We start from the raw sequence: 144,179 nt of genomic DNA, 5'->3' as shown, positions 1-144,179 counted from the left end.
CTTAACGTACTTTCCAGCTTTTGAATCCTTTCATGATTAGAGATATGGATCCTAAGGGTCCCAATTAGTAAAGCATTATAGTTCGAAAGGTCAGGGTCGGCGACCGAGTGTAACTACGGGTCGGGTGCCCCTGAATACCTTTACCCCATAATGGTACAGTCTGCGTCATTTTATGTCTTATTACAATTGTATAAGGTCCAAAAGCGTATCATCTTCTCGGCGTCTACTGTGCAGCTGGAACTGAATGCCTACCGTAAAATTTGTACCTTTTTTTTTGACAATTTACCATTTATTTACAAACAAGATATATACAGTGTATTACTAAAAGAAAATTAAAAACTAGCTTAAATCTAAAATAGGCCCTTGAGGCATTGTACCAAGGATGCTGGCGACATTTCCTCGCTGTATCGCAATGCTGATACGTTGTGCGAGGTAGCCGCCAGCTCTTCGGTCACCAGTTACGTCAACCAGACGCTTCGCGATTTCTGCGAACAACATATGCGCGCTGGGACCCCATGGACCTAGAGTTTCAACTCCAAATTGTACAAAATGGTACTCTCTACCGAGGCTCTTATATTTGTTACGTTTTAAAATTTCGGCGCTTTCCGCCGCCCCGCCCACTTTTACATTATTAGTCCGTTGGAGGTGGGACGGTGCCAGTGTGTCTACGCAGGTAGCATTTTTTTTTGGGAGGAAAATCCGTTGTGGATACCTCCGCACCGCAGGGACAGCGCGAAGGTTATGTCGGACTTTCACCGACTAAAAACCTCCCAGTTGTCCTCCTCGGCGCATTTCGGACGGTTCTGGGATCTCCATCAATGAACGCGCCAGTGCCGTCCTAGCGTTATGCCCCTTTGTGCCCCTCTTTTATCAGCCGCAGTCCCTAGCTGCGACCGTCTCCGACCCCGAGGACCCCTTTTAGTCGCCTTTTACGACAGGCAGGGGATAGCCGTGCCGTAGCCGTATTCTTATATACGCCCGGGCTACAGGGCGCACCCAAACATCACACCTACTAAACTAAAGGATGGTACTTTTACTTTAGTGTTATGCTTATTATACTGGTTGTGGCCACAGAAATATATCTCAATAGATGTCCCTTTATTGTTGATTATATTGTATAAGGTACCTGAGGGTAATTCTCCAAGTGGCTCATTATAGAAACACACAAACATCTCATGTATAAAATATTATTGCATTCGTTACAAAAAGAATTCTGCCCACTTGACTCGCTCTTATATGAAATAGTATGAATCCATTTGGGATCCTTTTTAGGGTTCCGTACCCAAAGGGTAAAAAACGGGACCCTATTACTAAGACTCCGCTGTCCGTCCGTCTGTCACCACGCTGTATCTCATGAACCGCCATAGCTAGACAGTTGAAATTTTCACAAATGATGTATCTCTGATGCCGCCATAACAACAAATACTAAAAATAAAATAAAATAAATATTTAAGGGGGGCTCCATACAACAAACACGATTTTGTGCTCTATTTTTTGTTGATGGTGCGGAACCCTCCGTGCGCGAGTCCGAGTCTCACTTGGCCGGTTTTTTGAATATTTATTCAGAAGTAGGTCCTCGTTCCAGAGTTATAATGAATAACATTGAATATGAAACGCATGAAAAACATTGGAGCATTTCAGGCGAGCGTAAGTATGAAGTTGACATGAACAAAAAGTGCTTTTAGTCAAATTAAAGTTTGCTGGCGTTAAATTATTTTGAGGGTTTTGCGTTTCATTTTGACAAGTTAAATGAAAGTGAAAGTTTAGTTTTGGATTTAGAGTCCAGATGTAATATTTATATGTAAGGTCTGTAGTTAATGGTTACTAACATAGCTGTAAGTTTTGTGTAATATGGACAACAAAGTCTGAAATAAAGAATTTTATTATTATTATTTATAATTAAAAGCCCGTGAGTACTACTAAACTAAAATGGAGTTGGGCAGGAAATGTTGCTAGGCAGAGTGATGGCCGGTGGACTAAGGGCCACCCCACATCTAGCGTCTTTCGAGCGTCGGCGTCGGTCAGCGCTATGGAAAATGACGTCGCTGCGCAGTTGCGTCGACGTTGCGTCGACGTTGCGTCGAGCAGGGCCATAGAGTTGTAGACGCCGACGAGACGCCGACGCTCGAAAGACGCTAGATGTCGGGTGGCCCTAAAATGTTAACAGAATGGTGGCCGTTTTCGGATGAGAGAACGCCTGGCGTCCGTTGGCTCGTTGGGTGGACGATGTCCGGAAGATTGCGGGTCACTTGGATGAGATTAGCTCAGGACCGGGACAAGTGGCGTATTAGAAGAGAGGCCTATGCTCAGCAGTGGGCGATAAAGGGCTGATATGATGATGATGAGTACTACTATTAATTTTGCAGTCGAGATTGGTGTCTTAGAAGTAAGGGGGGGGGGGGGCTGGTTGAAGGAAATTAAGTAAGCAGGTAATATCTATTACTACTCGAAAAAGTTTATGATTGTTTTTTTTTTGGGTCATTCTTTGAGAATATGTTGCGTCTAATTGCCACGACTCGTAATACGTTTAACGTTGTAACTAGACTGCAGACGTAATTTTAGATACTAAACCTTTTATTTTAAAGTATATTATAATTTGTGTAAGTAGTAATTTTCACGCACTTGAAGAAAGCCTAAGAAACGCCTATGATTTATCTTCGATCAATGTTCAATCAATCAATGATCAATAGCATGTATAAGATTACAAATTCTTCATATGCGTGCGGTAAAGGGTTAAAATGAGAATGAGAATGAGAATGACATACGTAAATTGGTTTTCCCGGAAAACTTCAAAAACAGGTAGTCCCTAGTGGAACTGTGTCGATCATTCACCTTAGCTCTCGTTGGTAGTTTGAAACTCGTGAATAGTTTCAAAATAACATTTACTGTACAGTTATTTACAACGCAAGTACTTTTTAAGGTCTCACTAACGACCTTTTTGTCTGTTTAAGGTGCTGAAAAAGAAAACAAGAGGTTGTAGCGAACCTTTTTCCGTTGCTTACCTCCGCCTGCGAAAGCAGGCCGCTAAGTCAATGATATACCTAGGTGTCACTTTATTTGTCTAATGTAAGATATTCTTTTAATGTCGGAATAAATATTAATACGTTTTAATTTTACGAGATTAATTATTTCTTTAATTCTAAAATAGGAGTCCCACAAGGTTTTCAAAGAAATTTGAAAAGTTACATACCTACCTTTAATCTTTCGTCTCAAGTTTTTAGATACAAAACTTTGTTCACGGAACACTTATGGGATTACTTCGGTCTTGCAAATCAGTTAAGGGCCTACTGCAGCCGCGTCTGGCGCTTCGTAAACCACGCCCGCTAGTTCTTCCCTCCCCGCTAACACGCACACATGGAAACGCTTCGCGCCCCACGTGAAGTTTGTGTGACCTTTTAGCACCATCTAACGTTACAGAAGTTAACTACCATTATACGCGGTCGCTGCGGTCGGCCAGAAACTTAAATTCGGAAAAAATTGAAACAGATGGCGTTGTTACTTGTTCATAATAGCAAACAATAAAATAATTAATTCATAAACCTGCATATTTATTGTTGTTTTGGAAGACGTTAACAGCATAGAAGCAGCAGCGTATATAGCATATAAGTTAAGAGTATTGATAATAAGAAAATAGCACAAGAACAGAAAAGAAATTATTTTTGATAAAATATGATGAAAACAGATTTACTTGATTACGCTCACCTGACTTTGCGGTCACTAAATGCAAATTTCAACCTTATTGTTATGGGGTTACAATACCCCTGGGGTTGCAGGCGTCCATAGTCGTTATTATTATAAATGCTTTGGTTGAAATACTTTTTAACCCTCGAATTTTTCATAGGTACAGTCACCTGCAATAATATGTTACTCTTCGACGGCCGCAAAAATATGTGACACACTCTTATGGCTCTACAAATAAGATCTAACATGATCTACCGCAAAACGGCCTTCGGTGTGTAACATATTATTGCAGCTGACTGTACTCGTATTCATTGTTGTATAGGTAGGTATTAATATCTTTTATCCGATCGATTTGCATTTATTTGAAATAAATCACAGTGTTTAGTAATTATATGTTTTATTGAATAAGAGATTATTTAGTTATGTAAGGAATACAGGGTGCCTTTTTGAAACACTCATTTTTAGGGTTCCGTAGCCAAATGGCAAAATACGGAACCCTTATAGATTCGTCATGTCTGTCTGTCTGTCTGTCCGTCTGTCCGTCCGTATGTCACAGCCACTTTTTTCCGAAACTATAAGAACTATACTGTTGAAACTTGGTAAGTAGATGTATTCTGTGAACCGCATTATATTTTCACACAAAAATAGAAAAAAAAAATTTTTTTTGGGGTTCCCCATACTTAGAACAACTGAAACTCAAAAAATTTTTTTTCATCAAACCCATACGTGTGGGGTATCTATGGATAGGTCTTCAAAAATGATATTGAGGTTTCTAACATATTTTTTTTCTAAACTGAATAGTTTGCGCGAGAGACACTTCCAAAGTGGTAAAATGTGTGTCCCCCCCCCCCCCTGTAACTTCTAAAATAAGAGAATGATAAAACTAAAAAAAATATATGATGTACATTACCATGCAAACTTCCACCGAAAATTGGTTTGAACAAGATCTAGTAAGTAGTTTTTTTTTAATACGTCATAAATCCCCTAAATACGGAACCCTTCATGGGCGAGTCCGACTCGCACTTGGCCGCTTTTTCTGGATAATTTTGAATTTCAATTGTCAGGGGAGCCTACATTATTTTTTAATACATTTTACAACGACAACAAACAAAAGTACAAATTCGCCGTATTTTTATTACCCGGGTCGATCGCAACAAAATAGAAAATCATGTTTTTCAAATCTAAGCGTTATTGTAATTTATCTCAAATGACCAAAAAGTCAATCTGACTAGAACTTAAAAACGAACTGAATTATTTTAATATGTCGATTTTTCTTGGTGACCCAGGAGAATTTTTTTTATCCCATACAAAAAGAGCGTATCCCAATCGCGTATCGGTTTTGGTTTTTACTTATAAGTGTGAAAAATATATTCTACCATATACGAAGGATGTGTGTTTTTTCATGTTTTATGTGTCTTTTTGTACAATAAAGTGTTTTACTGCTACTAATATATCATATTAACGATTAACTAAAAAGGTATTTACATCTAATTTAACTGGTAAATTATTAAAGTCCGCTAAAATTAATATATATTCAAAAAAATATTTGTTAATATGTCCCAAAATCATGGCTCATTTTTTAAGTCTCCTGACTTACCAAACATATCGCAACGAAGGCAAGGGTACAACGCGGCATCGTGAACCTAATAACGTAACGTTTCAGTTACTTTTTTAGTCGCCGACCATTTTATCCGGGGTACGAAAAGAGGTATTAGATCTATCCTGGGTCTAATATGTTATAAAAACATAGTTTTTTGAAAAATGTTCGTAGGTAGTACACAAAATTTACATTTTCTTTTAAATGTGATTTGGGTCATCGTTCTCCCTGGTGACTTTTCTGGTGACCCAAGAGACATCAATTTTATTATGACTGATTATGAGAAAAAAAGTCTCCTGAAGACTTTTTTTCTATGCACTTTGATTTTTTTGATGCGCTAATTTTGTAATCTAAAATAACTTTAAACTGCTGATATACTTATATCACTTTGCTGATGAGTGGAAGTGGAATTTAAACTTAATTTATTGTTCTCTCCCTTGACATTTTGGCATACATTTGACATGCTGCAGTGCACTCCTAACGTTAATAAAGACATAATTTTTAGAAAAAGCTTTAGGAAAACTCACTCTTGAGCTTAAAACGATTAAGTCCTTATCATATTATGTTAGATTTTTAGTACAGACCCCAAATCAGTGAAAATGTGTCTTAGCCAACTAAATTTGTCTCTGGGAAAAGTACGATATCCCTAAAAATTGTACGTACATTTCGCATTTTTCTGAAGGAACGGAATTCATAAATTGGGTTATTATTATTTTTTCAGATTATTTGATTGCATTGACATATCACCAAGATAGATAGAACATTTAAGTTACCAGAAGAAAAGCATTTGTGTTCTTTTATACAGTGTGGAAAAAGTAGGTTCGATTCCCGGGCGCGACTAAGCGAATTTTAAAAAAAAAACAACGTGTTGCATTCCGGGAGTGCCGACAGAAGTGAAAACTCAATGACTAGTCCAAAATGTCTGCAGCACTATGTATAAATGACCCATCCTCCTTTCTATTGAAAACTTTTGGTTCCGAAATTGCTGGTCAGTGAGCTTGTTTAAAATTCGAAATTCAAATTTATAGCGTTAATTGTTTAAAATTCGAATAGAAATTGTAAAGTTACCTTGCAGACCTCGCATCTAAATATATTTGGTCATGATATTTTGAGTTTTATTCACCAGTACTAGAGTTCACTTTTATTAGCGATTTCATCAAGATGTAGCTTTATTGAATTATATTTGAGTGATATAAAGTTATAATACTGTGAGATCCTCGTATTTCAGCCCGTACAAGATTATAACCTTTTTCATGTAATGTCATTGAGTTTTTCTTTATTGATTTAAATGCCATCTAAACCTTACGGTCACATGATCGCCTTACACTGTCTCGAGTTTATCATTTTTTCCCCACCTCAAAAAGTGCCTAGCGCCGCTAAAGAAGTTTTCACTTCAAAAATCTTTGAATGCAGTTGTTTCTTTAAAAAACAATAATGTTTCATTTAAGTAAAATGAGCAAACTTAAGGTTTTAAGGCACTTTCCCTCCAGGGCCCATAATTTTTTTCCACCCGGTAGTAGACAACTATTTTTTTCGACTAAATGAAGTTTTATTAGATAAATCGTTGATCACATGGTTCGTTTCACACATCACATCAAATCGTTTGTCATCACAATCAAAATTTGTCAAAAGTAATGAAATTTATGCCAAAAAAACATAAATAAAACATATAAATTCAACACATTTTTTTAATAAAAATCTTTCTCGATGATATAAAAAAGAACATCGACAAATTATGTTCAAAGAATTAATATCAAAACAGATGTCATAATTAGGATTGGCTACTTTAAGAAAGGGACAGAGAGATTTAATCCTCTCGCTCTGCACGTTTTTCTCATTCCTCCTTGTCAAGCCAAAATAAACTATAAAATGATAGTAACACAGTACATTGTAATATTCACTTTTTCCACGGTATCATGTCATTGTAAATTACTTATGTGAAATTGTAGTGGCGTGCGACTTTCAAACCGGAGGTCACGGGTTCGAACCCCGGCCCGTGCAAGTGAGTTTTTGTAAGTAGGGACTTTTTTTAGTGGTACTTAAATATAATAACTTTTCGTATTATTGAAATAAAATATTTTATTCAAACAAACTTAATAATATAATAATTAAAACGAATAATATCAATTAGTTTATAATATTTATTCAATTATTTTAAATTATTTGAGCATGAAACATACTAGATTTATTTTTATCATTACAATAGAAAAAAAGCAAAAAATATATTCTTATAGATATTTTATTTTCAAACAAAAATAAAGCAAAAAGTTACGGTTAGATTCTGATGGCTATATACCAAACAGCTACCGATACATTTCAATATCTGTCGAAATTTCCTAACCCGTTGTAACTGACAAAGAGTATAGATTTCGACGTAGCATGACGTAGCTAAGCAAACACGCACACATGCGTAACATATAGGCCTGTAAGAAGGCACCATCATAGGTTTACCTCCGATTCCGTTACTACTCAATGGAGTTACGACTCAACGTTTATTGGATATTAAAATTTTACGTAATTCGGAGCGCTGCGCGAAGTGACATAGGTCTTACCTCTTTGAGGCACGACGGCCATCTAACATTACTGGCATAAAGGATGCATTTATGACTTTGACGCATGACAGAAAGAGAAACCGAACTGCGTAAAATGGGCGTTTGCTGTTGAATTCATGAAATCAAAAATCGATAATAAATCCATCGGTAAAGGATAATAAGTTAATATTTAGTTCTTTGAAAGTTAAGACGAGATGAAAACCTTTGCTGTAAGGTGGATTGTGCTGGATATGGATGTGTTTTCTAGTTGCACGAAACTAAAACCGAAAAATGAACACGTAAGTTTGGATTTATTTTCTATCGAGAAAATTTTAAGCATTCGTGTTTCGACTACTACGAAATCACTTATCATATAGTCAAGAAACATATATCCGAAAATCACTACTGTTTGTTTCCGGGGCTAGCCACTGCCACGTTTCTAAGATCCTGTTATTTTTCGATGCACGGCCTTAAATACGTTTTTCTCAGAGACTTTTTTCTTTTTAAGTAAAAAGAGTCAACAGTTAAGAAGATTTATTTAATGTTTAATAATTAAATTTGTTTGCAAGAAAAACATTGTGAAATCGTAACTCCGATGCTTATGTTAAGTTTTATTGGAAGGGGTTAATTTAAACATGTACAACGCTCAGTCCTTCGTCATCCGACATACACCAAGCCTACTTCGTATTCAGGTTGCGACACTTGGTAATCGCCCGTTTAAATGCAAAGACGGCATGCCCCCAGTTTAGAATTAACCACGACTGGGGGCTGCATTCGAAAATGGAAATGTAATACAAATTCAATACCAATTAATAGGAGGAACAAAAGAGACGATTGACGCAAGTACGAAGGGCGACTGGTGCTATTGGATTATTTTGACGATTTTAGTTTCATTCAGTATTTAATCAGTATCCGGCAGTAGGTAACGATAACGATTTATTCTTTAATAAAACTAGGTGATCGAATTTTATTCCGATTTAATCAAGGATCATATCAATTCAATCATTGATATTAATCATGAGTGCTCAACTATGGAAATAATACAACCATTGTTAGATATGTCTGCGGGACGTCCTTATTCGGCAGTTAACATGTTGAACAGTATTAAGCAGCAGAAGTTGCTAAACGGGCCAGGTGATCAAAATGATCTTGACGCGACTTTATTGTTAAGAGAATAAGAGCATGTCAAGGTAATTTTGAACACCTCACCCGCTTAGCAACCTCAAGTGACCTGGGCAGCCCAGGTCACTTTGAGTAGTGTGAGCCCAGGCTGGGCTATAACCGCGAAAATCGAATTTCGCAAATTGCGGGCATCTTTCTCTGTCACTCTAATTACAACTTCATTGGAGTAAAATATAAAGATCCCCGCAATTTGCGAATTGAGGTTTTCTCGGTAGGCCCTCTGAGCCACTGACTTAAGCAATAGCTACGTTTGCGATGTAATTTCGATACAAAAAAATACCCGTCTACGAATGTGGCCCTGGCCCTAGGCTATGACTCCCCTTTTAGCGTGATTCTTCATTTGAGTTAATTAAAGTAATTCTAATTGGCAAGACTGCTCGGCTGCACAATTAAGTGTACTGCTTAATTAAAATAACGAGCAATTATTTAAAATTAAATATAACAAGTAAAAAACCCTTGAATGTGAAATGGCGCTCCCTACGCAAATGGAGGTTTTAATTTAAGTAGGTAGCTAAGAAAATATAGACGTGAATATTAATTTTGCGTGGAATATAAAAAAAAATCTTTTTCTTTTTTTTTATAGTTTAAAAAAATCTTTTGCAAAATTTTCAGTTGGAAATACATGTAGGTACTTAGTTTACTGAATTCATTATATATTTTTTTGTAAATCATTGCTTGCATCCGCTGGGAAAATCCAACAGGGAAAAATATGGAGCCATATAAATATTATTAAATAAATAAATAAATATAAATATTATAGGACATTATTACACAAATTGACTAAGCCCCACGGTAAGCTCAAGAAAGCTTGTGTTGTGGGTACTCAGACAACGATATATATAATATACAAATACTTAAATACATAGAAAACAACCATGACTCAGGAACAAATATCTGTGCTCATCACACAAATAAATGCCCTTACTGGGATTCGAACCCAGGACCGCGGCTTCACAGGCAGGGTCACTACCCACTAGGCCAGACCGGTCGTCAAATTCATATTCACTCATATCTTAAAAAGAACTTGATTATATCCGTCAAGTGTGGAACTGTGGACGGCAAAGTTCATATTCTTGATTCAGATGCAAAGCTTTAAGGAGGTCATAGCTGATTTCGTCTATGGGCCCGATTCGGATTTTGAAATAGACATCTAGGTACTAGATATCTTTTAGACATCACCAAGATACGATAACGATATGTTTAAGATCTAACCTGTCAAATTTGACAGTTCTGCGATTCTGGAGATACTCTTGAACGATTTACACAAGATATAACTTAGAGATCTAATTCACATTTAATAGATATCTAGCTCTATCTAACGAAAAAGTGACATTGGTTGCCCGAATTGAGCTGCAAAAGAGAACTAGTCGAAATCTAAACTATAACGTATCTAGAATGGATCTAGTAGGTACGTGTCGTCTCTTCTGAATATCTTGATGTTCGAATACGGCTGTAAGACCTTATGCAATAACTTATTGATATTTTATATGTACCGTACCGTACCGTTTTCCTAAAAGATCGGTATGTTCTTTACCAGTTGAGGAAAAATATTACCAAGGAACCGTTATTTAAGAGTTTCACGCCCGAATAAACAGATGTGACAGGGATTTCCTTTATTTATCGCAGTATATTGGAAAATATATTGAAAACGAATTCTGACTCACTGATCTGAACAAAGCATCCAGTATGTGTGAAATAGGCTAGTAATACATGTAATCCTTACTAATATTATTTAGATCGATGTATACCAATACCAACTAAGCAGATAGTCTGACGGCCCGTTTCGAACTAGGTAGGTACGTCAAATATTACGTCTATTTTGTTTGAAGATAAGTTTTTGGCAAAAATTTCATTTTTGGTACAAGCTTTTATCGCTGACTGTACTTTTCTTACGACAGACAACTAATACTCATCGAGACAATTCTAAAAACCCCTATCACAATTAGGTTGCGTTGTTTCATCACAGAGTTCCTATGGCCACCTCCTGTCTCCATCATCAGATCAGCTCGATGGTACCATAATATTGCATTGTCACCCGACTTACATGTGTATGCAAAATTTCAGCTCAATTGGAAACCGGGAAGTGGATCAAATTTAACTTGCAAGATTCCATTACATAGTTACATACAGGTCGACCTAATAAAAGCGTGTTAAAAATGTGTCGTGTTGGTGGAAATGAGTGATCCACGAGTTTACAAACAACAACCCTTTGTTGACTTTATTCTTTTATGTATTTAATTACTTATTACAGATTCAGAAGATACGAGAATTTGCGTGGACAAAGCTTCAGGCGCCATGAGCATTTACCTACGTTACCTAGATAGAATATCTAAACGCGATCTTTTTCCTTTTAAGGTACGCTACGGAACCCTAAAAATCACGACGCAACGCAAATATACGAGTACTTACATAAGTAAGTACTCGTACTTACATAAGTAAGTACTCGTAGGTTGGTAAGTACCAACCTACGTGACTCCCACTCCCTTATACATTATACATCTTCCCATTTCGCAAGGCGTACCAGCTTAGGAGAAAAATATGAAACCTTGTCATAAACGACTTATATTCCATCATCAATATCAGAATGATAACACCCTCAAGCTAAAACGACGTAAGTACATATATTCCAATAACATCTGCCCTTTTGACTCCGGAGAGTCAAAAAGGGTTATGGGGAATATAGATACAACAGTGGGCGTCAAATATATGTTTACGATTTTATACCTTTTCCATTGTCATAAGGTTAAAAATGTATACGACATTTGAATATTATTACGTGTCAGAGTAACGATGCTTGTAGATAACGAGGAAGACATTTTTGACCTTAATGCGTCCAAAGTTAAAACGGCCGTTTTGTTTTGAGATCATAGATTGACGAATCCAGCAACATAGAAACTAGTTTGATGTATTCAAAAGGTACTTTAATACAAGATACAGTACGTAGCGGCCCCCTTTTTTTAAATATCTTTTTTTAAATTTAAATAATCACGATTATTTAGCAGTGGCGCTAGTGTGCACTACACATTGATGGGCTCTTAAGAAGTCAAACTTTAGAAACTTGTGACTTGCGTGCTTCCTCGCATACTGCCGGTAAATTAGCGCTTAGTTTTCCACTAAGTACTTAGTTACGTGTCACGTAACTTATTAGTCATTACTGGTTATGGTAAGAGCCCTATACAATTAGTCCGTTACAGGTCTTTTGAGCTGAAGTTACTGAGATATACATTATATCTCACAGACTTCACAGTATTTGATCATTAATTACATAGTAATGCCAAGGCTTGCAGCCTTCAAAACGGAGTTCAAGGGTTCGAACCCCGGCTCATACCACTGAGCCGATTACTGTTCCGTTGAACACAATTATAAGGCCTAGGTTCATCTATGAGTATGACTCGCTCAGATGGAAATCCTTTCATAAAAACCTGTACCTGAGTCACTTCCTGGGACTTGGTTGGGAAAAGAGGATCCCGGGCTCCTTTGAAATGTGCCCGGGAAAACGTTAATATGAGGAAAAATACTCCAGCAATGATATACTGAAAGGCTTAAGCATTTAGTAACTGGAGACGCCTCGTCTGTCATTTTCTGTACAAAACTGAACAGTCTGCCAATTTTTTCGGGGTAGAGGCACGTCAAATGTATGGCTATTTGTTCGCCAACTACATGTCAGGATAAACGTCAGTCCGTACAAAAGTTTGCACAATTGTGCAAGGTGTTCGGCAGAGGGATAAGCTCTTAACCTTTTCGACGCCGTGTCAAACACAAAAGCTGTCACGCTGACGCCACGTCACCGAAGTATCAAAACTGTAATTGAACTTTATGCATATCTACGTAGGTCTATGTTACTCTGTGATATGTGACTGATTAATCGGTCTTTGGCGTTGAACCTACGGTGCGGATATATCGGTCATTGGCGTCCAAAAGGTTAAAGCAGACTTCGTTTTTTAATTGCTAATTAGACTGAAAGGGCAAGTGCGCTTGACGTACTTGCGCTACAAATATGATATCTGACAAGACGTTTCTGCTAAAGCCCGCATCGCCCTACATTTTGATATCTGGTTAGAATTTAGAACAGACTAATAGTATTGCTTCCATGTTGCCAGCATGCCAGGGACGGGAGGGATGTTTGCAGTTGACAGCACAGATATGACACAATCTAAGTTCCTGTGCAAACGCTATGTACTTATTTAGCTTGCACAACTTGTAACAAACTTCCTCGCATCTATAAAAGGGGAACATAATCTATATTATGCATCTATCCCAGTATTGGGATAGCTGACAATAAAATAAAACTATCACATAAGTCAATAACGATATAAAGTATTATAGTGAATTCCACAATCGCTATATAAAAAGTGCCTTAAGAAGAATGGACTATAATTATGTATGCTTGTATGACAGACTATGTATGCTTTTCAGATTGATTCGTGTGATTTTTGTTAGATTGGATCCACTGTTATGTACCTACCTATAGAATAATAATGTGTAAGCGTTATCACATACAATTTTAAAAAGCACTAATACTGTTTTGATATGCTACAAACTTTCAGTATTACCCTCGCATATTAGCAGTAATTTATGCCTCTCAATGGAATTTTTGAACTCCCGTTGGGATAAACGACGATTTCTGAAAACAATGAAATCTATGCAATTGCACGTTAGTGTATGAAATTCAAGTTGCTTTCGGCATATACGGTAATAGTATTTTATGCAACCGTTGTTTAAGAGGGGTCAAAAAAGGCGAGTGGCGTGAGTAACAATTTGAGGCGAAGCCGAAAATTGTTAATAAAGACGCCACGAGTATTTTTTGACTCAGTTAAACAACGTTGCATACAATACTTTTTCTACGACCAAGTACTTTGAAAAAAAATTGTAAATTTAACAAATATACTCATTCAACAAAAATAATACTTTAAACAAGTGGAATCATATAGGACATACATGTAGGTAAACAAACCAAACCCGCCCCACGGCCGGTTGGTCAGCGACACCTTCTTGTAACTCATGAGGCCCTGGTACTTGCTCTTAGTTAAATATTTTGGATAGTTTTTTTTCTCGATGTTGGCCAACCGCGCCCCGCACCCCACGGCCGGTTGGTCAGTGACACCTTCTTGTAACTCATGAGGCCCTGGTACTTGCTCTTAGTTAAACTACAATTTTGGATAGTTTTTTTTCTCGATTTTGGCCACAGTAGCCTATGGAGACTAACAAGCAACGCTAAGCGGCGTTCGTAGTCTATGGATCTTGCTATATTACGGGTATCACATGCGCGTTTCTGACTTCTGAAGCAATTTTATTGTTTGAACCTAATGAATATTTTGTAAATTGGCAGCAATGCACATATTACTCATTTGTCAGAGATGACAATTAAAATTAGGTTGGCAACAATGTATTTCATACAATATTTTTTAAGTGGTGATTACACGAAGTATCGTAAAAGTACCAAAAAGATACTGCGTGTATGCACAATAGTAGTTTATGCAACAGTGATATAATAAGGGTTCTTAAAATTCAAGGGTCGAAGTTACAAAACGAGACGTAGTCGAGTTTTGTAAAAAAAGACCCGAGAATTTTAAGAACCAATTATGAGCTGTTGCATACATTACTTTTTCTATGACAGCTGCAGCAAAAAAAAAAAAAAAAAAAAAAAAAAAAAAGTTATTATTAAAAAAAAAGAGTTATTGTTAAAAAAAAAGAGTTATTATTTAAAAAAAATTGAGTTCTTATTTAAAAAAAAAAAGAGTTATTATTTAAAAAAAAAAAGATATTATTGTAAATGAAAACATACCTCTTTCAATCAAGATGATCGGAACTTGTATCTTTAAAAAAAATAAAGCAGTTGTATTATACTCATAAGATGACTGCTAGCAGTCATCTTATGAGCCTATAGACAAAGCATTCAAATGACATTGCTTTAGATATCACTGTCAGTCATTTAATTGACACATTTAAGTGCTGGAGTAGAAAAATACTTTTTTGGGGAATAGACTAAAGACTTGACAACTATAACATAGGGGTTTAAAGGTGTGCGTACGACCTTTTAAATGACAAATAAAGGTACGGGAGTAGAAAAAGAATTTAAAATGCATACTTGTAGTAGAATTTCTCAAAAGCGAGTCCTCTTTCTCTGAATTCCCGTACATATATATTATGTGAAATAGTTCAACCTAATATTATGATGTAATGCATGCACATACCCTCACATTTGTTACGTAAAAGAAGAACGTAAGGAAATAAATCTAAGTAGGTACTGGCTGGTGAAGCGGCGGTGCGGTGGCCTAGTGGATATTGACGTCCGACTTTCAATCCGGAGGTCGCGGGTTCAAATCCTGGCTCGTACCAATAACGATCGTCACCTTGGCTTAGCCGCCTGTATCTCTCAATATTCTACAACCTGCATTTTTCTAAACGATCAAAATTATTTAGAATTATTTTTAAAGATTTTTAACGCCATACTTCATATACAGAATACAATAGAAATCATTTATTAAATGCCCAATATGAACCTTAGGCAATTGAAAGCACGAGGGTTGCCTTGGCAGCATACACCATACATACCGACCGATACGACCTTCAAGAAAAGAGCGTACTCCTATCTTAAAGGCCGGCAGCGCACTAACAACCCTTCTGGTGTTGCGGGTGTCCACGGGCGGCGGTAATCGCTTACCAAGCGGCTCGCTTAGGTGATCCGTCTGCTCGTTTGCCTCCTATATCATAAAAAAAAACATACTTACGACAAATCTAAGTGATTATAGCGTCCGAAGCAGGGATGTTGCGGATGCAGATTTTTTGACATCCGCGGATGCGGATGCGGATGCGGATATTTAAAGGCTCACATCCGCGGATGCGGATGCGGATGCGGATATCAAGATTACGTACTTAGACAACGTCAAATATTTCATTTTTAGTATTTTTTTATAAAAAAAAACTAACGTTTAGTATTAGAGCAAGAATATAGGTGCGTTATATTTAATAAACAGTAACTTGGCCGACTTTTCTGGATCTAGACGATGTCGTTATAGGTAACGACGAAATTACCTAGCACTTACGCCGCCGCTAAGACGTTCCACTTGTTCGACATCCGCATCCGCATAAGCTCCGCATCGATTTTATGCGGATGCGGATGTCGAAAATAATGCGGAAGTTCCGCGGTTGCGGATGCGGATGCGGATGTTCGCAACATCCCTGTTCCGAAGGGTTAAACGGGTGCTTAGTTTTCTGACGTAACAATGCTATAGGTATATACAAGTTCGGAAAACCGTTTACAAATATACTGGAATAACGACTAAAAGATCCGCCAACAAATTGATTTATTATTTACCTAACTTCCTATTATCATAATTATATAATTATTCAACTGTTTCAACCTCTGATTGAAGAGGACAATAAAAATTCTGTTAAAATCGGCTTTATTCAAAGTGATAGTGACATAAACCTCGACTTGGATTAATTAATTCGTCAACAAACTGTGCCGTAGGCTTAACATTCCGTAGTTACGCAAAACTGTACACTTAAGCCCATTCACACTATACGAAGTTTCGGCTACGACTCCGAAATGTCGGCGAGCGGTTTCGGCATTGATCACTCTACCATGTTACCAAGGTTACTCGGATAATCGTGACAGGTACCAAACGATCATTCTAAAAAAAGTTAATCCGCGTATCAATATTATGCCAACTACACTGCGTAATGAAATTCTCCGAAAGGTTCCTCTGCCAAAGCGTCTGCGAAAAATCGGCGTAATTTTAGTCGGGGAATCAAGGGCACCTATTAGTGTAAGGCCTGAGTGGACGCTCGAGTTGGGCGTGCAGCGGGGGGCGGGGCGTGCGGCGTGCATGTTAAACAAATGCAAGCGTATAGGAGCGGCCTTAGTGCACGCTGCTCAACGCACTTGCTGTGCTGCGCAACGCAACGCTGCGCTGCACTTGTGAACCCGACGCCACGCTGCACGCCCCACAGAACGCTCCGCTTCGAGCGTCCACTCAGGCCTTACACTAAAGAGTTGTGGGCATGCTAAGCGTGCCCACAACGGTGGATCCGCCCTTGGTTTCGGATCAAGGAAACTGCATAAAGCATGCGATTATTGCTAAGAAGTAAAGGGGAGGAGTTGAACCACCTTCTGAAATTTAATTGAAACGCGTATAACTCAATTACAGTGTTTCGCATAATTATGTATTTTAATTAGCACGAATTTCAATTCAATTATTAACAATGGTTTAATTAATCAACTTTTCCATTTGGACAAGCTTATGTACGTCTAATTAAGTATGCAATTTACGTTTTTTTACCTGCTATCATTAAATTCGATTCCTACTTATTATTACCTACGTTTAAATGAAAAATGAATTCTTCAACTAAATAACTGTATAAACATTATTGGTAGGTACTAACACGCAATATTTCACGAACAAATATAAAAAAATATTCAATATCCATTAAAGTGTCATTCAATAGAACTTGCTAACTATGTAAACAAACCGCCATACTAAAATTGACACTGAATGTCAATTTACTAGTAACTTTTGTTTACATAGTTAGCAAGTTCTATTGAATGACACTTTACAATCAAACATTTGATCCTCAAAAAAAAACAGGATTGATTGACACTACAAAAATTGTCACCAAGCCAATTTACTCTCAACTATCGGACATTGTAAAATGGCTCTAATCCATTCGGATCACATTTTAATAATAGGATGTGACAGACCGGCACAGTTCGTCGGTCAGCGGGCCTACCGCGAACACCGAAGTTAGGAAACTGCGGGCATCTTTCTCTGTCACTCTAATCACGCCTTAGTTGGAGTAAAAGGGAAATATGCCCTCAATTTGCGAACTTCGGTGTTCCTCAGAAGGCCCTCAGAGGTCTATTATGCGGCCGGTTACGTTTATTGTATAAATAGTAGGCCTTTCGGACAAGTTTTCCGAACTGGGCCAAGTTTGGAAAGCTGGTTTCCGTGTCGTATCTTGGTGGTATATTGGTGCTTAAGTGCCCATTCTATCTATTATATCTATTTTATTGCATAAGTAGCGATTGTCATAAATATTTCAACAAATAATTTCAATAATTGGAATAGGTACAAAACAGTTTTAGTATACAAAGTTTAAAAAAATATTAGGGAGACAGCGCAAAGCCTAAACCGATGAAAGTAGGATCTTGAAATTCTTCAAATGTTTTAGAGTTTCAAAAAGACAGGCTTCTTTGCATGAATTTCAAACCCAAGGGGCGAATTTTAGGTTGAAAGTTTTAACGAATTCCATAGGTCCGAACAAAATCGTAGGACAAAACACTAAAAGCTAGTTATATTACATTTTTTACTATACATACTAACTAGTCTATATAAATCTAAGTACCTACACTACATACTTAAGTAAATAATCATACAGCAAAAGCTTAAAGAAAGCTCGGAGATTACTCTAAGTGTGAGCGCCAAAGAATAGCGCTGTAACGAAATATTTACAAGGCTCAAGGTACCTCGCACCGAAAAGATTAAATCAACGCTACACGTTAATGGAAAAGTCAGAATGTTCGGGAAACGATTAACTACTTTGTAAATACAAATGCGCGAGGACATGTGTAATCCAAATAAATACAAGTTTTTTGCAGAAATCGTGAAGCGTCTGGTTGACGTAACTGGTGACCGAAGAGCTGGCGGGCAGCGAGGAAATGCCCCCAGCATCCTTGGTACAGTGCCTCAAGGGCCTATTTTATTAGATTTAAGCTAGTTATTAATTTAGTTTAGTATTTGTACAATTACTGTAATACCACTGTATTTATCTATTATTTATGTAAATTTATAACACAAAGTGACTGCCAAAGTGACCAAATATGTACCTACATATAAGTACTTATCAGAACTTTGCAATAACTTAGCTGTTATGCATGAACATTTTAAACGATAAAGAATAAAATTTGTTAAGACATAGTATTTTTAAAACATTATTTTAATAAAATGCTTGTCAACTAACAAACAACAAACACACAATTAACAACACCACAACAACAAACAACACAGACAAACAAACAACAACAGACACAAACAAACAACAAAAGAACACAAACAAACAGAACAATACAACCAAAAAAACATAAACAGAACACAAACAGAATAGGTGCAAAAGAAGTTGTAATTTACTTTTGAAAATAGAGAAATTAAGTAACAGAAACAACTTTATCAAATTTTCTCACAATAAGTTTAATCTTACACACTAGTTATATTCACACGCCGTCTATACTTTACATAGTTAATATAACCACATAAAAAGCATAATGCATCGAACTGATACATACCTACTTCTCACTTGGAGCTCGGTAAAAACAGAATTTATGCAAACTCAGTGGTATAAGATTAGTAATGCATGTTACATATGGCATGATCTTGTCACTGGGATAAGTAGGTCCGTGTGCGATACCAATGCAATCGATTTGGAAAGAAACGGGCGTAGGCAATGCGCACTAGATAGTGTCCCACTATGCATAGCAACCCTATGTTAAATCATTTACAGCTTACAGCCATATATTCGAACGTTAAGATAAATAATAATAATAATAATTCAGAAGGCGGTGATCTTGGACACGGCGCGGATAGTCCGCCGGTTCCTCTCTCTGCGGCCCTGACCACCGGCAGCTTGGGCCTTGCCCCGCTGCTGGCGGCACCCTAGGTTAGGTTTTTTATAATGTGTTTATATGTATTTTTTATTGTTTTGTAAGTGTTTTTATATTTTACTTTTATATTCATATTATAAATCACCTAGCCTAGAGAGTTCAAGTAAATAAAGAGAATAATAATTCAGCCTTTATACGTCCCACTGCTGGGCACAGGCCTCCTCTCATGCGCGAGAGGGCTCGGGCTATAGTCCCCACGCTAGCCCAATGCGGATTGGGGACTTCACATACACCTTTGGATTTCTTCGCAGATGTATGTAGGTTTCCTCACGATGTTTTCCTTCACCGAAAAGCTAGAGGTATAAATATCAAATGATATTTCGTACATAAGTTCCGAAAAACTCATTGGTACGAGCCAGGATTTGAACCCGCGGCCTCCGGATTGAAAGTCGGGCGTCATATCCACTCGGCCACCACCGCTTCTTACTTTACTTTACGTCAAATATTATCGAAACAATATGAACTGGTTTTGTCAATATCAAACAAGTGTCAAAAGTGACGTTATTGTTTGAAGAAACGTCACTTATGACACTTGTTTGACACTGACATATCCAATGCATATCGTTTCGTAATCTAATATTTGACGTATCTTAAAGTTAGAATATGGCTGTTAGTTAGATAGTAAGTTTTACTGAGCATTTTCTACAAATGGACATCTATTGTGCCTATTTTGCGTGAAAAACTGAGATAGCGTTTCTTTAACCACCCCAGCTCCTCAACAAAACCTAGCAATAAGGTTTTTAGCCATTGTACTACTTTGCAACAAGCTTTGCAATCTACGGTACTTACCCATAATTAAAGATGATTTTTCCTATTTAACTGGTAAGATAAATGCATATAATAGCTACCTATACATCAAACTATCAACGACCTATCAAGGAATAAAATCTTAATAAGTACATAATTATTATAAAATAATGCCAATGACCATTTTCTATCAGTCAGACTGTCTACCACCTGTCTGTGGATCGGATAATCATTAATATTCATAATGTAGGAAGTACCTATATAGATATAAATTTAATAATTATGCTAATAATTCCATTTTTGACAAGAATTACTTCAAAGATTAATAATCGCAAAATAAATAAAGTCACAGCGGCGTGAGAATAAAATATTGATTAGGTAAAATAACTATAGTAGTTTTAGTTTTGTAGGTAGTTTTTTTTTTTAAATTTTAGGTTAGGGGGCGTTTTTTTTGTTGTCCCCTACACTTTTTTTTCAAATTTGGGATTTTTTATGTTATTTCTGCTCAGAATCACGAGCTCTGTCTATCCTAATACGAGGGGCGTTCAAAATATTCTCGGTATTGATATCTTACGACCTCTTCTAAAATTTCTTTCGTTACTGGCCGCTAAGGTTTATTCATTGACATTAAAAAAAAGTATAATTCGAACCGAGATAGTCTTTTGTTTTTCTGCAATTGCTGAACAAACATGAACATCCTGTGCGAATTGACAATGTTAACTAAATTAGAACATCGATGCGTGATAAAATTCTTGACAAAACAGGGTAAAATTCAAAAAACCATAAAAGAGGAAATGGATTGTGTTTACCGTGAGTCTGCTCCTTCTTTATCTACCATTCAAAAGTGGTCAAGCGAGTTTAAACGCGGAAGGGAGAGTATTGAAGATGACCCTAGACCTGGCCGGCCTGTAGTAGCTACTTCACAAGAAAATATTGATAAAGTGGAAAAACTTATATTGGAAGATGGTCGAGTGAAGGTAAAATCTATAGCACAAGTAACCAATCTCTCTATTGGTACCGTACATGATATTATACATGACCATCTTAATATGTCAAAAGTAAGTGCAAGATGGGTTCCGCGAATGCTGACTCGGCTTCAAAAAGACATGCGTGTAGCTTGTTGTTCCGATTTTATTGACCTGTGCGGTGAAAATCCTGATGAGGTGCTGCAAAGAATAGTTACTGGAGATGAAACCTGGGTTCATCATTATGACCCAGAGAGTAAACAAGAGTCCATGCAGTGGCACATTAAGGGTTCAGCTCATCCCAAGAAGTTGAAGGTCATCCCTTCAGCTGGCAAGGTCATGGCCACGATATTTTGGGATTGTGAAGGAGTATTACTAATCGATTATAAAGAAAAAGGTGTAAATATCACAGGACAGTACTACGCTAACATTCTACGTCAATTAAAGGATGTAATTAAAGAAAAGAGGCGAGGAAAGTTAACCAAAGGTATTCTGCTTCTGCATGACAACGCCCCCGTCCATACTGCTCATATTGCCAAGGCAGCTATTGTTGAACGTGGGTTTAAAACTGTTACTCACCCACCGTATAGTCCGGACTTAGCCCCCAGCGACTTCTTTTTGCTCCCCAATCTTAAAAAGGATCTGCGTGGAAATAAATTTTCTGACGATGAAGCATTGAAGGCGGCAGTGGAGGAGCATTTTTACACGAAAGATAAAAAATATTTTTACGAGGGATTAAAAAAAATAATTGATCGATCTTTTAAGTGTATGAACATAGGGGGGGAGTATATTGAAAAATAAAAATATCAAACTTTTCGTACTTGTTCGTTTTCATTCTCATACCGAGAATATTTTGAATACCCCTCGTAGGAGAAAAAAAGTGTCCCAAAATTTCCATACATTTTTCGATCTTTCCATTCCGCGACCGCCATACAAAGTCTATGAAAAATGGTGACGTAATGAAAATAAAAACCTCAGGACACTTTTTTTCTCCTATTAGGATAGAAAGAGCTCGTGATTCTGAGTAAAAAGAAATAACATAAAAAATCCCAAATTTAAAACAAAAAGTGTAGGGGACAACAAAAAAAAACGCCCAGGTACTTTTTATTGTAAGTTTGTTGTTTAAATTAATTAAAAAGGTACTATAAAATAAAAGATGAACGATGAATTACTAAGACAATTAGTTAGACAACCTATTACAAGGTGATGGCGTAAATGTACTAGGAGGACTAATGACTATACATATAAATGGCCTCGTAGCCTAGTGGGTTAGTGAAGTGACCTTGCCTACTAACCAGGAGAGCCCGAGTTCGAATCCTGGTAGGTATTTAATTGTGTGTTTATCACAAATATTTCATCCTGATCTATGGATATTTTCTTGGTACAAAAGCACTGACTTAATATAAAAGAAATAGACACACAAAGCAGAACAAAAACGTCAAGAAATGTGGATCCCAATGACGTTTCGCACCATTTGCATTGATGATAAAAACGCTTACGTAAATTTTGAGTCAAGATAAATGTTTCTTACAGAAAAGAGCTTAATGTCGTCGTAAGCATTAAGTGTCAAATTTGCAAACATAAGTACCAACACTGTTAAAAAAATTAGTCCGATGGCACTAAACGTAACGTATTTACGTCAAACAACGTCAAACGAGAATAATGAACTAATGGAGTCACTTTGGTACACTTTAATAAGTATTACTGTACAGGAAAATATTAAAATTGAAGTAATAAATAAAACAAATTTAATTTAATCGGGAGCTCAAATAAAATTAATTCGTGGTTCAAATTCAAACAAATTACATTTAATTCGTAAGTATACGTCTTTAAATACTAATTTCCTTGAAATAAATTCTACTTATTAAATAACTGTGTATTTAAGATCTACATTTACTCATAGCACGGGTGCACGGGGACATTTAGATACTGATTGGATTTTTTTTATAAAGTCTACCTATACTTTATAAAAAAAAATCCTGTAGTTGTCACTGTGTTCCGACAGGTTTAGCATTTACAGTTAGTCGATATAAGCCCTTATTGGTGGTGTATATGTCGGAAACAGGGAAATGGGCCAAACACACAAGTGCCGTTTTGCCTTGTTTAAAACTGCATCACCCCTATCTCTTGCTATAATTAAATAGCAGTCCACTTTGCACGTCGCATAGGTTTTCTTGGAAATCTTCAATTTAAACATAATATTATTTCTTATGAATTCCATATAAAAATATAAAAAAATATTGACCTCACATCGACTCAATAGAATTTTGTTCCTTGACATCCCTTCTTTGGTACTAACAAATTAATTTATTCAAAACCATAAAATTACCACCAGATTACATAAATTATGTAATGCTATCCAAAGAACTAACCGAAAGAAATACATTCCATCCTTTTTCCTTGTTTTATCATTGTTATTTTTACATATTTTAACGGCACATTTCGTAATTGTTGACAACTTCACATTTGAGCGTTTCAAACAAGACTAAACGAAAAAGTAATGCATGATCTGTTTTGACATCACTTTTGTGGGGCCATTTTTGGCGGCTGATTGGGTATCCAGTTCTTTATACTATATCAATGTACAAAAGTAAGGTATTTATTTAACGCATCATTGCGATATAAATAACTGTAATGTAGACATACGGCCATATTCGAACTTTAAGATACGTCAAATACTAGAGATTGAAACGATATGGAATGGATATGTCAGTGTCAAACAAGTGTCAAAAGTGACGCGTTTGTTTGAAGAAACGTCACTTTTGACACTTGTTTGACACTGACATATCCATTCCATATCGTTTCAATCTCTAGTATTTGACGTATCTTAAAGTTCAAATATGGCCGATAGTCTCCCAAAAATTCCACAGGGATAATTTGCTGGAAAACTTCTGAATCCTAATTTTGCGTGGTCGTGAATTTAAAAACTAATTCATTTAGGTAACTTAAGACAATTACGTAGTTACTAAGTAAATGTAGATAGATTGAAAAGGATTACTTGATTAGTTAACGGCCAGACATTCCACGCTAAGCATTTCGACCGCTGCTTTCAAATCTCCATAGTTTTTTAGCATTAGAAAAACGTTAAACAATCTTGACATGTCTTTTTATTGAAAAATCCTTTTTTTTAAATCAGTAACTATTACTTATGATCGTATATGATTTAATATAATTGTTACATATTTGCCGTGACTTATTTTTCGAAAGTCTTTTTAAATAAAAAGACACATCAAGAACGCGTAGTCTTTTTCTAATGCTAAAAAAAACGAACTATCGCGCGCCATAACTCTGCTAACATAATCTACTGAACGTCTCAATCAGAAATTATCGTCAAATATTGCACCAACGTATTATGTAGGTACTGCTATTAAGTAGCTGCTATGTACACACCACAATGGCACAAGAAACACGCAGACATTCACATGACAATCAAATCTGGGCGATTTTATATGTTACGTGTGTAATGGCTCTATTGAGGCGAATCGGTAAAAAGGGCTCTGAGATGTCACACAATTGGACTAAGGCAAAATCATTTTTTTTAATATTTTCTCCATATAGGATTTGATTTTAGTAACAATGCCATTGGGACAATATGGCGTGATTATCACTGTGACATGTGGCACAAAAATAAAATTTCTTGACTGTTTATACATTAGTACCCCTGCATTTAAAACTAGACATTAGTTATTTATTTAGCTTTACATATTCAGCCCTTAAAACTGGCATGAATATATTTAACTACTTATTCCACCACACCTCAGAAGGCAGCAAGCCCTGTTAAACGAAGCCACCAAAATTTCTAATAACCCCGAACTGCCAGCGTATTCTGAATTCATGCATCCTCCCAGACAACGCCTAAAATCTCGCCACCCGCCCTACAGAACGGCACAGGAGCTAATGAAGGACAACTTCAACATCGGAGATAAATGGACGGAGGAATGGAATTCCAACCTGCCTACAGCCTGCAGCGACTATAATCCCACTGAAAGACCCAAAGGTTTCTCGACCCCAAGACGGGAATGGTGCCAGCTTAATAGACTTCGCACAGGGCACGGTCGATCTGGCGATTTCATATTTAAGTGTGGGTGGAAAAACTCACGGGAATGCGATTGCGGAGCGCCTATACAATCTATCCACCATATAATTCACGACTGCCCAAAACGAATGTACCCTGGTGACCCTCTGGACTTAATAGCGTTTAGTGATAACGCAGCCCAGTGGATGAAGAACCTAAACATTAATTTGTAAATAAAATTGTAGAACGACTCATAATGGCATACGAATAAATAAAACTACTTATATCTAGGGACTAAAAATATTTAACTTAATCGTTCTATCATATCAGGCTGTATTTCTGGACATACACATAAGTTGGATTTCAATATAAATTGCAAATAACGCAAACAAACAAACCTTCATTAAATCATAAATTCATAATCTTATCAACAGTTTATATATACTTACATAAATATTTAACTAATAGGTATCAAATTTATATTTAAAGTCCATTCTAAGAAGTCAGTCACATTTGTTATTTGTACCTATTTTTATTTGAACCCCACTTTTTTTCATGCCAGCTCTGGTAGGTAGTATATAATTAGATTATCTGCTAAATTTGCAAACCACAAAACAACTTTTTTCAACATTTTCATTTAAGTCCACACTAATGACAACGAGAGACTTATCCCACGTATTTATTTTGAAACGTTCTTGCTTAAACCAGAAAAAAACTTGCTGTTTTCCGTGAAAAACTCAAATTCATGCCAAGTTTTCGTAAATTACAGCTCTTGTGTGCAAACAGCAACATTGTTCAGGTTCATAGACATATTTTTCGCATATAAACAATTCAATTCATCTATTACAATAAGCACTTAAACTAACGAATGATAGGAGAAAAACTTGTACTTAAGCCAATACTCTTAGTACTGAAAACAAAGACTAACAAAATTGCCAAGTTTGTGAGCTTACTGTGCAGTCGGGTTCTGTACAGTCTTAAGAGTATAGCTTTTGCAATTAAATTAAAATATATACATATAATGGAGCTTAGTAACAATTGGCGACTAAGTAGGTTAAAGCTGCACAAATTGTTGCTGAAAACGTGTTTGCTAATTTCACCGAGCTTAATGAACTTCGAGTAAATCGTTAATAACTTGCCTGAGAATTTTCACTAAGCTAACAGGAAACAGCCCGCTTCCCGGAGTCTTAAGATTTAGTATCTAAATTGTTTATTTTCTTGGTAATAGGGCCTTAAAAGTTAAACTTTATTAGGTTGGTACCTAATGACGTTTTGGGTATGTTGATTCGTATACATTGCTATCACAGAACATATTGCTATAGTTCGATATATTTTCATTTACGCGTTTTAACTTCGCCGGTGAAGAATGTAGTGTTACATTAAATTGCAAATGTATGTGCAATGTGCAATAAAGTTATATCAATTAGATTATTGAACGTATGTATAATAAATATAATAATAGAGAGCATCAATTGCAAACTTGGAAATCTATAATTTTACTGATTTTATAACTGGTTTATACATTATTATTAACACTTCATATTTTAATTTCACCAAAATTTCAAATTCGCTAGTTTGCTAAGGGTGCGACTATTAAATGTCTTAAATTCAATAATTTAAGAAACCTTACTGCATTGCATTATGCGAAAAAAATATAAGAGTAAAAAAACTCATGATGTGGAAAATATTTGTCCTTACACACTGGCCGTGTAATGAAAACCAACCAACGGTACCCTAACAAGGAATTTATTAATGACTCCAACTGCTCCCGTGTAAGCCCACCTGGTAGGGCTGCGCAGGCGCTGATTCCCAAACCACTGTAAATTGACCTCTGAGATCCTTAGAAGTTGTGCAGGTTTAAAGAGCTCTTACATTTGCCTTTTCGGGAAATAATTCGCCCTCGTTTGGTATACGATAGGAATGACATAACAGCTAAAAGATAATACCACTGTCATTATACGAAAACCTACATTCGCGCTACAACCGCGAACCCACAATGTTGCATCCATTTCGCAGATTCAGTTGGTTGAGTTGAATTTTAGTTGAGTTGATTGAATTTCAATTGTTTTCGGTTGCGATAAAGTTAAGTTGGTTGGTTTTAGTGTTTTAAGACTGTGTGTTGTTATGGACTAACATAATGTGGAGATTGGTTTTCGGTGAGTTTATCAAATATTGTGTTTTTCTGTATGGAGCACAAGAAATTAATGTTTACTTAAATGTAACGTGTTTTGTGTCAATGACATTTAAGCTTTGTCATTTTGTAAATTCTAATTACTTAATGACAAAAAGACATAACGAAACCTATACTTTCTGGCATTAGGCCAATTATTATAATACAGACATTGGGACTCAAGCTCTGGACGTTCTGGCACTAGAACAATCCATAATAATATTATAAATGCGAAAGTGTGTCTGTCTGTCTGTTACCTCTTCACGCTTAAACCGCTGAACCGATTTAGTTTTAATTTGGTATGGAGATAGTTTGAGTCCCGGGGAAGGACATAGGGTAGTTTTTATCCCAGAAATCACCCTTTAAGGAGGAGAAAAGGGGGGTGGAAGTTTGTAAGGGAAATCGATAAAAAGCAGATTGAGTAAAAATAAGCTACCCAAATTACTAACTCCACGCAGACAAACTCGCGGGCAAAAGCTAGTATAATTATAAGCTCCTAAAGGGTAGGTAAGTAGCCTTAGCAAGAACTCTGTAAATACTAAATAATTAAAACTCGCCAGCCGAGTAAAGCTCGATGAAAGCATAGAGAAATAATTAAGTAAGCACTCCATACATAGATATAAACTAGGGATGTACCGACTAGTCGCCGACTAGTCGGGAAAGCCGACTATCCGGCCACATTTGTAGTCGGCGATTAGTCGGCGACTAGTCGGCAAAAAAGGCCGATTAGTCGGCCTATTATTAATTACAGAAAGCAGGACATAAATAAAATAAAAAGCCAATATTAATCAAATGTTACATGTCCATTCTACTCTAATACGTATTTAGGGTACAAAATGTGCTTGTGTTCATATTCAATTCAAATATAAGTAATTATGTAGGTGTATCGTCGCAGTAGCACGGAACATCTGTCAGTTGATATTGAAAGCGCGACAACGCAAGGAGCAAAAAAAAAGTTTTTCTAATGCATCCGAACTTGAATAAAGCTACTACAGTTGCCATACGAATGTAATCTTTATCGGAAAGTAACGATTATGAACTTGTGGCCGACTAGCCGACTAGTCGGCCGACTAATCGGCCATCCGAGCGCCGATTAGTCGGCTAGTCGGCCAAAACCATAGTTGGTACATCACTAATATAAACCCATTTAAGTTTAAAGCGAGCTTTACTAAAACTTATATGTAATGAGATTTAAGCTTAATAAGTATTCAGTTTTAACCGAGTTTCAAACTTATTTTTCTTAGTAATAATACCTACGTTATATCATACATTCCATACTTTTCTTTTTTATCACGGAGCAATGGTGTTTCCGACATTTGAGGCGTGCGCGAAGCCGAAGCCAACACGTAGGTGCCCTTTTGACTCTTTATTACCACTCTAAGCTTACTTTTTATTCTATGATGAAAGAGAAAGATAAACAGACCTCAATAAAATGTAGAACTACTTGCATCCGCAAAGTTGCAAGTCCCTTTGACGTCAAGTATAAAAACCCAGCTTCAATAATTCCGTGGACTTCGTCAGAGAACTGAGAACTCCGGTAGTTTCAACATAACGTCGCAATCCTCTCAACTCCATCTGAACTAGATAAAGGAATATGTGACTTATCTGATAATACATAAAGTTCAAATCTCGTAATTCCGTTCGAAGGAGATAAGAGGTTTTTTACTTTAGACGACGATAAATAACTTCGTCGCCTTTTGATTGACTTTGCAGCGACTAACTTAGTTTCTTGAGAATAAAAACTGGGGGACAGTATTCGATACAAACAATACCTACAAGTACCTAGGTATTATATTGGAATCTCATTGATTTGTCTGCCGCCTTTTCTCTGAATGTGAATGGAATTGTGTGTGAGTGTGATGTAGTGTAAGAATTACATTTGGATTAGATTAAAACGCATAGTGGTGATAAAATCTAGGCCCTTGGAAGCTCGAAGTTGAACTTTAGTTTTCAGTAGTCTTATAACAGTAATTACTTTTTACTTTATTTGCAACTAGCGACCCGCCCCGGCTTCGCACGGGTTAACAAATTATAGATAAACCTTCCTCTTGAATCACTCTATCTATTAAAAAAAACCGCATCAAAATCCGTTGCGCAGTTTTAAACCGATCGACTGATCAAATAACGCAATGTAATGAAACTCGCATGCGAGTTCTCGCACCGTCTAAATGAGCCCTAATTTGGGAACTGGATGAGGCTTGTGCCGATTGCTGTTGTTTAAAGGTGACATACGGATAGCAACAGCAATTGCAGTTCAATCAATCATGGCGGCTCACACATTTATCGTCTTCAATGGCGCAAATATAAAGTTTTAAGACCCTTTTCAACAGAACGACACATATGTATATATTGACCTTCCGGTGTGTAACACCCACGGTGTCGTTGACACAAAAATCCCAAAAACACAAGCACCATAAAAACCAAATCAAGACCCCATTAACCTCGTGTCATCACACCTCGCCTAAAACTAGTCCATATCGTTACCTAAGCTAGAAATTCACTTTCTACGCTAACATGATGGAACAAGACGTTTGTCATTGTAATTTATGCGTGACTTATGAAATCGCTGGTGATGACGAATATTAATGAGGATATATGGATGATGTGACCGTTAAAGGTGATACTAATTATTATAGCGTCCAAAATGCGTAGGTGTCAACAAATAGATTAAGAAAGCTCGTAAATACAACGGCATTATTATAGATAAGATAAGGAATAGTACCTAATACCTAAGTAGGTACCTACTTTCCGTAAGAGCTGTCTTAAAAAAATTGGGCCATTATGGAAATAAAAGCTTTACACTAGAAAGAGAAGAGTCATGGAACGTATCGGGTCCCATACATTCCACGACTCTTCTCTTTCCAAACAAACTCTACTTACATGGATTTGACGCAATAAAGTTTTACACAAACTTGGAGTCCGTCTAGGCACAGACAACATATAAATTACTTTATGATCTAGGCTAACTTAATATTTGGACCGACTTGAAAATAACAAAGTGAGAGAGTGCCATTATAAAGGCTCGGAAAAACGCCCGTCATTTTTAACCGACTTCCAAATCTCAAAGAAGGAGGTTATCAATTCGGTTGTATGTTTTTTTTTATTTTTTTTTTATTTTTTTATTTTTTTTTTATGTTTGTTACTCCATATCTCCGTCATTACTGGACCGATTTTGAAAATTCTTTTTTTGATTGTATGTATATGCATACAGATTGGTCCCGTTTTGGTCAAAACCCAGTTCTGATGATGGGATCCATGAGGAATCGAGGGAACTCCTCAAATCTTAAAGGCATACATATAGTGATTTTTGTGTTTTTATCAACAAATCAAGCATATACATTCAGAAACGTGACATTTGATGAAGTGGAACTGCTGATGATGATCAGAACAGAACTCTTCAACGACGCATAGTTCACGTTTGGCGATTTGTCCTCTTCGTTATGTTTGTTAAGCAAGTTAAGTTTTTAAGCCACATTTTTGTCAAGCTCGAGTTCTGATGATGGGATCCATGAGGAATCGAGGGAACTCCTCAAATCTTAAAGGCGTGCGTATAGAGATTTTTGTATTTTCATCAGAAAATCAAGCATTTTTAATAAAAACTGTCGCATTTGATGAAATGGAACTGCTGATGATGATCAGAACAGAACTCTTCAACGACCCATAGTTCACGTTTGGCGATTTGTCCTCTTCGTTATGTTTGTTAAGCAAGTTTAGTTTTTAAGCCACATTTCTGTCAAGCTCGAGTTCTGATGATGAGATCCATAAGGAATCGAGGGAACTCCTCAAATCTTAAAGGCATACATATAGTGATTGTTGTGTTTTAATCAACAAATTAAGCATATACATTTAAAAAGTAACATTTGAGGAAGTGTAACTGCTGATGATGACCAGAACGAAACTCTTTAACGACGCATAGCTCGCGTTTGGCGATTTTTCCTTTTCGTTATGTTTGTTAAGCAAGTTAGGTTTTTAAGCCATATTTATGTCAAGCTCAAGTTCTGAACATGGGATCCATGAGAAATCGAGGGAACTCCTCAAATCTTAAAGGCACACGTATAGAATTTTCTGTATTTTCATCATAAAATAAAGCATTAACATTAAAAACTGTCGCATTTGATGAACTGGAACTGCTGATGATGATCAGAACAGAACTCTTCAACGACGCATAGTACATGTTTGGTGATTTCGAATTTCGACTTTGACTTGGACTGGGACCCGGACTCGGATCCAGATCCGGCCTCGTACCCGGATCCGGTTCGGACCCGGACCCGGACCTGGACTCGGACTCGGACCTGGACTAGACCCGGACTCGGACACAGACCTTGACCCGGAAAACCACTATGATACCTAAACTAAACAAACTACTATGATTACCTACCATAAAATGTAGGTATAAAGTATGATGAGGCCAAACCCCTCCCGCTCAAACCCCCGTACACCGCACCGCATGCGCCGTTAAGTGGGTTAGGTTAGGTTTGAACTGCTATCCTCACAGAACCGAACAAAAGTGGGTTAGGTTAGGTTAGAACTGCGAGCCTTACAGAAACGAAATGCTACTAGAAAAGTGGGTGGTTTTACCTCCTTTTCTACATAGCGCACCATCTACAATAATCTTTCACCGGGCCGCATAGAAGTCGGTTTTTTTTTCTTAAAAATTATGAAAACATTGCCCTGTTCCGTCTTCCAATGTTAACGTTTAAAATATGTCGCAATGACATCCGTAGACCGTAAACAAACATTTTCGACTCGTAAATGGATACTAAATTATTATTTGTTTTCAAAATGACAGGCGTTTTTCCAAGCCTTGGCCATTATAAACGTCATATTTTTATACAAAATTTCACATTAATGATGACATTACCAAGCCGTGTCTTTGTAAATTCCGCGCAGAGTTAACTTAGTCCGAATCTAACAATATTCAAATCACTCCCACCTTGTCTAATTATAATTATACTAATTATAGCAACAATGACGTTGTCGAACCTATCCTATGGAGTAAGACAATTCATACCGCACATTGCCCGACTATTGACTCGGTTTTTGTACGATTGCTCCCAACGCCGCAAAAAGTATGGGAACCCGGCTCGGTTGAGATTGCGACATTTGTTACTCTGTGGTGGAAAATGCGCGGCGGGTGTCACGTGATGTCGATTTGGTTTCGAAAAAATGAGATCAAAACGTTTATTTATTTTGTACTTATCTACCTTTTCCCCTTCTACCCTCTACCCCTTCTTACCTTTAAACGAGCAGTTCTTGTATATTTATTTATAAATATTATTTATTTATTTAAACGAGCAATTCTTCTATATTTATTTATATATATATATATATATATATATATATATTCATCTATATATACTTATAACGATTTAGATGAAATTTGCTTACGGGGGGTTTCAGGAGCGAATAATCAATCTAGGTATCTCTAGGAAAATGCGCATTTTTTAGTTTTTATACTTTTTATGTGTTTTCCGAGCAAAGCTCGGTCTTCCAGATATTGAGTATTAATCATATCATCAGCCGTGAAAGTACATGGCGATTTTATAAATGAAAAAAATCACTGATAAAACTTCTCCATGCAATAAGCAACTCACGGTACATTTTCAAGCTAGCGTGTTCGAAATAAGTTAGATCGCTATTGGGTAGGTAGACCACAATTCAAACTCGCAGCACGTGTAGATTGCATATTCAATGCAAATGCGACAAAATATCGGGAATACACAAAAACAATTGCATAGTAAATAAAGTTAACGTCCCTAGCTGTGCTCGGCTTGACATGCTAATGCCCAATTAATGACTCATACTTTGAAATCCTGATTTATTTATTTATTCGTTTTGAGGAATTACATTAAAATTTAGTATAATTAATTATTAAATAATATATGTACAATTAATGATTAATTAATAATTGAAAGTTAATTTTACTTCTTCTTCTTCTTCTCTCAATACACAACAACTTTTTACCAAAAAATCAATTATCATAAGAAAAGATATCCTTTCTAGTGTTCCGTACATAACTTTGTTTTGTATGATACACTCTAGCTAGTGGTTAAAATTTGCAAGATTCTAAACTTAAATGTATTAAGAATTTGCCAATTTTTTAAATGGGTTATAATTTATTCACAGGCTGAATTGTTACCAGACATTTCTAAATTAAAATGTTCAAGTAGTTGCATATTAGTTCAAAACGTATTATTTCCCATTTCAGTATGCTTGTTATCCTGGGCGGGCGGGCAGAGCGGGCGCGCGCCGCGGCAGGACCACCACGGGCGAGGCTGGGACATCCGACTCGCCGTCCCAGGCAAGCCGGGAAACGACTACCCCACGCTCGCCAACATCCCAAGAACGACCTTCTCTTGCGCTGGTAGACAACCAGGTAAGATCTAATATGTTTTTGGTGGTAACCACGCGTAAAATATTACGATTAAGGCCTTGGAATCTCTAGCGAAAAACATGAATAAACTTCCCTCCTTTCAGACATTCACAGATTATGTCTGGATGTAAAATAAAAAGAATATCAATGGGGTATTTGACTACTAGTCAAATTAGTTTCTTTTTTAGAACTGTCAAAACGATTTTGCTACTAGCATGTGTACCATCACTAAAATGCAATGTGACGTCATAATCAAATTACCTACTCTTTATAGTTTTATACGGGTTTTAAAATAAAAATTGTGTATAAAAATTACTGCTGGCTACGTTTCTATATTAATCTTTTGGTGCTTTATTTCATGCATGGTGTAAAATAATTTATTTTAAATACAGTCAAATACCCTACCTATTTAACATTAGGGGTGTTGTGTTGCAGGTTACTATGCGGATCTGGAGACAAACTGCCAAGCCTTCAGAGTGTGCACCGCGGGATCCACCTACGGCTTCCAATCCTTCCTCTGCCCCAACGGTACTCTGTTCAACCAAGCCGTCTTCGTCTGCGACTGGTGGATGAACGTTAAATGCGAAGCTTCACAGAATTTTTTCAACAACAACGAGAAATTCGGAAACCTGAAGCTTGGGCCGCAACTTATGAAAGATATCAAGAAGATGATTACACATCCCATGAGAAATCCTATAGACAAAGGTGTCATGAAAGGCAATCTTGTTGTTATGCAAGACTATAAGCCACCTTCCGGACAATTATTCCCCAACAGTGCCCTAATAGCAAGCGCAGATAGAACTCCTAGTAATGTCTTCGTACCACCAAAAATCACACAGCAACACTTCGGACAAAGCAACTTTATTAGAGACACGTCTTTCGCTTTTTCAACACCGAGTCCCTCGTACATACCGTTTGATGTGCAACCGACGCAGGCAGATGCGGAAGTATTCCAGCGGCAGCGGCAAAATGGACAACAGTGGCAAAATGGGCAACAGTGGCAAAGCGGCCAACAGTTTCAAAACGGCCAACAGTGGCAAAACGGCCAACAGTTTCAAAATGGCCAACAGTGGCAAAACGGCCAACAGTGGCAAAACGGCCAACAGTGGCAAAATAACGGACAAAACTCACAATCTGGAAATCAGTTCGGTCGTCTCGTACAACCTACTAGTAGTACCAATAACAATGTTAACACGATTCGTCAAAATCAATTAAGTCAGACTCAACTAAACCCAGCACCGACAACTTATAACCCACAGAATTTCAACAATCAAAGAATACAGGGTAACAGACAAAATGCACAATACACAGCCAATAAAACTCCCGTACAGTGGAACAGTGGAAAACAAGCTGAATTTGGAGTTTCTTTAACAAACCAACAATTCAATCACAACTCAAATCAAGCAAGTCAACAACAAAACTTAGGGTTCCCAAAATTCTCAAGCGACATTAAAGGTCCAGTGGGCAATAAAGCCAAAGAGAATCTGGTAAGTAACAATGATATACCATCTACTGTCATAACAAAAACAATAACTGTTAATCGAATTATTCAAGAACCCAAGACAGGCCAACCTAAATCTCGAGTAGTGTTCAAAACTTGGATTGTTAAACCCTCTAAAGCTGCTAAATTAGTTGCAGAACCTACTGCGTACACATATAGTCGTCCTACTCCGCCAATTAGTGAACGACAAGTAGAAGCAAGCACTCCTTATGTTTATAATAGACCAACCACCCCACCACCGCCTCCACCCTCACCACCACCAGCAAAAATTATCTCAGAACCTGACGAATCTTATGTTTACAATAGACCCACAGTAGCGGCTAAGGTAGTATCAGAGCTAGACGAACCGTATGTTTATAATAAACCAACAGTGGCTGCTAAGGTAAGGTCAAATGTTAGACAGCTTCCTCGAGTAACAGAAGCAGAAGAGCCTTATGTTTACAACAGGCCGACACCTGCAGTTAAAATAGTATCAACGGTTAGACAAGTTCCTCGCGCGTACCTTCCTCCAACTACACCAGCTCCAACAGTAGCTAGATTATACCAACCACCGACTACAGTAGAACCAACCAAACCCTCCCGTCTTTACTTGACTCCGACTACGTTAAATCCACTAGAAAGAATATACTTACCGCCATCTCAACCTGCACCTTTTAGACAATACTTAACACCCAATACAGATATACAAAGTCCTTTCTCTCAAAATGAAAAACTTATTGCCGCTCCGACCTCACCTTCGCCCGTCTATGTTGCTCCAACTAAAGAGATTTCTACTCAACCATCTTTCACCCTCACTAAGCACTCCCGTATTAACGCAAACCATAACAACTTGACATTTGCAGATATACTAACTAAAGAAAAACTTGATATAACAGTTAATGACATAGTTAAAGACACCAGTAAAATCCTTAAATCTGCTTCTAATGAACAGTTTGGTCGACTCACCCAAGATTTGAATTCAGTTGACTATCCTGAAGAGAATGCCTATTTACCGCCAGATTCCAATCCATCGAGTAAAGAGAGTCTAACTCCATCAACCTTACCAGATACAGCAAAAAGTTCTCGTCTGAACCAAGCTCCATCAAAAGACTTAGAACCTCCACTAGAAACTCCCAAAGATATTAAAAATACTAACCAGCTCTCTAATCTACCTTTTTTTAAACAACCCACCAACACAATCGAACGAACAGTCTCTTTGAAAATTTCTATTCCAGAAAACGTAGCGTCGTACCTTTTTAAAAATACTAATGAGAGTGACTTGGATAGATTAGAGATACTCAACACGGGAAGCAGCAATTATTTAGTCCTCACTAACCAACTCGCCACAAGTACCACTCCTACTTTCATTCCAATCGGTAAACTGATAGCAGATAAAAATTCATCTCTTTCAAATTCACAGGCACTGGTGTTCTCTTTACTGGCTAATTCTATCAATGTGGCCAAAGAATACAGCAACATCGCACAACAAAACGTACTACCAGCAACATCCACACAACCACAGTTCCAGAACGTCAACGAAGAGGAGCTAGCTCGCATCACTAACCAAATATCACAACTCACGTCATCTCAGTACTCTGGCAATAATCAAAATGGCAATCTTGGCAATGCAAAAATTGTATCCACTTCTCAAACTACCACATCAAATTCCGGAACTGAACACACACAAACGCAATTCACAAACAACTTAGTACAAAACAGTGGAAAGAGCGGACAGTTAAACGTAACACCACAACAAAGCGGCAGTTTTTACTCATCACAATTCCAATTTGGAAATGGATTTGGACCAATGGTTTCTAATGCTAATCAGAACCAAGTATATAGCGGTCAACTATACCAGCTCCCGGTTCCACAAGTAACTGAGCAGGTCTACAACAAGGGAAGTCCAGCGAAGCTTATTCAAGCCGACAATGTTAACAATTTTGCATCTGAAGCTGAACACCTCCAGACCAATCAACAATCAAATGCAAAAAATAACATTAACCAATCTAAACAGTCCAGTGCAGATGTTGAAATAGTTCAATCACACAGTTTACCCGTACCAAGCCCGGCAAAGTTGCAGGTCGCACCTGAAGAAGCAAATTTCAACAGCCAAGAATCTTCACAAGCTTTCATTAACAACTTTTTAAATAGCGAAGGAATATCGGCTCAAGTTCAAGATAATATTATCGGGACAATACCGCATCCTTTAGAGAAAAATAAATTTGTGACGTACAAAAAAGATCAATCGTACTCTTTTTACACGAGGTTGGATGGCAATGATTTAGACCAACCAACCGCGAGTAGCCGAAATCCACAACTGAACGCAGGGAGTCAGCAGAATGCTAAACTAACACAGGCAGATGAAGATATTTTCCAATTAATCCCGTCTGTCGGCTACCAACTGGAGGATGAAAAAGAGCAAGAGAAAATACTCAACGCTTTTAATATTAACGAATTCGGAAGTCCTAAATCAGAAAACAACAACAATAACGAAGGGTATATACTTCCAACCCCTACTAATCGCAGAAGTGATGTCCTTACCACTAATGTAGATTTTTCTGTGACCCATCCTTTTGCCAAGCAACTTCTCGTTCAAAGAAGACCTAATGCTATTTATGATGGGCCTTCGTCATACTCAGCTCCTCAAGGATCAATAGGCTTTCTAGATACGAGTCAACGGATTTTGCAGAACCAAAATTTAAATGCTAGGTTAGAACAGTTTGATATTGTAAGTAGTAACGGCAATGGATATCCTCCAAATTCTCAAAGACAGTTTGGATACTAATAAGTTACATTCCTACCATGACGCGTTCTTGCCAAAATAATATATTCCTGGAAGATTAATATCGTTTGCTCGGTGTGGACGAATTAAAATTATAAAAAAATTACGACGAATTAAAAGACTTCTTTAGTATAATAGTAGGATAAGTATACATGTAAATATGAGAAGTAAATTATAACGATATAGATGTATGTTGTTAGTTTAATACGACGAAAATTGACGAAATGTCAAATAATAGTTATTGTTTTAAATACTTAAGTAAATCTAAAGAACTTTAATAAATATTAAAAATATTGTTGTTTCAATCATTTTCCTTTTAGTAATTCCGTACCTACCCAGGGTTTGTCGATGTCGATACCACTAAACTAATGTAAGGCCATTGTGGCTAATTCCATCATGGGACTATTCCGTCCACGAGCGTATATTTCTTTGCTTTTCAATCGTAGGCAAATAAACGATTGCTGAAACTAAAAGCAATCGTTGCTTTGTCGATGAAAGTATCAATTTTGAGAACGCTAGCAGACGGAGCCCCGATGACGGAATTAGCCACACTGACCTTACATACACCCATCTGGCTGTCTAACAGACCAGGTATAGCTCGCTGAGGCAGAAACCGTAATAGGTAATATGCAGTTGAAATTTAAAATTTACCCTTGATACTATTTATTTAACATGGGTATTAATAGTATAAGGGATATTTTAAGTGACCTCAAAACTTTACAATAAAGAGGACCACAATAATAAGTATTTCATGAGTATATTGTAAGTACATCAACCCCTTTTTGTATCAATATAAAATTCATATAAAATTATGTTATATGAAGTAGGTAGGTAGGTATACATACCCGTCACTTCGGTAGATCATTCATTATGTTCATTGTTCATTATTCATTAAACCTTATCTTTAAATCAGATCACTAGCACCATATGAGCACCATACTAGCACCACACTTATCTTCTGAGGTTCTCTTCGTTTTGTTATAGGACTTATAGGTATTCATTTTGACGCGAGTAACGCTACGTCTTACGTAGGCGAACAACGCGCGAACGCCGCGCGGCCGCCGCGCCGCTTCGCGTCTAAATCGCTCACGTACGAGTAGGACATACCTATACATATCAACGGTTTGTTTCATCCTCGCCGCGCCGCGCCGCGCCGCGTTCGCGCGTTGTCCGCCTACGTAAGCCGTAGCGTAAGCATCGGACCATGGAAATAAATAGGTAGTATTAATAGTAATGAATACTACCTGTTAATTTCCATCAAACGTAACTCATTAAACTCATTCATATTTAAAATCGAAATAAAAACCAATTATTTGCAAAAAATCTCACAAAATTTGCATGAATATTGCACGAAATTTGATTGTTTTGACAAGAGTCAAGACGACTGGTATACGGCCTAAACTTATTGTGGGAAAACAGACCCCCGGTTTAAACTCTCGCCCGAGCCACGAGACGAGCCGCGAGCCGCGCCACGAGACGCGAGTCCACCGTTTACACTCGCGTTCGGCTTGTCATTCGGTTATAAACCTTATGCCGTGCCGTTAGTGTTTAAATTATATTAGCTAGACGAGCTTGCGAGCCACGAGACGAGCCGCGAGCCCACCGCTTACACTCTCGTCTCGTGGCTCGGTTCGTGGCTCGTCTCGTGGCTCGCACGAGAGTCTAAATCGACTAAGATAGAGTGTTTAACCTTTTCGACGCCGTGTCAATCACAAAAGCTGTCACTCAGACGCCACGTCACCGAAGTGTCAAAACTGAAATTGAACTTTATACATATGCACCTAGGTCTATGTTGCTCTGTGGTCTATGACCGATTAATACGTCTTTGGCGTTAGACCGTGGCGTTGGCGTTGGTCATTGGCGTCCAAAAGTTTAATATAGTTAGTTGGTCAAACCAATTTGTCAGTCAGTAAGAACCAGGAAAACTATACTCATCCTTTTCTTTTGGGTGCTAGTACCAGTGTAAGACAAAGATAGTATGATTCTCTTTGCTATGTTTGAAATGAGACAATCCTTTGACAAACTATAGTTATGACAAGTCTACAACGATTTTGATATGAGTTTGATACTTTGGTTTGATACCACATGGATACCATCCTCCCGCCCCCATTGGGAAAAGACCAGGAACTCATAACTCAAAACATTCTGTACAACTCAAAACATTCTGTACCTAGCGTTATTGTTTTTGCTGCAAATTAACTTCTCTTCTCTTCTCTATTCTTGCTTTTCTCTTTTCTTACTTCTGTAAATTTCCTTTCCCTTTCGTCCTTTGTGGTCTTGGAGTATATAATCAAACGGAGACGCCATGTCTGTAATTTTCTGTACAAAACAGTCTGCCGATTTTTGCGGGGGAGGGGAACGTCAAATGTATGCGTAACGTAAAAATAGCCATGTCAGATAAACGTCAGTCCATACATTGTGTATGACCGTTGGCCGCCTATTTTCGACAGAGGGGAAAGCCTGTTAATGGCTACTCCGTTTAGTTGCATCCTCCAAGTTGGTGGTGGTCTTCTCCCAACAAAAGCAGTCGCTGGTCACAATGTCGACCAAACTGTATACTAATTAAAAAAAAAAGGATACCATCCTAAAAATAATACATCTATGCATCCTTCATAATATGGCAAACCTCACCGCTGTCATAGCAACGGTTGCTATGGCCACTTGTTTATGTTTTTGTTTCACGTCCGTCACTGTTTACTATTGCTTCAATTCTTGTTTAGTCAATAAATATAATTAACTTTAGTATATCATGTGTACGACTTAGGATTATTTAGGTATAGAATTATTTTCAGTACCACTGGGTTATCGGGAAACTTACGAAAAAAATTAAAGAAAATTCAGCCATGACACAAATATTTTAGCGCTCCGCAATGCTATCACACGGCAAGTAAGTAATTTTTTTTTATTAAAGGTGACTTTCCACACTGCAATAACTAGGGGAGAGTAGGATCAACCAATAACATTGGTAATGATGCACATCGTTTCTCGTTTCCTCTCATCTCTGCATAGCTTTTCTTTTCTCTCAAGTCATTATTATAGGCAGCTGTTTGTTGAAGAATTGCTGTTTTGCAACACAGGCTATTGCCTACGCTAGGCATCATTGAGCTATTTGATTGGACCCAACCCCAATCCAAAAAAAGCGGCCAAGTGCGAGTCGGACTCGCCCAGGAAGGGTTCCGTAAATACGGAACCCTTCCCCCCCCCTTTCCCCCTAAATAGGGGGTTTATGACGTATAAAAAAATCTCGTTTAAACCAATTTTCGGTGGAAGTTTGCATGGCAATGTACATCATATATTTTTTTTAATTTTGTCATTCTCTTATTTTAGAAGTTACAGGGGGGGGGACACATACATTTTACCACTTTGGAGGTGTCTCTCGCGCAAACTATTCAGTTTAGAAATAAATGATATTAGAAACCTCAATATCATTTTTGAAGACCTATCCATAGATACCCCACACGTATGGGTTTGATGAAAAAAATTTGTTGAGTTTCAGTTCTAAATATGGGGAACCCCCAAAATTTATTGTTTTTTTTTTCTATTTTTGTGTGAAAATCTTAATGCGGTTCACAGAATACATCTACTTACCAAGTTTCAACAGTATAGTTCTTATAGTTTCGGAAAAAAGTGGCTGTGACATACGGACGGACAGACAGACAGACATGACGAATCCATAAGGGTTCCGTTTTTGCCATTTGGCTACGGAACCCTAAAAAAACATCCGCATTTCTTGCAGAACGGTAGAGTCCAGCACCCTCACGATAGAATCCGTGGACGACACTGTCGACCTGATCGACATCAGAACCGACCCTCGGGCGCTATGGGTCAAGGACCGCATCACCTCCTTCATGGGTCTCACTGACGAGGACCTGTTCTACAACATGTTCGATGAGCCGGGGGTCGCGGAGAAGTTCTCCAAGTTCATTGCAGCACCGATTGGACCCACTGAGCTGGGGTTGGATAAGAAGACGTTTTTTATCACGAAGATTCTTGTGGACAAGCTCATTCATGAGGACAAGGAGTTTACGGAATGGAGTAAGTTATTTAACTACTATTACACTGTATACTATTGTAAGGATAACAACACCCTGGATGATGTCTATCCATTTATTTTCTTGTCTTGTTCCAATTCGCAATAATCTCGTCTTATAACCACCGTTCGCTAGCACGGCTCAACAACCCAAGAGACCCGTCCGCCAAGTGTTATGTAATAAAAATTCCTTCTTACATAACAACAATATATTTCTTGATCACAATATTCCGTTACAGTTTAATCTCCAATCCTCACTTCACAATCGTCCTCCCGTCATCTCTGCCCGTAACCGAATGCCCGTTAACCGCCATGCCAGTCCTTTTATTCTTTCTTCAAACTACCTACTCTTTACAAAGGTCAACTATCAATAACGTTACTTTTAAACTTACTAAATTATAGATTGCCAATGATTATTCAACTCTTTATTTCATTAAATATGCTTCAAATAATTAGTAATTTTAATGAATCTTACACTATACAGTACATATTTGCTAATTATAGATCGCCAACCAAAGATTACTTCGTTGCCAGATTTCTATAGAAAATAACGTAACTTGTTGTACAGTCAGCAGCAGAAGTTACTATAAGCGGGCGAGGTGTTCAAAATTCTCGCGCTCTTATTCTCTTGACAATAAAGTCGCGTCAAGATCATTTTGCACACCTCGTCCGCTTAGCAACTATTGCTGCTGACTGTACACACAGCTGCAAAAGTGCATACCCATTGTTTGAATAAATTCCACTTTTAGTGCTATAAAATAATGGTGTATTTTATCTTTCTAACTACCCTCCAAACCAAGTATCACATCAGTTATTATAGACTCTAGCTACACCTATCCACTGTCTGAAACTGTTAACAAAGTCAACGCAACTTGAAGATGTCGTGACGCTATGAATAATGATTTATAGTGTGTCAAAGGACTGTTCCATTCCAAACATAGACAGAGAGAATCATACTATCTTTGTCTTACACTAGTACTAGCACCCAAAAGAAAAGGATGAGTATAGTTTTTTTGGTTCCTATTTACTGACAAATTGGTTTGACCATCTATACATATATTGTTTCCTATCAGGACTCATCCCCCCACCGCCTCCACCGCCCCCTCCGCCGCCGAAGAAGAAAGGGAAGGGTAAGAAAGAGAAGGAGCCAGAGCCAGCACCGGCAGCAGCACCGTCGGCCTCGGCTGACAAGCTCGACATTGTCAGCATGAAGAGTCTCAAGAGTTTGAGGAGCCTCAAGAGTGTCAAGAGCCTTAAGACTCTTGGATCTAAAAGCATGAAAGGTATTGGCTCCTCTACACGATGGGCCAACGCCGGCCACTCCAAGGGACGCAGCCATGCGGTAGAATGAGATAGCAATATCACTTGCTCCCTCTAACGCATAAATGCGTCCCTTGGAGTGGCCGGCGTTGGCCCATCGTGTAGAGGAGCCATAAAACAGAACATCCTGGAATAGGGATGATGACACATGTTGAATTTTATCTTAAAATCTAGTAAAATAGATAGCAAACGAGCAATTTATCACAATAATGTGGATATTAAAATAAAATATTGAAAAATTACAAAAATACAGGATCTGAAAGTTTCAAAATTTAAGTTTTTTTTTAACTTCCAAAAACGATAAAAGTAAGGGTACCATTCGATTCCTTACATTTCATGCAATAAAATATTGTATAACAACTATATACATAAACGCAATATTTCACCGACAAAAACGCAATTTTCTTGTTTTGTCCATACTACAAGATGGGCGATGACGTCACGGCCCTTGGCCATTTTGTATTAGGGCGTTTCGCGAGTGAAGTGCGACTGTCGGCCTTTGACTACAATTTCTGACTTTTGTGTTACTTTAATGCAATGGGTCCCATATAGACATTTGATCCTAAAAACAAACCCGATCGATTGATACCATAAAAAAAAATTAGTCATGTAGCCTATTGTAATTTCTCGGGTAACTTTGTCTTGGGCGTAGGTTTTGGCCACTGCTCTTTATGTAATTCATGCCCTGAACTGGTCTCTATTGTTTCACAAAAGTTTTAAGTCGTAATGTATTGTTTGCCCGAATTTTCGTTAGTCATAATTTAGTATTTGGTTCGGAAACGCGTAACTTTTCAGGATTGCCATAAAACAAACCTAACCTTTTTTTTAAAGAGGGGAAATGCTTTACGCATGCCACCCGACGCGGGGACGGGCCGGGATGGTTATGTGGGACTCCCTGTTGTGGGCTAATGAGACCCCAGGTTTACCCACTAAAACCCCTCTGTTGCCGCCTCGCTGCTATACGGCGAGGTCCCGGGAACGCCGAAGTACTATTCCGCAACAAACAACCTAACCTATCTATAGGATAACCTTACGAAAATCCTGAAAAGTTAACGGTTTCAGTTTTAGAACTAATGATAATATGACAAACAATACATTATGACTTAAAACTTTATGGGAAACAAAGGGACCCCATCCTGAACGCATCAGATGGTATTTAGATGAAACGTCCAGTTTTAATTATAAGATTCTTGATGACACTTTGACATAATTATGTTTTCAGGTCTTGCTGAAGGAGAGAGTGTAGATGGTAAGATATATATTTGATTATGATGTCTTTTTAAACTGTTTTGTGAAGTTCAGAAATTATTTAACCCTAAAAATGGATGAAACAATCATGTCATCAATCTGTTACATAATAATGTCATGTAGCATTAATGTATGAAATACTTATCGTACGTAGATATCGACAACACAGCAGTGGCCGGTATAGAAGAGAGCGAGACGGAGGGATCGGACCTCACACTCACACAGGAAGAGGCGCCATTAAAGGCAGAGGACTCCTACTACTTCCCGCCACGTAAGTTGTAGAAATTATCAAAGTAATATAAAAAAAAATGTTTAACTTGTTTTATTTTTATAGTATTTATAAAACAGCTTGGGTACGGTGATAAATGTCATCTCAATAAAATGTTGTGAGATTGTTCATTTTAAAAGGTTATCAATAGGGATGTGGACAATTTTTAAGAACATTTTTTCATTTTATAGATAGACCCGTAATTATGTCAAAAATATATTAAAATATATTTTTATGAAGGTGACATGTCACCGTACCCAAGACCCAAGTTGGTCATAGGCTAAATATTTCTTAAAATATTTTTTCAGCACCCGAAGACATAGATCCGGAAATTGACGGAACTATTGAATATTACACAATTATCGTAAGATCCTTTTTTTGTCATACTGAATCTTAATCGGTACAGTCAGCAGTATAGAAACCATAGAAACTATAGAGGTTAGCAACTTGCAAGGTGTTTAAAATTACCTTGACACGCTCTTATTCTCTTAACAATAAAGTCGCGTCAAGATCATTTTGAACACCTGGCCCGATTAGCAACTTCTCCTGCTGACTGTACTTAACCTACTTACACATCAACATTTAAATTTTATTAAATATTATGTAATGAAAGTATTGAGTTATTCGAATTCACAAATTCCAACTTTAACTAACACTATATTTTCTTGTCATTATGGAGCTAAAAAGAATTTGAACTATGAACTACAACAACTACATTCATCAATAGGGAATAATACTGCAATGTTTTTCCGCCAGAGTGCAGCACTAGCGACTTAAATATACCATGGAGTAACTTATACATACTGAACCTTAAACTGTTTTTTAACAAGTTTTCGCAGACAATCAAATATGACATTGATACATCAAGGCGGTTTGTTTATAAAGGGCCTACCGGGAAACGCGAAATCGAAACTCAGATTTCTGCCTCTTTATTGCTCGAATATGCATGAGTGATAGAGAGGTTAGGTAACAAAATTTCGACTCTCGTTTGCGGTAGACCCTTAGATTGTGACTAATTGTGGGAGTGGCGCGACCTACGCAGAGTTTCGCGTAATATTCCTTATTTTCCTTTATCAGAGACCAGTGCCCCGCATAATCAAGTACCCTAAACTCGTGCCCATTTTCGGCGCGTTCACCCCACAAGTGTCAAACCGGAAACTCCGCTACATATACTTCGTGAGGCTGGCCCCTCGTGGGATACCGCTGGCTGAGACCCCACAGATCACAATGGCCACTATGCCGGAGAACTTTCTAGTTGGAATACTGTCGGGAAAAGTTCTTAAGAGCTTGGGATTGCAGTTAAAAGAGGTACGTACCTACAGATCTATTCACAAGAGCTGCCGGCCTAGCCAAGGTTACAATCGCTATCGCTTCGACAACGAAACGTGACAAAACGCTTGTGAATTGTTTTCCTTCGTTTGTATTTGTCATGCTACATCAGTCAACTCAGTACTTACTTTTTGTGCCGAGACTGACTGAAATAGCGTGACACGTTCATACGTTTCCGTGAAAATACGATGGAAAATAATTATGCACTACATCTGTATTCTGTAACTATACATTATGTTTCTGGTTGTTTTATTTCAGTCGTTTATACCGCTATTCAAGAGGCAGTTCCGGGATATCTCCGTCGCTGATGAGGACAATGATGGAGCTCCACTGACACGCCAAGTATCCTTCGCAGGGGGACACGGGGATCTGGAGACTGATGAAGGAGCAACACAGGTAATGTTGGTTTCTATTTAATTGCTCCTCTACACGATAGCCCAGCGCTGGACCAGCGAGATGGTCATGCGATGGTTGAGAGCACGCACTGTGGAATGGGCCACGTGTAGATGCATACGCGCATCATCCCATCGCCATCCCACCGCGCCATAAGCCATCCGACACCACTGTTACCCTCTCTACACGATGGCCCATCTTAGTGGGCCAGTATGATGGCCCATCGTGTAGAGGAGCCATAAGATTTCAATTCAATAAATCCATGGCCGACTTCGGCCACGGCGACTGCTGTCAACTCCGTTGCTGTCGCTGGTGTGCTCGCAAGTAGCTGATGTAGCCGATTTTGTTGGTAAAAGTTGCCGAACATTGCGGGCATGTGAGCACGCCATTAGTAGGGTCCACACAGAGCGGGCTAGCATAAGCGCGAGGCAACTTCCTCGGCCAGTGTAGACGTGCCTCGCGCGCGCCGCCTCGGCCCGACCCGGACCCGGCTATTAACATAGTTATGAGGTATTGCCGCAGGTGGTCTGGCTTTTATTTTATCTACTATTTAAGATACCTACAGATAAAATGCATTTATTCGTGAATAACTCACAAAACATTTACGAACATTTTAGTACCAGGTTTATACCGGGAATAAAAATACGGACAGTAATAAGGTACCTACTAATCAAGTTAAGTGCCTACAGGATATATTTATTTCGTTTTGTTTATACGGAATCGTAACACGGACGTTACCTACTGGAAATAGGGACGAATTAGGGCTTGGAAAAGTTAATAAATGATATGATTTGCCTTGCTTGGCCTTGCTTGGTACCTAGTTATCTATAGCAGGGATGTTGCGAACATCCGCATCCGCATCCGCAACCGCGGAACTTCCGCATTATTTTCAACATCCGCATCCGCATCCGCATCCGCATAAAATCGATGCGGAGCTTATGCGGATGCGGATGTCGAACAAGTGGGTACAGCCGGTACAGGAACGTCTTAGCGGCGGCGTAAGTGCTAGGTGATTTCGTCATTACCTATAACGAAATCGTCTAGATCCAGAAAAGTCGGCCAAGTTACTGTTTATTAAATATAACGCACCTATATTCTTTCTCAAATACTAAACGTTTCGTTTTTTTTAAATAAAAAAATACTAAAAATGTAATATTTGACATTTTCTAATTACCTAATCTTGACATCCGCATCCGCATCCGCATCCGCGGATGTGAGCCTTTAAATATCCGCATCCGCATCCGCATCCGCGGATGTCAAAAAATCTGCATCCGCAACATCCCTGATCTATAGCCTTATGTAAATTGGAAGTGCATCTCCTAGTACTCGACTACTCGTAATTATACTTAGTCTGATAAATAAGGTCTCTGTATAACACGAAATCTTTTTTTTCGTGACTAGGTGAACTACCTACGCCCTTCAGACTATCGCAGGATGTCGAACATAGCGAGAGGCGAAAATGCAGAAAAGAGGTAAATATGCCGATTTTGTCCTAAGACTTTTCCTTGCCGATATGGAACTCCTTGCCGGCGTCTATATTTCCGAGCTCATATAACCCGGCAACCTTCAAATCAAGGGTGAACAGGCACCTTCTGGGCAGGCTTGCTCCATCAAAGGCCACGTCTTCGCCTCGGCTAGTCTGTGGCCATGAGTAAGCCCATTTATAATATAAAAAAAGACTTACCTAATCAAAGACGTTTAACGTTCGTTTCATCGTTCCAAATACTTGAAATATATGTATGTGAGATTTATAAAAAAAAAATGTTGACTTCATAGATATAGTCTGTACGGAAAGAGAAGAGGCGTGGAATCTAAGGGGCGCAATACATTCCACGACTCTTTTCTTTCCGGACAGACTCTAAAATATAGAAGATCCTGAAAAAGAGAGTAGACTATATTTTAGCCAACTATAAGTAAGTATTTGTTGTTTCAGAATCAAAAGTATGCGTGCCGTGTCAGGTGTAGCTAGTCCACGGTCTACTAAATCAAATTTTGTTGCGGTAAGTAATCTTGACTTTACACACCTCGAGATCGCAATCGAGCTAGGTATTATAAGTTCAGTCAGCAGCAGAAGTTGCTAAGCGGGCCAGGTGTTCAAAATGATCTTGACGTGATTTTATTGTCAAGGTAATTTTTGAACACCTCGCCAGCTTAGCAACTTCTGCTGGTGACTGTACCTAACATATTTTAGCTCAATCCATAGACTAGGAATCCTCTAGACGGAGTTTAGAGCAATTATTTCATGAAACCGATGCTGCCAAAAATACGGGGGTGCGGGGGGACGAGGTGAGCGAATCCCGTGCCGTGATTGGTCCGTTCAAAGACACGGACCAATCACGGCACGGGATTCTGACACTTTGACTCGAAGATGGAGTAAAACTACCGTATAGTGGCAGAGGGGGTAGCGTTACTTATGCTCAGTGTAGAAGATGTCTTGTCTGTGGCTCAATCAGACACTGGGAAGTAATAAAAAACAAAGCTATGATTTTTTATAGGTAGCTTGCCCTGTTAGTGTGGGTCAAATCTTGGAAGCTTTTGACCAACTTCCCGACTGAAGCAGAAATTTTTCATAACCTATTGCGGATGACAATGCAATATTATGATGACATGGAGCTATCAGATCAGCTCCATGGAGATGGAGACAGAAGGTGGCCATGTGAACTTAAATTTGTATCGATGAGTATTAGTTGCCTGTGGAAATAAAAGTAGGTACCTAAGCTACAATCAGCGGTCAAAACTGGTACCAAAAATGAAATTATAAACCAAAAACTTATTGTTTTTTTAGATTGACGGGGATGGCGATCACATACTCAACCAGGGCAAGACTGCCGCTGACGAAGTTACAAACGATATAGCAGACCTCATCGGAATCGTCGACTGGTAACCACATGTTATTAAAATGTATTTACAGAAACATAACGGATCAAGAAAATAACAGACAAAAAGAAAACATTTCACAGCACGATATAGGCTACATTCTAATATCGCCTTTATTTCCAGGACCACAGAGCACATCGAGGGGGAGATCCACCTCCCCATGCCGGTGATTCCAGCTCTGCAGGATGAAGAAGTGATCCCGGACCTGAAAGACGAGAACTTTGTGGATCAGCTCAAAGAGGCCGTCAACATGTGGGCGAACCATATCGATGAGACCATCAAGGCTTGCTTGGGAAAGGTATAGGTACTTTATTGCTAGATTGCTACTGAGCCATCACTGAGCGAGTACACATGTGCAAAGTTTTTATAAAGTTGCGAAAGTTCTCGGAAATTTCAGGAAAAAATCACAAGAAACTTGCATGTTGGAAATGGAAATTACGATTCCTATACAGATCAAATATACGATGTAACACAATTTTGGAAACTTTCCGAAGGCACAGCACAGTACTAAGCACTGTATTTACACTACGCGATTAATCATGTTACCCTGCCTCTTCCTTCTACCCTACCTCTCCCTTCTACCCTACCTACACTGCTAATGCCTTATTAAGTTAACTTACTAAGTTATATGATGTATAGCACCGCAACTTTTAAGTGTACCTAAGGCCCGAGTGGACGCTCGAGTTGGGCGTGCAGCAGGGCGGGGCGTGCAGCGTGCATGTTAAACAAATGCAAACGGCCTTATTGTCCGCTGCTCAAATCACTTGTGAGCCCGACGCCACGCTGCACGCCTCGCCGAACGCTCCGCTTCGAGCGTCCACTCAGGCCTTACACTAAGAGTTGTAGGCAAGAAAAAGGATTCCCAAGAAATCCGAAAAAGATCGTGTAATCTGACTTTAAGCACAGTGCTTAAAATACATAATATTTTCAGACTCGGCAAGGCGATGGGCCGGTAGCCGAATACAGGTACTGGCGTGAAAGAGACGCAGATTTGTCGCTGCTGGTGGAGCAACTGAAACAGCCGATGGTGGTCAAGATCATGGCACTGCTACACAAGGCAAAGCCTAAGGCACTGGATGTAAGTACGGTTCTATATTTAGAATAGAATAGAATAGATTAGAACAGATATCATTTATTCAGACAACACAATAATACAAATAACACATATCGTCAGGTGACAAGCAAAAGCCACTAATTACCTACTATAAAATATTTAAACAAAAATCAACCTTCTTTTCGTACTAATATGGTTCACTATGGCTATGAACTTGTGGTGGTACTTAGTGACTTTTGCTTGTCACCTGTGACGATATAGCAAATACATACAAGACAAATACAAGAGCTTTTGCCCTATCCTCCTGAGACCCAGAAGCATTTATTTCGTTTTTGAATTTGGAACCCTTAGTTACTCAATGAAAGTTCAACATTTTTTTTGGAATATGTACAAAAAATTGTACGCAGGGTCTTAGGAGGCTATGACGGTCTTTCCTACAATAAATTGTATACGCCGATCTTCGCTACATTGTCCTTAGATTAAAACTTATATTATAGTTTATTTATATTATAGTTACAGAGTTTCATGCGCTCCAAAGAGAATTTGCTTGAGCAATACAACCTGGCGGGAGACAACCTGAAATTCCTGTCAACCTTAATGCGGTTCTTTAATGTAAGTACATTCGCCCACACTGTTAACTGACAGTTCGTAAACTTTTTATATTACAAAAGGCATAAGATCCACCAATGGACAGTTAAGAGTGTAGCTGTGTGTACTATACTCAGGATGAGAAAAACACCACTGTTATCACATTTAATCACCACTTCTGAGCTCTGAGCTGGACGTAGACCTGTTTCTTGGAGCGCTACATCTTTTTAACAAAGGATCTGACAAATATAACTGAAATATGTTGGATGAAAGAATGCTATCATACGCGATGGTTTTAGCCCGAATACACGTAGATCGTAAGTTTTTTGCAACGAGTAAACTAGGATATTTTTTCCGAAAAAGTATACTCTTATGTTTTCTGAAGTAAGGTTTTACGACAAAGTTAAGAAACTTTGAGTAGGCAGGTAGTTTATGTTATAAAAAGATGTAGCTTTCGGTATTTCTCCATATAAAATACTTTCTAGGTGATAGAAGATGACTCGCCCCTCACCCAAGTGATAGAAATGCTGCCAGAACTAGTGGAAAGCATCTACATGATGTGGGTGCTTTCTAAGGGATACAGAGATGATGAAACCATGATGCCGCTGCTTTCCAGGATATCCTGGGCTCTTTGCAATAAGCTGGAAAGATTCCTGAACGTTCATAAATTGTTTGAGTAAGTACCTATGCAATGACATTGGACATTATATAAATGGATCAAAATGTCGCATCGTGGCTGCTGAAATTCCCAGCTTGGAAACTGTTCCATCTTCTGCAACTTCTGCAAAAATTTACTATTATACCGAGTTGTGTAGTTAGATAAATGTAGGTACGCTTGCAACAAATAGTAATTGGAAATAAAATCGTTTCTGAGGTTTTTCAGTACGCTTGTTTTCAATTTTATATTATAGGTTGGAATCACTGAGCTGTGTCATAATTTTCATTACCTATTTGGGGTGCATTATCGTCTTCATATTAAGGTTATTTGAACACATTATTAAACGGAGCTTTAATCGTAATAGCTTTAATGTAATGCTAAAAACTGTTATTCACCAGTAAATCCAACGAGGAAGTTCTCAGCATGAGCCGCGCCGGTCAGAAAATAATGGAAATGTGGCATTCCCTATACAAGGAGACCAGGCTACAGATCGAGATGAGCGGGAAGGGGGCCAGATGGGAGTTCGACCAGCCACTGCTGTTCACCACCACCGATTATATAGGGGAGGTGGCGAGAGATCTGGGGGATGTTATACAGGTACTTTAATATAGTAATAATAGGCTAAACGATAAGTGAACGTGACGTCAAGGTCAATGAGAGTCCATCTTGATTATCTTAAAGTATGAACAAAACAAGAAAATTGCGTTTTTGTGGTTTAAGATGACGCGTCGTGCAAGATAGGCGTAGCGTTCAAAGAGTTAATCGAAATGGAACAATAAGCGAAAATCAGAATAGATAAATTTGTCCTTAATAAACCACCAGACCCATTTTGAAGATTAATATCAATACACCGGGCGTGTAACCTAAGTGTAAGGCCTGAGTGGACGCTCGAGTTGGGCGTGCAGCGGGGCGGGGCGTGCAGCGTGCATAATAAACAAATGCAAGCGTATAGGAGCGGTCTTAGTGCACGCTGCTCAAATCACTTGTGAGCCCGACGCCACGCTGCACGCCCCGCCGAACGCTCCGCTTCGAGCGTCCACTCAGGCCTTACACTAATGATACGAGTATCTATTATTTAAGGTGTTGATAGACTTCGAGCGAATCTTTGGTCCTGAACTAGCGTCCATCATCAGCGACCCAACACAGATCGACGATGTCCGCAAACGTGTCAAGAATCTCGTCTTCCCGATCAGAACTATCGACTTCAGGTGCGTTTCATCATCATCATCATATCAGCTTTTTATCGCCCACTGCTGAACATAGTCCTCTCTTCGAGTACGCCACTTATCCCGCTCCTGAGCCAATCTCGTTTACAAAGAACGAACTGACGATCTTCATCATCATCATCATATTAGCCGAAAGACGTCCACTGCTGGACATAGGCCTCCCCAGGGATCTCCACAACAAACGGTCTTGCGCCGCTCTCAGCTCCATCGGCTACCAACGCCCACATAAATACGATACGATCATACGACTATACATATATTGACCATCTTAAATATGCTTAAATAGAAGTGTTTTTTCATTTCTCATGCTCTGAAAGTGGCTCATTGTTTATCTATGAAGGGGACTAAAAGTGATACGATTCTGCCCTAGGGCGTTTTAGTACCTACGTTTTTTTTTTGCAATAAGCAATGAAAACTATAAACTAAATAAAATTGTTGTATAATTTCCATTCTGATAATTAACTTCTGATTCCTCCCGATGTCTCCGAAACATAGTATACTATAGGTAGGTAGGTACCTACTTATTTTAGGTACCGGAAGACGCAGCGTGGAAACTTGGGAAGGTCCCAGACTAGATGGACCGGCGATCTGGTTAAAGTCGCGGGAAACCGCTGGTTGAGGGCAGCAAATAACCGTTCGTTGTGGAGATCCTTGGGGAAGGCCTTTGCCCAGCAGGGGACGTCTTTTGGCCCAGATGATGATGATGATGACTTACTTTTGTCTTACTCTTCTTTCAGTGTGTTCGTGTACGACAACAAGGAGAACTGGGACGTCATCATGGGGGATTTCTGGACTGAAGTGCGCTATCTAGAGGAGGAGGCGAAGAATTATATCAATTCCAGCTTTGCCAATTTGAGGTGAGAATGTCTATTTACACCATTTCGTTCCTGAATACTTTTTCTACCACACCTGACCTTCTAGCATGAGTTGCGTTCTCTCGCGCATCTTTTAATATGGGCACGAACTTACTATGCGGCCAACCCCGAAAACGTGAAAAAAAAAAATGCTGTTCCATAGAAAACATTATAAACAAACACCAAAATGTATGAGACGGCAGTTTTTTTTCGCGATTTCGGATTTGGCCCCATAGTTAAAGTTGTTCAGTATGACCTACATATCCACCACTCAGCGAATGGTCAAACTTTTATCCCATACAGGTCATCCGAAGAAGCCCTCGATGTACTGCTAAAGTTTTTGGAGTTCGACACGCGGGAGTCCATCCGTAACCAACTGGTGACCAAGTTCGACTTCGTAATGCGACAGTTCGCAAAGGAGCTCACCATCATCGAGGATACCTTTACGGTAGCTAACTCATTTATTTTATTTACTGACAGCGCCATCTAGGTACGTACTACAAGCGTTAAATTTGCAACTACAATATTTCGCACTAACTATTTTATCTACACCACTCTACCTACACATAGTAGTATGTATTTTCCTTTGTCTGGACCACAGACAAGACTTCCTCTAGACTGAGCATAGTAACGCTACCCCCTCTGCCACTTATACGGTAGTTTTACTCCATCTTCGAGTCAATCCCGTACCGTGATTGGTCCGTGTCTTTGAACGGACCAATCACGGCACGGGATTCGCTCACCTCGTCCCCCCGCACCCCCGTATTTTTGGCAGCATCGGTTTCATGAAATAATTGCTCTAAACTCCGTCTAGCTAGAGGATTCCTAGTCTATGGTCTGTACTAAAACTGTTTATTTGAAAATTGTGACATCAGGTATAAGATATACATTGGCGATAAGTATGACTTATTTTGTTTTTTACTACCTATAGGTACTTATAGCTTCTTATTGAAAACCTAAAGTAAACCTTGTTAGGGTTCCGTAGCCAAATGGCAAAAAACGGAACCCTTATAGATTCGTCATGTCTGTCTGTCTGTCTGTCTGTCTGTCTGTCCGTCTGTCCGTCTGTCCGTCTGTCCGTCTGTCTGTCCGTCCGTATGTCACAGCCACTTTTCTCCGAAACTATACTGTTGAAACTTGGTAAGTAGATGTATTCTGTGAACCGCATTAAGATTTTCACACAAAAATAGAAAAAAACCAATAAATTTTTGGGGTTCCCCATACTTCGAACTGAAACTCAAAATTTTTTTTTTCATCAAACCCATACGTGTGGGGTATCTATGGATAGGTCTTCAAAAATGATATTGAGGTTTCTAATATCATTTTTTTCTAAACTGAATAGTTTGCGCGAGAGACACTTCCAAAGTGGTAAAATGTGTGTCCCCCCCCCCCTGTAACTTCTAAAATAAGAGAATGATAAAACTAAAAAAAATATATGATGTACATTACCATGTAAACTTCCACCGAAAATTGGTTTGAACGAGATCTAGTAAGTAGTTTTTTTTTTATACGTCATAAATCGCCTAAATACGGAACCCTTCATGAGCGAGTCCGACTCGCACTTGGCCGCTTTTTTTTAAGTAATGTGTAATGTTGTTACTCGTCCGGATATATTGCTACAATAATTTCTTTTAATTTAATTGGAATGTAAACCTATGAAATTTACCATACCTACATAACTAAAGGCAGGTTTTTCTTTACCTTATTTATTACCTATGTCGCGAAGTGTAAAAAAAAACATTATAATTTTATAGCGGTACCGCAAGAATCCTCCTTTACTACGGAACCACCCGCCTAATGCTGGCGCCATCTACTGGGCACGAGCGTTATTCAACAAAATGAAACGACCAATCATGAAATTCCAAACGGTAAGTCACGTGATAAAGCTCAAACAATAGGTAATATTCAACTTAAGCACTGTCAACGTCCATACCACGTTGAAAACACCGGTTCTCGTCCGATCACCGAAGTTAAGCAACGTCGGGCGTAGTCAGTACTTGGATGGGTGACCGCTTGGGAACACTACGTGTCGTTGGCTTTTTGCATATTTTTACCCAAAAACAATTTTAGTACCTGAAAATAAAATGGATGAAAATTATTTTACCATTCGTCATAAAAACGAGGGATACTCGTATTTTATGATCAACTACATATTTTGGTTTAAGGTCCCCGAATTAAATGATTGCGAACAAAGAAAGGAAGCATTTCTTCAATACAAAAACATGTCTAAAGTCATCAAAGACTATGAGAACGCGAAATATAAGGAATGGGTGTCTGTCTCTTCAACTTTCGTCGACAATGTCATGAAGAAAAACATTCTAAAAGTTCAATTCAAGAAGGAAGACGGTAGGATATTGACTCTTTTGTAGCTTTCATTTTGTATCGTACTATACCTGTCTGTCCGTCCATCTACCCGTCTGTCACATTGCTAAATATCTCGAAAACTGCTATCGATTAGAAATTTGGAATAGTCATGAAGAACGTTACGTGAGCCAAACACAAGTTTAGTTACTATTAGGTCAATTAGGCCCACTTGCACCATTCCACTAACCCGGGGTTAAGCAATTAAACCGTTAACTCAGTGTCAAATTGTACTGGCAACCATGTTTACTGCAGGTTTAACCAGTTAACCCCGGGTTAGTGGGCTGGTGCAAGTGGCGCTTAGTGGGGTATGATTTCAAAGAGCTTAAAATGGTACATTCCAAAACAATTTATAGTACATTTTTAAGTATTCAGATTTTTATATATATTTGGAAAATAAAATTAAATATCAAAAAAACCTTATCTCCGAAGTTTATTTTTATTGTTATTACTTTTTTTACGTTTTTTACATTATTACAACTATCATGTCTTTAATGTATTTCAAGCGGATTACTTTGAGGATATAGGTAAGTTTTATTCGTATCATTACCATCTTATGATTATCATCAATCATAATAATTCATAATTAAGTTGAGAATGTAGGCTGTGATGTAGGTAATCTAAATATGTTTCTGTTAAATGGAATTCTTAGAACCCACGCCATCTGGCGCACCTGGAATGAAACTGACAGCGGCGGGCCGAGCGCACGTCAAAAAGAAACAGTCCAGCCTGGAACTACGTCCGGCAGATATCGTTAACAAGCAAATCGCTGAAAAACGGAAGAGAGATAAAGCCCGTAAGTTAACCTTTTGGACGCCAATGACCGATATATCCGCACCGTATGTTCAACGCCAAAGACCGATTAATCGGTCACAGACCACAGAGCAACATAGACCTACGTGCATATGCATTAAAGTTCAATTTCAGTTTTGGCACTTCGGTCAGCGTGACAGCTTTTGTGTTTGACACGGCGCCGAAAAGGTTACAATAAATTACAATACAATACATTAAGCACTATTATGACTTAGTTTATAATATTAAACGGGTTGTAATTTAAAGAAATCAGTAACATACACTCTTATTCTAATTTACAGTTATGCTAATGAGGTTACCCGGCCAGCATTATGAAAATGTCAGATCGCCGAGCTCTGTCTCACTACTCGCAAAAGAAGGATTGGTAATTGATATACATTTTACTTTTTATTTCATGACTACACTATTACTACACACACATACACACACACTACAAAAAATGTGTCTTAAATAATGTTGATAGTCTAAAGCGGTCGGTACACGTATTTAAACTTTTTTCAGACCGTTTTCTTGATAAATTTAATAAAACATAGATTTCTAAATGTCAGTAGTTGACATTGCCAATAACAGATGGCGCTACTAGTCTGTCCACTGCCAGCAGCGGCGCCAACATTTTATACGATAAATATTTATTTAAAATGAGAGGTTACCCTCATAACAGATGGATGTGACCTGGCGAGACCTGACCGTGCACAAGCTAGTCCAAGAGTACGACCTGGAGTTCCAGCCTCAGCTGGACAAGGACCTGTTCCTGTTGACACGTGAAGCTGAATTGATGGAACAGCTGGGTTAGTACTTAAGAAACTTAAAAAAGTTAACCACCATTCCACTAATCCGAGGTTAACCGGTTAAACCTGGAGTTACCTTGGTTACCAGTACAATTTGACACTTGGTTAACGGTTTAATCGCTTAACCCCGGGTGTGTGGGACGGTGCAAGTGGCGCTAATATGTGTCAGAATTTAACTCATAATAAATCAAGCTGGACACAAAGTTACAGTTATAATAAGCGGCGACCTAGGATATTTAGGAGGTGCCGGCGCCAGGGGCATCGCTATTGCAGAACCTTCGAGTTTATTTTTTACTTAGTTCAAAAAACAATGGTAAAGGTCGCCGCTGGGTGTAATTCTACTAGCTAGCCTAACCTAACCTAACGTTGGAGTAGTCTTGCCCACTCTACACACAGTCTTGTCACAGTCGCTACAGCACCAAGTAACCTTTTCTCTTCCAAGCAAGGTTTACGTTGGTCTATCGGCTCGCTTGCGTCCGTGATCAGGGCCTACCGCGAACCACGTTCGACGTGTTGCCTCTCTGTCGCACTTGTAAATTCGTACGTAATTGTGACAGGGAGGCAACCCGTCGAACATGGTTTTCGGTAGGCCCTCGCACTCGTGAGTGACGTTTTCTATAACACAATGGTTAAAGGCGTCGAAGTCAAAACTTGGTTCAAAAGTTGTATCTTCGATTTCCCATTTATTTTATTTTGTTTTATTTTATTCGTATTCAACTCTTGCGGGCTTACAGGTGACCCCAAAACGCTCACAAGATAATACAACATAAAATGTGACGTTATCTATGAAAAGGGACCTTATTGTCGATGGCGGTTACGCCATTATTAACGATGCTCCGATATAAATACAATGCCGTGCGACTATGTGCGGCGTAAGCGCCATCGACGATAAGGTCCCTTTTCATAGAGAATGCCCCAAATTACCATACAAACAATATCAACTTACCTAATAAATAAATTTGTGTAACAAAGTGGCTTGTAAGGGTGTGTAACTTTCAGGTTTTGACCTCCCGACCAACATACGCGACGTGTCAATGCAGAAAGCTCGCATCTACTACGAACTGGAGGCCCTCACTGAGGTCATATCCATGTACAACAAAACTTCGTCATCCCTCAGTCTCTCGGAGACGTTTCTCATGAAGCGCCATCTGTTGGAAATGGAGCGACACGTGTTGCCGGGGCTGACTAGGCTCAATTGGAATGCGCTGGGAATTAAAGATTATATTAAGGACATTAGTAAAGGTAAATTAAATTGGACATTATCTCTGGAGGCCTGGCCAAGATGACAATCGTATATTGGCTAACGTCTAACAAATAGAAAAAATGTATAAACAGATGTTACGAAAAGTCACGTGGCGTTTTCAATCGTCAATTGTCAGCTTGGCTAGGTCCCCTATTATAAGTATGTACGAGTATATGCCAAGAAGGGCTAGAAGTGTCCTTCAGCTCTGGTATTGAGCGATATAATAGCTTACCAGGTTCAATAAAATTGGTTACACTGGTGAATTAAAACAAATAGGTAGATAGGTATGGCAATAAAAATAGATACAAAATTTCACTCCATTGGTTGCCAACGTCTATACCACGTTGAATACACCGGTTCTCGTCCGATCACCGAAGTTAAGCAACGTCGGGCGCGTTCAGTACTTGGATGGGTGACCGCCTGGGAACACCGGGTGTCGTTGGCTTCTTGCTTTATTAACTTTTTTTTCAGGTGAAAAATCCTTGAAAGCTGTTTACCAGCAATTGAAGATGGTTGAAAAGGAGATTGTATTTTTAATGCAACAGTTGGATATGTTCGATTTATTCCCGATACTCAAGCCTAAGAATTATGTTGATCCGGTGACGGGACAGCCAGATGACACGTGGCTTTATCCTTGTAAGGTAATTCTTGGTCCATAACCCAATTTTGGGGTAAATTCTGGAGCAAAGTAAGCACACGGTAGGTATACAAAATGTTTTTTTGGCTCAAAAATATTTATATTTGTATTTCTACACAGACATACTTTGTGGAAGTGTCCCACGAGCGACTGGAGCGCGTCGCTATGCTCTCGCGCATCTATGACCGCATCGGGCCCATACTCATGAAGCTAGAGTACCTGATACTGGGCTCAAGTACCGGCAAGTCCGAAGTCATGGTCCAGTACTATGAGTACTGGGAGAAGTACATCTTTAAAGGACTCGTTAAGTAAGTATTACCTACTTGATAATGATCGCATAGGGCCCATACTCATGAAGCTAGAGTAATACCTGATACTGGGCTCAAGTACCGGCAAGTCCGACGTCAGGGGCCAGTACTATGAGTACTAAGAGAAGTACATCTTTAAGGGGCTCATTAAGTAAGTATTACCTACTTGATAATGATCGCATAGGGCCCATACTCATGAAGCTAGAGTAATACCTGATACTGGTGGGCTCAAGTACCGGCAAGTCCAACGTCAGGGGCCAGTACTATGAGTACTAAGAGAAGTTCATTTTTAAGGGGCTCCTTAAGTAAGTTTACCTGCTCCAGCACCAGCAATGAATGTACCTTACTTATCTCTTATACCTTTTGGCTGCCCGATCTTCACCCATCCTTTCGAGATGGCCAAGCTACCGGAGACGATGCGCTACTGCGAGGGCCTACTTGGGTCGACCAACGGGACGCCGTCCTGTTGGTCATCCTAAATGTCGTTGGACGGACAGAGTGGAGGCAGATCTCCGTGAGCTCGGCGTCGGCGAAAGCTGGCGTGATACCGTTCTGGACCGAGCAAAGTGGCGTGCTCTTGTGTTGGAGGCCAAGACTCATTTTGGGTCATCGCGCCAGCCAAGTAAGTAAGTCTTTACTTTTGAAATGTTTGCAATAGGGAGGCGCGATTAATCAATTTGCGATACCTACTTAACTAAAGTGGTTTCCAAACCAGTTAACACAAAACATTTATTTATGTCACCGTGTATTTCTTCGTGTTTTGATTCTAGGCTTACCCTCGAGAACCTGGAATGCTTCCAGCAGCAGCTTAGCGAGAAAATCCCGTTGTTCCAAGTGGACGCCATGCTAGTCCCTCCGGACATCACTATGCGACCCACTCCACCTGAAATCTGCAATATAGTAGGGCGCGACATCAGGCATTTCTTCAATAGGTAACGATAATGTATCATTATTTCAATAATACTCTCGCCAACGTCCATACCACGTTGAATACACCGGTTCTCGTCTGATCACCGAAGTTAAGCAACGTCGGGCGCGGTCAGTACTTGGATGGGTGACCGCTTGGGAACACCGCGTTTCGTTGGCTTTTTTGCTTTACATATTTAATTTTATGGATTTCCGTTCTAAAAATAAGTGGTTCTCGTATGAGTGGATGTCATATCTTTATTTAAAGAATAAAGAATAAAGAACCTCGATAATCCAATCCAAACCCTCTGTTATCAGTGCTGTTCGTCAAATTTTAATATACATTACTGTTTATACGTTTAAAATTAAAAAATACCTAATTAAAAATTGGTTTCTTTCTTGTTTCTAGGTTAACATCGTTTCCCCGCTGGATGAAGAAGACCTGCCTGCCGTGTGCCCCGCAACAAATAAAGGAAGCCACAGGGAACGAGTTCTACGTGTTCTCGTTTTTTGAAGACATCCTGAGGGTAGTCTCGATCAACGACATCACTCTGCTTATACAAGACACGATCTATCGGCTGACGCAGGACATTCATACTTATACACAGAAGTAAGGATTTACAAATTTGTAGCTTTTTTGCACTCTTTACAAAAAAATGGTTGTCTGTAAAGTCGGTTTACGCACGATAATTTTGCGTGATAATGTCATAAGAAAACATTGATGAAAAATTGCATACTTTAATTCATGAATTGAATTCAATTATTATCGTCATTCACAACGTGGCCGTAACGTTACCATGGAGATCTGTCCACAACGTGACACTTTTTCCTGCATGCTACCGGTGTTCATCGATTTATAAGACGTTATCACGTCCAAAAGTAAAGTCTGCAAGTACCTACCTATATTAGTAAAAAGATATCAAAAGCCTTTAGCCTTTTTCTTGACATCAGTTTCAGTTTACAATCAAATCAGTACCTACCTATATTTTTGAATCCTATCCTATTCGAATATAATAACTTTCCTATCCGCAATTACATCTACCTACATTGTGACTAAATTTTATTCTTCAACAGGTGGCATAAATACCAGCACCTGTGGGCGTATGATAAGAGTTTATCCTGCGAAAAATACATACAAAAACACGAACAAATACAAAAATACGATGAAAAGTTCTTCTTCTTCGAAGACATTATAGCGGATTTAGACGCGCATGTCAAATTTGTTGACATCGGTGCTATAAGAGTTAACTTGAGACCTATTATACGACAAGTACAAGACCACGCATTGGAGTGGAAACAATGTTTGGGGAGCAGTATTGCGACGAAAACTAGAATGAATATGCAAGACTTAAAGAATCAAATTGAGGTTAGTCTCGAACACATACGGTATTGGGTGGTATGGTAAAAGGGAACGTCATGTCGTCACTTTGTTCACACAAATCACACCTAAGTAGGCAATTATTAATCCTAAGTTAACAAATTCGACTCTATATTCGCCAACGTCCATACCACGTTGAACACACCGGTTCTCGTCCGATCACCGAAGTTAAGCAACGTCGGGCGCGGTCAGTACTTGGATGGGTGACCGCCTGGGAACACCGCGTGTCGTTGGCTTTTTGCTTTTATTAGTAGTTTGTAATTTTTTTCAGACTTTTCGTACGACTATGAACATGAATATTAAAGGTCTTGAAGATTTTAAGTTGGTGATGGCGACTATTGCCATGGTACAGCAGTATACCATCACAGCCGAAGTCAAGTACAGAGGAATGCAGGATATTTTTAATATGCTGAGACAGCATGGGATAGACGTAAGCCGAACTACTTAATCTACTTTTATTCTTAAATTAATCGTAATGCTTTGAGCTTCCACTGAAGAAATACATAATATATCTCATGTTTAAGTCGATTTACGTAGGTATTTTTTTCCTAACTTGGTCATGGCCTATGTTCTTAACTTTCCGAGAGAAAATCCAAATTGAAGCTGAATTTGTGTATGATCCAGGTATCAGATGAAGACCTCGAATTCGCCAAAAACCTCCAAACAGCATGGGGCACGCTGTACCAAACGTCACTCTTCCGCGGCAACACTCTTGAAAAGACTAAGGAAAAGTTCTCCAAACTGAACGTGATAGAGATAGCCAACTTCCTGAAAGAGCTAGACGATTTTGTGGAAAAGTTCGATGCTGAAGGACCGGCGACCGTGGGGGAGGATATGGACAAGGGACTGTTGCTTATGGAGGTATAATATTCGAATATCTTCGGTCATTATCGAGATCAGATTTTTGAACAGGGAAAAACTCTATCTGATTGGTTTCAATATTGATCAACGTTGTCTTTATTTTTATTTTGAAACCTTACCTGCTGACTTGGAGAAAGAGCCTTTACTCAACAGTAGCTACACTGAACATTCTAGGTATAATGTGTGTGTCATCGATTTGACTTTATATACCTTTATGCTACAGGAGTACATAAAACATTTCGACGAGCTAGACGGCAGGAAGAAATCGCTGCAGGCGGCAGAACAGTTGTTCGACAATCCCCTTGCAGACTTCTCCAACTACAACCGAGCCAAGACAGACTTCCTGTACATGGACCAGGTACTTGCTGAACTGTTGGACTGACTCGGTCAGCTACAGTGAAGATATCGTTTAGGAAATCAATATTTACGTTGGTAACGTCGAGTTTTCAACAAATCGGCTCAACTTGCTTGTTCAATACGATGGCATGCAATATGATGACATTTAATTGTAGTGGGTGTGTGTGTGTGTGTGTAGTTGTCATCACCAGGGAGATTCCAAAGACTGAGAGGCATCTCGTATATTAGATTTTATTTTCCGGTATTAATGACATTTTCATTTAGGAAGTAAAATCATGTGCGATCACAAAAATCACTCCTTCAGTCTCTGTGTATCAGTCATGTTAGAGTTAGTCTTTAATATAGGTATTCTTTGTTGGTAGGTGTACAAGATATATAAGGCGCAGAAGAACGCAAGGGAAATATGGGCCAAGACCCTCTGGGTTAATCTGAACCCCCAGGCCTTGGTTGACGGGATCGAGCAGTTCTTTAAGGAGTACAGGTTCGATCTATCCCCTTTCCCCTTTACGTATATGTAGTGAATAATCCTGAACTAACCCTCCTCCTGTTCTCTCCTCCTCCTGTAAACTGCTGAGTGGAATGTTTTATCCGTCAGTATTTAATAAGATGATAATGATTATGAATTCATGATGATGAGAAGAAACATAAAACTTTGTCGAGACAACAGAGGCAGCCTAGACAGCACCGGGAGTCATCATAATCACGGTGCTAAATAAAACCCAAAAAGGTCGATAGTTTTAAGGGATTTTTGCTGCCGCTGCCTGACAATATGGTGCCTAAGCTTTATTTGAAAGTAACATTGTTTTCCAGGAAACTAGCCAAACCGGTGCGCCTCAGCCCCACGGGTCTCCAGCTCGACTTGAAGATGAAGCAGTTCAAAGGCGTCGTACCGCTCATGGTGTCACTCAAGAACGAAGCCATGCGCGAGCGGCATTGGAAGGAACTCATGCACAAGACTGGTATGTTCTTTACCTATAATGCAAACTGCACTGGAGCTCTGAGAGTTGAAGAGCCTCGTTTGCCGTCCACAGCTGAGCTTGGTACATGGAGCTGCGCTCACGCTCCTACTTCCACAAATCGAAAACGAACGCTAACTTGTGTGGAACTAGTATTTCGCCCTTTGGCTACTACAGAATAGACAACAGTACTTATTACGAAATTCTCGTTGTCTAACAAAACGGATTTTCACTACACATTGGAATGGAAGATCTCTAAACGCCACCTAAACGCTCAAATACTTTTTGAAGCAGACGACAAATATACATTTTGTTTAATCCTAAGCTCTAGAGAAACCTCCTCATGTTCGTCTTTACAACACACAGGGCAAACATTCGACATGTCCCCCGACCGTTTCACCCTCGAGAACATGTTCGCTATGGAGCTGCACAAGTATCAGGACGTGGCTGAAGAGATCGTCAACCACGCCATCAAGGCAAGTATAGTCCTCAATTCTCCTCATCGCTTTCGATGGCGATCGTCGACCGGACGATGGTTACGTGATACATGTGTTACGTATTTCTAGATAGGTACTCATTTCTCACGACATGCTGACCCGTATGTTTAAACCGCATAATTGCTTTAATTAATGTTAGTATGACAGTTTTAATTCGATTTTATATGGACGTTGTCTGTCCTGAGCCGTAATGTGTCTGGCTGACACAGTAGGTACACGAGCTAAAATTGTAGGGTAGTCCTACGATATCCACTCATCCACGCTTCGTGCGGCGAGCATGTCCGCTTCCTAATATGCTCAAAAAATCATCCGGGCATTTATCTCAGAAACCCTGGGATAATTAGATAGATCTATACCTACCTACAGCACTGAAATGAAAGCAAACACAGTGGCCATATTTTCTTAATCTTTTGAAAGTCATGCCTATATTGTGCGGCGCGTCATCGTGAACCTTGTTGCAATGCACAAAGGTTGATATTAGGCTGTAGCCGCGCGTGTCAATTCACGTCTTTGGCGGTCAAAAGGTCCAGTATCGATTTCATTAATCTCGTGTCTTTTATTAACAGGAGTTGGCCATAGAGCGCGGAGTAAAGGACGTGCAAGAGACATGGGCCAATATCCAGTTCACAGTGGCGCGCCATTGGAACCGGGGCGAGGATCGCGGTTACACGCTCAACCCCTGCGATGAAATCATTGTCAAAGTTGATGACGATTCCATGTCACTGCAGAGCATGGCTGCCTCACAGTAAGCACCAATTTAGTTGGTTAATTTTACCATTTTTACGCAGCCCTATTTAGAGAGAGATTCTATCGAGAGGCCTGGAGAGCAGTGGTAGGAAGAATAACCCATAGGAGTCACGTCCCTCAGACATGAGGAGGAGGAAGAAGATTTACCTATTGTAAATTCGTTGGTCTTCTTCGATCTAAGTCTTCGAAGTCCCGATGTCCTTTTAAACAAATTCAAATCTTGAAAAATAATGGAATAAAAACTAATTCAACTGTAAAAATCCTAAACATTACTGAGACACTGGGAGGATTTCGGGCGAAGTTGAGCACCAACAGTGGGTTTCCCTACGATAATGTATGTACATTTTTTTACAGATTCATCGGCCCGTTCCTCTCAGTAGTACACACCTGGGAGCGGCGGCTGTCCACCATCTCCGAGGTGATAGAGGAATGGCTGGCCACGCAGCGCAAGTGGCTCTACCTGGAGGGCATCTTCGTTGGCGGGGACATCAGGCAACAGCTACCGGAAGAGGCGAAGAAGTTTGACGACATTGACAAGGCCTTTAGGAAGGTGAATTATTTTTTACTAGTCTTCGGCTAGGCTTCGCATGGGTTGCACAACACCTTAACAAATTATATACTAAACCTTGGTCAAGAATATTGATAACTATTGATAACTGAAAACCGCATGAAAACCCGTTCAATAGTTTTTGAGTTTAACCCTTTTCAAATAACTATTTTTTGTGCTTTATAAAGCACAAAAAATAGTAGTGCTGTATACAGCACACCCGACTTCACCTGAGGTTTAAACCCACGACTCCCACGAGTATAGACCACATATTATAAAGGTTAAGTCATATTTTCCTTATGTACAGATCATGCTGGACACTGCGAAGAGGCTGAACGTCGTGGACTGCTGCTGTATCTCAGGTCGTCTAGAAGAGTTCATTAATCTAGGACTAGGGCTGCAAAAGTAAGACTCCTAAATGGACAGAAAAGTTTGTTATACTTAGTATAAATACTATCCCCCTTTGTTCATAAGCCCGCCACAAGCCTCAACAGATTAAGACAAACGATTAGGTATTACTTATTTGTGTCGCTTAACTTCAAACTCGGGTAAATCCATTCGATCCTCTCAGCAAATATCTACCCCATTACCTTTTCTTAGTACTAAAATCGCATAATCTGACAGATGGATTTCACAGACTTTGAAGTTAAAAGAGACTCAATTGAGCATTTATGAATAAAGCCCCCTTATTTATTAGAAAAAAGTTTCTGAGTTTCTATTTTATGTCTATGTCGATTCGACGTCCCTTTTACCGTTTGCTACCTCCACTTCTCCACTAAGCTGATCATTATTTGAGGACTCACTTCTTCTTCTTCAGTCGGTCCCTCAATACTGAGGATCGTGACATCATGTCCTTCTGTTGAAGACCATACTCACTAAATATGTACTGTTGTTCAGATGCCAGAAATCTCTGAACGACTACCTGGACTCCAAGCGGCGGATATTCCCGCGGTTCTTCTTCATCTCCACCGACGAGCTGCTCTCGATCCTCGGCAGCAGCGAGTGCACCTGTGTGCAGGAGCACATGATCAAGGTGTGTTTCTGGCTTAAAACCAGAACTAAAACGAGATTATGAATTTCTATTTAGTTTATGTCCAAACCCAGGTGAGACCCAGGTGAGGCATGCGTGATGGGTGACCATGACCCAGCAAACGTCTACTTACTGATAAACTTTTAATAAACGTTAAGTTAAGAGTAAAAGGAAGGCACAGAATCCCTGTATAATTCGCTGCCAATAGAATACAAGTTCGCCAAGTTTTCGAAATCGAATTATGGCCAAGTCGAGCAAAACAAACAAAGCATCATACCTACACTTGTACAGTACAGCCTTACCTACTACCTACCCTCTTTTCTCGAAGCCATTGCGTGTCTTGCGTTATGGATAAAGCTATACGCAAGTTGTATGGAGTTCCAGAAAATATACCTATTCAATAAACTACCTATACAATATTGTTGCAGATGTTCGACAATATAAAAGCTCTAGACTTGTACGTGGACCACACTAATCGCCCCGTTGCTGCCAAGATGATATCCGCTGAAGAGGAGGTTTTTACAATAACAATTCAATACGTTCTTAGGGCTTGCGAGTTTCATTGCATTGCGGTATTTGATGGTCGGCTGAATTGGATGTAACTTCAATAGGCCGCAATATACCTAAATAAACTTGCATGCAAGTTCGCGCGCCGTCTAAAATACATATTTTATGCGATGGAGTGCAATATACTAGGTGTTCGCAGAACTGATCGAATCAGAAACATGGAACTGCGCTCCAGATCTCGAGTTGTAGATGTAGGTGTCAAGACCGCTAAGCTTAAGTGGGACTGGGCGGGACATGTCTGCCGCATGCACCCTGAAAGGTGGGCCAAAATGGTTACCAAGTGGGACCCACGGAACACCATCGATGGTGCAGGCCGGGATTCAGGCAGACCGAAAAGGAGATGGTGGGACGACTTGGATACTTTTTATCCGGATTGGCAGGAAAGTACAAACGACAGGGTTGAGTGGAGGAAATAAGGACAGTGGGAGCAGCAGTGGGACAATAAACCAGGCTAACAAAAAAAATATTGTATATTTTGTCGTTATTGTAGATAATGGAGTTCCGTAACGTGGTGTACACCGAGGGGCGCGTAGAGGACTGGATGAACCTCGTACTCTGCGAGATGCGGCGCACCAACAAGTTCATCACCAAGAAGGCCATCTTCTACTACGGGAGGAACTGGCGCGTTCCCAGGTACGTTTATACGCCGAAAAATTAACGCCGTGTGAACCTAGCCTTTGGGGCCTTTGGGTACGACGGCGTCGGTAATGGTAAACAAAATGTACACAACTACAGATGTGCAAATAGCGGAAAGCTTCTAAAAAGTTGTAATAATCTCGGAAAATTCAGGAAAAATTAACAGGAAACAAACGAAGATTTTGGAAATGAAAAATTTCGATTCCAATGCTAAAATATAAGTTTCTGAAATTTTGGAAACTTTACATACCTACATACATAATGAATGCCTAGACGACGGCGAGCTGTGCGGTGATAGGAGCTGCCTGCCACCAGATAATAATAAAAAGTCTATGGTGATAATAATATGCATGTTGTGAACAATTTTGAGTTAGATGAATCCTCCACAACTATGGTTTCTCAATATGGGATTGAACAGTGACCACATGCAAAACCACACCATATAGGTATAGCCTGACCAGTAATATATGATAATTGTCAAGAGGGCGCTGTTATTCTCATGTATAGGTATTCAGTGTAGTATGAAAAAATTAGTTCCAGTGAAATTCCGCAACATGGCGCACCCTCAATAGATCCTGGTTCACCTATACTTAGGTAAATACCCCTTCTTTACAGACTGCTTTACTTTTCCACCAATTTTATTCATCTCACCAGGACGGAATGGATTTTGGAATACCAGGGCATGGTGTGTCTCGCAGCTAACGGTGTCTGGTGGACGGCAGAGACCGAGGAGACCTTCATCCGCATCCGCAAGGGCAACAAGAGGGCCATGAAGGAGCATCTGCAGGAGCAGAATGAGCAGCTTGACGCGCTGGTTGTGAAAGTGAGACAAGGTCAGTTATTATTGAGACCTAGACAATGTGTCACATCAAGCCTGAGTGACTTGAGTTGACTGGTAGGGAATGCCTTATGGTATTAAGTACGCCTTTTGTACAGTGTGTTTTCTTATGTGCAATAAAGATTAAATAAAATAAATAAAAGCCACCAATTTTTTTTTCTGGGCTTTAACTTTCACACTTCGTTTGCTATAGGTACCTAGAAAGCATCACCGGTCTGATGATGAAGAGCAAAATTGATTTTATTCTAGTTTTATAATTCTTAGACTTAATTGAATGGCTTTTCAGAGTGACGCCAATAGGGAATATTACGCGAAACTCTACGTAGGGGGCGCCACTTCCACAATCCGTCACAATCTAAGGGTCTACCGCAAACGAGAGAGTCGAAATTTTGCTCTTGCATATTCGAGCGATAAAGAGGCAGATAGCTGAGTTTCGATTTTCGCGTTTCCCGGTAGACCCTTTGTAAACAAACCGCCTTGATGTATCAATGTCAGTATGTATAAGTTACTTTAGGTTTACGATGGGGGCTAGTGCTGCCCTCTGGCGGCAGAACATTGCAGTAATACCTCCTATTCATTAATATGTCCTCAGATTTGAAGTCAAACGACCGGCTAAAGTTCAGAACAATAGCGACAATCGACGTGCACGCGCGCGACATCATCGAGAGTTTCGTGCGCGACAACGTGACGGAAGCCGCCGAGTTCGAGTGGGAGAGCCAGCTGCGGTTCTACTGGTTGAAGAGGGACGACAATCTGTGGATCCGACAATGCACTGGTTTGTTTAACCCTAAGTGTAAGGCCTGAGTGGACGCTCGAAGCGGAGCGTTCGGCGGGGCGTGCAGCGTGGCGTCGGGCTCACAAGTAATTTGAGCGGCGTGCACTAAGGCCGCTCCTAATATACTTACGCTTGCATTTGTTTAACATGCACGCCGCACGCCCCGCCCCGCTGCACGCCCAACTCGAGCGTTCACTCAGGCCTTACACTAAGGTTCAAGATGACGCCCCGCACATGATAGGCGTGGCGTTCAAAAGGTTAAGTGTGCTGAAAATTTAGCTTGTAGGTCCTACCTACATCCAACTTGAAATTCTAGGTGATAACAAGCAATCAGTATTAAGTGTCTTATTTGGAGTTAGATATTTCCTTGCTACTAAAAATCCTATAGGTAGGGGAAATACCGAGCCAAAAACCTGCTCGGACGCCTTAATTCGTGAATAGTTTTATTCATCTATGAGCTTACGATGGTGTGCCTTAGACAAGATGTTTCTTTGATTCAATGAGGCACTCTAAACCATGATGGTGCCGTTTTAATTCAACTATGAGTGTAAGTAATGCCATGCCTGTATTAAACGAGTCGATTTCTACCTCAAGGTTAATATGAGTCTTCTTGTTCTTTCAGTTGAGGCTACTTTGAGTCTCAATCACGCTTCTTACCGACGTTTTTTACACATTTAGGAGTGTTCGAGTACGGCTATGAGTACATGGGGCTGAACGGCCGGCTGGTGATCACGCCGCTTACGGACCGGATCTACCTCACCATCACACAGGCCCTCACTATGCAACTGGGCGGCGCTCCCGCAGGTACTTACAAGTCTGAGTCTGATCCTACCAGTGTGAAATTATCCGGATATTTATATGGTTCTAATAGGTAGGTACCTTACAAATTTAACATCCGGGTAGGTTATCTGAAGTATCACGTTAAGGATCTCCTAAAAAATCTTTAGGTAATTTGACACTAGTGAAGTTGGCACTCTAACGAGTTTTAGCTAGTTAAGACTTCCTTATTTGTGCCAAAGTGTTAAATCAAAAATCAAGCTGCTTTTTATATTCGATCTTCTTTTATAATTCACATCACAGTCATCTGTACATTATATTTTGATACTAATAGTGTACAATGCAAGCATCGCACATTTCTCGCGTCAGCATTAAATACAATGACTTTATAATAATTGCTGTATTTGCGATTACGCCATACATCGATTTATGAATTAGTTTACGTTTATACGTGCTCCTAGCTAGTACTTACTTATATACCTTGGTTATCAATAAATACATATACCGGAATCAGTGTTTCCATCAAGATTGCAATCAACCATCAAGAATCATATCAACTCAGATGTACGACCCGTACATCTTTTGGTCCTTCAAAGTTATCAGTGACTGTGACAGTGATTTCGTCCAAACGGCCTCCCACAAGCGGGTCTCACCGTGCGGATTGAACAGGCGCTGTGAGTCATCCAGAGCCTGATTATATTCATTGTCATCGGAGAACAGCATCAGTTCATCATCGAAGATATCAAGATTATCAAGAGACGTCTACTATCAAGCCAAGTAAGAGGAATCTCGAACTTGAAAGATCATCATTATCAGTGCTGCAGCAATTATCATCAATTTTAAATCAGGAAATCAGTATCATTATCAAACATCAAATATCAGTGGCCACAGTATTGTCAATTATTTGTTGATTAATACTTATTATTATTATCAATATCTACTCAACTACCTATCAATAAATCAAGATGAGTTCGGAAAAGGAAATGGAAGCGATTCGCAATGATCAAAATCAGCTCATGGCCAATATGAACAGGCTATTTGAGAACTACAAAAAAGATGGTCCAAGCCGACGAACTGAGTCTAACATCAATAACAAGTTGACCGGCCTCGACGGATTCTGGCAAGAGTTTCAAAGCAATCATGCAAGGCTGGTAGCATTCCAGAACGAGGATTGCACTTATTATGCCGAAAAGACTTATAACAAAACCAAAACCTTCTACGAATCAGCTAGGTCTGTATTGCTAGATCATTTGGAAACAGCTAAAAGCGCTCCTCTAACAACGAGACCTAGGCCAATCTCACAGAAACCGGCAGAACACCCTTCGTCAGCAATGCCCAATTGGGCCGAAGAAAAAACAAAAAGTGAAGAAGTGCACCCTGGGCCATCAAATCACCAGAGCCGTGCCGTCCCTCAAGACCAACAATCTGAGAATCAAGAAAAGACGGCCACCCGGGCTCCAGTCAATACAGGGTTCGCAATTCCACCTATTTTTAATTTCACCGAACAACCAAGCCTCGATGCTGCCAAGTTGTCAGAGAAGATGAGAAAACAACAGAGCAACTTCAAGGCCTTCGCGCATACTTTACATTACATAGACCTCTCCACGATTAATGAAAAGTGGGAATTGGAAGATTTACTTAAATCAGTCCAGTCTCGTTGGGCAACCATTGACACTCTGCACTGGGATATCGACAGTGAACTTCTCGAAGACGACGAAACCTATAATCAAACGTTCTACAAATATGAGAAGAAATTCCAAGACATCAAAAAATCTATCAATTCGAAAATATGGTCCATGGCTCACCGTGAGAAATCAACCCCCGTCATGGACATACCGCCGTTTAGTGGGAACTACCAACAGTGGGTTTCATTCAAGGATCTATTTAATGAAGCCATACATCATAATCGCTCCATGTCCAACGCACAAAAGATGCAATTTTTGAAAAACAAGGTCAGAGGTGAAGCTGAAAAACTTATTCAACATCTCAACATCAGCTTAGAAAATTATGAAACCTGCTGGGAAATCTTAAACCACAGGTACAACAACACGAAACTAATTTTCACCGCCCACCTCAATAACCTGCTGTCGCTATCAACAATGCAACAACAATCATATCAACAAATCAAGCGTTTACATGACACCACCAACGAGTGCTTAAACGCCATCAGGAATCTCGGCGTGGACACCTCGTCATGGGATCCGCTTATAGTCCATATTTTATCACAAAAGTTGGACGCGGAAAGTCATACGGAGTACGTCGAATCATTAAAGAACCCACGTGACTTGCCGACCTTAAAGGAATTCCTAGATTTCCTAGAAATGAAGTTTACATCATTTGAAGCAAGCCGTCGCAAGTTGGACACACCAAAACCATCCCAACAATCAGAAACATCAAGAAAACCTTACTACAAATCATTTGTAGGCATAAAGGATTCATCATTATCACAAAATAAATCAAATGATGTTAAATCAAGCTATTATCAAAGAAAACATTGCCCAGTTTGTAATAAGAATCATGGCATATTTAATTGCGAAACATTTCAAGGTGCAAAGCCAGAACGCAAACGGAGCATTATTGCAAGTTTGAATTTATGCAAAAATTGCCTTTACAATCACTACGATAAGGAATGTTTTTCAACAAGTCGATGCCGCACGTGTCAGGAAAGACATAATACACTCGTCCATGATGCCTACAGTCAGAAACAAGACACTTCCGACCTGCTTAATAAACGGAAAACTGTTGCAACTATTACGCAAGAATGTAATAAAAATATAGAAGTTTTATTACCAACCGCCCTCATCAAAGCAAGGGCAGTAGATGGAAGTTATCACATTCTGAGAGCATTTATTGATCCTGGAGCACAGATGTCACTGATCACGGAGGCTGCGGCTCAACTTCTACAAATACCCCGAGAAAGCTGTGACGACACTATGTATGGCCTCGGCATTACTGGAAACACCTGCAACGGCGTTATAAACGTCACCATGTCATCAATGCATTGTGACTTTCAATTTAACGGAGAGTTATTTATCATGAATAAACTCACTCTTCCATTACCGAATCAAACCTTCATCAAACCCGATCTGTCGTACTTAAGAGGACTTCCACTGGCAGACCCGGATTACAACATCAGCCGCCCTATCGATATAATCTTGGGAACAGAAATCTACGCTAAATTCGTCCAAAATGGTACCATAATAAAAGGCGACGACCTTCCTGTAGCTCAGAAAACTAAACTTGGGTACATCATAAACGGAAAGGTCCCACTGCCATCGTATCAATGCTGCACCGTCGTCAACAACATGACTGATATCTCACGCTTCTGGACCATAGAAGACATCAATGAAGCATCAAGTTTGTCATCAGAAGATCAACATTGTATAAACTTCTTAGAGTCGTGTATAATGCGTCTTCCAAAACATCAAACGGGACAAGTCTGAACGACATCATGTACAGCGGACCCAATTTACAACACGACTTATTGTCACTCATCATTAAATGGAGACAATATAAGGTCGCGTACGTTGCAGACATAGAAAAAATGTTTAGAATGATTGGTATAAACATTCAAGATCAAAAATATCAAAAGATCATTTGGAGAGACAACGAACATCAAAGGTTTCGAGAATACGCATTAACTACCACAACCTACGGCACCAAGGCTGCCCCCTGGTTAGCCATAATGACGTTAAGACAGCTGGCCAAGGACGAACGCCACAACTATCCTGAAGCGGCTAAAGTCGTAGAAGAGAGTTTTTACATGGATGACCTTCTACACGGCTGTCACGATCTCGAATCAGCGAAAAAAATGAAACAACATTTGATTGAATTGTTAGAATCAGGAGGATTCAATCTTCGCAAATGGGCATCAAACACACCCGAACTACTGCAAGGAGTTAGCAAGTCTCAAGATCAACAACAAGCTTTCGAATTCAAAGATCAAGAAACAACGAAAACTCTGGGTCTACGCTGGCACCCGCAGGAAGATCTATTCACTTTTCAACTAAAAATTACACCGCTATCAACTCTAACATCGATCACAATGACGAAGAGAGAGTTACTGTCAAGTATAGCGAAAGTATTCGACCCTCTGGGGTGGCTATCGCCAGTAACCACGAAATTGAAGTTACTGTTTCAAAATGTCATATCAAATGACATCGGATGGAACGATCAAGTGCCCCATAATATCAAGAAGGAATGGTACACAATTTCACAAGACCTACAAACTATCAAAGATATCAAAATCCCACGTTGGCTAAATACCTACAAGAATCAAGACCTTGAACTACACGGGTATTGCGATGCATCGACTAAAGCATACGCGTGCGCAATCTACTGCCGTGTCATCCCTACCGATGAAAAACAATCAACGCCGCCGCCGGTACTGATAGCAGCAAAATCAAGACTCGTACCGACGAAAAAAGCTGTGACCTTGCCGAGATTAGAACTGTGTTCAGCTCTACTTCTATCAGCCCTCATGGAGAAGGTCAAGCAATCCCTATCAGAAAACAAAATCAAATTGGTCTGCTGGTCTGACAGTACAGCAGTTTTGGGATGGCTAAACGGCGAACCTAGCAAATGGAAGCCATTTATAGCTAACCGGGTTACGCAAATTACAAAAATCATACCGCCGACTTGTTGGAACTACGTCAAGTCCGAGGAAAACCCGGCCGACTGCGCTAGTCGCGGAATCACGGCCCAGCAATTACTAAAACATCCTCTTTGGTGGAATGGTCCAAAATGGCTATCATCGTACAGTGAAAATCAAGAAAGGCCCATATTCACTACGGATCAAGAGGTTAAAACATCAAAACAAAGCCACGCGGTAACATGTAAACAAACCGACGGGGACATTATCAATGAATTAATAAGCAAGCATAGCAACTTGACACATTGCACCCGCGTGCTCGCATGGATACTACGAGTGGCTTCGCGGCGTCAGCAAAACTCGAGTTACCTAACAGCTGACGAGTTAAGAAGCGCTAAAAATAGAATCATCAAGTACGTGCAAGAAAGAGAGTTTGCAAATGAAATCAACAATTTAAAAACAAATCAATCAGTGGATTTAAAGAGCAATATTTTGAAATTAAGACCTTTCCTGGATCAACATGGAATGCTACGCGTTCGAGGACGACTTCATAACGCACACATCAGCTGGGAAATGAAGCACCCTCTTATCATTCCACATAGAGGTCGCCTGACGGAGCTGCTTATAGATCAAGCACATAAAGCTGTTTTGCACGGAACCGCCAAACTCACTCACTCCAAACTAAGAGAATCAGTCTGGATAGTAGGAGGTAATAGAGCTACGAAAAATCTCCTACGCCGCTGCATAACGTGCCTTAAGCAGAAACCTCCAAAACTATCACAACTCATGGGTGACTTACCTGAGTCAAGGTCAAATCCATCAAGGCCATTTTATAATACCGGTGTGGACTATACAGGATACGTATCAGTGAAGGCAAGCAAGGGTCGCGGCATCAAAACGACTAAGGGCTACATTGCTGTGTTTGTTTGCATGGCAACAAAGGCAGTGCACTTAGAGCTAGTTTCAGACCTAAGCTCCGAATCATTTCTGGCTGCTCTACGGAGAATGTCCGCCCGGCGTGGAGCACCCCGTCACATCTTCAGTGACAATGGCACGAATTTTACTAAAGCCAACAAAGCAATTAAAAGGGAGTATGAAGAGATCACTGCCTCGCTAGATGAATCATTCTTCAAAGCCATCAGCGATATGAACATCAGCTGGCACTTCAATGCACCTTCGTGGCCCAGCGCGGGCGGCCTGTGGGAAGCGGCCGTCAAAAGCCTCAAACATCATCTTCACCGAGTTCTGGGAGAACAACACCTAACCTTCGAAGAATTTTCGACTCTATTGGCACAGATAGAGGGGTGTTTAAATGCACGTCCACTGTGTGCATTGACCGAAGACCCTGATGACTTGGATTACATCACGCCGGCACACTTTTTAGCAAGTGGTCCGACTCTTCACATCGTGGAGACTGAAAGGGACGAGCGTACGCGGTGGCGCCTAACACAGAAAATATTCCAAGATGTATGGAAAAAATGGCAAACTGAATACCTGTGTCAGTTACAATCACGCTGTAAATGGACGCAACCCAAGCCAAACATTGAGATCGGCGACGTCGTAATCATTCACGACGCAAACTTACCTGCCGGCAAGTGGGCTCTTGGCAGGGTATCAGAGGTTCATGCAGGAAAGGATGGCCTTGTCCGTGTCGCTTCAGTAAAGACAAAAAATTCAATAATCAAAAGGCCCATCATCAAGCTGTCAAAACTGCCAGTATCAGAAAACGAATCATCAACCAGTGAAGAACAGAAAAAAGATTCATCGGCCACGCCCCCTGCAAAACAAACAAATCAAAGAAAACCAGCAAAATCCAAACTTATTGGTTACATCACTATGGCGCTTATGATGTTCATGTTATTTATATCGCCGGCGCAATGCGCTCATGACGTATCACGTTTCAAAGAGGGACAAGGCATTTACTTTGATAAAATAACAAATATGAAACTGGCCCGAGACGAGTGGAAACTTGTAGTTTATTATGACATCAATCCATACTGGGAAGGATCAGAACTATTTTCCAAATACATCAAGCACTTGGAAAATATGTGTCACGCCATCAAAAATAAACAACAGTGCAACATCGTACTCACTCAACTGCGTCATGCCTTTTCGGAATTAAAATACTACGACAGCATGCTACTCGGTCAACGTGTCGAATCACCACGAAAGAAGAGGGCATTCTTCAACGGCGTTGGTAACATCGCTTACAGCCTATTCGGCGTGCTCGACGATCAATTCGCCGAACAATATCAGAAGGACATCGACCTGACCAGAGCTAATGAAAAACACTTGGCACAATTATGGAGGAATCAAACCTCGGTTATAGAAGCGGAAGCCAACTTACTAAAGAGAGTTGAAACATCAATGCAAAATCAGCACAAAACTTTCAACCAACACATAAACAACATCGAGATGAGCCTTAACAAACAGGCCACCGAAATTCAAGAATCAACCCAAATTAATGAAATCACCGTGTCATCAATCATCGCTAATAACATACTCGTGAACCTGAAAAGCATACAAGACACTTTATTGGACACCATGGCTAACGTCATTTATGGCAAATTCAACGTTCACCTCTTGACACCACAACAGTTGAAAGATGAGCTGAATATCATAGCCGGGCAGATGCCAAATGATTTGACTCTACCCTGCGAAAACATCAACACCGATCTACCTAAACTATATCAATTAATGAAGGTGCGAACAAAAATGACCCGCCAGTACCTTATCTTCGAAATCAAGATTCCCTTAGTATTTCAAGATGTGTACGAACTCTTCAGATTAATATCAATTCCACGTCAAGTTGGAAAAAATATGATCAAAATACGACCTATAGCAGATCAAGTGGCTATAAATATCAAAAAAGAATCGTATATACCTATGTTGGATGAAACCGTAAATAAATGCTCGCACTACGATTCTAATACTCTTATTTGTACGCTACAAGGTCCAATTTATCAACTAAAGTCTGACTCACACCTTTGCATTGCCGATCAAGTTTCAAACGAGTGCTCAGCTGACTCTGACACTTGCCACAACATATGGACGGAACTAAGCACTATGAATACATACCTATTTTTTTGTTGTGACGAATGTACTGCGAGAATCATATGCGGACAGGAGGTCAAGGCCGAGCATCTAAATAAGGCAGGAATCATAACCCTTCAAACAGAGTGCGTGTTAAATGGAGACGCCTTTACCATATTTCCACAGAAGAAACTTTCGAACGACATCAAAACACAAGCAACCGTTGTTAAATTCGACGTGCCCTCCATAAACAACGTTATAAACTTAACAGTACCAGTCTTACAAGGCGAATCAAATGGTCTTGAAAGCAATGACAAATATTTCAAGGTCATCAAAGACCAAATCGAACACATGAAGAACGAGGGAGCGCTATCAGACAGAATCAACTACCACGACGTGCATCACTACACAGTAATCTACGTGGTCATGGGCATCGTCATCGTGTTAGCAGCGCTGTACGTGCGTCGCTGCATTCGACGCCGCCAACTCGTCGCGCGCCTCACTCCTTCGTTCGCCGCCGCCGCCGCCCCCCGGGAGAGCGGTTGCAGACCAACCTCGATGTCATCCACATCGCGCAGCTCCATCCCATCAGCGACCGAGCACAACCACAGTGGACAACCCCCTGAGAGACAAGATCATCGCGTCGCGGCAACTGCGCTCAACTCTACCTCTATGTTTAGGGGATTTACTTCTATCAAATAATTTAATTCAACTTAGATATCATTTGATTCAGTTTCAAATTATCTCACTATAACAATCAGTTTTATATAAAAATATCTTAGCATCTCTTATCAACTTCTCATCTCCTGGCCGGGAATATGTACAATGCAAGCATCGCACATTTCTCGCGTCAGCATTAAATACAATGACTTTATAATAATTGCTGTATTTGCGATTACGCCATACATCGATTTATGAATTAGTTTACGTTTATACGTGCTCCTAGCTAGTACTTACTTATATACCTTGGTTATCAATAAATACATATACCGGAATCAGTGTTTCCATCAAGATTGCAATCAACCATCAAGAATCATATCAACTCAGATGTACGACCCGTACAAATAGGGATGTGGGATACACATTGAAGAAAAAAACTCGTATCAGTTGGCAGTTCATAGTCGGTATTCCTTCCAGGCCCCGCCGGCACAGGAAAGACGGAGACGACCAAAGACCTGGCCAAAGCCCTGGGGCTCCTCTGCGTGGTCACCAACTGCGGCGAGGGCATGGACTTCCGCGCCGTGGGGCAGATCCTAGCCGGGCTGTGCCAGTGCGGCGCGTGGGGCTGCTTCGACGAGTTTAACAGGTCATTCGATTGTTTTCCTACCACAGACTGTAATACAATTGCGACCAAGGACCTCAAAGCCCTGGGGCGTCTCTGCGGCGAGGGCATGGACTTACGTTCCGTGGCGCAGATCCTAGCCGTGCTGTGTCAGTGTCTGTGGGATGTTTCGACGAATTTAGAATAGAATAGAATTTAACAGGTCATTTGATTATTTACTACAAGACAGAGACGACCAATCTTGGTCATAGCAGATTTCTGCCTGGTCCTGACTGCGGGGAAGGCAAGTCTAAAATTGCTGATTCAATTTTGCAATTGTGGGCGCTAGATGAGATTGAAGCCAGTAATTTAATGTCTGATCAAATTGTCAATTTGATTGTCACGTTTGGACGCCAACTTGAACTTATTGCAATGATGTACCTACTTGTTCCCCAGGATCGACATCTCGGTGCTGTCCGTCATATCCACGCAGCTGCAGTGCATCAGGAGCGCCTTACTCATGAAGCTCAAACGATTCACGGTGGGTATATCTACAGTCATCATCTTCCTCGCGCTGTCCCGGCTTTTTTGCCACGGCTCAGTGGTCCGGTTGTCAACGAATCCCGAGAATTGGCGTAGGCACTAGTTTTTACGAAAGCGACTGCCATCTGACCTTCCGACCCAGAGGGTAAACCAGTAGTAACATATACCTACTAATATATGGGGTAAACTAGGTGGGATTAGTCCGGTTTCCTCACGATGTTTTCCTTCACCGAAAAGCGACTGGCAAATATCAAAATATTATATAGAAAGAAATGGTGATAAAAATATGAAATAGTAATGTTACTTTTAAAAAGATTTTAATTAGGTATTATTTTCAACAGCTTCGAGTTCAGCCAAAATTAAATCTTGAATCTTAGATCTAAGTTTTAGCTTTCGCACCAATGGAATTTTATTCATATATGGGAGCAGACTCTCAAAAAACAGCAAATCATGACTTTTGTCTTTTTCATTCTCGAAAATCTTTAGCTTCTTTTTTATTTGCGAAAGTTGATTGTTATCATCGGTCAGAAGTCTTTTATTCTGTGGTGATTCTTCCACCATACAAGCATTCTCTTCATAATCCACGCTGAAATTTGATTCTTCTTCTGAGTTTAGTGAACGTTTTAAAACAATAATGGCTCATAATATTGCCAGGAAGTACAGGCATTGTCCGTGCCATCGACGTTTGAAGGTTTTTCCCAGATTTTCTTGTGTTCTTTGAAGAAATATGCTCGCATATTCTTCCATCTTGATTTTATCGTCTTGACTGCAAGAGAAAATTTAAAATGAAAACATATTATAATGCAGTAAACATTTTTGATACCTAAGTATAGTGTACAGTCAACAGCAGAAGTTGCTAAGCGGGCGAGGTGTTCAAAATTACCTTGACACGCTCTTATTCTCTTAACAATACGTCGCGTCAAATTCATTTTGAACACCCGACTTGCTTAGCAATTTCTGCTGCTGACTGTACGAATCTGTCTAGACCCGTTTATTGGTAAAAACGAAGCACACGCGTATTTGGAGACGTCCCGTCCTGTGACTACAACAACAAACAATCGAATCGAATTGTTGTTGTTGTACATACAAAAACAACAATTCGAGTTAAATATGTGGTTTTGACCTTCAATTTACACGTGAATCACAAATGATCAAATATGCGTTACGAACCGTCTCTTTGCAACTCGTAAGCGACTTCGTCCCACAATTTCTTCAAAACAATCGCATTTTTGTGAAGGTCGTTGTCCGGATTTCACAGGGGCTCCCTTTTGTACACAGCTTCTATTAACGCGTCGTCCATTTAGATTTTAGTTGGCGACTTGTTTTTTTGTCGCAAAAATCGTGTGTCTTCTTCGCTACACGCCAGGCAACTAGCCGGACTAGCCAAGTAGCGATGCTATCTAAGGGGGCGGCGGGCGTTGAACCCAATATGGCAAATTCTAGAAGTATTTTATCTGTATGGTGTTGTTATGCTATAAAAAGTTTTTAAATTTGTAATTTATCTTTTAACTAGTAGTTTTGGCAAATTATAAGGTATTTTATTAAGAGCCCAGCAGTGGGACACAGTGCCAAAGGCCTCTCCCCTCTTTTTCCACTTGTCTCGGTTTGGTAATAATTTTGGCCCCAATATCAATTGTAAATAATGCAAAGATAATTATTCAGCGTGGCTGATTAAATACCTAATTACTTCAGTCCTACAGAACCTAAACTAAACCTAAACTCTTCTTATAGTTCGAAGGTCAAGAGATAGCGATGGACAGCAAAGTGGGCATCTTCATCACCATGAACCCAGGGTACGCGGGGCGCACGGAGCTGCCGGAGTCGGTGAAGGCGCTGTTCAGGCCCGTGGTGTGCATCCTGCCCGACTTGGAGATGATCTGCATGATCTCCCTGTTTTCTGATGGGTTCCTGACTGCTAAGGTACGTGTACAAATACTTCCAGGGGCAGGCTTTAGGAAACGATCGATTGAGACGATTAAGTCAATCTTTAAAAATTAATTAAGTGACAAATTACATTAATCATTTCAACAACTCTAATAAAGTGCATACAACCTGAAAAGCTGAGTCATAACTCGATAAAAAAGCGCCTATTAGGTCTACCATTTTAGTCCATTTATCTCAGGCGGAGAAGGTAGTGAGTTTTAGGACTAAGATCAGTATTTTAAATTACATTTTGACTAATTTAACATAGTACAATTAGCTGCAAACAGCCATAACTCTTCAACCAGTCCGTAGTGTTTACACCTCGAAGTGACACGGCATTAGTTGTTACCTCCAGGTCCTGGCGAAGAAGATGACAGTGCTGTACAAAGTAGCGCGGGAGCAGCTATCGAAGCAGTCTCACTACGACTGGGGGCTCCGCGCCCTGACCGCGGTGCTACGGATGGCGGGGAAGATGCGGCGCGAGGGCGCCGGGCTGCCGGAGATTGTGGTGCTGATGCGCGCTCTAAGGTACTCTCTTCATTGTTTAGACAACAACGGTTTCACTCACTCAGCCAGTCACTCAGTTTAATTTCGATTACTCTCTTCATATAAGGATCGTTTGCACAAAGCCGTGTGTCACCGTTCACATTGGCTAAATTTTATTGTATGGGAAGTTTCATAATTCACTGCTGGTGCCGATTGTCATTTATCAGTCCGTCTATTGTTCTTGGTGTAACTGGCTCTAAGTCTTCACAATCAACGGCCTATTAGTTAAACAATCTATTAGTCAAACTGATTATCGGAAGACCAGCGCCGCTGGAAGCCACCAGCAACATGTTGAGATGTGGCCATTTCGTGGCACTTTAATCTTATTTTGTGTTTTCTTTTATATTATGTATTGTCTCGTTTGTTTGTGCATACGAACAAATTATATTACTTATATTCTATTCTATTCTATCACCAGGGTTTCAGAAGATGTCTAGCTTTAGTCTCCACGCTATCCCATTGCGCCGACTTTATCGCATCATACAATGCTTTTACAAATGTATACTCATACCTAAGCAGGTTCCTTACGATGTCACGATATTTTCTTTCGCACAACTAGTAAAAATTGTATTAAATTCAACGAAATATGTTGATTAGATTAGATAGTATAACGTCCAGCTTTAAACTGAGTGAAAAGGTCTACCCGCGACGTCAACGTCAGGACTTGTGTAACTTGATTTGAACTTCACTACAGGGATATGAACTACCCCAAGTTCGTATTCGAAGATGTACCCCTGTTCCTGGGCCTGATCAAAGACCTGTTCCCGGGTGTGGACTGCCCGCGAGTCGGCTACCCGGACTTCAATGCCATGGTACTTGAAGTATTACAAAAGGATGGATACATTATCATGCCTGTGCAGGTGAGTGAGACATGGTTGATACTTGGTGCCATATTTGCTCTATGCATGATTGTGATGCCGACTGTGACTGTGAAGTTTCAGATGTCAAATAAGTACAGGGTTTATAGAATTGTCTCGATGAATATTTGTTCCCTGTGGCCTGTGGAAAGAAAAGTAAAAAAGCAATCAGCGATAAAAGCTTGTACCAATAATGAATTTTTTGACAAACTTATTCATGATATGGCCACCCGTTTGATCCAAGATCTGGCCACGACAGATGCACAACCTACTTCACGTTATTGATTGTGTATGTAACCTCGCTTCAAATTAGCATGGCATGATAAGGAGTAGGTATGTGTATGTATTAATCCTTCGTATGTATAACCACTGATCAGTTCGAACGAATTTAAACCTATTGTATTAAACAATGGATTTAAATTCGTGCGCACTGATCAGTGCTTAGACATACGAAGGGTTAATGATATGTCCAACTCAGAATTCAATGTTAATTTAAAAAATTATGACCAGGTGGACAAGGTAATCCAGCTGTACGAGACCATGATGACGCGTCACTCCAGCATGGTAGTAGGTCCCACGGGCGGAGGCAAGACCGTGGTGGTACAAACGCTGGTCAAAGCTCAGAGCAACATGGGGCTGTCCACCAAGTTGCAAGTTCTCAATCCTAAGGTGAGACCATGATGACACGTAACTCCAGCATGGTAGTAGGTCCCACAGGCGGAGGCAAGACCGTGGTGGTACAGACGCTGGTCAAAGCTCAGACCAATATGGGGCTGTCCGCCAAGTTGCAAGTTCTCAATCCTAAGGTGAGACCATGATGACACGTCACTCCAGCATGGTAGTAGGTCCCACGGGCGGAGGCAAGACCGTGGTGGTACAGACGCTGGTCAAAGCTCAGACCAATATGGGGCTGTCCGCCAAGTTGCAAGTTCTCAATCCTAAGGTGAGACCATGATGACGCTTCACTCCAGCATGGTAGTAGGTCCCACGGGCGAAGGCAAGACCGTGGTGGTACAGACGCTGGTCAAAGCTCAGACCAACATGGGGCTGTCCAAGTGTCCACCAAGTTGCAAGTTCTCAATCCTAAGGTAATTTATTATATAAAACGATGTTAATCAGCACAGATGATGGTTGCGCTTTTAATGTCTATCGTGTCACGTATCACTCTCGCACTTACATACTTGTGAGAACGTGACTCTCGTGTCAGCCACCGTGACAGGAGACAAAAACGTCCAGGCCGAACCGAAAAAATCCAAATATCTAATACCTTTAAATGAGCAATTCTTGTTTATTTATTTATTTATTTGTTTATATATAAATATATTTCGGGGATCTCGGAAACGGCTCTAACGATTTCGATGAAATTTGGTATGTAGGGGTTTTCGGGGGTGAAAAATCGATCTAGCTACGTCTTATCTCTGGGAAAACGCGCATTTCCGAGTTATTATATGTTTTCCGAGCGAAGCTCGGTCACCCAGATATTATTCCATTTAAATCAGCTTTGAAGATTCATTTGAAGAAAAGTCACATTTTCCGAAAGTACAATCTAATTTGTACCTTCAATCGGATTACTGAGGTTGAATTTCTATTGGCGTGTATGTGGTTGATATATTGTACTATGCCCGGAAAATTATTAAGACGAGAACTGTAGGGGGGCACCACCTTATTCGCGTACAGTGTCAAAGTTTAAGTTTTCGATTTAAGAGACAAGACGTCTGAAATCACACATGTCCTTGCTATTTTTGATTACATACTTACTTAGTGCTTTTTTCCAGGCTTGTTCCGTTATAGAACTTTACGGAATCTTGGACCCTGTGACCAGGGATTGGACGGATGGACTGTATTCCAAGATTTTCCGAGAGATGAACAGGTTTGCTTTTAACTTTAATAAGCGCTTTCTGTACATTTTACCTATGCCTTTAACCTACAATAGTTATTTACGATACAAGTGCGGAAAAGAGGAAATTCGAAACGAGTCGCTATAAATTAAAACACGACCGATGGGAGTGTTTTAAATCGACACGAATTGCGAATTAACAGTATCGTACAATGTTTTACAATACATAATGGCACCACGGAAAGTGCTAATTCCCGCACTAGTTCGGGAAAGTAGCGCCATATGTACTGTAATAGTTATTTTCGATACAAGTGCGAAAAAGAGGAAATTCGAAACGAGTGGCGATAAATTAAAACACGACCGAAGGGAGTGTTTTAAATCGACACGAGTTGCGAATTACCTATTCGCACGTGTATCGAACAACGTTTTACAGTACATATGGCACTTTAAAGTTTCGACATACGCACGAAAAGTGCTATTTTACTCACTAGTGCGGAAAAGTAGCCCCATATGTACTGTAATAGTACATTATTGTCGAGGTTCGGAAGTAGCTACTTGCAGGCTGAGGATTCGTTTTAAACGGACGACCTTGGGAGTCCGTTTAATTGAATCCGAAGCCAGCAAGTAGCCTTCCAGCCGAGTCATATATAGTGCTTTTCTCAAAAATGGTGCAAGAAATAGAAATATTTTACAGAACTTACAGAAGCAACGTTCTAATTTTCCATTAATTTTCACAGAAAAAAATACAACAATTAAAAAAATTAGCTTGCCGCCTTAAAAAAAAAAAAGAAGTGTATTTTTCTGCTGAAAATACGCCAACCTATTTGAGACACCTAAATAGTCGCGGTACCAACATTAAGCCTGTAACAGACTATCGCACCGCACCGCGACCTTGGAGCGTCGCACCCATAAGTGAGAGCGAGAAAGAGATATCTGTTTCTCGCTCTCACTTATGGGTGCGACGCTCTAAGGTCGCGGTGCGGTGCGATAGTCTGTTATAGGCTTTATAATAATAAGTGCTGATCATCTGTTTGGCTGTTTAAGGGACCTATGCCTTCATTTGATATGGCCATTTGAAGTTTTAAAAAGTTTGGAACTCGTTAAATAATGGAATTTGTATGCGACATTGCAGTCCCGAAATCGAGACTGCAATGTTTTTAACTTTTTAATTTTTTGAATGACCATAAACTACGCACTTCGCGACCTATTTTTTAACCGGCAACGTCGACTTTGCCGTCCATTTTTGAGAAAATGTATTTTTCAATAGACCGGCAGAAGAAGGCGAGCGCCGCTACTCGCTCTTTGACGGCGACGTGGACGCCCTCTGGATTGAAAACATGAACTCTGTGATGGACGACAACAAGCTACTAACTCTGGCTAACGGCGAGCGAATACGGCTGGCTTCGTACTGCGCACTTCTCTTTGAAGTCGGCGACTTGAATTACGCCAGTCCTGCCACTGTGTCAAGGGCAGGAATGGTATTCGTCGATCCTAAAAATCTTGGATATGAACCCTACTGGGAAAGGTACACATAATATTATTATATAATATATAATAATATTAAAAAAAAAGCAAAAAGCCAACGACACGCGGTGTTCCCAGGCGGTCACCCATCCAAGTACTGACCGCGCCCGACGTTGCTTAACTTCGGTGATCGGACGAGAACCGGTGTGTTCAACGTGGTATGGACGTTGGCGACAGCAGGTATAAAATTTATAATCAGATGATTTTATGGGTAATATCGATCATATCGGTTGAAACGTCAGGCCATTAATAAACGTAAGTTTTACGCGGTTAAGTCCCGTCAGGCGTGGGTCACTCCGCGATTTCGTCGCTTTGCTACAGATAGCTAAAAGTACATCCGTTCCACACCAATTTTGGTGGCTAGCCATAAGCCGCGCGTGGCGCTGCCGCCACCTAGCGGCCATATCTGTGCTGATCGTAACAGACGCGTTTTGTTAGAGAGTGAGTCTTCTGTACCTAGTACTATTATTTATTCTGTGGTCCCGTGTTAGTTTTAAAATCATGAGTGAAAATCGTGTTAGGTTAAATCAATATACCTACTTATTAAAGGCGGTATTTCTTAAGATGGCTTCGTGGGCGCAACAATGAAGAAGAGCGAGATCAGCTAAAGGAGCTTTTCGAACACTACGTGGCTGGAGCCATCAACTACATAGTGTTTGGGCTGTTTGGGCTGCAGCAGCAAACGCCTCTGAAGACCATCGTGCCGCAAACTGGACTTAATCTGGTATAGGGTCATTGCGGTTGTTTCCGGCCATGCTCTAGTTTTCGTCCACTTGACATATTAGCAAATAATGTTATTGATATTTAATTTGCTACTTGCGAAACATAATTTTTATGTAGATAGATACCTATATTGTTTCGATATTAAGGATTGCAATAAGTCCAAATTTGTGCAGCAATGTAGGTTTATATTGAAACTTCGTCAAGTGGACGAAAACTAGATCCGGACGAAAACTAACGCACCTACCCTATTTTGTTTAATTTAAAACCCTTAAATTAAACTCCAGAGCCTCAGAGGCCTTACTGCGAAAAACGAAATCTAAATTTCTTTATCTGCCTATATAGGCGGTCAAATAACGAAATTTCAATTTCCTTTTTTGTGGCAGAGCCTCTAGTGTGAGGACTGTGAGAATATAATTGATTAGGTTATCAATGGGTTATTTTCTTATTATTTAAAAGTTTAGTTTTTTATATACGTTACAATGTGAGATTCGTGCCATCTTATACCACGATAACAAAACTATAAGTTACATAAAATAAATTTGACATTCACGCCATCTACACTACGAGGACATAATTAACAATCGTCAATTATTCTCTACTGAAGTAACTAGCAAACCTTTGTTGCAGTTCAAAGAATAAGCGAAAGATGGCGCTGTTTTCAAATTTCTGTTGTAGTTTAGCGTGTAAGGGATAGATGGCGCTCATGTCAAAAAACATAACATATTAGCAGAGATCGGACAAATTTGCGACATTGCTCGCAAGAATGTGGACAAGACTCCGAAATTGATTAAATAATTAATCATTTAATTATTTTAATTATTTTTTTACTTGAGATTTAATTTTGTTCCCTCGTCAATAAATAGCACTTAAATATATTATTGATATAAAAAAATGAGTACCTACAGAAAATTTGGAAAACATACTGATTAATTTCTTTAATAAATTTACATTATAAGAAATCTTTGTGTTTTTTATTGATTAGGAATCAAAATTAAACCTCAGGTAAGAAATTAATTAAATTATTAATTATTTAATCAATTTCGGAGTCTTGTCCACATTATTGCGAGCACTAATATGATATTAGTATGATATTTTTTGTAGATATTTTAATAGTGTGATTAAATAATAATACATTAATAATTACGATTAGGTCGTGCAACTCTGTTACATGATAAGTGGCCTGCTGCCAAACAGAGAAAATGCTAATGAACCAGTGGACAAATCTATCGTCGAGTGCGTCTTTATGGTGGTATGTATTAATTTGCTCTTTATAAAAAATAAAACTACTAAGATTTTATCTAAAAATAAAAAAGTAAATTTTGATTGGAGGTGCGGGGTATCGATCCCCGTACCTCTCGCATGCTAAGCGAGCGCTCTACCATCTGAGCTACACCCCCGGATGAATGAGACGTTGAAATTAGTGTTCTAAACCTTGATATTATATTTCGATAAAACAAGTTCATGATAAAGTTGGCATATGCACTTTAACGTCTTCATAATAGAGGCTTTATAGACTAAACCGAGATAGATCAGATTTGCTACATAATAATTTACTTATGATACGCCGGAGACGATAGGCGTGGCATGCAAAGGGTTACTTCAGATTTTGACGACCTACGTTTATTTACACTTACAGTCCATGTACAACAGTTTGGGAGCCGCAATAATAGATGACGGGCGCTTCGACTTTGACAATTACATCAAGAAAGCGTGCCCGATGATGCTTGTTGAAGACAATCTTGAAAAGAAGGCCACTACTAGTAAGTTGTTACACTTGTTCATAATAAAATACTATGACGGTATTGAATATAAATTTCAATGTTTACATCGCCAACGTCCATACCACGTTGAACACACCGGTTCTCGTCCGATCACCGAAGTTAAGCAACGTCGGGCGCGGTCAGTACTTGGATGGGTGACCGCCTGGGAACACCGCGTGTCGTTGGCTTTTTGCATACTATTTGATCTGTTTCTTTTTTTAGAACATTTCCCTATGGGTTTCCCAACATTGTACGATTACTGCTTGGAGCTGTCCACGCTGACTTGGGAGGCGTGGGAGTGGCTAATACCGGAGTACGTTCATGACAGGGAGATGAAGTTCTCGGGTATATTGGTCCCGACCGTTGACACCTTACGGATGACGTGGCTCATTAAAATTATGGAGAGTGTGAGTTGACTTTTGACCACTTGTTGAAACAAGTTGCTACGTTACCAAACATTTATTCACATATGTACAGTTTCTTTTATAGGTTCTATGATAAACTAGCGTTACTCAGTTTTCTTATGTAACAGCGACATCTTTTAGGGAATTAGTACAACAAATTAAATATACTTCATATCGGCTCGAACATACTCCCGCCTAAATGACAGAATGTCATTTCTTAATAATAAAATAAACATTACTAAAATAAAAAATCTTCTCTTCGATAGCTCATGTGTATACTGTCTTCACTTCCACCTTTCTTTTAATCGATTTAGGAACTTAGACTGCCAGGGCTTCCAGAGACAAATTCTCAAAATTGGAAGGTTTACTTCGGCATGGAGGCTATTCAAGGATTGTTTAGAGGCCATGAATCGGATGTTTGTTTGAATCTTCCTCTCTCTGTGTATCACGCTTTTGTTTCTCCTACACAAAACATTCTCAGTAGACCTCCAGCGGTTTGACGCCATCTCTCGATAATCGTCCTCTTCTTTTATGACTCCTTTCTCGTACAGTTTTTCTCCTGTCTCTCCTGTTATATGTATCTTTATCTCTATTTCTCTGAATTCTAACTTCTTTAGCATGTGGTTAATCTCATCTCTTAAGTACATGCTAATGAAAGTTCGATCTCTTTGCACGTCTTCGTGAATCTCTATTATTCTCTCTCGCTTATACTCGGGTTTGAAATCTCTGTTCGTCTCCGTATCTATTTTAGGTTTGTGCTTCGATTTTTCGCTCGTTTCTACATCTCGCTTGAATTCTTGCTTGTTTTTTATCTCGTAGCTTGATTCTATGCTCTTCAACTCCATGTTTTCTGACTCTTGAGATTGGTAAGATGTTCTTTTGTACTCTCTCCGCAGCAACGAGTGATGGCTTTTGTATATTATTTCTTGAAACTCTTTACTTAGTGAATGATTCTGCTCGCATAACTCAGATTTAGCTACTGGTATTGTGTGAAATGACTGTGACTTGACTTGTGATTCTTTCTGGATGTCGACTTCCGCTATCGTGTCAGTATGTGTAGGCTCGAATGATTGGGGCATGGATGGTAAATTGAAAATACTTAAGGTGTTTGCTTCTTCTGCCCATTGCTCTAGGATATCTGTCATGTCTGCTTTCAACTCAATGTACACTTCCTCGCACTCGAAATACATGTTTTGCTTAAAATACTGGAAAGCGTCTCGTTCCGCCAACTTCGCGTGCTTCACTATTATTCTATGATTTACTGAGAATCGGCTCCAATATTCTTCCAAAGACTCTATTCTGGTTTTGACATGCCCGATCGTAATCTTCTTGTTTAATACATTTTTGAAATTTTCTCTAGCTTTTAGTATTCTACCGTACGTAAATTCTTGTTCCGTTATAAAATCTAGCAACGACATCTTGGTATTTTAGAAAACATGAAATCTCAACTTGAAATAGATATCTAAAACTCGAAATCTCTTCTCTCGGAACTTCTTGAACGAGAACTACGGTAGGTAACTCATTTGCACTTTAAGGATTAATTCACAAACATTATTTTACTCAGCTATTCATTCTTGTAAATTCTTGAAAACATTTTTCTTGACACTACGGAAAATTCATACGGAAAATTCAGATGGAAATTATTTTTGTTTTTTTTTGACGTGTAAAAATTTTCACATGTTCTATTTCTAAAATTGTATTTTTCCAAGTCAATGAATTTCGATCTTGTAAATAACACTAATTTGAAGCGGCGAATTTTCTGCGTTTGCTCGTGGGTTTGAAAATATGCGTTATTTATTTAATCTTTCCGAAATCTTGAATTTTAATTTTGTAATTTTTTATGACAATTTTGATGGATGGCTTCTCGAAATACTTCTAAATGTTCTAACTCACTGACACTTTACTTGATTTTAGGCTCTACTAACTATACTTAAAGATCACTTTTGAATGCACTGTCTATGTCACTTAAGTCACTTCTCTTCTCAACTCGAAGGACCACTTTGTTGAAACAAGTTGCTACGTTACCAAACATTTATTCACATATGTACAGTTTCTTTTATAGGTTCTATGATAAACTAGCGTTACTCAGTTTTCTTATGTAACAGCGACATCTTTTAGGGAATTAGTACAACAAATTAAATATACTTCATATCGGCTCGAACACCACTAAGATTTTGTCGAAAAAAATAGATCTAAGTATAGTAATATTTTTGAATTCCTCATCAGGTGGAACGGCCCGTGTTACTCGTCGGTGACACAGGAACTTCCAAAACTGCCATCATCAGCAATTACTTGAGAGGCCTGCCTCCTGAAAAATACGTAAGTATAGGTATATATAGGGTCTGCGCGGAAAGAGAAGAGTCGTGGAATATATGGGGCCCAATACATTCCACGACTCTTCTCTTATACCTTATACCAAACAGACTCTATAATTATCTGTGTTAATTTTCTTAAGTTTGCTTACTGGGTTGAAAATTTAGTTAGTTCCCAATTCGCCGGATTCCTACTTAGTCGGATTCTAGTTTTGTTGTTTTTTTTTTTTTCAAGGAGAACGGAGCCATAAATTACATGTGATTTTTCCTTACATCCACAGCTGATACAGCAGATGAACTTCTCCTCTCGAACCTCGTCCATGGACGTACAGCGCAATTTGGAATCGGTGGTGGAAAAACGAACTAAAGATGTGTTCGGCCCGCCGGTCGGGAAGAAGCTGCTCATCTTTATTGACGACATGAATATGCCTATTGTAAGTCATACATATAGCATAGAGAAATATAGTAAGACAAGAGTGCTCACTCCATACATCAGTTTTGGTATAGTGCCTATAGCTTATTGACACTAATGATATGTGCGTAGATAAAGTTTATAAATGTTATCTTGTTAGTTTAATATTAATTTACTTAGGTAGGTATTAAATATGATATCGCCAATGTCCATACCACGTTGAATACACCGGTTCTCGTCCGATCACCGAAGTTAAGCAACGGCGGGCGCGGTCAGTACTTGGATGGGTGACCGCCTGGGAACACCGCGTGTCGTTGGTTTTTTGCTTTTTTAGGGTTCCGTAGCCAAATGGCAAAAAACGGAACCCTTATAGATTCGTCATGTCTGTCTGTCCGTCTGTCCGTCTGTCTGTCCGTCCGTATGTCACAGCCACTTTTCTCCGAAACTATAAGAACTATACTGTTGAAACTTGGTATGTAGATGTATTCTGTGAACCGCATTAAGATTTTCACACAAAAATAGAAAAAAAAAACAATAAATTTTTGGGGTTCCCCATAGGCCCATACTTCGAACTGAAACTCAAAAATTTTTTTTTCATCAAACCCTACGTGTGGGGTATCTATGGATAGGTCTTCAAAAATGATATTGAGGTTTCTAATATCATTTTTTTCTAAACTGAATAGTTTGCGCGAGAGACACTTCCAAAGTGGTAAAATGTGTGCCCCCCCCCCCCCCTGTAACTTCTAAAATAAGAGAATGATAAAACTAAAAAAAATATATGATGTACAATTGTACATTACCATGTAAACTTCCACCGAAAATTGGTTTGAACGAGATCTAGTAAGTAGTTTTTTTTATACGTCATAAATCGCCTAAATACGGAACCCTTCATGGGCGAGTCCGACTCGCACTTGGCAGCTTTTTTTTAATTTCTCGTTTTTTCTTACTCTTTATTATAATATTTCGGCAATCGTTAATGCCATCGTTATGTATCAGGTGGACACATACGGCACTCAACAGCCCATTGCATTGTTAAAACTACTTTTCGAGAGGAAAGGTTTCTACGACAGAGGCAAGGACCTGAACTGGAAGAATCTCAAGGACATAGGCTTCCTTGCAGCTATGGGTAAAGCTGGTGGTGGCAGGAACGACGTAAGTATACAAAATATGCAAATATTAGCAAATTGAATGGCTAGAGTGACTAGACCACCGACATAACCGGACTCTATATACAAAACTTTATTGAAGTTTAGATAGGTATTTTAATTTTACGTTTTCAGCGGCACACGTAGGTCCTTAGATCTAAAACATCTCCGGTAACTTGTTAATTCTTTACATATACACAACGGAATAAGATTCGGAAAATATGTAGTAAAATGTTTTTCTAGGTATGATGATGTATTGTTAGTGCCTGGGTGTCAGGCGCTGCCGTAACCGTAAACGTTTTTTTTATGTACGCAAATTTTAACCTACCTACTAGTAGTAGATCAAAGATCATATTCTGCATTAGTATTCCTTTGTCGGTCATAGACACAAAATCCAAAAGGTTTTTCGGTGGCTTTCAGGTGGACCCCCGCTTCATATCCATGTTCTCGGTGTACAATCTGCAATTCCCCGCGGAAAGCACCCTCCGTCACATTTACACCGCCATCATTGCGGGCCATTTCGAAATCTTCCCGGAGGAGATACAGGAAATCGCCGACAAAATTGTTCAAATGACGTTGGACCTCTATAAGGTACATTCTATTGGTTCTCGATTTTTAGCTCCGAGCCAAAAAAGAAAGTTCTTAATAATATTATACCTAACGTCAAGAAAAGTCAAACGAAGAACGTTCTGGAGTTACTAAATCTGGACACACGTCTGCCGAACTATACTCGGTCAACCAGATCTTGACAGTACGTAGAAAAATGCGGCAAATTTGAAAAATGTAGGCGCGAAGGGATATAGTCCCATAGAAAATTGGAATTTAGCGCCTTTTTTTACTGACAAGAATTGGTTGACCAGCTATATATTCTTTATTAAACGATTACAGATAATGATAGTAGAGCTCCCACCGACCCCCGCCAAGTTCCATTACATCTTCAATCTGCGTGACCTGTCCCGCATCGCAGCCGGTCTCCTGCTCACACACCCCACCTACTTCAGCGAGAAACGGACCATGGTGCGGTGCTGGCGTAATGAGTTCACACGAGTCATATGCGATCGTCTCATCAACATGCAGGTGTGTTAACACTCAGAACTCGCTACATCATCATTATTTAGCTACCGGCAGGCGTAGCTCACTCCGTGATTTCGTCGCGTCGCTACAAGTACATGCGGCCCACACCAATTTTGCTGTCTAGACATAGTAGTTGCAGCGCACCGCTACGGAACGGACGCCTGCCCGCGCTTGCGCCACATAGCGGTCATATCTGTCGTAAAAAACGCGTTTTGTTAGGGAGTGAATCTTCTGTACTATTATTTATTCTGTGCTACCGGCTAACGGTGGTGTAGTGTAAAAAATTCTCATATTGCTAAAACGTCAGGGTTTCAACTGGGTCTGTATTTCTCTAGAGAAAGCGATTCCAGACGAGAGATCTTGGACTAGAATGACACAGACCTGGTCTCCAAAGAATACGATGAGAGTAGTAAATATTCGGGGTTCGAATACTTTTTGAGTTCCTGTAGCTATGGACCATGCCGTCGTATACCCTAGTTAAGTTCCACTACATCTTCAACCTGACACGACTTGTCCCGTTGCGTAGCAAATCTTATACTCGTAGTGTCTCGTAGTAACTACTTCTTGGACAATCTTCCTCTTTTATTAAACCTTATACTGACAAGGTACTAAATTTAAAACCAACAGGACAATGAGCTGATGCGGACCCACATGAGGGAGCACATCGTAAAGTACTTCCCTGAGGAGGAGCCCGTGGTGCTGGAGGAGATCGTCGTTCCTGAAGAGGAAGTCAAGGAAGAGCAGGAATTAGATGGTAAGACACTCGGCGCTTCGACTTTGTGCTTGAAGCAATTTTCTAGTATTCTTTATTGACTTTAAAATAATCTAAGTAAGACACACATGACTCAGTTGCTCAGTCAATGAAAAAATTATCTACAAGACCCTCATTGTCCGAATGTCTGGGGCATGTGTTTTTTTGTGTAGGAATATTCTTTTAAGAATAATTAAATCCCACCAAAAACATTTTCATGTAAAATGTTGCCAAGACGAAACCATAAGGCTCGCACTGACAAAAAGTTATCAGATCTCTTGTAGAGCCAAGCTTCTAACTCTACAAGCCCTAACTTCACAAACTCTACACCTTAGTCAAAATATGTGGCTTGACCGTTTCGCTACTGTCACATAGACGTAAGGTGAAAAATGTATTCACTATTCATTATTTTTTATAATACAATAGTTCTTGGAGTAACGAAACGGCCAAGCCACATATTTTGACTAAGGTGTAGAGTTTGTGAAGTTAGGGCTTGTAGAGTTAGAAGCTTGGCTCTACAAGAGATCTGATAACTTTTTGTCAGTGCGAGCCTTATGGTTTCGTCTTGGCAACATTTTACATGAAAATGTTTTTGGTGGGATTTCACTTCTTTTTGTAAGTTGCTTCCATCCCCTAATTTAAAGGGTTGCGCGTGTGATTTAAGGTACTATTAAAAATCCTGAAATACGTACCTCGGGGCATCTTTTATACAATCTGCTTTTTACTGATTCCCCATACAAACTTCAACCCTCCTTTTCCCCTAACGCCCTTTTCCACCCCCTTTTCACCCTTACGGGGTGATTTTGGGGTTGAAAACTATTCAATGCCATTCCCCATTACAAAAACTATCTACATACCAAATTTCAACTAAATCGGTTCAGCGGTTATTGATTTCCCATACAAAATTCCACCCCCCTTTTCCCCCCTTAGGGGAAAAAAATGACAAGTTTTTGAATTATTTTGTTGTTTGTGTACTAATACTATCTTACATACCAAATTTCAGCTTCCTAGGACTTCAGGAAGTACCCTAGAGGTTTTGATGATCAACAGTGAGTGAGTGAGTCAGTGACGAAATTGGGGTTTTTTAGATATGAATAAAATCTTTAGTATAAGAGCTATGCAATTTAAATTTTTTTATGTTTAATAAGTCCACTATTGACATCATATCCCGAGAATTTTGTTTATCTGGTATAATCTAAACCCAAGTTATGAGGGTTCAAAAAAACGACGAAGCGCTTCGAGAAAAGGTAGGTAGTGCCCTTGCGCTTCGCTTTGCTCGTCTTGGCGGGGGCACTACCGTGCCCCCAGATATAGAATCGACTGAGGTGCACGTTTAGTTGAACTACTAGTATTCATTATTTCGTTTTACTCGTCTCTCACTTTCGACAGGATAAACGATACCTAAAGGGACCCACTGATGACCAGTCCGCCGGACGATATCGGCCTGTCAGTTAAACGCAAAAGGAGCTGAACAACAGACAGGTCGATATCGTCCGGCGGGCTTTACTACGGGAGTGCGACACCCGTTTGTGCGAAGTATTGTTAGTGCGACGTATGATTAGGCGATATACGATTGTACGATATGTCATTTGTGGGAACTATTGTTCGTGCGAAACATTATTAGGCGATGCACGACTATACGATGTGCCGTTTGAGCGAATCATCGTGTGTGCGAAATATAAATTAATAGGTAGGTTAGGTTCGTTAGGTAGCTTCAGATGCCCGAAGGCCAAAGCGCCCATGCAGAAAGCGTCTAGTTCAGTTGTAAAGGAAATGTTTTTTGAGAAGAAACTGTAAGCACTGAGACCATGTTAAAAATAAATTACCCGTAGACTCACAAATACTGTCGTGTACTAGAAGTATTGTCGAGCCGTAATATGTCGCACAATTTAACTTCGATCAAAAATACTGCCGGACTATAGTTTGGTCGAATAGTGATATGTCGCACAATATCACTTCGCAGAATTGCAGTGTCGTTAAAAAAATTATGTCGCACAATCGTGCATCGCACACTTGGGGTCGCACTTATGTAATAATCCCCGTCCGGCGCTGATCATCAGTGGGCGCCTTAATAACGGGAGTTAACCTAAACAAATCATAAGATAAGTATAAATTTTATTAATATTATTTATTTATTTATATGAGCCTAGAGTGTCCCACTGCTGGGCAAAGACCCCTTTCCATATTAATATATCATAGTATTTTTACTGGCTGGTAGATCATTGAATGTGATTGCTTCAACTTGCTGACAAGTTAAATTTTTAATGGTTCCGTAGAGTTTGGCGACCCTGTGGTGAAAGAGAAAAAGCCGGAGGAGGCCGCCGCAGCAGACGCGGACGAAACCGTAGAAGAGGAAGCGGAGGAGGAGGAGGAAAAAGAGCTGACGGTACAGTCGCCATCAGATATATCGGAGCAGCCAAAGCGCTCACAACTATCTGAACACGCCTCTATTGTCAGGGCGTTAGAGTACGTGTTCCGATATTGTGAACACTTTGGCCGCTCCGATATATCTGATGGCGACTGTACGTAGCCATCGACACATGTGAAAGTTGCAGAAACTTGTCATAAAGTTTAAAAAGTTTTTAGTAATTTCTAATAGGACAATTTTACAAGAGTAAAGATTCCCGAAAAGTTTAGCTCGGCCGAATTTCACCTTCCCTTCCCCATACAAACGGAGTTGGATTGTAATGAAATTTTGCACATACAATGAAATGAGGTATATAGTCCTTTAATTCCTTTTACAAACAAAATAGGGCAAAAATAAGTTTTGTATGAAAAACTTAACTTCACTGTATTTTTTTAACTATGCAGGTATCTGATGCTACATAAACTAATTACTGGGTTAGATATACCTTATCCTATTGTAAGTACAAAGTTTCAGAGCAATCTAGCTAGAGCGTATCTAACGTTTGTTCCATACTGTTTGAACCGAGCTTGCTGGGGACTCTTAAAGATAGGAAAGATAAATTGCCAACAGAACCCGCCATATTTATACGCCGCCCGCCTGGTATACAGGCCCATTGTTATGTTGAAGCCCAGAATGTTGTACGCTCTTAGGAATAATAAATAAACCAACGTATTTCCAGGGATAGCCCTGGAGAATCGTCTGGAGTTAGTGGAGTTATGCATTAAATTGTTTTACTATTCCAGTTGGAAGAGTATGTGGAACGGGACCCCTTGCTGTTCGGCGATTACAGAAACGCTCTTGATGAAGAGGAGATCCGGTACTATGAGGATCTGCTTGACTACGAGGCCGTTTACTTCTTGTTCCAAGAGGTAAAGCTCACATACCTTCATGGTATATTCACGTATCTTTACAAGTAGGGTTACTCGTTATTGGCTTATTTATTTTTTCAAAAATGGCAGAATAATTTTCGGTTTAGGGTTTCTTCTGATAACTTTTCATGTGCCACTGGTGGTAAAAAAAGTCATGGGTTAAAATCAAACCTCGGCTACGTGCTGTAAAGAGAAAAGAAATCGTCCTCTAAAATGCTAAAAATTTACTGAAAATTCAGTCAGGCTCATTAAATCATCCACAGACAAGAAGTTAATATTTTAAAACCTAAGTAGGTCCTTATTTGTATCAGGGACAGAGCCCTTATTAATTAATTATTTGTATGAATGTCTACTAGGTGACTTACAGTTAGCCATTTTTACTTTTGTCAGATCCTGGATGAATTCAACGAGCGCATCGGCAAGATGTCTGTAGTGTTGTTCGAAGATTGTCTAGAACATTTGACGCGGACGCATCGAATCCTGCGCATGGACAGGGGCAACGCTATGATCATCGGCGTAGGTGGATCGGGCAAGAAGAGTATTGCTCGGCTGGCTGCTTTTGCTGCAGGTACGTAAGCAGGTGTCACGTTGACGTTAAAAATGATACAGGACCGAAGTGCCTGTCATGTATGTTCAGCGAATGTTATGAATTTCAGAGAAATCATCGAAATTTGGCTCCATACATAACGAGGTACATTGATAACCAAACAGAACCGTTTTTAAGTCAAATCTGGTTATAACTATTACAAGTAGTAGGTAGTTCCGTGTCTAGTAACTCTTGTAAGCATGTTCGATTTTGTTCTTGCTGAACCAAGCTAGATTACAAAATGAACTAATCGGCTATTCTGGCACAATCCAAACTTCATCATGAACCCTGTTGTCAGGTTGTGACACGTTCGAGATCACGATCACACGCAACTACAACGAGAACACGTTCAAGGACGACATGAAGCGGCTGTACAACCAGCTCGGAGTGGACAACAAGAAGACTGTGTTCCTGTTCATGGCTGCCCAGGTTATATTTTAGTCTGCGGTCGGTGTGGATATCTCGGCCTAGTATAAACTCCTTTCAACCTCTTTAGGTCGGTTTCTTACACCTCGATCACAAAACGCACGTTTCAGCGTGCACAATCGACGTTGAAGCTGATTGCCATTCCTCAGCGTCGAGCGTGCACGTTCAGGGCGTTCGTTCCGGTGGCTCTCGCTTTAATGCTGAGAATTAGAGTCGTATATATATCTCTCTCTATGTATTGTGATTTCCGTCTTAATGAACAGCCTGTCACTTTGGCTTATGACATACACCGTTTTGAAGACCATTAGACTATTTCTTGATCGGTTTATCTAAATCATAGTCGGGCTAAGTGGCCGAAGTAGGTGCAAATCGTATTCTGCAAGCGCATGAAGCATACAGTGTTGTTAACTAAATTGGATTCAGGATCAAGGCCTGCATTGCGCTCGATCAAATGTATGATCGGCCTTGAGCGGCGCTCGTCGCCCCGCCGGTCCCGTGCTTCCAGTCCGCGGCCTATTAAAGAGCATTCTTCACGTCACACCTAGAACGTGTCGACCGTTACGATATAAGTGACTCAGAATACATTTTCAACATTTTTTGTCAATTAGATCCTGGAGGAGGGTTTCCTGGAGTTCATCAACAACATCCTGATGATTGGCATGATACCGGCGCTCTTTGGCGACGATGAAAAGGATGCCATCATCAACTCTGTGCGAAACGCGAGCGCGGAAGCTGGATACGGAGTTGCCAAGTAAGTTCATATTAATCAAGATAGGTAGGTAGATAAATGCAAACAATAACGCACATGCTTAATACTACCTACTCACAGAAAACCTAGAATATTCATCTGATTCAAATGTCCTTACAGAGACGCCGTCTGGGCATTCTTCTGTGCCAGATGCGCTGATAACCTCCACGTAGTTTTGTCCATGTCACCAAGTGGTGACATCCTTCGTAACAGGTGAAAATTAACCTTACATTGATGCAGTTAGTTATTTCGGCAGAAACTAACCAATAATGTTGTCTCTAGGTGTCGAAGTTTCCCTGGTTTGGTGAATAATACGACTATTGATTGGCAGTTCCCGTGGCCGAAGCAAGCTTTGTTGGCGGTAGCAAATGTATTCTTAGCAGACGTAAGTATCATGACGTGTTTACTCAGTATTCTCGCCCGTTCACCCAATCCAAGCTATGTTGCATATGTTATGATTATGAATCTCTATGTTTGGCAACGTTGGATGGATGACCGCTTGGGGAAACTAAGCGTCATTGGCTTTTTACAGTTTTTTTTCGGGAATTTCATAAGGTACTTCTCTATTCCAGGTTGAGAAAATACCTGAAGAGTTCCGTCCCATCATAGTAGAACATGTGGTTCACGTACATATGTCTGTGGCAAGATATTCCGTGGATTTCTTGCTAAGGCTTCGTAGGAACAATTACGTCACGCCGAAGCACTATATGGATTATTTGACTACTTATTTGTCACTACTAAATGAGAAAGACTCGTTTATTATCGCACAGGTTAGATAATGGATTATTATGTGTAGACAAGACAGTCCTATATCCCTTTAAAGCGCAAAAGGTCTAAAAAAAAACCATCCTTTATCATCATATTTTTGTATTTTTTTCTTGTACTGAATTTATAGAACTATACGTTGGCGATGAGGCTTGAATTGAGGATTTTATTTTCAGTCTTGCCCGTTAAAGGGTTAAAAATTTATGAAGGAAGTTTCAATATAAGTAGATAAGTTTCCATTGGTGTTACAATTTACTTGAATAAAGTTTTGTGGAGTTCGGTTAATGATTAACCGACATGATACGCTAAATAATTTATATCTTTGTAGTGCGAGCGCTTAATCGGTGGTTTAGCGAAGATTGAGGAAGCAAACGTGCAGCTAGAAGATTTAAATGCCAAACTCGCCATCCAAAAGGTCATCGTGGCAGAGCAGACGAAGGAATGTGAAGTCTTGCTCAAGGAGATTACAAAAGGTTGCAACTTCGAATCTTGTCCGAAGCAGTTGACTTTACAATTTTTCCTTTATTTTAACATTTGCGGTATGGAGAATATGGTTTTAAAAGTTCCCGTATTTATACTGAACCTGACACCTTGAAGTTGTCAGGGGGCTAGCCAAGATGTTGCTGATAGAAAACGCCAATCAAAACTTAAATAATGTTTGAAAATAGTGACGTAACTTATCATAACATCTGTCACCCCAAAACATTTTGTCTTTTAGTTTGGCGTTGTCGATATATGATCGTCAACTTCTAGCTAGGCCCCCAGTTAGTTTTTGCAATGACTAACAATGTTAGACTTACTATACTTATTTACAATAAGAAATTGTCTGATTTGCCATATCCGGTAAGCATTCACCATGCGAAAGAATATCGAATGCGAACGCTAACTGTTGCACTACATTAAGCATGTTTTTCCGTCAAAAGTTTACCCTCTAGTTTGCTTTAGTGAACTAAAACCACTACAAGGATTCTATTCCTCCTCCTCCTCTCACTATACGAGACTCACTCACTTCTCACGTTTACGACTTCAGCAACGGATGCGGCAGTGAGCAAGCAGCAAGTCGCAGCTATAAAGAGCGCTGAAATTACTGAGCAGAAGGTAGTCATTGCCGCGGAGAAGTCGGATGCCGAAGAGGCGCTGTCGGCGGCCATGCCTGCTCTCGAGGCCGCTAGACTGGCTCTGGCAGACCTGGACAAGAACGATATCACAGAAATCAGATCTTTCGCCACTCCGCCTGAGGCCGTGCAGGTATGTGGTAGCTTCATAGTACCAGTCCAGTCAGTCCACCCATTGCGATGTACCAATTGACCTAACAATTGACCATAGCCGATAAAAAGTTATAGGTTGTCATAGCCTGCAGCTTCAAAATTCTGAAATAGAACGATACCACAGCAGGGAATTCTTTAATAAGTACAGTCGACTACAAAGGGATGTATTTACTTTTTCACCTTAGGTACCTACTGCATTGTAATAAAGTGGAAAAAAAATGGATACAGCTCTTTGTAATTGACTGTATCTTCCACAATCACAGTCCAGCTAATAGACCTTTTGTATGCTATTGTAAAATTTTGATTTTTTCTACTGATCAGTGCTAACGCATACTAAATGTTAATTAAAGGTAGCATTATTTTCGATCGATACAGCTTAGTCGACCAACTTCGTCAGAAAATAAAGTGCAAATCTGTTGACGATGTAGATTTTTATAAATGAACATCTCAGAAGTTTTACATTCAAATATTTACAGGTGGTATGCGAATGCGTAGTAATCATCCGCGGCATCAAGGACGTGAGCTGGAAAGGCGCGAAGGGCATGATGGCCGACCCCAACTTCCTGAGGAACCTGCAGGAGATGAATTGCGACCTCATCACGCAGAAACAGGTCAAGGATGTGAAGGCGCATATGAAGAAGAGCAAGAAGTTGGACACCATGCAGCAGATCAGCAAGGCTGGGTTTGTACAAATTGTTACACACGGTACCATATTTAACTCTAGCCCATATGTATTCGTATATTAAGATGTACCTACATTCTGTTTTAATGGAATCCACCTCCACTTTCATTAAAACAAAACAAAGTAGCATTTTTTTTTTCGTAAAAATTTTCAAACAAATTTCAGCTTAATTAAAAGTAAAATTAGACTCAAACTTCCTTAGCTTTAACTTGATATGGTGCAGTGTTACTTTAACTAATCGTTTTTGATTTGTTTTATCTCATAATAATGATTACAAACTAGTTTTATCCATTATTTGAAACAAAAATAATGTTAAGTATGGGCGGTATAATGCTGCCCACGCCAGCACTCACATTTCTCGGAATGGCTAATGGCTACTAGGGTTAACTGCCATCGACTTGGTGCTTATGTATATGTCTTCGATTTACCAATGTTTTCTCGTAATAGATACGGCCTCCTTAAATTCGTCATCGCCGTACTCGCCTACTGCGCGGTCTACAAGGAAGTCAAACCGAAAAAAGACAAAGTGGAACAACTAGAGAAGGAATACACAGAAGCAATCAACTATTTAGAGTCCCTAAACAGGGAGATCAACAGGCTGCAAAGAACGTTGGATGGCTTGAACGCGAAATATGAGACGGCCATATTGAGGAGGCAGGAGCTGCAGGAGGAAACGGATATTATGATGAGGCGGTTGATAGCCGCAGATAAACTAATGTCAGGTAATATTTAATCGTGGATAGAGCCATTTTACGGATTTATTTTGAGGGTTTATTCCTTTTCACTCCTTCTCCCTTCCCGAGACCCAAACACAGTTGTTTTTGAATTTGGAACCTTTAGTTATTCAATAACAGGATATGAGAAAGAAAAGAGTGAGGGCTGAGGTGACGAAAAATAGAGGAGAATGGATGAGAAAAACATGCTGTTCCCCACATAACGTGGAATAAGAGCAGAATGGAGAAGAAGTTATTCAATATACCTTATATACCTAAGAAACATTCTGAAAAATGTACAAATTTTGTACGCGGGGGTCGCGGGGTCTCAGAAAACTATTTTACATTAATAAAACATAATTATTTCTCAGGTTTGTCAAGTGAACAGAAACGCTGGACGGAAGACCTAGCCGCGCTTTACGTGGAACAGTCCCGTCTCATCGGCAACTGTCTGCTGTCAGCCTCATTCCTCTGCTACACCGGACCGTTCTCGTTCTCCTTCCGCGCTACGATGATTTACGAGGACTGGTACGGGGATATCATGGAGAGAGGGATACCGCTCACGCTACCGTTTACTTTGGAGAAGAATTTGACCAATGAGGTGGAAATTAGCGGGTGTGTTCCTGTGTGTCCTAGTTGTAGATACTTACTCTGATTTTTGACACCAGATTTGATAAAATGAGCTGATGAAACTTCTTCTTTCAGCCGTTGGGCTTACAAACACAAATTGACAACCTATTTTTGTAAGAAATTCACAATATAGCATTTCGTTCTTATAATAACCCATACATACATTTTTAGCTGGAACTCGGAGGGCCTACCTCCAGACGAGTTGTCAGTGCAAAACGGCATCCTCACCACGAGGGCTTCCAGATTTCCGCTGTGCATTGACCCTCAGACACAGGCTCTCTCGTGGATCAAGAAAAGGGAAGCTAAAAATAACCTCAAGGTACCTCTACATTTTTAGTATGTAACCTGTTTTCATTAATGCTTACCTTCTTCTGCCGACACAACCGTTAGTAACAGGATTTAGCAGGTCTTCCCAATTTCGAAAGCAGTACTTTGTGCTAAACATAAATTTAAGTCTACCAATAGTACCAATATTCTCGTCTGAGCATCTAAGTTAATTTTAAAGTTTTACAGTAGATACTTGTATGGGTGACCAGCTGACCGCCATAAGGCACAAATTTGTTGTTTTTTAAATTAACAATGCTTACTTCAGGTTCTATCCTTCAACGACCCACAATTTCTGAGGCAATTAGAAATGGCCATCAAATATGGAATGCCAGTACTCTTCCAAGACGTCAACGAATACATAGATCCGGTAGTGGACAATGTACTGGAGAAAAATATAAAAGGTTTGTGCGTAGTACATAATAGGCGTCTTAAATCAAAGGTATTTTTAATTTAGTATGTCATTTTAAATATTTAATTATGAAAATGTTGATGTCCAATTATTGAACGATCGATTCAGCTAAGTCAAAAATGCATTTGTATGACCGGCTGTTCTTCACGACAGGTCGCATTTGTCAACCGATTCTCATAAATTTGTGAGCAAGTCTATAATTATATTATAAGGAAACTTTTTGTTGATTCAGTTTTTGTAAATTTATTACAGTAGCTGAGCTAGTTTATAATATAAACAAATGTTGCAGTGGAAAGCGGACGTACATTCGTGATGCTGGGCAGCAGTGAGGTGGACTATGATCCTCACTTCCGCATGTATCTCACCACCAAGCTGGCGAACCCGCAGTTCAACCCCGCTGCCTACGCCAAGGCCGTTGTCATCAACTATACTGTCACCGTACAGGTAAAAAGTTACTACTGGGTCGATTACACCTTTACTTCCACGTGTAGGTATGTATTATCATAAAACTGGCCTATCCCCGCTTGTCAGTCAGAAAGGTTGTTTTCATCAAGTATTTGTCAATTAATTAACATAGGTACCTTAAATCACTAAAGCATTTAAAATTTCTCACTATAGGGAACCTGCAGTATTTTTATTATCACTGAACATTGCGGCAGGTCAAACGGGTTGTCTGCTTGACAAAGGAATACAAACATAAAAATTACGACAATACTAATGCACGCCACTAGTATCTGTAGTCTGTGCGGAAATAAAGGAGTCTTGGAATGTATGGGGCCCAATACATTCCACGACTCTTCTCTTTCCGAAGAGACTCTAGCTATAGTAAGTAGGTAACTGAAATGAATTAATATATTTCCTAGGGTCTAGAAGACCAGCTCCTCAGCGTCGTAGTGAGAGCCGAACGAGCCGATTTGGAAGAACAACGTGAAAGCCTCATCATAGAGACCAGCGCCAACAAGAGCCTGCTGTCTGGCCTGGAGGACAGTCTGCTCAGGGAGCTGGCTACCTCTACAGGCAACATGCTGGATAACGTGGAGCTGGTCAACACCTTGGAAAATACAAAGTCGAAAGCTGGTGAGGTGAGGGATCTTAAATTCTGAAAACAATCCAGAATACTAGTCGCAGAATTCTACTGCCTTTGCAATAACGTATAAACATAATACTATTACTTATTCTGTGGTATAAACTTGGGTGCATTCCGACAAAATTTACAACATCTTGGCCTCTTTTTAAGTATTGGGGCTAAATAAATCCCGGAAAACTTACTAACTACTGGAAAGGTGCTAAGAAAACTATCTTCCCAGCAACTTTCCAAGCATAAACAAGGTCTGTATCTGCGCTCATATTTTTCCATTCAGGTGATGGAGAAACTAACTCTTGCCGAAGCCACAACGAAGGACATCGAGAAGCTCCGTGACGGTTACCGTCCTGTGGCCAAACGCGGCTCTATATTATTCTTCGTGCTCTCCGACATGGCTGGAGTCAACAGCATGTATCAGTACTCGCTATCGTCTTATCTTGAAGTGAGTATATTGTTTCTAAAGTTGCATATGTTAAAATTCTTCGAGTTTAGTATGGCTTTTATCTGTGTTGGTAAGTATTGTGTGCATGTCTTTTCTTATCCCGTTACAGATATATTCACGAATCTTTTGTTTTCTATGCCCAGCGAAAATATAACGAAATTTATAACTGGTATCAATGGCTGCATTGAATAAATGGAGTTTGATATTTTTCTCAGTAAATACTTTATGATCCAGGTGTTTACGTTCTCTCTGCGCAAGGCCATGCCCAATGTGATCCTGACTCGCCGTCTCCGAAACATCAACGACATGCACACAAAGAATGTCTACGACTACGGTTGTACTGGTGGGTTTATAATATAGTCGGCATCAAATAGTGACTCCCAAAATATATCGTAACACTTATTATCATAGCAATAAGCATTTTTCCGATAATTCGGCTGTTCTCAATGTTTTATGCGTCCATATTAAGCTGAAACGAAGCACCAGCCAATATATGATACTTTCACTTTCAAGGTATCTTTGAACGGCACAAGCTGCTGTTCTCTTTCCAAATGGACATAAAGGTGGAACAGAGCGAGGACAACGTTAGTCAAGCGGAGCTGGACTTCTTCATCAAGGGCAACGTGTCCTTAGAGAAGGCTGCCAGAGCCAACCCTACGACCTGGCTACCCAACGCAGTAAGCATACACATATTACCAGAAATCGAAGTTTTGGGGGCAAAATGAATTTGCCGGGAGATTCTACAGGATAAAAAAAGATATATCGATAAACTCAATTATCCAGGCTTTTCTCATGTACTGGTGATCGCTTCCAGCTTTGATTGGAAGGGTTTTTTTAATAGTTAGTATCTTACGCTTATTTTCAGGGTTGGCAAGACATAATAAAGCTGAGCAACGATTTTCCGGATGCGTTTGCTAGTCTTCCCGACCACATCTCTCGTGGGGTCGATGACTGGCAAGAGGTACCTAAATCCTTTTAAGTTTACATCCATATTACAGGACATTCTTTTTTTTACACAGATTGACTACGGGCCAGTTGCACCAACCACATTTGACAGACTGATCAACATCACTCGGCAGAGAACTATGAAAATTCCCATGCAATAAGATTTAGCAAACGCTTTAACGGTGACAAGCGGTTTGGTGCAACCCACCCTACTACGTCCCACAGTAATCTCAAGAAGGCAGAACGCTACTCGTATATAAAATATACAAATACTTAAATACATTAGAAAACATCCATAACTTCGGAACTCACACAAATAATCTAAGTGCCCTTACCGAGATTGGAACCAAAGACCATCGGCTTCATAGGCAGGGTCACTATACCCACTAATATGCCATGACTGGTCGTCAATTATTATATTTGATGTTTACATCTTTATTCCCCATCCGCAAGAAGAAGTCAAAGTTTGAACAAGAACATGTCCTTTCCATTTATGATTTTATAGTTGTTGTACTTGTTGTAAGGAGCAAATCTGCTTTTTGCAGTGGTTCGACAGCGACACGCCAGAAACTGCGCACATCCCCAACGGATACCGTGACATACTCAAGCCCTTCGAGATCTTGATGCTGCTGCGATGCTTCCGTGTGGACCGCATCTACCGCGCGGTCACTGACTACATCACTGTGACCATGGGCGAGGAGTACATCACCCCGCCCGTCATCAGGTTTGAATATTAGAATACCTCTTTAAGTGGCATACGGCGTTTTTCAGTTGTTGGAATTTTGATTTTATTTCAGTTAATCAAATTTCAATTTTAAGTGACGTAATCGGTCGGGAGCCGACGGCCTACCAGTCCAAGGGATATCACAAATTACATGGCGACATGTCAGCGACAGTCCTTAGGGATTGAATGGCATGATAGGAACAGTCCTACAGGAATACATTCCTTAACACATTTGTAAAGATTTAAACACCTTTAGAAAATTATTTTTTCAGTTTCGACGTAATCTTCGAGCAAACCAGTCCGTTTACACCGGTGGTGTTCATTCTGAGTCCCGGGTCTGACCCAACTGCAGATTTGATGAAGCTGGCCGATCGCTGCGGGTTCGGTGGAGGCAAATTCAAGTATTTATCACTTGGTCAAGGTCAGGAAGGGGTAAGTTCTTCATTTGCATTGTCTTCTGACCTATTTAAGTTGTGCTTAAATAAAAAATGTCATGTCTCTCTTTAGGGCATGTAGATGCCCCGGTAACTTGAAGGACTTGGAAATAAAATTTGATAAAAAATGTGCACTCTTCCCAGGCTGCCCTCGCTCTGTTAGAAGGCGCAATCTCCCACGGGCAATGGCTAATTCTCCAGAATTGCCATCTACTGGTGTCCTTCCTTCGAGAACTGGAGAAACAATTGGAGATGATGGAGAAACCCCACCCGGAGTACAGGCTGTGGCTCACCACGGATCCCACGCCAACCTTCCCTATTGGCATCCTGCAGAGGTCGCTCAAAGGTAATAGTTAATAATAGCACACCCAGTCACGCACCTACCAGCGTCGAAGCAACTGCGTTTTGAATGTTAAATTGTAGGCACAGTGTGATACGGGTATGTATGTCCATGCGCCAGAGTGGGTTTCCACAGCTTCTTCCTATTGTTAACTTAACAGTACCTATATTGTTAACTCGCATATGTCTGTGTTTGACAGTGGTGACAGAGCCCCCCAACGGCCTGAAGCTGAACCTGCGCAACACGTACTTCAAGATGCGCGCGCACGCGCTCGAGGAGTGCACTCACCCCGCCTTTAAGAAGCTCGTCTACGTGCTGGCTTTCTTCCACGCCGTGGTTCAGGTTTGACACCCAATCTACTATAAAATATTTTAGTATTTATTTCTGTCTGATGAACCACTTAACACACGAGGCTAGCTAGATGAACTGGCCAGTTCCCCTAATGGCGTCCGCTAACTGGCGCGAGTGCACGGAGCGGGCGCACGCACGTGGGTGACATTGTAGGTAAAATCTGTCGGACGCGTCCCGGGTTAGTTAGCGTTACTCTTTTTAGGGTTCCGTACCCAAAGGGTAAAAACGGGACCCTATTACTAAGACTCCGCTGTCCGTCCGTCCGTCCGTCCGTCCGTCCGTCCGTCCGTCCGTCCGTCTGTCACCGGGCTGTATCTCACGAACCGTGATAGCTAGACAGTTGAAATTTTCACAGATGATGTATTTCTGTTGCCGCTATAACAACAAATACTAAAAACAGAATAAAATAAAGATTTAAGTGGGGCTCCCATACAACAAACGTGATTTTTGACCGAAGTTAAGCAACGTCGGGCGGGGTCAGTACTTGGATGGGTGACCGTTTTTTTGCTTGTTTTGCTCTATTTTTTGTTGATGGTGCGGAACCCTCCGTGCGCGAGTCCGACTCGCACTTGGCCGGTTTTTTTTCATTAACCCGCTCACCCGCTCCGTGCAACCGCGCCAGCTAGCGGACGCTCTGAAGTTCAGAGCGTCTCCGTCAGACTCCGTCCGTTCAGAGTCTGAACCTCGGGTAGCCGGGTAGCCATGGGATGATAGGTTACTAAACTTTTTTTCTCAAGTAGATACTAACGTAAGGGAAAAGTGGCATGAAAGAGCCAGGTTTTGAAATAGCCATATTCATTAATTAGTTCAAACCGATGTTTGTTATGAATCAAATGTTTGTAGGTGACGAAATATTAGTTTATGTAAATTATGTAGAATAAAAAAAGCTCGTACAAAATTCATTTCGGAACTACCAAAATAATGCAAGTGCCTCCTTCAAAACCGGAGTCCTACATGCCACGTTTCCCCTACAAAGCTTAAAATATACCTATTACAATATTAAAAACCTAGCCAGCTCTACAAACCACTTAAGATGAATGACCGCAAAGATTGATTGAAAGTATACCGTGACCAGTGATAACATTCTTGACTAATCTAATCATTAACATATACTTACCTATTTATTTAAGTATGCGGCCTTGATTTATTAAGTTGGGCATTACGATCGTATTATTCATATCGACACCGATTTTCAGACATCATTTGCAGAGTGTTAATGGAAAGACACTGTAAATATTTATGCAATTAATGTCTATTCATTTAAAATGTTGATTAAAACAATTGTTGCTCTTAAGTGATATCAATGTTTAAACAAATGGTCAAAGTATGCAATACTCAATTTCGTCGTCTACTCCAACCGGTTCCATGGTGTAATGGTTAGCACTCTGGACTTTGAATCCAGCGATCCGAGTTCAAATCTCGGTGGAACCTGCTTTTTTGTTTTGGTGAAAGTAAAACTTAGATTTGCTAAGCAGCGCTCGTAAATTTAGTATTCAAGCAACGCTTGGTAAATTTTTTCCAATTTATTCCTTTTTTCTTTACGTTATAATTTTTAGTTATTTTTCTCCGAAATAACCTTCCTATTTTTATGAATGAATTATATTAATACACATATGGAAGCTTGAATTACGAGTAAGTACCCATATAGGTATGGTAGGTAAACTAAGTTTCGGGCTTTTGCGCTGTCAATAATGATCAACGTTTTATTTTATTTATAAATTTCTAATATGTAAGTAAGTTGTTCTCTTGGCAGGAACGACGAAAATACGACAAAATCGGGTGGAACATCTCATACGATTTCGGCGAGTCAGACTTTAACGTGTGCATGCAAATACTGAATTGTTACCTCGACCGGTGCTATGCGGCCAAGGGACCCATTCCGTGGTCCACTCTGAAGTACTTATTTGGAGAGGTATGTTTAATGACTGAGGAAAACAGATGGCGCTGTAGTCAGAGTAAACATCGGCTCCACGTATATTTGCATTTAAAAAATAGTTAAATTGAAAAATAGTGATTGAAAAGTGGTCGAAAACATTGTAAACATTTTGTAAAGTGAACGTTATTAAGTGCAGAACTCAAAATGTAGCAGTTAAAATAATACAGAGCAACATAAATAATGACGGTAGCTCAGGAGACTTTTACAAATAAGTGATAAGGGAACTCAAATACATAATCAAGTGCATTGTGATTCACCATAACTAACGAACTATAAAATATATAAAGTGCAATAACTATTTAGTGAAGTGCTACAGAACTTTAAAACGAAAACAATAAAATTGCACTAAAAATTACAATATCTACCGTAGCCGCTAATTAACTTCAGCGCCATCTAGCGGGCACCACTAGTGATATTCAACAAGCTTCGAGCGCTATACAGCTATATTGAACCACCAGATTTATCCCTGCATCCTCACGTAGTATCGCTACTCACCACTAGAGGGCGTGAATTTCAAAACTAACATGGATCAACTCATTAAATCTATTAACGAGCTGGGCGAGCAACTAAAGCAGATTGACACAAAACTCTGCTCAAAAATAGACGCTCTCGATAATAAGGTGTCTGCATACAAGCAAGAGCTCGAAGAAATTAAACAAACCCAAGATGCCCAAGAAATGAGATTGGACCAGCTAGAACGAGAAGTTAGAGTCCGAAATCTTGTTTTCTTTGGTATTGTAGAGACAGAAAGGTCCTATTTTGACCTTGAAGAGGTGGCTTTAAAAATAATAAATGAGGACTTAAAGGTGGAATGCTGCAAAAACGACATACAACACATCAGACGGCTGGGAAAAAAAGGCGAGAAACCTAGACCGATAATAATTGGTTTCACGACTCTAGGAAAGAAAATTAAAATCCTTAAGAATAAATCAAAGCTTCAAGGATCCAGTTGTTACATTAAAGAAGATTTCCCTGCTAAAGTATTAAAAGAACGAAAATCGCTACAGGAAGACTTAAAGAAAGAATTAGATAAGGGTAACAAGGCTATAATTAAATATAATAAACTAATAATAATACCTGAAAAAAATAATCCGAATAACAAAAAGTCACCTGCTGGAACAAGTAATACTAAGAAGCGATCGCTAGATACATCTCCGTCCTCCGTAAACAAGAACCTAAACCGCCAGGTGTTAAAGAAAAATAAACCGAGTACAGATAACCGAAATATAAAACAATACCTAACATTCCAAAGGCCAGAGTCACCAAAAACCGGAGGAGACACAGACAATGATGACAACATATAGCAATCAGCGCCTCCTCCATTATACGATAAAAGCACATTTTACAAAAAGAAAACAATCAACCGATGTTCCCCAACACGGCCGGTCACCGCGGGGACAAACGACCGCAACCCTCCACTCCAACCCTTATACATCTGCACCTACAACGCACGATCTCTATTATCTAACGAACGACTGCTAGAGTTCAAAGAAGCAATTTCAAAAATAAAATTTGACATAATTGGACTCTCCGAGATACGCAGAACAGGCTACGAAATTCTAGAAGACAAAGAACACATATTCTGCTATTACGGAGAAACCAAAGGACTGCATGGCGTAGGATTTATATTGAAAAAACAATTAAAACCAAATATAGAAAGCTTCATTGCGATTTCGGAACGAGTATGCATATTAAATTTAAAGTTTGATAGTATTAACATCTCGATAATACAAGTATATGCGCCTACCAGCACTGCCTGCGAAAATGATTCTGATGCTTTTTACGATCAGCTACAAGGAGCTTTTGAAAAATGCTACAAAAATGTGATCGTAATGGGCGATTTCAACGCTCGCATTGGACAAAAGCTGCCTGAGGAAAGTAGAGCTTTTGGAGCATTCTGTTACGGAACGCGTAACACAAGAGGCGAGAAGCTTATACAATTTGCGCTTCAAAATAATCTATCTGTTATTAACAGCATATTTAAAAAGGACACTAAAAACATGTGGACGTGGATCTCACCAAAAGGCACAAAAAGCCAACTAGACTACATTATGTCCAACACAAAAAATAACTTTACAAACATAGAGATTATAAATAAGCTTAATTTTCCCAGCGACCATCGCCTAGTAAGAAGCACTTTCCAGATCGTAAAATCAAAGAAATGTAGAGCAAAATATAGCCTCCAAAATACAAACCTAAAAACACTAGAAGATGAAGAACTGTTCCAGCAAAATCTGAAACACAATTTGGAAAATAGTACCTTATCAACTTGTCAACATGTAGAGCTATATTATTCTGCATTGAAGAAAGGCATCACGGACTCTATGGGCTCTAAAAATAAAATAAACAATAAACCTAGAACTATACTTTCTGAGAACACAAGACTGTTACTAAAAAGAAGATCTGAACTGCAACACAAAAAACCGCGATCTAAGGAAGAGAAACAAGAACTAGGAAACCTATATAAAAATATACACAAAATTATAAAGAAAGAATACGAATCCCATAGACAACATATAATAGAGCAACACTTAACCACCACGGGAAGCCTGAAAAAAGGATACAAGGAGCTTAACCATACAAAAAAATGGATACCTTCTGTGAAAGAAAATGCGTCGCATAAAGAAACATTTTCCAGGTCTAAAATCCTAGATATTGCTACGAATTTTTACAAAAAATTATATTCTAGGAAAAAGAGTGCATGCCAATATGAAACTGAAAATACTGAAAACACGACATCTCCACCCGCCTCACCATCACTTCAAAGATTCACGGACAACGAGATTTTGAAGAAAATTAAAACTTTAAAGAAAGGAAAAAGTTGCGGCCCCGACAGTATTTCTAACGAAATAATCATAACCGGAAGTGACATATTAGTACCCTATTTAACTAAGCTTTTTAACAAAATACTGGACTCTAGACAGATACCCAATGAATGGGCGAAATCAGACATCATTTTATTGTACAAAAAGGGTGATCCTGGAAACATTGCAAACTACCGTCCTATAAGCCTACAACCATGCCTCTACAAGCTTTTTGCCTCATGCTTAGAACAACGCATCTCTAAAATTACTGAAAAACACCAACCAATAGAACAGGCCGGATTCAGAAAAACTTTCTCAACAATGGACCACATACACGTACTGGATCAAATAATTGAAAAATATGTAGAAAAACAACATCCACTATACTTAGCCTTCATTGACTACGCTAAGGCTTTCGACACTATTTCTCACGCTAGTATATGGAAAGCTTTATACGAATGTGAATTGCCGTCAGAAACCATCGAACTCATTCAAGATATCTACAACAAGAGCGTTAGTCGAGTGAAATTGGACAAAACTGGTGCCGAAATACATATTCGAAGAGGTGTAAGACAGGGGGACCCCCTCTCTCCTACATTATTTATCACAGTTTTACAACATATTATGAAGAAACTCGATTGGTCAAAAAAAGGCATAAACATAAAAGGAAAATACCTAAGCAACTTACGCTTCGCTGACGACCTAGTCCTTTTCTCAGAGACAGCATCACAATTGGAAGGGATGATAAACGAACTTAAATGTATTAGCCGTGATATTGGTTTGGAATTAAATATCGACAAAACGAAACTCATGTCCAACAAAGCTCATAGACCTATTTTCGTCGAAAACAGACAGATAGAGTATGTAGAGCAATATATATACTTAGGTAAACAACTGTCTCTATCAAAGTCTAGACACTGTGACGAATTAGAAAGACGCATTACAATGACGTGGAATAAATTCTGGAGCCACAAGGAAGTCCTAAAGTCTAACATACCCTTAAGACTAAAAAAGAAAATTCTGGACTCATGTCTCCTACCTTGTCTTTCCTACGCAAGTCAAACATGGATATATAATGCATACACGAAAAGAAAAATTACAACTTGTCAAAGAGCCATGGAGCGGAGCATCATGAACCTAAAACTTAGAGACAAACAACGTCATACGGCTATAAGGGAAAAGACTAAAGTTATCGACGCTCTATCACATTGCAAGAAACTAAAATGGAAGTGGGCGGGCCACGTGGCACGAATGAGCAACGAAAGATGGACTAAGAGAGTCACTACATGGGCGGGACCTCCCGGTAAAAGAAAGTCAGGCCACCCACTGGGAAGATGGACAGAAGACCTAAAAAAGTTTGCCAGCGACGACTGGGTAACAATAGCCCAAGACAGGGAAATGTGGAGTAAAATGGAGGAGGCCTTTACTCGTCAAGAGGTCCTTAATAATACAAACTAAATTATTGAATAGAATTTTACAATTTAAACTTGCATGTACATTAGTTTGATAATATTTAATTTAATTTAATAGTTTATTATTATTTAATTTAATAATGAAATATGTATATTTTTTATTAAGGAATTAAATGGCTTAAATAAATAAATAAAATGTTTAATGGCTCCTCTACACGATGGGCCAACGCCGGCCATTCCAAGGGACGCAGCCATGCGGTAGAATGAGATAGCAATATCACTTGCTCCCTCTAACGCATAAATGCGTCCCTTGGAGTGGCCGGCGTTGGCCCATCGTGTAGAGGAGCCATAAAGATAAGGGCACTATGTAAGTAATTGATGAGCCTCACCTTTTTCGTTAGCGTGTGTGATAGAGCAGCGGTATGTCATGTCAGTCAGCTTGCCTGATTAGGGTTATTTGCCTCTTTATCTTATTTAAGGGCCACCGCACACTAGCCTCTCCCGAGCGCAAATGCGTAGCAACGCCATTTTCCATAGCGCTGACTAGACGCCGACGCTCAAAAGACGAGAGTGTGGGGTGGCTCTAATGCCAATATACATATTGGGCCAACGGACAATGTTGGGGATGCGTTTATGCGTAAGCGATATTGCTATCTCATTCCACCGCATCGCTGTGTCCCTTAGATTGGCCTACGTTGGCCCAATATGTGTCGGCAACGGTATAAGATACCTATCAGGATTACTCTACGTAGTGCTGAAGGTCCAACAAGCGGTCTAGCATGAGTTGCGTTCCCGCTCGCGACACCATACATCATGCGCGACTTTAAGTATGGAGCCGCGCGCGAGAACGCAACTCATGCTACAACTACAACGCCAGAGTATTGTTTTAATGCTGTCTAAAAGCATGTTATGATGGATTTGCGTGCTGATGACCACAGTTGTACCAAATATATATTTAACTCCGTTACACTCTTCTCTTTGGTTGTACTATGATATAATGTTTTATAAATCGCTTCTATAGGTGATGTACGGCGGGCGCGTGATCGACGATTTTGACCGGCGCGTGGTGAAGACCTACATGGATGAATATATGGGAGACTTCCTGTTCGACAAGTTCCAGCCGTTCCACTTCTACAAGGACTCGACGTTCGACTACGTCATACCGCCCGATTGCGAGCGAGAGGAGTATATCTGTAAGTCACAGTTTGTGTAGAAGACTGACACACACTGATTCTGACACTGGCACACTGGTGGGTGACACTGAGAGGAAGGTCGTCCTGGTTTCTTTTTACAAGGACCTGACATTTGACTCCATCATATCGCCCGATTGTGATCTCTTCTTAAAACCAGGTAAGCCCTTTATTTTGAAACAGAAATTCGTATGTGCAGTTTGCCCACGAAACCGTGGGGTTGAGGAACCGGAAGTGCAGCGCCCGGAATCCCGACGGGGCAGGGGCGTGGATACTTGGATATAGTTCATTTTGTTTCTACGAACTGTAATATAACTATCATTTTCTAGAAAAGCCTTGGCTGATGACTCTGTGTGTATAGTCTGATCGTTATCGAAGTTCTTATAATTCGTTTATGTTCTTGACATGAAATAAAACTTTGCGTCCAGTGTTCATCGACACGCTGCCGCTGGTGAACTCCCCGGAGGTGTTCGGGCTTCACCCCAACGCGGAGATCGGCTACTTCAGCCAGGCCGTGCGCGAGATGTGGGGCCACCTCATAGAGCTCCAGCCAAAGACAAGTCAGTAAACGTGTCTTGAAAAGTATTCAAAATATTTAAAGGGGCCCACTGATTAACAGTCCGCCGGACGGTATCGGCCTGTCAGTTGTCCGGAACTGTCAACTTTTTGTTCTAACTGACAGGCCGATACCGTCCGGCGGACTGTTGATCAGTGGGGCCCTTAAGAGTAAGGTCAATGTGGCGAAAGACGGCATATATATTGCTGGGTCCGTCATAGGGCAAGAACTCTCGTATCGTACGTACAGTCACGCTCCGTGATTGTTACGCCATTTAGGGTTCTAGCTAAATTGGCCATACATAGCGGAAGTATGGAACAACCAATTTAGCTAGGACCCTAAATGGCGTAACAATCCCGTATGGTGACTGTACATCGATCAGACACAAGTCAGAAAAGAAGAGTTTCACTCCTTCTACTCTACCGGCCTTCTGTATGTGGAGTATGTTTAAAAACGTAAGAGTTCAAAGCGACGAAAGAGCTTGTGGACGTTCTTCCCTTAGATTTGGTCGGTCCTTAGATTTGGAAAACTTCTTGACTTTAAAACTTATTTAAAATGACCTTCCGTAATTCTTGTAATTTTTTCTGAAGTTTCCCAACTTTTTGCATCCGTTCTGCAACTTCCCCATCAGTATACGGAATATAACAAAAAAGCAGTTCATCTCATTATGTACATGTAGGTATTTTGTATGTTTTCGATATTAGATATAAGTAGTATTTGTTATCGTTAGATTTTATCCTTAATAAGACATAAGTATGTACTTTATTATTGTATGTATATTTAACATATCACCGTTTGATTTTGAATAATATGTTACATGCTGCTCTCTACTTAACAGCTTCGGTTCTGAAAAGTAAGTAACTTGACCACTAGTAATCTTCTTAAGTACCTATGTACCTACTAAGAACATATCTATAAATCAATGAGAATGAACTTAGCTTTTTGCATGTAATTGCTAATAATTGCCTTATTCTGTGTCGTTCAGTAATAAAATAATTATTGTTGTGATTATTTATTGTCAATATAATCCATCTAAACAAGTATTCTGATTCTGAGTTAAACTGACGATCTATTACGTTTTGAATGTTATTTTGCTGCCTTGCTAGATGGAACTGCAGGTGAGTTGCGAGTAGAATATTATGGTAAACAGCTAATATTAAGGCCCAGTAGGTTCGTGTTCTCTCACTCTCACAGAGCGTAAGCGTGAGCGAGATGGAAGTGGGTATAGCGTGCGTATGGTATGTTACTAGGTACATATGTTACCAAATTCATGCCTCTCTTCACAATGAACGTTTAGAATCTGTGGTAACTCTTCTCACCACTAGAAACTCAACACTGTTCGATAAGGTAGGTAGGTAGATGTACTTTCCTAATGAACCTTACGTTTGATAGCACCTGTACTGTACCTAGTATAGTTTGTAGCTTTCTAGTAGAGCCCGAAGGCTTATCCTATTGTCTATTGTTCAGTAAAACCGCACGTGCTACTTACCTGCAAAAAAGGGTCTTCATTATTCTATTTGGCACCTGAGCGCGGGCTAGTCCAACGCTCAAAAAACCAGTGTAGGTGCGCTCTCCGATAACGCACCTTTGTTACGCATCTCGATGACACATTTTAGACTGGTTCTGTAGCGTTCGACTCGCCGGCACTCAGTAACCGAAGTCTGACCGCACACATCGTAACAAAATATTTATCCATTAGTTCATTTTGAATCTTATTGCAATTTCCATAGGAGTTGTAATTCAATTACCTGGGTAAAGTGAACGATTTTTTATGCAGGTGGTTGTGGCACGTGGCACGAGCGGTTTTACTTAACAATAGACAATAGGATTAGCCATCGGGCTCTATAGATACAAACTATATACAGTACACGTAATACATCATTCTAAGGCCTATCTGTGCTACAGGCGAAGGCGGGGGGGCCATGTCGCGAGACGACTTCATCGACAACATCGCCGTGGACGTCCTCGGCAAGTTGCCGCCGCTGTACGAAGTGTGGCGCGTGCGCAAGGCTTTCGAGATGAACCTGACGCCGACCGGCGTTGTGTTGCTGCAAGAACTAGAACGGTACTAATACCACTTATCTGACCATCGGTAGCCTTTATTTCGTCAGACTACGACAGTTACAAATGTTTGGTTTACTGTGTCAATGATGGAATTAGTTCTTTTTCTTCCCCATCAACAATTTTTTTCAAAACTCTTGGGGCTGTTCATAAATTACGTCATCTATTTTTGACGATTTTTGACCCCCCCAAAATCATCCAAAAATCATGCTTCGAATGACCCCGTTTCCTCCTACGTAATGCTACCATCATCCGACCGATGTCCAGACCCCCCCCCCCCTCCCATTTGAAATGACGTAATTTATGAATAGCCCCCTTGCTGTAGGCGTCGTTTTCACATCCGCCAATGTCATTAAAAAATCCACTAATTTGAACATACAAAGGTCTCATCAATCTCATCATTTTTAGTGTTTGAACATTCCCAAAATTCTTTAATTCATTATCATAATTTTTCAAGAAAAATTTCCCAACTCTTCTTCAAAGGTCTTCTGGAAGAGATCACTCTTTAGCGATAAGACCACCTGTCACCTGTTGTCTGCCTCTATATTTAATCAGTTGTTTCTTTTCATTTGTATTTTTTTCCTGAGGTGTGCCAATAAAGAGCATACTATCTCTTTGAAAACGTTCTGAAACTTGCACATCTATAATTCGACACTATGATTCCCATCTTCTCGAAGTACACACAGAGTATAAGAGCGAAAGCGGTCATCATTACCCCGCATTTGCGGGGTAATGATGACCGCTTTCGCTCTTTTACTTAAATTACCTAAATATTTATAATATTTACCTAAATATGTTCCAGATTCAACCGCCTGATCAGCCGCATGCGTACAACCCTAACACTCCTCCGAAAGGCGTTGGCGGGTGAGATCGGCATGGACGCCGTGCTGGACAATGTGTCCTACAGCCTGTTCAATGGACAACTGCCTAATGTGTGGCGCTCACTTGCCCCAGCCACTTGTAAAGGGCTAGGGGGCTGGATGGACCATTTTATGGCTCGGACTAAACAGTACACTGACTGGGTAAGTGTCCTACAATCTATTGAATGAAAAACCGCTCTATATGTGGCGCTCACTTGCCCCAGCCAGCCCTTCACAAGTGAAAGGGCTAGGGGGCTGGATAGACCACTTTATGGCTCGAACTAAGCAGTAAACCGATAGGGTAAGTGATATTTTACTCCAGTCATCTGTACGGGCCGAGCTGGTTAGTTTGTTTACTTCATGTTTTGTAGAAAACAGTTTGAATAAGTTGTTGAACTACAACTGATTGGATGGAATTCGGATGGATTCTACGGTCTGTTCCACAGACAACTCCCTGATGTGGATCTCGCTTGCCTAGCCAAGGAGAGTGAGAGTGAATGGACGATTACTACACCTTTGATTCGGATCTAAAAGTTCACTGAGCGTACCTACCTCTGTTTCACATTTTACAGCAATGATCGGAGAGAGAGATCGGTGGGTTCACCGCATTGTGTATCTTTCAACTTGCATTAAAGGATATCCTCAACATAAACTTTCTTCCAGGCGACAAAAGAGGAGCCAGTGGTAATCTGGCTGTCGGGCCTGCACATCCCCGAGTCGTACCTGATCGCGGAGGTCCAGATCGCGTGCCGGTTGTACACGTGGCCTCTGGATCGTTCTACGCAGTTTACCCGTGTCACACAGTGGACTAGCCCCGATGACATCGAGGAGCGTCCGACTACCGTATGACAATCAATAGATACTGATTTTTATGTTAAGATGCCTGATTTAAATAACATAATAAGTGTAAGATATCATCATACCACCGTATCCATATTAACAGATCGCACCAATATACTCTGAACGGAAAGCACACTGCTTCGAGTGTCCGAGTGTACGTGTAGTAGGTATTATAGGGCATTCTTACACACAGATTGACTAGGTCCCACAGTAAGCTCAAGAAGGCAAGGTATTAACTCTTAACTCGCCAGTATACTGACGTATAATTTTCGTAAACGAATATGAACGGTATAACAATCATGGCATGGGTTAACGGTAACCTTTGCAAGTTTGATTCTGCGAAAATTTTCGACATGAAAAACACCCACCGTTCGTCAACACTCACATTTTCGAGTTATGACTTATGAAACAATCATGATCGTGTTGCCGCTCTATTATACTCTAGGCTACTCGCATTAGCTGGTGCATGTGATACATTCAATTGTTGTAGGGTTGCTACGTCCAAGGCTTATACCTGGAGGGCGCACGCTGGGATCTCGAGGACAAGTGTCTGCGCCGCTCGCACCCCAAAGTGCTGGTGACGGAACTGCCCGTCATGTACATCATACCCATCGAGTCGCACAAGGTCAAACTGCAGGTAAACAGAAACTTATCCTGACTTTGGGCAGTTTCCTGCTAGCTCACTTGAGTAGTGTCTTGCTCGATAATTTTTTATTGATACTCAGGGCTATAACCGCGAAAATCGAAGTTCGCAAATTGCGGACATTTTTCTCTGTCACTCTAATTACGCCTTCATTGGAGTAAAAGAGAAAGATCCCCGCAATTTGCGAATTTCGGTTTTCACGGTGGCCCCTCTGCATCCGACAATGAGCTCGCTTGTAGAGGCAGGGAAGCATACTACCGTGCTCGTCTCATCACACGTCGCGTTGCATATCCCCACTCTTTCACCTCGAAAATCAGGGTTCGAAAGGATTACTATCAATGATAGTTATCTTGATAATTATAGTGATATTTATGCCTGATTATCGATTTAGTAATAACCTAAAATTTAAAACCTAAAATATACGAAACGCCCCAATCTATCAAAGAATTCAAAGAAAATAAATATAGCACCATCCATACCTGGGATAATTATCCGATATTTATCAAAGACTATAATTATCTGGATAATTTCGAACCCTGTCGAAAACGCACGAAGCTTGTGCTCGAACTGAATTGTGTCTATAGGATACACTAACGTATGAGGTATTAGCTTCTTACGAGAATGTTGAGTACCTACGCAACAAGTTAATTGAATGTCAATTTCTCTTCTTCGCCAGAATACGCTGCGAACCCCGGTCTACACGACGTCGACGCGCCGCAACGCCATGGGCGTGGGTCTGGTGTTCGAGTCCGACCTGTGGACCGCCGAGCACGCCTCGCACTGGGTCCTACAGGGCGTCTGCCTCATCATGAACACAGACTAGTGTACGTGTGGGTCTGGTGTTCGAGTCCGACCTGTGGACCGCCAAGCACGCCTCGCACTGGGTCCTACAGGGCGTCTGCCTCATCATGAACACAGACTAGTGTACGTGTGGGTCTGGTGTTCGAGTCCGACCTGTGGACCGCCGAGCACGCCTCGCACTGGGTCTTACAGGGCGTCTGCCTCATCATGAACACGGACTAGTGTACGTGTGGGTCTAGGTTCCAGTCCGACCTATGGACCGCCGAGCACGCCTCGCACTGGGTCCTACAGGGCGTCTGCCTCATCATGAACACGGACTAGTGTACGTGTGGGTCTGGTGTTCCAATCCGACCTAATGTGGACCGCCGAGCGATGGTTGTGGGACTTGTGGGTCTGGTGGTGGTTATTACTCATGAAACCATTGACGTATATCTCGGGACGGGCCTTACGGGCACTAAAAATGGTACTAGTTCAGCGGTGTCACACGAATTCGAGCCAATCGTGCAGTCTAACGCAACTAGTTGCGACCAATCGCGTTCGTGATGCGAACTCATCAACCAATCGCGTTGTAGCGGTGTCACACCGCTGTACTGGCCCCATTCATGCCGGATTCTTATCGCCCGCCAGTCCTGTGATATAATATATGTCAATGCATGAAACTGTCTAGATCAATAATAATGTACACGACTCACTCATGTGTCTCGCTCATGCACCGGAGCGGCGTGAGGATCCACATCAGTATGATAATCATGTAGCAAATATTATGTTGGATTTGACTCCACACCCACAGTACTTTTTTTCTTAATTGATCTCATAGAAATTAATGTACGGTTAACTACTCAATGATTGGCTAGTTTTATAGATAAGTTACTACTGCTGCTTTGAAGTTGCCAACCATTGGTTAGGTGAAGTTGGTTGCCCTGTCAATTTAGTGTAGTTTACACTTTATGTATCGGTAATACTTATGTTATTGAGCTGTGACTGCATTCTAAGGTAAAATGTTTGAATAATTATGTAGCCCTAATTATGATATTAATAAAGACTGATTTAGCAATATATGTTTTATTTATAAATAAAAATTAGATAATGGTTTTAGACTTAGCTTGTGGCAGGCATAGATTATAGAATGAGGAGCTCAGGAAGTCTTTGAGCGGCTGCCATTTCACCCAGCCCTTGTTCTGTAGGAACTCCTTGCTCTGCTCCTTTCCCACATAGTGTGGATCCTGAAAGTAAATGTTCACTCTAACGCCTTGACAATAGAGGCGTGTTCAGACATTTGTGAACACATTGGCCGCTCCAATATATCTACAGATGTGCAAGTTGCGGAAAGTTTCCATAAAATTCTATAAATTCTCGGAAATTTCATGAAACTTTCACTAGGAAATATGGGAAATTTAAATTTAAAATTGGAAAGTTTCAATTCTCATACAAAAATGTAAGATTTTCCGAATTTTTCCTATGTTACATTTCCGAAACATTCGCAATTTTGGAAAGTTTCCTTAGGCACATCAGTAAATATATCTGATGGCAACTGTACAAGAACAGTTTATTTATTTACTTGTATACAGCATTAACACTTTCAGTGCCAAGCGCCCCCTTCCCAATACAAAATTATCCCACTCAGGTTTTTGGCATTGAATATGTTAACCCTTTACTTTTTAAATATTGACCATTAAAGTGTTAAAACAGTAACATTTGTATACACCTAAACTATAGCAAGTCTGTCTCCATCTGTGCAAATAAAAAAAAGAGTCAATATCTCAGCATAAAATGAGTTTATAAAATAAAAATCTTACCACAATCAAAAGACTGGCTTCAGATTTGTCAATATGGATTCCCATAATGCCCTTAGAAGAGCAGTCCACATCTCCGCCCATCATAATGGGGCTCCCGAACTTCTCGAAATGGGTCTTCAAGGTGTCCACTATGGTGCCTAAGTTGTCTCCTTTGTTTACATGGACTATTTTACTTGGAATGTCATATAGCTTGTCTATCACTAAGCACACCTGAAAAGTAAATAGATTTGTAAAATAATCCTATTTCCTGAAACAGTTTGAATATATATTTTTATGTAAATAAAAGTTAATAATGTGGCTCTAAATATTATTTAACTTCCAGTATCAGCGTTCATTCAAATTATATATAATAATATTATTGATTGTTTCTGTTATTCATCAGAAATATTAATCGGGTTGAAGTTTTTTCAAGTTTGCTTACGTTTAAAATTGAGAAAGCTTTATATGCTTGTTGTAGGAAATTAAAGCGAATTTTACTTTTTATCTCACCTCAAAACTGCCAATCCATTGCCTAGAACCTAAAAATGACCTAGGTTTGTCTTCTAGGTCAACCAAAATCTCTTGAATACGTCTTATAGATGGAACCTCTACACTTTTCTGGCGATTCTGGTTCATCCAGGAACATAGCGTTTGTAATGTTCTATAGCCACATCCCCAGCCCTGGAAAATAATCAAAATTATCAGATCATTAGTAAAATAAGTGCGATATATTGTAAGCAATTGTAAGTTAAGTTTTTAGGTTAGAAAAGTTATACTTTAAATTTACAGTAGAATGATACATATGCTTACCCTATCATCAAATCCATCGCATAAATAATGGTAATATTCGTATTTTCCAGAAACTAAATGAATGTTTCCCAATGAGAATTGAACTTCAGCGCCTTCGTGGACGTTTGACAACAAACTTGTCATTGTTTATTGTTTTTTTTTATGTCATTCCATTTCACGTGACTTAAGAACTTGGGAAATTACTCGGTATGCCAAAGTTATTTTCAGGTGAGTCATAGACTAGGAATCCTCTAGACTGAGTTTAGAGCAATTATTTCATGAAACCGATGCTGCCAAAAATACGGGGGTGCGGGGGGACGAGTTGAGCGAATCCCGTGCCGTGATTGGTCCGTTCAAAGACACGGACCAATCATGGCACGGGATTGACTCGAAGATGGAGTAAATCTACCGTATGAGTGGCAGAGGGGGTAGCGTTACTATGCTCAGTCTAGAGAATGTCTTGTCTGTGAGGTGAGTCAACAGGTTTCATTGCCCCCCCATTAAACTTTTTTTTCTACTCCCGTACTTTTATTTGTCATTTAAAGGGTCGTGCACACACCTTTAAAACCCTACCTTATAGATGTCAAGACAAGTTTTTAGTCTATTCCCCAAAAAATAATTTGTGCATACACGCAGTATCTTTTTGGCGATTTTACGATACTTCGTGTAATGACCACTTAAAAAATATTGAATGAAATACAATGTTGCCAACCTTATTTTAAATGTCATAACAAATAAGTGAACCATATACATGTTTTTTATTTTTATTTCATTCATTCTTTTCCCGTCCGTACCCTCCATTTTTGCTACTTCTTGAATTAAAATTATTTGTTAAATTATTAATTTTATTTCAAAGTAAGTGCTTGGTCGTAGAAAAAGTATTGTATGCAACGTTGTTTAACTGAGTCAAAAAATACTCGTGGCGTCTTCATTAACAATTTTCGGCTTCGCCTCAAAGTGTTACTCACGCCACTCGCCTTTTTTTGAACATAAACTAGTTACTAGATATAAACTTTTGCAGCACACAAAGTCAGCATGACCCAATGATGATGATTATGATGATGACCCAATAATAACAACCCCAGTAGGTATGCCTACTTAATTATATATGTAAATGTATGAGGCTCTAGTTTCTTTCAGTTAAGTATGAGGAAGGATCACGTGTGTAGGTACCTACATGTGTATATTTATTGTATTATGGTTACAATGTTACAATGATCAAGTACCTAATACCAGACCTCCGCCGTATTGTTAATAATTTCACGCATTCTGTATACTTACCTATGTGAAATTATAACACTTTTGTTCCTATGATAAAACACTTGTGCAAATAAAGAATGTTTTTAAAGTGATTCAAAAATACTTAATTTACCTATATTGTTTCCATCCGCTTATATTGTAGTCGGTAGGTAAGTGTAATCAACGAGTAGGTACACTAATTAATACCTACATATTGGAAGTAAGTACATAATTATAATATGGGAAACAAATTTGTTCATCGAAACTCTAATTTTGAATGAGTTTAACTTTTCGCGCCTACGTTATTTTATCAAATTTGCCGTATTTCTCTTCAAAAACAATTTGTTTATTAATACCTAAGTACCGTTTACTTTGTCGAATAGAGATACCTAACTTTTCAGTTAATCTAAAAAAAAGATACAGCCGTTTATGCCGGAAAAAAACGTATCCGTGATCCGACTAGGTAGGTATACCAATTGGATACCTATAGGTACCTAAGGGAATTATTTAATACAACTTAGCGTGTGTAGGCTCTCACATATATGCTCAATGTTATAGGTAGGTAATATTACACTATTTAACACAGGAAAACGCTCGCATTCAGAATTTGTTTGGGTTGTCAATATTTGTTCGGGTCGGGGGGTTATCCGCGAGTATATAACGGACCACCTACGAGTGTCGCCTGCTGTCGGTGTATCAGTGCCAATAGGACATAGTCACTTCAAAAATTTACCATGAAGGCTGTAGCGGTGAGTTCGATTTATATGACTTAATTTGATTTATATGACTTAGATTGTAAGTGGTGTCCGGAATGGATTCTTCTACAATTACTCCTTGAACCCAAGGTTTATGATCTTTCCTATAATCTCTCAACATCACCTTCTCTCCCACTGTAAATTTGACTAATCTACTACCCGTTGCCAGCTCTGCTTGCTTTTCCAACATCTCCAATGACTTTTCAGCAATAGACTGTGGCCTAAGTAATGAGAACCTAGATCTGAGCTCCCTTTGATAAAGAAGTTTAGCAGGAGTAACTCCCGTAGTACTATGGGCCATATTACGAAAATCAAAGAGAGTGGGTATAACATTAAATCTGCAATTAATCTATTCCTCTAGTTTGAAATTACATATCATATGGGTCAATTTCACCAAACGAGCATTTTTGTCTAATTCCCATGGAATTTTGAAATACTAACATTACACAAAAAAAATTATGCTGATAATTTGATAAAAAATATAATAAACATTAATTTTCTTATGGGGTAAAAATATTCATAAAACTATAAAAGTTATTTCAATTTAAAATTTTGGTCAGGGCACGGGAATTAGTGTGTCCATGGGAATTAGATTTTACTAGCACGGAAATTAGAACATGGCACAGGAATTGTTTTCTTAACTTATTTTGGTAGTTAAAACTATTATTTATGTATATTTTAATCTACAATAATGTACTTTAACCATACTGAAGCGGCATCGAACATATTTACCTTCTTTAATTTTAGTTTCGGACGACAAATCTACGAAAGTATGATACACTAAAAACTACGTATTTGACTAATCGTTTCCTTGATTTTAATGGCAACTAATCTCTCTTTCTTAGTAAAATGTACATATTTCAAAACAATACCTACTTACATACATACAAAACTATTCATTAAATTAAAAAGTGTCATGATGTATCTGCATGTAGATAGGTACAAGGTGTATGATCTGGTATATGGCCGTATAGGAAATGATACTAAGAAATAAGTAAATAGGGGCACAGTGAGAAGAAGTTATTGTGTAAGTTAATCTGAAGAAATCGAATATGCTGCCTTCATAAATTCATAACACAAAAAATTGTTTGACCACATATGAGGTAAGGTGGGGTAAGACTATCACAGACAGACAGACATGACGAATCCATAAGGGTTCCGTTTTTTGCCATTTGGCTACGGAGCCCTAATAAGGTATCTAATAGTATTACGATTTTAATACCCCCTGGCACTGACTAAAATAACCGACTTGGTTTCCCATTACATCTCAAAACTTTTTTGTAGTAGAAGAACTGCGTTGCGAGACTTGCATCTTTTTACATGTAATGTTTTTGATAGGATCCCATCTCTTTTTGTAGGCTGTCCTTCTTTTCAGGTAATCATACCCATACCATACTGATACTATGTATACACATCTTTATTCATACTCACATCGTACGTCGTAGTGTACCTTTACTTTCCCTACTAATTGTAAGAACTAAAAGGTAACGTTGTTATCGCATATATTTCTATGGGATTACAAACTTATTTATGCAGTTATTAGATCTTTAGAACGTGACTAATATTGCAGTATTATTAGATTTTTATTGGCTTAAAAAGCTAAAACCAAATTACGTTTCAAATTTGGGTATGCTAGAAGTACCTTAAAATAATGATGATCGTGAGTGATTGTGTCAGTGACAAAACTAAGGAATTGTAAAGTGCATTAAATGTTATTTTGATAGAATGTTATTGAGATTTGATGGTACGGCCGTGCCACTTTGTTTTGCTCGACTTGGCGGCGGCACTGCCGTGCCCCCAGATCCTTTGTCCTTCCCCGGGCCTCAAACTATCTCCATGCCAAATATCATCAAGATGATATTGGTTCAGCGGTTTAAGCGTGACGAGATAACAGACAGACAGACAGAGATACTTTCGCATTTATAATATAGTAAGAATAGGATATATATTTATTTTTTCTTGTATTAGAAAAGCTAATTTATAACAACTAATCTATTAAACGAGCAATTCTTGTATATATTTCGGGGATCTCGGAAACGGCTCTAACGATTTCGAATGAAATTTGATCATATATGAGGGTTTTTTGGGGTGAAAAATCGATCTAGCTAGGTGTTATCTCTGGGAAAACGCGCATTTTTGAGTTTTTAGGTAGGTATATGTTTTCCAAGCAAAGCTCGGTCTCCCAGATATTTAAACTTTATACGGTATACGCTGTCAGCTGTCAAATTTACAAAAAAAAAACATTGCAAATTTGATTCATTTTGTTTCATGTAACCTTAGGTACAGGTATTATAATATGTAATAATTCCAGAAATAGTTTTATGATCAATGAATAAGGTAAGGTGGGGCAAGACTAACAGTACAAGGATTCCATACAAGTGATAGTCTTACCCCGGTGTCGTCTTACCCCACCTTACCTTACGTATTAAAATTGCCCGGGTTATTCGGGTCCACCCTGTATGTACTATAGTACTTATACTAAAAAACCGTTCACAAATTTTTGTGCATTCTTTAAGATTTCCTTAAATGCAAAATAGAAAGATATACGTCATATTATTATTACATATAATATATATTCAATGCCAATATACATAAATGTAATAATAATATGACGTAAACATTGCCAATTAACTTAAAGTGCCCCCAATAAAAGATTTGTTGACAATAAATGTAATACTTTCTAATTCCCGTGCCACTTAATCAGCTGTTTTAGGTAAATTTGCTATGGGAATTAGGGCACGGAAATTAGAATTCGTAATAAAAAAATTCGCCAAAAATTTAAATCGTGTTTGACCAAACTGTTATGTTATCGCTTACATAAAGATACATAAAGGGCTCCTAAATATGACAATTGTTATTGAAAAGCTATGTGGAAAATAAAATTTATAAGGGGCATCGAAATTAGAAAAAAATTGTCGCCCACCCGGATTCCAAAATACTTACGCGATTTGCTCAAACACGCCACGGCTTGACGTACATCCGTTTGCTTTGAAAGACAGCCGAATACTGCCAGTACAGGTGAGGCGGGACACGAGGCGGTTCAAATACAGACGTCGGCTGTCAGAGCCCTGTGAGTTTTGCCGACGAAATTGTACTCGCGCGCTCGGACAAAATTTAAACATCGATCACGAGTTATTTACCACAATGAAGTTAATAGTGTATGTGCTCAGTGATAGTAAATATCATCTAGTGTACGTATTTGACACTAAATTAGTGATACTAATGTAGAATTTTTCGTAGGATTTTTCATTATGCTCAAAAGTAGATTCCGGACAGGGCACGGGAGCAGTAATTTGAGCCTTTAGGTATTTTTAAGTGTACTCTAAAAACCAATTAATCAGTGAATTCTTATGGAACTCGGTGTGAAAGTGTGACTTCTTTATGTAAAAAAAAAATGGTAAGTATTATCTGATGCTAACCCGCGATTTTCATCACGGACAGAAAAAAAATCGTGTTCAGAAATTGACCCATATCACAATGAGATTGGAAGATGATCGGAAGAATCCCAAATGCTTATCTGTAGGTACTCAGTTAGTCAGTTTAAAGCTAGGTCGAGGTCACATGTCGTCAGTTATTAATGTTATTATACTTATTAGGGTTAAGGTTGTAAATAAATACCGCTAATAGCGAAGTTCGCAAATTGAGAGCATCTTTCTTTGTCACTCTTATTACGCCTTTATTAGAGTAAAAGAAAAAGATTTCCGCAATTTGCGATTTTCGATTTTCGCGGTAGACCCTCTGGAGGTAAAAATAAGAGAGAGATTTATATATACAAACAGCAACACTCTTAACTGCCCTCGGTGGACCTTCTACCTTTTGTAGTAAAGTTTACAAACTGTCAGTTAACAGTGTGGGCGATGGTACCAGCCATTTTTTACACGACTGCCCAAACAAAAAGAGTGTATTGTTGTACTGTCCATTATATTCGTGTAAGTACTTACCTAATGCTTTTTTATGGCTGGCTATTTTTGTTATCTCTAACTGTTTAGTGATAAGCGCGATTACTGTCAATTTGTCAATGCGAATCTCAGACATAGATAATCTGTCTGTGTTCACATACATTTCAGGAAGTAATTACCTACCTGAAGTGTAGTTACTTTTGTAATTGTGTGAGGTTAGTTAAATGTGTTAATAGTAGGTGCAAGTGAATAAGTTGTAGTAAACAATGACAAAAATAGACATTGCGAGTTGTGAGGTTGTGACCTAAGTTTAATTTTTTATCAGTGAGATACGCAATACGCACGATAAGCAGAATTCATTGAACCTGTTTCATTACTCATAAAATTTTGCTATAGTTTTCATAGATGTCCTGTTTTTCCCGTTAGAAGTGTACCCGTGTCTTTGCTTGAGAATTTGTTTAGAGCTACCGGTCTAATATTGAAGTAAAACGTACTTCAAAACTTACTAAGAATAACTGCTTAAAGTGCTTAAGTTTAAACCAAGGCTAATATAATTTCTTAGTACAGTTTACAATGCTTTTATGTTTTTTTTCCGTATGCTTTTTTAGGCAACGTTAAGTCTACTAATCATTGTTTGCTGATTTTTTTATTTTGCAAAGTTCTGTCTAATCCAAAAAAAGCGGCCAAGTGCGAGTCGGACTCGCCCATGAAGGGTTCCGTATTTAGGCGATTTATGACGTATTAAAAAAAAACTACTAGCTAGATCTCGTTCAAACCAATTTTCGGTGGAAGTTTACATGGTAATGTACATCATATATTTTTTTAGTTTTATCATTCTCTTATTTTAGAAGTTAGGGGGGGGGGGGACACACATTTTACCACTTTGGAAGTGTCTCTCGCGCAAACTATTCAGTTTAGAAAAAAATGATATTAGAAACCTCAATATCATTTTTGAAGTCCTATCCATAGATACCCCACACGTATGGGTTTGATGAAAAAAAAAATTTTGAGTTTCAGTTCGAAGTATGGGGAACCCCAAAATTTATTGTTTTTTTTTCTATTTTTGTGTGAAAATCTTAATGCGGTTCACAGAATACATCTTCTTACCAAGTTTCAACAGTATAGTTCTTATAGTTTCGGAGAAAAGTGGCTGTGACATACGGACGGACAGACAGACGGACAGACAGACAGACATGACGAATCTATAAGGGTTCCGTTTTGTGCCATTTGGCTACGGAACCCTAAAAAGTATCTCCCTATTTGGCCTCGAAGTTAAATACAATAAACCCATAGGTACTTGTACAAATATGTACCAAACAAATGTACTGGTATTGTTTGTATAGTTATTAAATTTCTTATACCTAATAGACAGCGTCATGGCAGTGTCCTTGGACGTATTGTTTTTTCCACCGTTATTATTAGGGTTCCGTACCTCAAAAGGAAAAAATGGAACCCTTTTAGGATCACTCGAGCGTCTGTCTGACTGTCACAGCCTATTTTCTCTGAAACTACTGGACCAATTACAATTACATAAGTTGAAATTTAGCATACACACATGTAATATTCGTGCCCAAAGACTGACATGTAGCGTAAAGAGCTAAGGGCGAGCAGTATTAGGTACGTGCTTGCACTTCCTATACGAATCCCTTACCTACTGGAAATGATTACGATATAGCCTTTAAGGATTAAAACATATGTTCTGCACAGGGACCGGAACCGGTTACCTTAACCGGGGTTTTTCATAGGGTTATTTTAGAAGTGGTTATAAAAACCCCTACCATAACGGTAACCGTCTGATAAGGTAACACTTTGATTCGGTAACCGTATCAGATCGAGTTAACCCCTGTTACCGGTAACCGAAATAAAAACCCCGTCTATGCTGTTACCTCATAATAAGGTTTTGAACCAGTTCAAACGATTGTAAACTTTACGCAGACTTAAATTCAACTTATTATTGAATAACCGTGGTTGGCATGGGCGGTCTATGAAGCCTCCAGCACAAACAAGTTTTTTTGCCGGTAACTTCGCTTATTGACAATTCAAACAATATTGCACTTTGAGTCCTTAAGCTAAAATTGAAAACAAGTGAGCAATTACAGTATTATTTTTAGAGCGACAGCCGCGGCGCAGCGCGGCCATTCCTTTGTTTATCTTTATACCTGTGTGTTCCTATTGTTTTTGTCAATTCTAGTTTAGAAATTTTTAGAAAAGGGGTTGCAAGTAAACAACTACCTATCCTAGTAATATCTGCTATTATTTAGATATATTTTATGCTACTTAGATAATTATTTTTATTTTCGGGTTCACACTTGATATGTACCTACAGATTAAAGACTGATTTAAAGAAAAATTTTCACCTAACTAGTAATTTTACTGGTACCTAGTTAGGTATAATTTATCTTAAGTGATTTAAAAAAAACACTTTGTGATAAAGATACATGCGCTAGCGGATTGTGGTAGATATTTTACCATTGTTAACAAATGACATATGTACTAGTTATTATGAGCTTATTTTATAATAAGCAATTAAAGTCTATTTTTTTATTCGGTAGACTAAAATGACATTTCATAGTATGAAATGAAATGACACATGATGTTCATACTACGAAATGTCATTTTAGTCTACCGAATAAAAAATAGACTTTAGTTTAAAATGTTTTCAGATGCGGTGAGTTGTATGAGCTAAGTCGTAATTTACCTTGTACCGCTTAATGCAGCGATCAGAAAATATATATCTATAGCAGTTATAAACTTATTTTAATACTACAAATCTTTCATTAATACCAGGGGGCTCAGCACGGTTCCATTTTTATCGACTATCACTATGCCCGTCACTTTCGCACTTACATACTTGTTAGAACGTGACAGGTATGGTGATAAACGATAAAAATGCGACCGTGCTACTAGGGCAGAATTCATTATACATATTCATTGGGTATCTATAACATTGGTAGGTGAAATAGTTTTGATTAAATTAAATAGATACATAATTACATACATACTTAGTAAGCAGTGTTGGGCATTCAAGAATAAAATCATTATTTAAATAAGAATTCCTAAGGATAAAATAATGTTGATTTTATTCCCGTCAAAATTATTCAAATAATTTTGATCGGAAATAATTCGTATGTGAAAAAATTGAATAAGAATAATCTCATTCTTAATCAAATAAATATAATCATGATTTTATATTCTAAATAATATTCCTGGATAACATGTAGTATGGGTGCCGTATAGGCGTTACGTATAGATAGAAGTAAATTAGACAAGAAACTATTATGTTTCTTGACTAATTTATACCTGATTTTATGCAATAAAATCTTACAAATTTAATTTACTGCCGCATAGTCTTGGTATTGGACGATACCCGTATTTATTTTAATGTGATAACTAAATCATCAGGTACAATTCAGCTGCTCTGAATGGATGGTGGATAGCGAAACTCTTCAATGGCTGTGCCTAAATTAATGTAAAAAATAAAAATCGGCCAAGTGCGAGTCTGACTCGCGCAGGAAGGGTTCCGCACCATTACGCAAAAACCAGCAAATAAATCACGTTTGTTGTATGGGAGCCCCACTTAGATATTTATTATATGCTGTTTTTAGTATTTGTTGTAATAGCAGCAACAGAAATTAATTATTTGTGAAAATTTCAACTGCCTAGCTATCACGGTTCATGAGATACAGCCTGGTGGCAGACAGACGGATAGAGGAGTCTTAGTAATAGGGTCCCGTTTATACCCTTTGGGTACGGAACCCTGAAAAAAGATGTTTTTAAAGGTAGGATAAGGAATGGCTTGATATGGTGTATTCCTATTTCTCCCCGCCGGGCACAGATGGGAATAGGCGCTTCATTTAAATCATTCCCATATGTCCCCGCCTCATGTATCGCGGCGATCACGTTGGGCAGGAACAAATGGGGAAAATACTCATGATTTTTTTCTGTTTTCGAATTATGTTTATAATTCGTTTTTTATTAGCATTAGAAAGAACTTGAAAGAAGGTAAGCGATTTTGACATGTCTTTTAATTGAAAAACACTTTTTAAAAACCATAACTATTACTTATGAAAGCAGAAGACTATAAAAGATCGTATTAGATTCATAATTGTTACATATTTACCGTAACTTATTTTTAAAATGTGCTTTTCAATTAAAAGAGACATCAAGATTGTTTACCTTATTTCTAATGCTAAAAAAAACGAACTATAGTATGTGGTTTCAGTATCCGAGTTACTACCAAGACTTATGGTGTTTTTAAAAGCTCTTCTGATATTTAAAATTTGCATTTATTATTTAGACGGAAATTAACAGGTATATCGTTTGACACAACGCTTGCCGCACGTGTTTAGCAAATGCTGACAAAGAATTCACCACGCCACGACTTAATCCTATTGTTATTGCCAATGAGTAATAAATGACGGTCTCAAGTGCAAACACGCCTGTAACTTTCTGCAAATCTATTTAATTATAGTGATAAGCGTAGGACTCTTTTCTTACCTGCAGTAATTTACTATCTCATTCACTTTCCGTAGGTGTGAAAGAGATAGCATACGTAAGACCTCAAGGCTGGTAGGAATAATAAACAAAATACATACTTAATACGCAAAGAAATATACGTTGAACCATCATAATTATAATTTCGCAGTTTACTTTCTATGTAGCTTCATTATAAAATTATCATCACCGTTTCGAAGGCATTGAAAAGAGGGGTGAAATTCATTTTACTATCTATATACATTGTACTACATATAATATGACGTATAATATGACCAAATAAATGCCATTTAACCTTGTTACCACTAACTCATGTATCTACAATTACATCAATTAGTCATGACACGGCAGAGTACTGATAACAATACTGTAGTGTAGTACAATAATAAGGCTTTATTGGTGTCACTATGACTCTCACAGCATTCTGCTTAATCCTAAATATCCTAATACAATAGAAAATACCACGACCTTTAAACATTCGGTGCACTTGCGTTGTAGCGCGTGCCAGCGGAGCGCAGCGTTTCGATTTAAATACGCATGTTGCTTCGCCTGTGTAGGTATATTTATTATCTTCATGTTATTAGGTACTAGGAAGTGCAAATAATTGACTTCATACATGAAAGATATTTTGCAGATTTTGTTATAGATATAGATAGTCACCTTCAACAACACGAGAGTAATCTAGAGCAGAGTTGGGCAAAAAATAACTTGAATAAGAATAAGAATAAAAACAGAAATTTCATTCTTATTCCAATCGATTTGAATAAGAATAATTCTTGCACTCGTTATTTTAGAATAAATAGAAAGTGAATAAATCATGACACTTTTATTTTAAATGAAAAAGACAAAACGGAATATTTATTCCAGATGTAGGATTATACTAAATAACGTTTTATTCAATTAGAATGCGGGGCAATGCGGCCAGCCTTCTGGGTACCCTACCGAGTGACCACGACCTAGGCCAAATTTTTTATTTATAAGTTTTTATTTTTTAAGTGTCATTAAGTTTTTCACAAATAAAATAAATTATATTATCTGTGTAAGAATGTTATTCTGAATTAATTTAACTTTTGTAGTTACATACTACTACTTTTAATTTTGTAAGTTTCTAAAATAAATAAAACAAATAAAATAGATAAAACAAATAAAATAAATGAAATAAATAAATAAAAACAAATAAATTATATTATTTACATCTATTTTATTAGTATTGCATTTTAGTTTTTATATAATATTATAAGTATTAGTTTAATTTTTAAGTAGGTTTACTTTAATTTTAGTTTAGGTTTTAAATTTTTAATTCATAGATTTCATAGTTAGTTGTAATGTTTTTTTATTATTACCTTTTAAGTTAAATAAATGAACTTTATCCTAATAAAATAAATAAGATAAACAAAATAAATAAAATATATAAAATAAACAAAATAAATAAAGTAAATAAAGTAAATAAAGTAAATAAAGTAAATAAAGTAAATAAAGTAAATAAAGTAAATAAAGTAAATAAAGTAAATAAAGTAAATAAAGTAAATAAAGTAAATAAAGTAAATAAAGTAAATAAAGTAAATAAAGTAAATAAAGTAAATAAAGTAAATAAAGTAAATAAAGTAAATAAAGTAAATAAAGTAAATAAAGTAAATAAAGTAAATAAAGTAAATAAAGTAAATAAAGTAAATAAAGTAAATAAAGTAAATAAAGTAAATAAAGTAAATAAAGTAAATAAAGTAAATAAAGTAAATAAAGTAAATCAAATACATAAAATAAAAAATAAAAAAAAATAAACAAAATAAATAAAATAATCAAAATAAATTATATAAATAAAATTAACAAAATTAATGACAAATAAAATAAATGAAATAAGTAAAATAAACAAAATAAAAAAATAGACAAAATAAGTAAAATAAACAAAAACATTAAAATAAGCAAAATTAAAAAAAAATACAAAAATAACAAAATAAACTATTAGTTCTATTAATAAATTAACTTTTTCTTTTAGTAGGTATTTGACTGACGGCACATCACTAAATACGAATGTAGCAAAGCAATAAGCAACCGATAATAAAGGTTACCATAACTGAATAAAAACCGGTTAAAAACCCCTAACAAAACCCTAACGCGATGGGGTTTTGAGATTAACTCGGTTAAAGGTTAAGGTTACCGTTTCAATAAGCTTACCGTTACAATCAGGTAACAGTATGATAGGGTTACCGAATGATACGGTAACCGAATTGATTGGGTTACCGAATGGATAGGATTAAGCGTAAAGAGGGGTTTTCCGGTCCTTGGTTCTGCATGCTAGCTGCAACTGCACGTCGATACTGTGCACTATATTAAGGATGACTCACGTTAGACCGGGCCGTGTCCGGGCCGGAGCTTCTGGAGCTTCATTTTCTATGGAAAGCGTCACGTGATCACCTGTCATTGTCGTCGAAAAGTAAGCGCCGGAAGCTCCGGCCCGGACACGGCCTGGTCTAACGTGAGTCATCCTTTATACGGAACACTACTCGATTAAATCTTGATACTTATTAGGCGGGTCAGCACAGTTCATAATGTATGAGAGCTCTACATGAATTCTCACACTAGAGATTTTTTGAGATGTGATAACCTATGTTGCAAATACTATATTTAAAAAAAAATCTCCACAAAATATGTCACATGGTTTTAATAAATCCAAACTATTATTAAAATAGAAAAAATATATCAAAACATGAATCCGACACTCGAGATTTTTTAATATGCAGTTCTCAAACATATACTCATTATGTATTTATATTTTCTCCCAGCTTGACACCAAAACCAGCTCCCAATAATTTTCTTTATTAAAAATATTTTTTTATATAAAAATAACAACTATGTGTACATAACAATTACATGTTAATTAAGCTCTGTATATTTACTATATCCTATAAAAAAATCTCTCACGTAAATTAATCCATTTAATTACTATTAACCATTTTTGTTTTGAAAATGTTTTCGTTGCTTCGAGAAAATGGACAGTGGATTTGTTTTTCACTTTCTCAAATCTCTTTCTCATGTTAGTGTAACAACAAAAAATCTCCCACTTATATGTAATATTGTATGGAATAAAACCATTATTAAATCATCCAAGCTATTTAAATTACCCTAAATGGCGGGTACTGATTCACTGTAGAGAACGTTTTATCGACTTCCATATCTCCGTCTCACTTCAATGTTCGCGGCAGACGATTGTTCCGCTTCAACAGCCGAGAGTTCGCGATCCGGTCGACCGTTAATTCTCCCATGACTATCTTACCCAGTTTCATCGGTATGCGTTGCGCGCTTACTTAACACACCTCAGGCCAAGCTCCTATAAAACGCGCAATGCATGCATGCATTGCGGTATCTCCTATACGTCACATATGTCAGCTATGAGGCTATGACATGGCTATGACAGACTGTGGCAGTTAGTTCCAAAGAAGTATACAGACTTGTCTACCCACCATAAAGTTTAGCGTAAAGAGAATATATCACTCCTTAGTGAAAAACCATACGGTTTGTGCGAAGTTGAGCGTTATGTCAATGCTAATAAAGATGATGGTTTGACTTACGGAAATGAATAATATAATATCATTTTATTTTATATTTCCAATTCCCGTTTCATTTACACCCAATATTAAATCTTTTTCCGTAATAAAATGCGTATATAATTACTGTCATCATCTGTATTTATTTTATTTCTTTAACCCCCGTTATTCATAAACGCGCTACAAACCTCAATTAGCTAATAATAGTAATAATCGTTTGTCCTTATCTGTCACTTTAACTTATGTATTTGTAAGTAAGGGATAAACATAATTGAACTAAATCAGGCCCGTAAAGTTTATGAATAAAGTGGTTAATCTTTATTGCACAAAAGAAAAACCTTATAGTACAAGAGGCGGACTTAATGCCATAAGGCATTCTCTACCAGGTAACGATGGCTTGTCCTCCGGCCCATTTGATCGATGACCTCCTTTGATTATTTATTTTTAATGGACGCCAAAATCCAGACAGGAACTTCGATTTTGACATTTACCACAGTAATGCAGTCGGTAGCAATGTCGCGCTTCAAAATTGCTGCAGTCGACTGCATTGCTGTAGAAAACGTGAAAAAGGTCATTCAAAGGGTAATAGGGTTATATACACCGCGGGATTTAATAACCCGAAAGATTTAAACCAACGATTTTAGAGCCTAATTAGAGTATATAAAGTTATATAACACATAGTCCAAAAACCCTTAATTTAAGAGATATTAATTATTTAAAACAAATCACAAGTAAAAAAATCTCAATTCTAACACACCCTTATGCGTGACGTAGCCACCAACTAATTTTACACGCAGACGCACTAACTACATGGTTATTAGCTAGTTTCACTTAATTAAGTTTGATATCCTACAAAAAGGTTTCACTACCGAAATTTTGTTCTGTTCTCAATCACGAGAGTACAAACTATTTACCTTTACGATAACTGGCTGATAGTTTGACGAAAATGACGAAATTGATGTCAATAAAATGACATATTTCATATGTCACACAAGATATGCGCAAGATAACATCTTTAAATTTGATTGACTGTAATAAATAAAATTCATTTAGCGGATATTCACTTTCTGTACGGATTTGGAAACCCGAAGAACTATGTGCTTCCGGCACGACGGACCCACTTCAGCCTAGAAGTTCGTAAATTGGCTAGACGAACAATACCCTGAGAGGTGGATTGGCCGTGGAAGCAACGTCCTAACCTGGCCCGCCCGGTCACCCGACTTAACGCCATTGGTTTTTTTCTATGGGGAACTCTGAAAGATAAGGAAGGAATACTCAACACCAGTGAACTCTGGAGAAGAATTATTAATAAAAATTCGAACGGCTTCCGAAGAAATAAAGAACACTTTTGTAAACCTAAATAATGAAATCCGTTTAAAATTAAATCTTTGTGCTGAAAACGGTGGTACACACTTCGAAAACCTAATTCATTAAATTAATAAAAAAGCGTAATTGTTTAACATAGTTGTTTATTTTACTTTACTCGGTATAAATCAACACATCTAGAATTTAAAATACGTACTGATAAGCATGATCGATATTTTAACAAAAGGTCATTCAAGTAATCATCCCTTTCCAGCTGTAGTATGAGTTAAAACAATAAGAGGCATGATTTCTTTCGGATATAATCATGGTTAATGGCTTTGGTTACCTCACTCAAAGGAAAAGATTTTATCGCAAAGTTTCAACAATAATAACTGTTGTAGTAATTAATAAAGTTTTGATACAATTTGTGGTATTTTGAGGTGCCAATCAATTGAAATAATTTCAACGTAAACATGATCCTAGACATAACTTGACAATTCTTGTCATGGAACACATGTCACTGCATTCGCCGTGCATCGTATGATATCGGAGTGATCATGAAATGTCATGCTCGCTCTCTGTTTCTCTACTTGAGATTAATTAAACTCGCTCACTCTCTGAATAAAGGTTTGTTCACAAAGAAGCGGTAAATTAATATGATTTAATTTGTACTGAAATTTTAGTTTAATTAAAATATATAATTGGACCCATGTTGATATAACATTATTTACTCGTACTGTCGTCAAAAATACGTGGTTTAAATCTTTCGGGTTATTAAATCCCGCGGTGTATAAAATGAAATGATGCATTAATAAAACTTTAGTTAATTAACAATATTATATTAAATCATTAACAACTTTGACAGCACGATCTCTTCGCAGGTAGGTGCTCTACAAGGAGTTTATATTACAACATTATTTCCAAGAAATAATCTCTCATTGTTACGAAAATGTTGGTAGGGTGGCTTTAGGTTACTTTTCGTTCATATCGTCTTGGATATGGGTGAACATGGTGTTAATACACTCAGTATCAATCAACCTGTAAAGATATTGTAGCCTGGCCTTTTCTCGAAAAGTCTTCTAGAAAAATTTACGCTCATGTCGTCTCGGATATGAGTATATTTGGTATCAGTGCATTCAGTATAATATCCTGAACACAAATATATGAGATGACAAGCGCGAAAGTGGTGAGGGTAGTTGCTATGACGCAAAGTTTTTACCATTTTTCTTTTAAACATACCATGTGGGGTACCAAATGAAAGGGCCTTGTGAGTAGATCACAAATATATAACACACTGTAACACTTTTACTACTTAATCCAACAAATTATTTGAAAACGTTCAAAAATTTCACAATGAGTTGAATTCCAACTGCTCTAAATTGACTAAGATAACTTGATCCCAAGTTTCCTTGCAATTATACGTAATCGAGGGCCAGGCTCATACTAGTTCTCATGTCGCGATGCGCTAACGCTAACAAAAACTAAGCGTTACGAATTGCTGACATTTGCTTCTTTTAGTTTCACTCTACTCAAGCATCGGATGACAGGATCGTTGAAAAGGGACAAACATATCCTTTGACGTTACGTTACTCTTCTCGTGAATTGTCAAATTTTAAAATTCGAAATTAGCTTTGGAATTTGTCCGGGTGGCTATTCGAAGTATAACTTGGTGGACGGTACTTACTAACCAAATAAGCTTGAGATCCAGTATCATAGATAGTTGTAAGACTTCAAGGGTCTATTTATATCTGACTGTGCATCCTGTATTCTAAACGTTTTGTGAATAGATATAAAAATTGACACCTATCATTTTTCACATAAACACAGACACTTTATGCATTGAATTATTAAACCTTAACGCAATGCCATAAGTCATAAGGTATATTTTCCTAATATACCTTGATGCTAATTCGAACTTTGTTATAAAAGATGTCATTTTATATCATTCGCGCGTGCATTTCACTCGTACTAGATGAAATATGTATTGGTGCGAGCGAGACGGTTGGGCGAATGATAACAAAATGATATCTTTTTGACATCTTAAACAAAGTTTGACTTGGCCTCTGTGGAAGCCTGGAAATACAGCATACTTCATTGACTTTTTATGCTGGAAATTGATTTAATAATTGCGAGAAAAATAAGTATGTTATTCTTCAATAACTTGTACACTTACTGTCAAAAAACTAGAAGTGTCCATTAATTGTGTAGAACATTATTTGCTGTTTGTTTCCAATATCATGCTGCTATTCTGCGAATATAGCAGTTCCTCAGGCAGATAAATTAAACATGATCGAAACAAATACTATTAACCACAATAGTAAACTTTTCTCTCAGTGTGGGATATTCTCGGTCATGAAAAACTTACAAAGTTATTGTTTTTTTCATTAAATCTATAATTAATATTATTGTCGGGAGAAATTCTGACCGTGTAGTCGTGTAAGCTTCATAGCCCATTCTTCAAAAAATCTCTAGTGTGAAATTACTGTTTAGGTAGTATAAAATATAAAATAAAAAAAATGTTATTTCTCAAAAACGGGAACAGATATCAAGTTGTTAATTCGCAGCCGGGTATTCAATATTATATATAATTCACCCGTGTAGAAACATTTGACTGTGCAATTAATGTAACTTTAACTTTATATTGACTATATCTACATATACATATTTCATAGGTTACCTTAGCTAAAACCTTGATTCAAGAGGCACCCAAACAATAGGATTGCAGTCAATCTGTTTTTTACATTCCGCGAACAGCCACATAATAGATGACACAGCCGTGATTATGTCAAAATTTGAGATAACTGTATCTTATCTAAAAAAACCGGCCAAGTGCGAGTTGGATTCGCGTTCCAAAGGTTTCATACATTAAGTCCGACTCACGCTTGACTGCACATTTCTAATAGGTTTTCCTGTCATCTATAGGTAAAGAACTATTTTGTATATATTTAAAAAAAACTTTAGTCCCACTACTACTTAATATATAAAGGGGGAATGGTCATTGATTGGCTATTTTCTTAAATAACTTCAATTCTATGTATTTTAAATTATAAAAAAAAATATATTAAATTTGTAATTCTTAAAATGAGTTCTTTCATTTGATATCCTATAACACGAAAACTTTATTTCTTAACTGTCTCTTTTACCCCCCAAAAGTGGCCCCCATGTTTAAAATTCATTTGTTTAGGTACGTTACATGTCCATCTTTGGGTCACTAATTTACATATGTCTACCAAATTTCAACTTAATTGGTAAACTAGTTTCCAAGAAAATAGGCTGTGACAGCTTAGATGGACAGACAGATGCACGAGTGATCCTATAAGGGTTCCGTTTTTCTCCTTTGAGGTACGGAACCCTAATAACTAGAATATATAAACAAAAAACA

The 144,179-nt window shown here is 39.1% G+C and overlaps 3 protein-coding genes and 9 non-coding genes across 13 annotated transcripts; 9 read left to right on the top strand and 3 right to left on the bottom strand.

Annotated features, from left to right (window-relative positions):
* The first annotated feature begins 27,336 nt into the window (after positions 1–27,336).
* On the top strand, positions 27,337–38,213 carry LOC134655010 (putative uncharacterized protein DDB_G0285119). Of its 2 annotated transcripts, XM_063510469.1 has the most exons (4): positions 27,340–27,534; positions 33,757–33,924; positions 34,357–35,408; positions 36,822–38,213. In XM_063510469.1, exons 1-4 carry the CDS (start codon positions 27,516–27,518, stop codon positions 38,184–38,186), a joined length of 2,604 nt encoding a protein of 867 aa, XP_063366539.1. In that variant the 5' UTR covers positions 27,340–27,515; the 3' UTR covers positions 38,187–38,213. The 2 variants fall into 2 exon arrangements, with proteins under 2 accessions (XP_063366538.1, XP_063366539.1); XM_063510468.1 differs by having other exon boundaries at positions 27,337–27,534; positions 34,357–38,213.
* Positions 38,214–41,053: 2,840 nt separating this feature from the next.
* Positions 41,054–123,162, top strand: LOC134655366 (dynein axonemal heavy chain 10). The gene is made up of 96 exons (XM_063510814.1): positions 41,054–41,070; positions 41,920–42,218; positions 43,287–43,496; positions 44,756–44,782; positions 44,936–45,052; positions 45,358–45,413; positions 46,127–46,357; positions 46,637–46,774; positions 48,173–48,243; positions 48,705–48,771; positions 49,557–49,651; positions 49,772–49,946; positions 50,580–50,726; positions 51,222–51,314; positions 51,776–51,966; positions 52,347–52,545; positions 53,029–53,156; positions 53,912–54,031; positions 54,332–54,476; positions 55,783–55,896; positions 56,194–56,374; positions 57,042–57,185; positions 57,484–57,566; positions 57,864–57,990; positions 58,990–59,232; positions 59,705–59,874; positions 59,991–60,178; positions 60,949–61,110; positions 61,494–61,694; positions 62,159–62,450; positions 62,734–62,892; positions 63,087–63,323; positions 63,547–63,681; positions 64,043–64,161; positions 64,491–64,639; positions 65,003–65,112; positions 65,700–65,878; positions 66,235–66,430; positions 66,735–66,832; positions 67,325–67,460; positions 67,886–67,972; positions 68,515–68,657; positions 69,315–69,493; positions 70,091–70,273; positions 70,952–71,077; positions 79,812–79,980; positions 80,392–80,476; positions 82,210–82,398; positions 82,757–82,929; positions 83,642–83,807; positions 84,315–84,473; positions 85,580–85,674; positions 86,909–87,166; positions 87,730–87,889; positions 89,039–89,137; positions 89,525–89,648; positions 89,871–90,055; positions 92,279–92,371; positions 92,646–92,798; positions 93,773–93,928; positions 94,342–94,512; positions 94,810–94,998; positions 95,623–95,749; positions 98,023–98,132; positions 98,897–99,022; positions 99,413–99,590; positions 99,907–100,037; positions 100,643–100,785; positions 100,903–100,995; positions 101,065–101,167; positions 101,355–101,552; positions 101,876–102,020; positions 102,578–102,795; positions 103,292–103,497; positions 103,945–104,219; positions 104,582–104,825; positions 105,012–105,159; positions 105,433–105,568; positions 105,866–106,020; positions 106,440–106,658; positions 106,938–107,102; positions 107,337–107,445; positions 107,616–107,779; positions 107,968–108,063; positions 108,593–108,771; positions 109,044–109,203; positions 109,350–109,551; positions 109,745–109,887; positions 111,650–111,808; positions 117,070–117,241; positions 117,667–117,798; positions 119,700–119,859; positions 120,658–120,877; positions 121,379–121,558; positions 122,046–122,192; positions 122,875–123,162. Exons 1-96 carry the CDS (start codon positions 41,054–41,056, stop codon positions 123,019–123,021), a joined length of 14,781 nt encoding a protein of 4,926 aa, XP_063366884.1. The 3' UTR covers positions 123,022–123,162.
* On the top strand, positions 55,948–56,066 carry LOC134655578 (5S ribosomal RNA). The gene has a single exon (XR_010097454.1). It is a non-coding gene; the product is annotated as a 5S ribosomal RNA (ribosomal RNA).
* On the top strand, positions 59,560–59,678 carry LOC134655565 (5S ribosomal RNA). Its single transcript, XR_010097442.1, has one exon. It is a non-coding gene; the product is annotated as a 5S ribosomal RNA (ribosomal RNA).
* On the top strand, positions 61,147–61,265 carry LOC134655564 (5S ribosomal RNA). Its single transcript, XR_010097441.1, has one exon. It is a non-coding gene; the product is annotated as a 5S ribosomal RNA (ribosomal RNA).
* On the top strand, positions 62,580–62,698 carry LOC134655577 (5S ribosomal RNA). Its single transcript, XR_010097453.1, has one exon. It is a non-coding gene; the product is annotated as a 5S ribosomal RNA (ribosomal RNA).
* LOC134655574 (5S ribosomal RNA) lies at positions 87,219–87,337 on the bottom strand. Its single transcript, XR_010097451.1, has one exon. It is a non-coding gene; the product is annotated as a 5S ribosomal RNA (ribosomal RNA).
* Trnaa-agc (transfer RNA alanine (anticodon AGC)) lies at positions 89,213–89,285 on the bottom strand. The gene has a single exon. It is a non-coding gene; the product is annotated as a tRNA-Ala (tRNA).
* On the top strand, positions 89,718–89,836 carry LOC134655563 (5S ribosomal RNA). The gene has a single exon (XR_010097440.1). It is a non-coding gene; the product is annotated as a 5S ribosomal RNA (ribosomal RNA).
* On the top strand, positions 92,978–93,096 carry LOC134655579 (5S ribosomal RNA). The gene has a single exon (XR_010097455.1). It is a non-coding gene; the product is annotated as a 5S ribosomal RNA (ribosomal RNA).
* Positions 111,256–111,327, top strand: Trnaq-uug (transfer RNA glutamine (anticodon UUG)). The gene has a single exon. It is a non-coding gene; the product is annotated as a tRNA-Gln (tRNA).
* Positions 123,163–124,045: 883 nt separating the features above from the next.
* LOC134655225 (ufm1-specific protease 1) lies at positions 124,046–125,737 on the bottom strand. Its single transcript, XM_063510675.1, has 4 exons — positions 125,585–125,737; positions 125,285–125,455; positions 124,796–125,005; positions 124,046–124,222 (listed from the first exon to the last, which is right to left on the bottom strand). Exons 1-4 carry the CDS (start codon positions 125,705–125,707, stop codon positions 124,079–124,081), a joined length of 648 nt encoding a protein of 215 aa, XP_063366745.1. The 5' UTR covers positions 125,708–125,737; the 3' UTR covers positions 124,046–124,078.
* Positions 125,738–144,179: the final 18,442 nt, after the last annotated feature.

This window comes from Cydia amplana, chromosome 16 (assembly GCF_948474715.1).
Source record: "Cydia amplana chromosome 16, ilCydAmpl1.1, whole genome shotgun sequence".
Lineage (NCBI taxonomy): Eukaryota > Metazoa > Arthropoda > Insecta > Lepidoptera > Tortricidae > Cydia > Cydia amplana.
The sequence above is the reverse complement of the archived record's forward strand: the minus strand, read 5'-3'. Positions and strand labels throughout refer to the sequence as shown.

Bases quoted from the DNA above. Each gene is read 5' to 3' on its own strand.
- LOC134655010 (XM_063510468.1), top strand. The intron at 33,925-34,356 runs GTAAGATCTAAT...GTTGTGTTGCAG, and splicing joins TTGCGCTGGTAGACAACCAG to GTTACTATGCGGATCTGGAG.
- LOC134655366 (XM_063510814.1), top strand. The intron at 84,474-85,579 runs GTGAGACCATGA...GCTTTTTTCCAG, and splicing joins TGCAAGTTCTCAATCCTAAG to GCTTGTTCCGTTATAGAACT. The intron at 95,750-98,022 runs GTAAGACACTCG...ATGGTTCCGTAG, and splicing joins GGAAGAGCAGGAATTAGATG to AGTTTGGCGACCCTGTGGTG.
- LOC134655225 (XM_063510675.1), bottom strand. From the start codon at position 125,707: ATGACAAGTTTGTTGTCAAACGTCCACGAAGGCGCTGAAGTTCAATTC. The intron at 125,006-125,284 runs GTGAGATAAAAA...TTTACTTTTCAG, and splicing joins AATGGATTGGCAGTTTTGAG to GTGTGCTTAGTGATAGACAA. The intron at 124,223-124,795 runs GTAAGATTTTTA...ATTTACTTTCAG, and splicing joins AAGCCAGTCTTTTGATTGTG to GATCCACACTATGTGGGAAA.